This window comes from Vanacampus margaritifer, chromosome 9 (assembly GCF_051991255.1).
Source record: "Vanacampus margaritifer isolate UIUO_Vmar chromosome 9, RoL_Vmar_1.0, whole genome shotgun sequence".
NCBI lineage: Eukaryota > Metazoa > Chordata > Actinopteri > Syngnathiformes > Syngnathidae > Vanacampus > Vanacampus margaritifer.
In genome coordinates this window covers 7,102,710-7,229,731 of record NC_135440.1, presented here as the reverse complement: position 1 = coordinate 7,229,731, position 127,022 = coordinate 7,102,710, and the positions used below count along the sequence as shown (strand labels likewise).

The window sequence follows — 127,022 nt, the reverse complement described above, 5'->3', positions numbered from 1 at the left end:
AAATACGACAATAAAACCAATGTACTAAAAAACAGAAGACAATAAAACCAATTTAAAAAAAACACTATAAATAAGATAAAACAATCATAAAAATCACAGTTGATATGTCTTTCTAAAAAGGAAGGTTTTAAGTCCTTTCTTAATAAAATCCACCGTCTGAGGAGCCCTAAGGTGGTTCGGGAGGGCGTTCCACAGACAAGGAGCTGCTACATTCTCTACTTGTCCAATGCTCTATAAAGAGAGAGCGGTGGAGATGTTTTTACAGGTAGGCATTACTGACCATGTAATATATCTAAGCACCTACAATTACAGTACAATAATGGTCAACTGCTAGTGCAAAAGAGTAGGCTAAATATCATCTCCTTGAGCACAGTTTTAATTCCACATAGGCTACTGTAGTTTTGGCAAGTTGTAATTTTCATATAATTTTTGGGGTGGAACACCAAATACCAAAGTATGAACAGACTCATACTCATACTCACCCAAGCTGAAAGCTGCCAAGCAGCATTTGAAGGTCAAGGCCCCGTTAAATAATAATCTGTAATAAACACTTCACAGTAGAACTCACGTTCTGGGTTTGAAGATGATGTTAAAGTGCACTGGGAACAAGTTGTCTATCACTTTAAGATCTAGCCATGTGTGAAAGCAGAATAACAGGTTCATGTGTCTGTATGGATTGGAGCTACAGAAGTGTCTCAAAATGGAAGATTGGAGTGCCAGGAAAAACAATATGTCCTCTTCTTACAGAGGTTTTTTTTTTTTTTTTTTGCAGTTTCCTCACTTTAAAAAGATACCCCCCCAACAAAAAAAAATCTATCTTGGCCCTTGTGGCACCATAGTTTCGTGTAATATGTTGCATTACTTAGTTGCCTGAGAAACTTAATATTTTTGTAGATCGCTAGTCTGTAATGTGTTATTCCCAACACTGCCAACAAAGCACAAATAGCCTGAAAAAAAAGTGTTGTTTTGGCATCAGACGAGTGATCTGAAGGCACTCAGCAAATCAATCGCCAATTTGACATGCCACAATAATATTTAATGCCAACACAATGCGAAAGCGTTTCTGCATTTAAAAAGTGACAGCGACTACAAAACAATTTCTGTCGGGCTGGTCCCAAGTTCTGTCTCTCCATTAGTTTCGCTGCATGTTCGCTAGCTACCATGCTTAGCCTCCCGTCTGTTCCCCCGGTTTCAAGATATTGACAAAATACAATTGTTAAAGAAATGTACCATTTTAGCATCCTTTACATCCGTCAAGTGCTTTTTTTTTCGTTGGGAAATTGTGACGAATGAATGGAGGTTTACAAGCGCACTCTTTCTGTCTTTGGGTGAACTAGTTGGAGCTTTGCAATGGTGTTTTTTGCAACTCCATTAGGGTAGTTAAACATGGCACATAGTGCATCTGTGATTTTGTCACTTAAGGCTTGAAGCCTTAAACAATGCTTGCAAGCTTTAAGGTGCACATTAGGCATACACTTTCAGCACTCTAATATCTAGCATTCAAAATTGCAATGACAGCTCCTTTGGTTTGGTAGCCTGTTTTTTGTTGTTGTTTTTCTACTTGATTTTCACGCATGTGCAATCGCAATGCGCACTTCGCTTATTTGAGAAGAGGGCAAACACTTTTTCAGGCAGTGTGTCATCGTGGCTGCTGTAGCTCAGGAGGTCGACCGGTCTACCAGTAACCGGCACGTCCGCTATTCGAATCATGCTCTCTCCCAAGTGTTGTAGTGTCTTTGAGCAAGTCACTTCACACAATTTACCACCAGTGCCACCCACGCTGGTGTATGGATGGTGTGAATGTTTGGTGGTAGTAACTTGGAGGGGCCGTAGGTGCACAGTGGCAGCCAGCTGTGGGTGCATATCTAGTTTAATGCCACCTACACAGCAAATTATGTAGTGTTAAATTGAGTTAAAAATCTAGTGTTGATTATTTTGAGTTACTGGGTGTTGATTTGGGTGTTATTTGAACACTCACAGTGAGGAAAAAGCTTTATGGGTGGTGTTAATTCAGCGAGTCAAACTAATTGACTCCAGGCTGAGTTACTTTATGCATCCGGGCTCTTAGCTACGTTTTTTCCCTCGATTTTAAGGACAACTCTTGGTCTGGATTATTCAGTTTTATAAATTAATGATGAAATTATACAGTTCTTGAATTATTTTGTTCATGAATTAACGTGGAAAAAAGCATGTGAGACGTAAAACAAAAAGGTTTCTGAATTTCCTGATGGCGTACTTGTTAGTGTTGTTGCCCCCGGAGTGCTAGGTACTAGGTTTGAGTCCCGCTTTCGTTTCATTTGAGTTGGAAAAAAAACACTTGTCACTAAAAGTGTGAGAAATTAAAGGAATGAATATAACTCTTCGTGGTTAAAAGTAACAACAAAACTGTGAGAAATTAACAGCAAAAAATGAAAGGAAATACAGTGGTACCTCAGAGTTTGAACATAATTCGTTCCTGCAAAGTGTTTAAAGTCCGAATTGTTCAACCTCCGAAACATTTTTCCCCATAGGAAATAATGTAAATGCAATTAATCTGTTCCCAAGCTCCAAAAACAAAAAAAAATCCTATTTTAATTTCTATTTATGTTTTTTAACATTTACAGTACAGTATGGTATTCAAACAAACAAAAAATACCTTACCTTTTTTGTTGTGGTGTGATGGCATCAGTGGATGATAAATACTATGTTAAAGCTAGCTTTAGTTCAGTGCTGAGTTTGTGTATTTTACATTGGGCATATTGTTAGACTACTAAGCGGTCCTTACGTGCATTGTTTAACGTCGGGCACATTGTTGAACAGCTAAGGGGGTCCTTGTGCCAATATTTACAGAAGTAGTCACAGGTAATTACGACGGCGTGATAATCTCCTTCCTAATTCCACTGTGATTTGTAGCTCTGTATGTTTTGCTTTGCTGCCACTGGCACTGTTGAGTTTCTTTGGGCCCATGGCGAAGAAAATTGTCGTGGGAAAATCAAAATGCACTCGCGAGTATGGAGCACCTCCGGGAGTATTCACGATCTGACTGGAAATGAGCAGTGCATCGTCTCAACTACCGCAACGTGAGCATTCGGCATTGCTCGGCTTCGCTTGGCTTCACTCGGTTACCTGTTTTCAAGGTACGTTCGGCTTAGCTTGCTTTGCTTGAGTGTTCAAACTCCGAAAATGAGTTCAAACTCCGAGGCATTTTTTTACTCAGATTTTTTGGTTGAAGTCCGATTTGTACGAGTTCCGAGACGTTCAAACTCCGAGGTTCCACTGTAACACTTTTAAGTGTGAAGAAATAGCACTGATAATGTGAAAAAAATAACACTGATAGGTGAAAGTAGATAACACTTTAAAGTGTAAAAAATTCACTTTTATGTGTCAAAAAATAACACTATGGCTGTTGTAATTTCACTCTATCAATGAGTTACATTTTTACACTTTTGGAAGTGTAAATTTACCTCGGAACTGGTGAGAACTATATAAACTCAGGGAAAGTTTTAAATTTAACACTATGGGAATTAAATTTACTCTTCTGATTTGACTTTGTATGTGAGTGCATGAATAATAGATCCATTGTGAAGTGTCTTCCATTGTCCTGAAAAGCACTATATAAATCTGATGGATTATTATTATTCACTGCAGTTGCAGTCCTCTGAAAAACAAAATTGTCCTCCTTGAATAGTACTTTCACACCTATCACACACAGGGAAAAACACAGGGTACGTACACATCTAGTATATTTTGCTTTGCAGTCTGAGTGTATGAAAAAAATGTTCCAGTCAAATCACTTCGCAGGCATTATATTTTGATTTCTGACAGAAGCAATCAGAGTTGGCAATCTCTAAAATGAACAGTTATAGACTAAAAATTGAGGTAAGACTGAGGTGCTCTATGTGGTTTTGAAATAATTCCTGTTCCATCTAGATTTCATTTTCATCGATGTTATACAGTGAGCTGCGGAAAATGAAGACGAATGCAATTAGCAACCATGTTTGGACTAAGCTCTCTGGAGCCAGCGCCGTGATGTTTACGTTGGAATCGGATTGGTCCCCTGTCTGACCAAGTTGCTTTCACCTCACCGCGAATAACTCTGTACAGATGACTTCAGCACGCTTACAGACTCCTTCTAGTGCACCTTTGACCTCTCCCATATCCCAAGTGAGAGGCCCTGAGCAAGAATTGATGGAACATCACTGTTGGTCCACTGTCTTGCTCTCTTCGCAGCTACTTTTGTGCCAAGAACAATAATCATATCCATGTCATGGTAGCACCACATCGGTCATTAGTAGTCAATTGCTTTGGTGGAGTACTACCACATGATTTGATTAGATTTTTTGCTGTATTGGCTTCAATTATCTCTTTGATGATCATAAAAAAACCCCATTATTTTGAATAACAAAACATTTGTTCTTAAAAGTTTTGACACAACCATGGATTGATTTTCATCTGCTATTATCGAGCAGTGGTTTGACTACATTTTCTTAAACATGACAAAGGCAAAAGGTAAGCGGAGCTGAATTAAGTGCTGTTCGACGTTTGCTTGTTTTTTTACACACTCAACATACAGCTCCATAATTAAATTCCTTTGCAATTGTTGATTTTCGGGATATTTTGATGGACGTGTGTCACAAATTTTAAAACATGTTTTAATTTGTGTGACATTTTAATAAAGTGAAATGAATAACATGTTTCTTAATGTAAAGGATCTGAATTTGATAATTTTGAACCAAACACTGGCAATAATAAATCATATCCAAGACTTGCATTTTCTTCAATCTCACTCATGGCAGCTGGTTTAATAGTTGTTTTTTTGTTGTTGTACTGTATTCAAGCTTGAACACTTAACCATTTTTTAAGGGGTCAACTTTAAAACTGCTACGTTTGTCAGTCTAATTCTATTGTCTGTTTGGAGAGGCCCAAGCTGGAACTCAACTTTAGTACCCTCTTTTGTTGTGAGTCAGCAGTGCTAACCTTCCGTAATCATATCCATGTAGACGGGAAACCTGTATCCAGAGCTGGGTTGGCCATCTGGCATTCAGAGCACATGCCTGGTGGGCTGGTGTCTTTTTAGGCCGATGTGCTATTTTATCATTATTGTCCTAAATTTTACCCCAATTGGGCCCAGAATTTAGAGGGAGCAGCCCATTAATTCATTTACAATATAGACAGCAAACTTAACCAATCAACATCAGTGGCAGAGTGACAGGGGTAGCCAGGGGTAGCCAGGAGTCATGTATGAATACAAATTTTAGAAGAATGTGTCTTTAGGATATCAAATTCATTCTGGACAAAATATAATAATAATAATAATAATAATAATAAAAAATTCTATTTAAAATGCACTTTCCATCAACATGATTTCAAAGTGCTACACAGAAAATAAAATAAAAAATAACATCATGTTCATAATTAAATGTCATAGGCCTGTCTAAATAAAAAGGTTTTCAGGTCAGATTTAAAAGAGTCCAGGCTCTGGTGGCCCTCAACTGGGTTGGGAGCCTGTTCTAGAGTCGCAGTGCTGCTGCGCAAAAAGCTCGGTCTCCCATGGTAGAGAGCCTGGTACTGCATGGAGACTTGGAGGAGCAGCATGTTTGAAGATCTGGGGGTGCGGGTGGAGGATTGTAGCATGATGAGATCTTTAAGGTAAGTCGGTGCAAATCCATGGATGCATTTAGAGTAAGTAGCAGAATTTTGTAATTGATCCGGGATGAAACAGCGAGCCTGTGCAGTGATTCGAGAATGTGTTGGTATTTATTGGCTCTCATCAGCATGCGTGGCCGACTGGGGAACTTGCAGTTTGACTGTATAAATGCACTATATACGCATGCCAATCGCATCTCTGGGAGTCCAGTTAGTCAATTTGCTTCCGTCAAGCACGCGCGCGCTCCAGACCGCCTTGATTTCAATGCAAATGAGTCAGGCCATTATGATTGGCCGGGTCTTGACTATATTCCATCCCATAACGGCGCACAATGGTGAAAACACCCCTTTCTATCTGCGTCTGTCTATGAAAATACCAAAGGAAAGAAAACTCCGCCCATTCGTACAGTTACACTGTACTTTGCGTGAGACTTGTGCCAGGAACGAAAATAGGGTCCAACGTCTGATAAAGACACCGACTCAAGTCCAACATAATGTTCATGTATTGTAGAAGAAAATGTTGGGGAGAACCTAACACGGATAGAATATGCAAACTCCACAGAAAGGCCAGATCTGGCATAGTCTCAAACCTAGAACTTACTTGCTGTGAGACAATAGTGTGAACCACCATGCTCATGCTGCTAACACATCAATCCACATTATGATGATTAGATTCCTCAATAACATAGTTGAGGCAAAGACAGTAAGTTATCACATCGCATTACCCACAGTCTGTGAAGAAAAATGTGAAGAATTCAACAACATTGTAAAGACAGGACAATAGGAACAAATAAGTGGTCGAAATCCATCATTTTGTTAGGGAAACCCACTAAGTGATTGTTAAAACACACCACATGGTGATTCATGTGAGAATGCTCAAGATCCATTCTTGAGTAAACTTTATTGATTAAATCGTATACTGTACATACTACTAATGCTGCTATCATAACATATTTTTCAAATATCAAATAACTTCAGGCATTTATTAAGCAACCCTGACTGAGCAGCATGTCTGGTGTACTCGAGTTGACAAACACATCACCCCACACGCAAATGCTGGTATAAACTCTGTGGTGTCAGGAAGGGGAAGCTTGGTGACCCAAACGCGGGAAGACAAGGCGAGGAGGCAGAGGCCCAATCAAAAAAAAGGAATTTAACCTGGCACATCCATCAGGATCAGTCCGGGGGGCGTCCCGGAAGCCAGACGAGGGGAGCCCGGCGGCGCCGGTCCGGAGGGCACCCCGACGTACACCTCCTGTCCACCCTCATGGGCTTGACGCCGCCATGGAAGAGGCGAAGAGACTTTGCACGAGAGCGGCCGAGGCCAGACTTGAGGCTGCCGTGGAGGCGGCAGCCCTGGCCCGGGGACCTGGGGCTGCCGTGGAGGCGGCAGCCCTGGCCCGGGGACCTGGGGCTGCCGTGGAGGCGGCAGACGTGGCCCGGGGACCTGGGGCTGCCGTGGAGGCGGCAGACGTGGCTCGGGGACCTGGGGCTGCGGCGGCAGACGTGGCTCGGGGACCTGAGGCTGCGGCGGCAGACGTGGCTCGGGGACCTGAGGCTGCGGCGGCAGACGTGGCTCGGGGACCGGGGACGGCGGCAGACGTGGTTCGGGGACGGCGGCAGACGTGGTTCGGGGAGCTGAAGGTGCGGCAGACGTGGTTCAGGGAGCTGAAGGTGCGGCAGACGTGGTTCGGGGAGCTAAAGGTGCGGCAGACGTGGTTCGGGGAGTTGAAGGTGCGGCAGGGGAGTTGAAGGTGCGGCAGACGTGGTTCGGGGAGTTGAAGGTGCGGCAGACGTGGTTCGGGGAGTTGAAGGTGCGGCAGACGTGGTTCGGGGAGTTGAAGGTGCGACAGACGTGGTTCGGGGAGTTGGGGCTGGTGACTCCGAGCGCCACCAGCTGAAGCCCAACGACGCCCGACTCCCTCAACCAAGGACGACAGTAGGTCCATTTGGGCGGCCATGGCGTGTTGGAGCTTCTCGTGGCGTGACAGTCGTGCCTCCTGATTCCACAACTCGGCCTTCAGCGCTCCCGCTGGGTCCTTCTCTGGTGGGTTCATTCTGTCAGGAAATGGGAAGCTTGGGGACCCAAACGCGGGAAGACAAGCCGAGGAGGCAGAGGCCCAATCAAAAAAAAGGAATTTAATTTCTATGAAAAAAAAGCGATCTTCCAAATTACAAGATAAAACAAATCATAAAACAAAACATGAACCAAAACATGGGAGGGAACAACAAGGAAAAAGCGAGCAGCATGACATGGGAAAATGCCAAGGAAAAAACAAGCAGCATAACATGGGGAAAAACAATGAACCCACACAGACAGAGGGGAGACAGCAGACTAAATACACAAACACTAACGACACAAGACACACCTGGGCAAGACACACCTGGGCAAGACACACGTGGCTGAGGGCACTGATTGGATAACACGAGGAAGGGCAGGATCACACTTAACAAGACAAGGAAGACACACAAGGAAAACAGAATCTAAACATGACATCTGGTAGTCAGTCAAAAACTGAACCGAAGTTTGAATAAGATCTTCTCTCACCTCCGGGACTCCTGTATTTCCTTCTCCATCACAAAAGCCAAAACCTCAGCTCTGCAGACCCAAATAGATGGGAAATAATTGAAGAGGTGTCATAGAAGAAAAATCTAGGGATTATTTTAGATTCACAACTAAATTTTGAAAGCCATGTCACTAAAATGTGTACAACTGTCAGAGCAAACATCAACTGTCTCAAGCTTATAAGGAAATGCTTGACACTTGAATGTGCACAAATGTCCCTTTCACTGATTCTCTCACACCTGTCCTACTGAGCCACAATTCTGTCACAGACTAGTGAGTCCACCCCCGGGATTACACTGGCTGCGTGTGCGTCGCGTCTCCGCTCCGACGGCGCAGCCACTTCGCTTCCATTCTATTAGCTTGTTTATTACACCGGCTGCGTTTGCGCTGCGGATCGACTGCGGAGTAGCTGCGTCATCGCGGAGGCCGGCGCACGGTTAGACCCATTTTCTATTTTTGCCGGACAACGCATCGTCGGCATCCGTCAAATGGCAAACTAGCACAGAACACTTTGAGCGGGACAGGAAGACCGACTCAGTTTCAAAATAAAGTTTCTGGTTAATTTCAGAATAAAACACTTGCCAGATCCTATTTCGCAATCATGTCAGTAAACTTCATAATGGGCGTAGCCAGGCCTGGAGTCAACGGGTCAGGTGTTTATTCACGGTTCAAACACCTGCGAACATGGACGAAGAGAGGTTTATATTGGAGGTGGAAAGCCACAAAATAATATATGACACGGCACATCCTTTTTATAAGGACAACCAAAAAAAGGCAGGAAAAAAAGGTTAAATCAAATGAGGTTAAATCAAAGGTTCCAGTCCACCTCTATTTCTGCTTCTCTGTTGAGCACAGACAAAAGTGTGTTCATTGTTGCTTTTAATGCCACGTTATCGCGATCGGACCACAGCTATGCGCAGCCGGTGAGTTTTGTACGCAGCGGAGCGGAAACGGAAAGCAGACGTATGCGGTGTAATCTCGGGGTTAGGCTACGTTCACACTGCAGGACGTGATGCCCAATTCGGATTTTTTGTTAAATCCGAACTTTTTATGTAACGTTGACATTACAAAAGCAAATGCAACATCTAATGTGAACGCAACGCGCCAGTTATGCGACTCGCATGCGCAAAGAGCGCACATCAAGTTATGTACACCCAAAACACCGTCACGTTGCAGTGTTCACGGAAGCAACCCGACTCGCAACGTTTCACCGACAGCCAAGCCGCTGAGGCAAGTAACTTTTATCAGTGTCATGCAAATCTAACTGTGCCAACGCACGCTTCAGATTGGTGGACTTGTTTCGCGGACGTGTTAGTAGTTTGATTCATGTGTCTTGTCTGCATACATTATGCAAATTCAGCTGTGCGAACGCCCACGATCCTGGTTGGTGGACTGTTTTCACGCTCGCTCCTGGTTGGCTGCTATCGTGCTAGTTTCCTCGTGCGTCAGTTTTGAATGTGCTGTTTACAAACACAAACAGAAATCCGTCTGACTTTTTTTTTTATCTCATGTCGCCAGAGTAGCAAGGTTGGAAGAGGTAATAGAAATATTTGGGGGAAATAAGAGGACGCTCCTCGACCTCCTCATTTCATTGAGAAGTCCACCAAAGATGACGTCGCGTCATCGCTGTTCGTGATGAACTGTCTGCAGGGCTGAATTTCTGCTATCACCCACACATGTAAACTTAATGGTTCATGTTTCAAGTGTGATAAAAAATAAAGACAAATAAAAATTTAACACTGTTACTCAAAACAGCTTTGTATATATTCACAGACGTGTCAGTAGTCTCTCTACTAAGCACTCTCTCCCGCCCGCGCAGAGCGCATATCAGGCTTTTGATGACATATAAATCGGATGCGTGCGGATCAGCGTTCGCGCACAGTATCGCATACATATCCGATTGATATCCACATACGAAAGAGGCCCAGTTCGGATGTGAAAAAATCTGAATTGTACCGTTCACACTGCATCAAAAAAACAGGTACTTGTGAAAAAAATTGGAATTGAGCTGCAGTGTGAACGCAGCCTAACACTCAAATCAGTTGAAAATTCTTTAAATCTGAACCCTGAAGGTTCTAGATCAAAAGCCGATCAGAATTCATCAATGTAACTTTTTATCTAAATACAATGTTTTACCATTCACAATTACTATTATTAATTTTTTTAACATAGTAAAACTGTTTTTATATGCCTTCATGGACAAGCTCCAGTGCCTCTGAACTCGTATGTTAGCCAGCTGCAGAGCTGTAGAAGAATCACTCGAACGGCCACAAATGGAGACTTTAAGGTGGCTTTAAGACTGGATTTGCCAAGTCTGCGTTTTCTGTGTAAGAGGAGCCAATCAGTGGAACATGTTCCCTGTCGAACTAAAGTCTAAAGACAAAATAAGGCCTGTTTAAAAAGCGCAAAAAAAAAGAGTGGTTGCAAATAAATCGGAGCAAAGGGTGGTTAATTTGAAGAAACAAAAATATGAAACATGTTTTTCACTTATTTCCATTTTTTTTGTCAAGTACATAACTTCACACGTTCATTCATAATGTTGGTGCCGTCAGTGAGAATCTACAATGTAAATAGAAGTGTTGTTGCGATAACGTTTTTTGGCTCCAAATACCGATTCAGATACCCAGTTTTGCAGCATCGGCCGATACCGTACCAATGCCTAATTGTTCTTTTTTTCCAACATGAAAAAGCTGCCCTGCCATTGGTTCAGAGCATTCAAGGGCCAATAGGATATCTTGGCTAGGCATGCAATGAACACGTCACTCATGCTGCATCCAAAGTCCTATATTAGCGTCAGAAATAATGGTATCGGCATGTTACTTCTTAGTACTTGTCGATACCAATACCACTGTTTTAATACAGAATCGGGGCCTCTCTCGATACTGGTATCGGTATCGGAACAACACTAGTAAATAGTCATGAAAATAAAGCAAATGCATTGAGTGAGAAGGTGTGTCCAAACTTGGGTGGGGTTGGTGGGGTCTTCTCTGACAGGTGGGCTGGTCTTGGTGAGCACTCAGAGGTATGGGATCCTTGAGTATGACCTCTCTGGATGTTGAAGATGTGTACCTATTTACTGGCACGACAGTTGGGACTCTTGAGCCGGGGTTGTGGAGCATTTAAGCATCATCAGATGCTGAAAAAAGTGGTGACTGAGCAGACCAGAGAGGTGTCACATTTGTTGGACGCAGTGGTCAGAATGTGGATGCAGTAGTCAGAATGCAATCCAACTTATCCATGACCTATAGGCCACGTCATGGGTGACAGCTGATCTAGAGCCAGCCAAAGACGCCATGCCTCGAATGAGAGAGGACGCCGCTCGCCTGGTGAGGTGGGTCCTGGTGGTAGCACCTACGGACTGATTTACCAATTCCAAACGAATGGAACTGGTCACAAACAACAAACGTGGCATTCACTCAAGACGATCTGATGGAAACCTGAGCACGTTTTGGGATTGATTGATAACAAAGTGCCTTAACGACAGTCAAAATTAATGTACAAATTATGCTCGATGATTGATGGCAGGTTCAATAAGCTGACATTCATAAAAAACACAATACAATAAAGGAGAGAAGACACCTTGTACCTTTTCACAAGCTAGTGTGGAGAACGGACAGAGGATGTGCCTCAGTTACAATTTCCTACCGCTCTCAAGCACACTCTGGCAAGTCTTTAGAGCGGTCCCTGGTTACATGGGTGTTCCAACTCTACAGGGGGGTGGGTGTAAGTGCTGAGTGCATGTGTGGTCAAGTTTGCAATCATTTCTTAACAGACAACAGGTGCGTCTTTAGCGGACTTGCTCAATTCATTTCGCTGGGTTGGATGTCCTTCTTGTAGTCATGATGAGTTATCTCCTGTGAATCAGCTGTTAGATACGACTACCTTAATATGCTATGTAGGAGCAGAGCAAAGCATTCTTTATTGCAAGCAGAAGCAATTTCTTCATTGCATGAGTCATTTTAGATAGGCTGTCCTAATCTGACTGTGTGTGGATGCAAGCATTCTTCATTGCAAGCAGAAGCAATTCTTCATTGCAGCAAATAGTAAAGTGCTTATTCATGTGATAACTAATTGCATAATTTTCCTAACATTTGATGTGTCTGAAATAATTCTGGGCACGGGGATCAATAAGCCATGGCTTCAACCCATCATGTTGCAAATGATGTAATCGGTGAAATATGTTGTAATAATATGTCCGAAAGGGGAAAAAAAGAAAAAAAGAACAATATATATTTTTAAAAATTTTAAAGTTAAAAAAAACAACAACAACGTTTGTCTTGTACTGTTTATGCATCCTCCTGCATGACACCAACTGTTAAATTATGTTGCATTTACAATTGAAACTGTCTTACTTTTTTTTTCTCCCAGAATTGGACAGATGGTGTTTGAGTATTGGCCAGAAGAATACAATGTAAGTTGGCCTGGGTTGCTGACTTCTCACTTATTTACTGCATTTCCCATGGCTCTTGTTTGACCCCGCGGTTGTTTTATGACCACACACAGAAATGTCGGAATTACTTCCCAAAACCCTCAACTCATTTTCAGGATTTGTGTGTCTTGCGCAAATTCTGTGGACATTTATATTCTGTGGTGAATTGTTAAGAATAAACACGCATTTGGGGGCTCGTAGACAGAGCCGCAAGAATGCTCAATTTTCTATATTTATCTTGATGTTTGACTTCTTACCTTCCCTCCGATGGTCTGCTCTCTCTCCGATTTTCATGTAGATATTCTCAATCTACCTAAAAATTATGAGAAAAAAGATCAACATTGTGTCACTCTGTGCGAATGGCAACGCATATTCATCCATCAACAGTACACACCTTTCGAAGTTATGGCCAATAAGATTTGGTTTCATAGGACACTTTCACATTTTACAAGTGTGTTTTTGCAAAAAAATTCAACTAAGGTTAATTCTAAAAGGTACATTGGCGCAAACACAACTCTGCTCGTCACCAAAAGAACACCTTACCTGACCGTTTTGAGGTTGTTGTTTTTCGAATTGGTGTCCCAGCCAAAATGGAGCAAATTATGAACAGCTCCACATGTCAGTGGCAAGTGCGTGTCGGCTCCATTTAACATGAGTTTGCATCTGATTATTTAGTTCGGAACTCAGCCCCATTCCTAAGAGGGTGTACATACATGTGCAATCACATTATCTCAGTTGTTTATTTTTATTTCTCCTCTCAAAATAAAAAATGATTTTTTTTTTTTAATTGAATGATAGCCAATATTTTTATATGCCAAATTAATCCTGGAAAAAGTTTTGAATTTGAGTTTATCTTGTAAATTTTTAATATAACACCAAACCACAATTTGAGCAGCTGTGTAGACTTTGTATATCCACTTTTGGTAAATGTAAAGGAAGTGGCTGGAAATAATATTCTCATGCATGCCTAAGTCTCAGCATAAGATCACATGACCACCTATTGGCAACTTCATTTCAAACACCCAGAAAAAGACAAACAAGCAAAAAGTAAATAAAAAAAAACCTCCACCAAAGTACCACCAAGCGTAGTGGTGTACCACACAGATTGCAGCATTTCTGCATTGCTCTATTTGGTGTGCAATTTATTTTCCAGAAATACTTGGACTCCTCCGTGAGCCGGCACCTTACCTTACCGTGGTGGAGGAGTTTGTGTGTCCCAATAATCTTATGAGCTATGTTGTCTTGGGCTTTAAGCCCCTGTCAGGGTCACCGATGGCAAACAGGTCCTAGGTGAGGGGCCAGACAAAGCACGGCTCATCGATCCCTTATGATGAGTGCAAAAATGGACAGACGTTTCCCTAGCCTGGACGCAGGTCACCAGGGCCCCCCTCTGGAGCCAGGCTGGGGCTCATTGGCGGGCGCCCAGTGGCCTGCAGAGTACCCTTTTTGGAGACCTTGGAGGGTATGCTGGAGAGTGCTCTCCCTGGGGACTCCCTCGTTCTGTTGGGGGACTTCAACGCTCAAGTGGGCAATGACAGTAAGACCTGGAGGGGCGTGATTGGGAGGCCTGTGGGACTCCGGAGGCAGTTGACAGGTACCGGTTGGCTAAGCAGACTGCAGCTTCGGCGGTTGCTGAGGCAAAAACTCGGACATGGGAGGAGTTTGGTGAGGCCATGGAAAACGACTTCCGGACGGCTTTGAGAAAATTCTAGTCCACCATCCGCCGTCTCAGGAAAGGAAAGCAGTGCACCATTAACACTGTGTATAGTAGAGATGGGGTGCTGCTGACCTCGACTCGAGACTTTGTGAATCGGTGGGCAGAATACTTTAAAGACCTCCTCAACTCCACCGACACGGCTTCCTTTCAGGAAACAGAGTCTAAGGACTCTGATGTGGGCTCTCCTATCTCTGGGGTCGAGGTCACTGAGGTAGTTGGAAAGCTCCTGGTGGCAAGGCCCCGGGGGTGGATGAGATCCGCCCCGGAGTTCCTAAAGGCTCTGGATGTCGTGGGTTGTGGAGTTGTCGTGGCTGACACGCCTCTACATTGCGTGGACATCGGTGACAGTGCCCCTTGGATTGGCAGACCAAGGTGGTGGTCCCCCTTCTTAAAAGTGCTCCAACTGTAGAGGGATCACACTCCTCAGCCTCTCTGGTAAGGTCTATTCAGGGGTGCTGGAGAGGAGGGTCCATCCGGAAGTCGAATCTCGGATTCAGGAGGAGCAATGTGGTTTTCGTCTCGGCCGTGGAATTGGACCAGTTCTACATCCTCGGCAGAATCCTCGAGGGTGCATGAGAGTTTGTCCAATGAGTCTACATGTGTTTTGTGGATTTGGAGAAGGCGTTCGACCGTGTCCCCTGATACGAGCTGTTCGGTCCCTGTACGACTGGTGTCAGAGTTTGGTCCGCATTGCCGGCAGTCGGACTCATTCCCAGTGAGGGTTGGACTCCGCCAATGCTGCCCTTTGTCACCGATTCTGTTCATAACTTTTATGGACAGAATTTCTAAGGCGCAGCCGAAGCATTGAGGGGGTCTGGTTTGGTGGTCTCAGTATTGCATCTCTGCTTTTTGCAGATGATGTGATGCTGTTGGCTTCATCAAGCATTGATCTCCAACCCTCACTGGAGCGGTTCACAGCCGAGTGTGAAGCGGTTGGGATGAGGATCAGCACTTCCAAATCTGAGACCATGGTCCTCAGTCAGAAAAGGGTGGCGTTCTCTTTCCGGGTCGGGGATAAGATCCTGCCCCAATTTGAGGAGTTCAAGTATCTTGGGTTCTTGTTCACGAGTGAGGACAGGAGGGAGCGGGAGATTGACAGACAGATCGGTGCAGCGTCTGCAGTGATGCGGGCTATGTATCGGTCTGTTGTGGTGAAGAAGGAGCTAAGCCAAAAGGCGAAGCTCTCGATTTACCGGTGGATCTACGTTCCTACCCTCACCTATATTCACGAGCTGTGGGTCGTGACCGAAAGAACAAGATCCCAGATACAAGCGGCCAAAATGAGTTTCCTCTGCAGGGTGTCGGCAGGAGGCCCCGGGGACGACCCAGGACACGCTGGAGAGACTATGTCTCCCAGCTGGCCTAGAAACGCCTTGGGATCTGGTCGAAGTGGCTGGGGAGAGGGAAGTCTGGGCTTCCCTCCTAAAGCTGCTGCCCTGGCAACCCGACTCCGGAAGAGCGGTAGTTAATGGATGGATGGATGGAAATACTTGGACATGTACAAATATGTCAAGTCTTAGTATGAATGTTGAAAATACTCTGGTGCAGTCAAATACAGAACCTCTACTTAAAAGTATTCTATGGAGTCAGAAATTGGCAGGAAACATCTTTAACTGACTGTTAACCAAAACTCAGGATTATTTTCCCATTTTTATTGAGGCATTGCAGGCATTTTTGTGTTTGTCAGATTGTTTGAATTCTTCAAAATGTCAGTGCTTGCATAGAAAGGGAAAATAACACTTTAACATGATTTAATGTTAAAAGCAAACGGCTTGTTCAATTTCCTGCACATCTGTTGCATTATCAAGAGACTGCTATTCTTGGTCGAGATGACTGTTTGCTAGGTTAACTCTTTGACTGCCAGACGTTTTCAGAAAAGGGATGCCGTGGGTGCCAGCCGATTTAAGCATTTTGACTGATCTTTCAAGGTCTGCAGAAAATGTTGTGTTTGGACTATGGAAACACACATACTACCAAATGAAAGATTGGACTTTTGAAAGTTTGTTTCTACCTTAATCCGTTTTTTAGTAATCAACAATAGAAAATGGTTAGTTTCACCCAAATGCTCTGTTTTGAAACAAAATACGGAGAAATCAAGCTTTTTGTGAAACAGTATTATTTCATGCACTCTAGTGAATTTGACACCTTTTTTTTTCCATGAATGATGCCACAAACACCTAAACAGTGCTTTACTTCTGCAAAACACTACCACCAACAATGAAAAAGTGTCTTTTGATAGCAAAATACATTTATTTACATTCAACAGTGTAACAATTTGACAAAACAATTTGGCAAACTATTTACAAATGTGTGCAACCGTGGTACTATTTACAATTGTGTGGATGTTTCAAATACAGTTTTTCTTTTTGTAACACTCCCCTGCGTGCAAGGAGACGCAGCAGGATTTGCACAACAGATTAGTTTCACTGCGATTGCAGACGCTACACTTTGTTGCTGGCTTTTTTTTCTGGGGAATAGCAAGTATATACTGCAGTGTGTGTTTGGCCATGTTGCCATCAAGTCTACTCTCAGGATCATGATATGGTGACGTTACGGTGGTGTTACGTCTGGCTTCCTCATGTCCTTCAGTTCCTATACCGGGTGGTAAGAGATGTTCTGATCCATCTTATCCGCTCCATTCATGGTGGCATCGTAGTCCATAACCAGTGTCTTCTCCGTGATCAGACTGTACCCACTCCTCCGATGAATATGCATTGGACTCGGGGCACTCTTCGTCGTCGATTGTACGTCCGCCTGTGCAGAAGTGCTCGTTGTGCTCCGCGTTTTCCGGCGCTAGCATCGCTAGCCGGTGAGGCTTTATAACGTGATCATAGCTGCCGCGTCAACGCTTGCAACTCCGGCGTCAACCTCGGAGTCACCATCATCATCATCATCGTCATCAATGTGCTCTTTAGCATTGGTCGATGCTTTTCGTCTTTGAAAAAAATGCTCAAGCGTGAGGTGCTTGCAACCGGTCGCCATTATGGCTTCCTCAGCCATTGTCCCCTCAACACTCTAGCTCCGCCTCACGTCTTCTACTGACGCCTACCCAATCTTGTCCAAAGAGAGTCATCGCTGCCATCTAGGGGCCAAAAATAGGCATTATACTAACTAGATCTGCTTGGTACTTTCAGCACAGCTGGCCAAGGCTTTCCTCCACCCCCCCCCCCCAAAAAAAAACTTGGTTAACGTCTTTTAACGTCTTTGGCGCTCCTCCGTAGGATTTTACTAAACGTTATTTAACGTTTTTGGCAGCCAAAGAGTTAAGTGACTTTTGTCTTTCAGTAGGCGTTTCGCTCAGTGGTGAAAATGAAGGATTTAGGGGTTTTGGGTTTTGAGTTTTAACTTTTTGTTGTTGTAACGACGAACATTGTTAACTGACGGAGGTTTTCTGTGGCCTTGGGGGGTAATGGAATAAATATATGTACTGGCCTTACATATTTAGAATACAAAAAAGTGTAACTGTATTCCGTTAAAACAATAATAAAAAAAAAAACAACAGATTACAGGTACATTTATTAAAAATGGGAATTACTTTGAGGGATTACAATTTCCACACTGAGAGAGAGAGAGAGAGAGAGAGAGAGAGAGAGAGAGAGAGAGAGAGAGAGAGAGAGAGAGAGAGAGACGGCATTGTTTTCCTGAGCCCTCGATTATTACGACTGTCATGTTTGTAGCTCAATAGGCCACCGTGACTCCATTCTCGCGGGGGGGGGGGGGGGGGGGGGGGATGGGGGGAACTGGCGATGTCGTGTCCTCCACACTCGGCCACTTTAAAAAGCTTCACGGAAAGGAAGTGGTGACTGGTATTCACTGTTTGGATCATAGGCTACTTGCTAAAGGACTGGTTTATCTTAAATAACATTTACAAAGAGAAAGTTTGAGCTGAGAGTCCTGCAGCAAGCTACGCTGGAGCTTCTTGCTATCTCACTACACTGCTAATGTGAGTTCCATAAGGTGACTATATGTCTCACGTTATCCAGGACAGTCACATTTTGAGCCTTGTGTCCCAAGTCTCAGCGGATTTCGCCAGCCCCGTTGTTTTGTCCCACTTTTATGCAAGTCCCATCCCGGCGTCTTTGTTTTCAAGCCACTTGTTTGGGCCATCCAGCTGTGATAGGCTCCAGTGCCCCCATGACCCGTGTGTGGAATAAGCAGTTAAGAAAATAAATGGATGGTTGCTTGCCCTGTGTATGTCAGTCACACAGTTGTCATAGCAATTCATACAATAAACCAATTAAAAAGAAATGTCACCGTTACAGTTCTCCCTATTTTTTCACATTCATGTTTGTGTTCTTATTCTCATCCGCTAGCCGGTGTATTTTCAACATATCGGAACTAGAACTACTTCCTGCTTCTGTATCTAAGAATCATGGGAAATATAGTCCTACGACCTTAATACTACAGTCAGACCCATTGCAAGCTGACCCGTTCTGGAGGCTTATTTCCAATGTTACAATGCCGGATCGACGTAAGGGAAACAGCACAGCCAGCTTCCAATAGCTGCCATGCCTGAGCAAAAAAAAGGTTGGATTATGGTAAGTGCATTGATTGTTTAGTGCTGTTGAACTGTCAACCAAGAGCGCATTTAGCATTAGCTAAAGTAATAACTAGAGCTGTCAAAATGAAAGCGTTAACTCTGAAGATTACTTTAAATTAATTAAAGCGTTTAAAAAACAACAACAACTGTTTACTCAGCGTGCAGCCAAACTCGTCACTAGTGGCAAGATAAATAAACATGGACTATAGGTAGTTCTACTTTCTGATTTTTTTGCTTGATGCTTGTTGGAGAATTCTAATTAGCAATTTGCACACTTTGCAGCGCCAAATTCAAATAACCTAACAGTTGTACGCCTTTAAGTTGGAGCCAGATCAACTTCTGTAACGAGATATTTGTTGCTTGCTCTTGACAATGCACGAGGCTTATAACAGGAGGAGTGGAAATGGTGGAAAAGGATTTCATTAGTGAGAGTCTGAACACTTTACTTTGGTGGTCCCATCCTCACAGGCCCCTTGCCTGTGTCACCCTCCTTCATGGGAGAGGTGAGGCTCCATGAAGTCATTTAACGTGGGAAACCCAGTCAATTAAACGAAGGAATGAAAATCCATGCCACAGGTCTTGTTACAGTGTGGCCAAGGACGAAAAGAGCTACTTATTTATATCGTCACCTAATGCAGGGATTGGATGTTAGAATAAAGATTGAGTATCCCAACGGATCCTGAGCACAGTATATTTATTGTTGCTGGTCAGTCAGCGAAAATGTGCCCATTTCACAAACCAATGGAAACTTAAGGTAAGGGCTGAAAAAGCCAAGGTATTGAAACTTTTCTAGCGTGGCCACCAGTGAAAGCCACACTGTGTACGTGTAGAAAGCTGTTGTAAGGACCTGGGGGTCACCCCAGTGCAGCACGCAAAAACTTGAAATGAGGATAAAATAAGACAATTGCATGGATTTGAAATACTGTAGTTGCTGGTAGTGAGACTGTTACATATATGTCTGACTGAGTCTTTTTTATTTTATTACATTTTTATTTCAATAATTTTGGCAATTTGTGTGATTACAATGGAAAGCTGTTTTTTTTTGTGCGTTTCCTTGCACATATGCCATGTCTCAAAGTCAACTTTAGTGGCTGTCTCCTGGTCTATGGGGTGTGTGGTTAACATCTATGGATCTTCGGCTGCTCAGCAGACACCCACTCTTACTTCCTGCTTGACTCATGTCACTGCGCCTGGAATTTGGTGTTATCATGGTAGGATTCCCATGAGATCTGTGAGTGTAGTCCAATGTTCTCTAGAGTGATTGCCCTGTTGAACTTCAGAGGCTTTCTCAGCCTGTGTTTCATTACCTGAGTCTTTTTCTGTTTGTTTTGTCTGTGGTAGCAATAAGAAACAGTAGCCATCTACAATGATTATCCTCAATAGCTTGCAACTTGTTAGCAGTGGATCACATTTCAGGCTAATTACACTTGAATTACAACAGAATTGTGCAGTTGTTTAAAGTAATGGGTAGAAATGAAGGCAATTATCACTCCAATGATAACTTTGGACAAACTGTCATCTTTCAAAAAAATATTTAAACTTAACTTTTTGTTTATTTTTTAATTTTCCTCCGTTTCATCAGATCAGAGGGCAACATTCTTAGTAACCCAGGCTTCCCTGTCCCCAGTCACCTCCTCTAGCTACATCTGGGACCCCAATCTGTTTCCAGACCAGATGACAAAGTTTCTCCATCCTGTTCAAGGTGAGCCATTAGGTTTCCTTCTGTTTGTTAATGCCGTCACCAAACTTCCTGTTTGGTAATGCCGTCACATGTTTGGTGGGAGGGAGAGAGAGAGACAGACAGACAGAGATAGAGACAGAGAGTACAGATCAAACCTAATCAACACAAATCCAAACAAAAGAGAGCATAAATGATCTGTTCTCAAACTGAAGAGAACAAAAAATGCAGATCACGACAACTTATTTTCATACTTGCTGAAATTGTTTTATTGGTAAAGTTATCTATATATATATAACTTTTGCTTTATTTTTAGACAAAACATTTTCTTATCCTATGTTGCATAATTAGGTGGTGAGATTATGAAAGTTCCTGGTATTTGTGGCTTCAGAAGTGTGTTTTGTGTTGTCTGTTTTGTGTTGCCAAGTTCAGGACAAGGCTGTGTAGCTGACATGAGAAACTTTATTTACACCGTGTTGAAATTTGCACACCACTGTTGATGTTTTAATCTTTCCTGTCTCTGAATGTAGGTTTGTGTGACAGGTGACCACAATACAAAACACGGATACATTTCGTATTCTGAATTGTACGTATTTTTTTATTTAATTGTGAATGATTAAGGATGTGTGCCCAGTAATTACTCACTCAACTGTGAATAAACTGAGGTACGCTTGTATGCTTTGCAGTTTTACAATTGAGCAACCTCATGTTTTCCTTACTGAGGCTTGGCTTTGCTTTTGCTTCCCATCACTTGACCGATACTTCCTTTGGCTGCAGTCACTGACCAGTGTCAGACCCTCAGCTCCAACTTTTAACCTCCCTTACCAAGCCTCTCAGCAAATGTATTTTTTTTATTTACGTACATACTGCAATTGCTGTTCCCCCCCCCCCCCCATTCGTGACCTCAAGTTTGATGGTAGTGAAGATTAAATCTTTTTTTTTTTTTTTGCCCTGTGATATTTGTAATATATTTTCCCATAAGTTTGTATCACACTTTCTCTTTTGTGTTACCCCAGAGGTGATTTTAGCTTAATCGTGATTTCTTAGCTGCTCTGAATAAAGGTGTCTCCATGAAGGTAAGCTCTTCGTGAATCATTGTAACTGTAGATGCCACGCGCATATTGTACTGTGACTCACACAGGATTACTGGCTATTGGAGGTGTAAGCACAGAGATTTGTGGTCTTACAGAGAAGTGAGGCCACTACAAAGAGAGGGGAGAAGAGTAAGCATCTAAAACCAGGCAGATTTTTGTTTGGTAACCCACTGCCATTTTAGTTGAAACATCCCAAATAACTCATATTGTCAGTGCTATTTTTCTGAACACGTGTTCTGCAATGCTGAATACTTAGTAGCTGCAAGTTGGCAAATTATAAAGTTGTAATGATTTGTTTTTCTGATTATGTAAATGTTCATTGAACGGCCGAGTAAATCAACGAAAATGTTTTAGTTTATTTTTATTTTTTTTTGTGGGATGGTGTCTCCAGAGTAGGTGTTGATTTTGAGTCAGTGTACGTATGTCTTGTCTCTTGTGTTCTGCTCTTAGCAGTTGACCTGTGATTGAAAATCAGTCCCCGAAAGATTAGGTTTCAGCTACTGGGCAGGTCCCTGCCTACTGATCTATATCTTGCCAGGTTTCCTTTTCCTCCTCGTGACTTATAAGTATGTAAACGGTTATGTTTGGAAAAAAATACACCTTTTTCTTATCTGTTTTCACTACTTTATCAAACAAATTAAGGCACCTGGTAAACTATATCAAATGTTTATTGTTTTGATCAATTACAGTAAAAGTGCTTTGATGATTCACTTGGTAGATAATTATTCTCAAGAAGTATTTAAGGACTTTAGGAAACATGGACATTTCTTTAAGTCATACGTTTTAGTTGATGAGAAATATAATTTAAAAAAAAAAGTGGTGGTAAATATTAGTAGGCTAACGTCAGCTATCAGATACATGGTTTCAACTGGCTTCAAAAGCAGGCCTGAGTGGCTTAAATTGCATAACTCACCCATTTCTAACAATGGAACTAAAGTATGGGGGGTTTATTGCATTATTTTGCAGTAAAAATAATGATGTATTACAAAATAACGCAATGTTATTTTTGGAGTGGAATGATAGAGTTCTACTTCCGGGTCATTGATTGAAGTGTACTGAAGCGCTGGTAAGAGAATGGATGATGGTTTGGAGAGATTTTTACGCTCTAGAGATGTCCGAGGCAAGGACAGACATTGCATGCAAAGAGATAAGCAAAGTATGTACTAAATGTTAACAGTTAATTAACAAGTCAAAATTGTGGTGTTGATCATAGCCATGGCTTTGCTCAGGAAGTGAAACCTCTTGTTCTTTCGCAAATAATTTGCGTTGTTTTGCAATAGTTTTTGCAAAGCTCATTGCGTTATAATGCAATAGTTATTTCAATATAACGCCATAGTATTACAATATAATGCAATAATATTGCGTTACATTGCAATCTTAAATATTGTCATCATGTCCCCTGGCGGGCTCCATACAATAGAGAGTAGTCAGGTTTCCATCCAAATGTATCGAAATTTTTATTCGAATTTTGTGAAAATGCGCAAAACGGACATGCGACTTATGCCCGTTTTTATCCGCTTTTCTTTTGCGAATATGCGCCACGAGATGACGTAGTGACGGAACTTTGGGACAATGGGGAGTTCCAGGTGGGAATGTTGGTTTTGACGGACTGAACGGAAGTAGTTTGTCTTGTTGGCTTCCCTCCTGCATGTAAGTGAAGTGTGTCGTTACATTGAGAGCTGATGTTAGTAAAGCCATTTTTTTCCTTTAATTAATTATAAAAAGAATCATGTTTCTTCGTCTCTTATTTTATCATCCGCCATTTATCGTGACTACAAATGTGCGTGTGACGTAGTATCAGTCAAAACGTGCGACGTATATCCGGTTTTGTAGTCGCTTATTTGCAAAACCTGTTTCCATCGTCAAAATGCGCGTTTTCCTTTTTCCGATATGCTTCAAAAACCACCCACTCCAAGCGTAAAAACTTTTTTTGCAAATTTTGGGCCTTTTTTGAATTTCTGGTGTTTCCATTCAGTTTCTTTTTCGCAATTCTTGAAAATTAAAATAAAAATAGGTGGATGGAAACCCACCTAATGATGGTAAGTGAAAAATCTAATATTAAGTCCAAGAATAAATCACTCACCATTACGCTAAAACAAGAGCCGTTATTGCTGCATATTGCGCAAAACGGGACTCATGTGCGAGAATCACCTGTCCTAGTAAGTCCCTGCATCTTTCTTTTTCTTCTTGGCCATAGGCTCTTGTGTTCTCTCATCACTGGGCCTTTTTCGCTGTTGCAAAGAAACTTTCCAAATACGTCTGTTTTTTAATCATTTTGCTAACTTGTCGATTTGGCGTCAGCGCTATACGTGACCGAGATGATTAGCATCTTTTTTGTCGTAACAGAGAAAATCCAGTCACTTTTCAAAATAAAAAGTTTTTTATTTTTCCAACTGTGCGGCCCGGTCCAAAGTGGCCCATGGCCCCGTACTCGCCCGGTTGTTGACCACTGATATATACTATTATGTTTATTCGTTTTGAATTAAAGAACAAAAGTGATAACAGTGACATTTTTTCGTTAAAGAAGAAGAGACTCTCATGGAGAATAGTAGATGGGTGAATGGGCAGTTCAAAGATTGAGCGCTTCGCCTTTTGGCTCAGCTCCTTCTTCACTACAACACACCGATACAGAATACGCATCACAGTAGATGCTGCACCGATCCTCCTGTTGATCTCGACCTCCATCTATGAGCTATAGTTTAGCTAAGACTCTAGTTGTCAAACTGGTTTACTAATGTATTTATTTATTTATTTTCACCGGTAAATGTCCAGTTGTAGTACAACAAATGCCCTTTTATTGACCTTGTTCAAATGACAAGAAAGCCTAGCAAGGTGGGTGGTTCAAAAAATATTTAACAGCACCTTTAATACATTACCTGTAATGGTCTGCAAACATTCTCCACAAATTGTTCCGTTTCAAGCTGGGATGTTTAGTTTCTTTTTAAGGTTCTCACAAAGGCTTGTAAAAACCTTGTGGTAACAGAGGTAAAGGGAAGTTTCACAGACCATAGGGGGATTGATGTAAAATGATACTCCACTGGGATGCTCTTGTCTTGATGAACCCTTGAGAAGACTGGCACCCATCTATTTACTGATTACTGTAATAGCAAGATATGGATATTGTTTTCAAACCTGCTTTCTTCAGTTCACTGGACCCTTCAAAAATGTTGGAACAAGGTTTGCTATAGATAAATTTTCTTTCCCACCAAATCTAGAATTATTGTCAGATGTTAGAAAGCTGCATTTATTTTAAAGTATAGGTCATCTATACCTTATAGTAGAAACATTTGATTCTGCATGAAAGGGGTTTTCAAGCTAGTCACAATACAGTATGTATCTGGTGGTCCGAGACAGATGACAGTAATTATAGTCAACTGTTTATCAGTTTCAGTCCGATAAGCATTGTCATTGCTAAGATGTGCTGTGCCTGATAGTATCATACAGATGGGATTTGTTCAGCCAGAAAGAACTAGGGGCAATTTGCAAACTTAAGCAAACACAGAAGTGGTTATCTTCAAACTGTTGAAGGTGAACGTCTCTGATGTGAGAGGGTGTTTACTGGTGAATAGGAATGGCACAAGCACTGAGAATCGTAAGCTTCTTACACCCTAATATCTCTGGGGATGCAGCGGGTACATGACCCAGTAAAATTTTCACTTTTTGGTATAGCCTATAGAAATATAAGTATGCGAAAAATTATTATTTATTTACCTGCTAAGTCCTCCCAAACGCGTCATGCTAGCACCACACTTCATGCATGTTGTGAAACTGTGAAACAGTAAAACTGCCCAGTTTGGTTGAATAGCGAGCTGCAGAAATGTGAATTTACCACAGGAGGACTCTAATTAAGTTACAGAAACATCTAGAAAAAATAAATAAAATTAAAATAACTTGGACGACAACAACAGAGAATTTGACAGCATTTTTATGTGCAATTATCTCTTTCTAGAGCAAATACATTAGTAAATAAATTTTACTTTTAGTGTACCATTTACAACAGACACAAGAACAATTTATCCCAAGAATCTATGCTGATGTACAGTACGTAAGCTGTGGGTTACTTTTTTAGCTTGACTTCTCTCTTCCCTGCCACTACCAAACCACCTGGGAGAAATGTCCTGGGTCATCCCCAGTAGTGATAGACCCATTTTAGGCTAGACCGATTATCGGGACCAAAATTTGGCATTTTCACAATTAACGGCATCTGCCTTTTATTTGTCTATTTATTTGATGGTAAATAAATTAAAAACTGAGTTATTCTGTCTTATCATTGCTATTATTATTTGTTCCACAGATAACCGTTTATTTCCTGTACCCAGACACAGCCTGACCCTATACATCTCAAGGATTAGTTATTAGTAGGTTTAACTGCTTTTAGGTCTCCACAAGTTGTGCTCCTCACTAACCTTTAAAGACCATTTGTTTGATGTCAATTAGCAGACAGTTTTCTTTCTGGAAAAGGTTGAGTTTTAAATGCCTTGTTATGTGTTACTGTGTGCTCTGACAGGTACTGACATTGTGCCTCTTATTCTTAGAGCGGATTCCAGCATTTTCCCCCCACAGTTTTACTGTATGGAATGTCTGAACCTTGGATGAAGCCAGTCAGTGGCGGCTGGGGGAATACTGTGAGTGTGTGTATGTGCGGATGTGTTTGTGTGTGAGTGCATGTGTGCAAGTACATACAGTGCCATGAAAAATATGTTTTCCCTTCTGAAATAAATATTTTTTGCATCATTTCCCTCCTCCGAATATTTTTTTTTAAGTAAATCTTAAAAGTCGTTTCTTTCAGTGTAACCAAACCCGGCACTGAACCTCCATTCCCCTTTTCGCTGAGAGGACGATAAAGGCGCATCCTCCAAAAGTGTCAACACGATCATAAGCCTCTAGCATAAACAGCCCGCTTTAGGTCCCGCCACAGTATTTTGAAATAATTTAAGTCAGGATTTTGACTGGGCACATCCAGAACATGAATCTTGTTGTTCTTCAGACATTCCTTGGTCTTATTGCTTTTGAATGCTTTGGATTATTGTCATGTTGCATGATCCATCTTCTACCAGGCTGTATCTTCACAAAGAACGGCTTCAGGTTATGATCCAGGATTTCACAATATTCCTCTGAATTCATGATGGATTATGTGGAGTTGTCCAGGTCTTGAGGATGAAAAGCCAGCTCAGAATTTAACATTCTCACCCCCATGCTTCACTCTAGGGTGAAGGTTCTTTTGCTGGTATGCAGTGTTGACTTTTCACCAACCATGACTGTTTTAGTTGTGACCAAACAGTTCAATTTTGGACTCATCTGTCTACAGAAGGGACTTCCAAAAAGCTTGTTAAAATATGACTGACTTTGTCATTAAAGGAGTATTTTAAGAATAAGCATTCTAAAATATTAACATTGCAGTTATTTTAATTTTACACTGGTGGCTAATATAAATGTTAAAATGTACAGGTAATGCATGCTTTATAGGCATAAGATTGGCTTTTTAATGGATTAATTTCATAAGTAAAATTTGCTTCAGAAACAAATTGAAGGTTGTTTGTGTTTAATGCTTTAATCTTTTGCTAAAGCACTGTAACAACAAACAGTATTGCAGCTGACACTCAATATTGCTCGCAATTTCGCAAACAAGTAAGAATTACTTGTCTTGACTTGAACATGATTCATGCATTCACTGTTTGTCAAGGTTGAACTATGGAACATGATCAGGGACATTCAAAATCTTTAGCTGCAGATTGTATGGAATTGATTAGGAGTCCTAGTTCTTTCTGGCACACTTATTGCAATTTGATACTATGCTTGTTGAGGCCCTCAAATGTGAGGAAGTGAATCTACCCTTTATTTTATTTACACGTCTTTGAATGTACTTCCAACATAGTTTTTATAAGGTTTGCAAAACAAAAGTAGATCAGAAGTCATTTTAGGGGCTAACCGTATTTTGTTTTGTAAAGTGTGACACAGCTACGGTAGCTAGCGATAGATAGATGGATAGATGGATGGATGGATGGATGGATGGATGGATGGATGGATGGATGGATGGATAGATAGATAGATAGATAGATAGATAGATAGATAGATAGATAGATAGACAGACAGATAGATAGATAGATAGATAGATAGATAGATAGATAGATAGATAGATAGATACATGCAGTTGTTCATTGAAAGTAATAATTTCCATTCAAAACAGGGTAAAGTTATTGATTTGATTGTGAAAACCATTTATTTTGCATTGACAGACATCAAGTTAGATTTTTACGGAACTAAATATACATCCAAAGGACCCAAAATAAAGTTTTTGATTTCCTTCCAATTAATTTTTTTATCTTCATGCCCTCCAGGTAATATTTAGTTTGAGTCAAATGGACTTGCGCTTTAAAAACAACAGCACATCAGTACCACTGATCAGTACTGTAGCCATAGCCATTTAAGGCTATGCTATTGTTGGGCTTTGAGTGAGTGTTTTGAATTTGGTAGTTTGAGGGTCAACACTGCTTTCAGAAAGCAGTCTTTCATTTGATATTGTTTAATTACAGCTCAGATTGTCTAGGCCTGTTACCACGTGTGTTTGTCCAAGCTCATTTCCCAGATAGCAAAATGTGGTTGAATCAAAGTTGAATCACAGTTTAACTTAAGTATTGAATCTCTGTCGAGATCTTATGTTTAAATTATACAGAAAGCGCAAGGTTGATAAAATAATGAGACGTTTGCTTTTCAACCATAAATCACACAATATCAATGTTGATTCAACCATCATCTAAATAAGAATCAACATGCATATTGTGGTTGATTTTATATTGAAGTAATGTAAAGAATCATTTAAATTGGAATCTACTTTTAAATGTACATTATTATTATGTACACTAATATAAAACTATTTTTTTTAACTCACAAAAATTTTGGGGTTAGTCCACTAGAAAAAGTTATGTTCTTAATCTAGTGTTTCTGCAGATTTCTTACAACTTACATGATTGATTGATTGAAATGATTTCCATGGCCATACTTTCCCATATTGTATGAAAACCTTAGGACCGAAAACATTTTTAATATTCAATTTTTTTAGGAGAAATCAAAACACACTACTTTGTAGCTGAATACTGGGGAGAAATGGAGCAGAGAGAATAACACTTATTTTCTTTTTGCCTCTAAGAATGTTAGGTTTTTATTGTATTGTTTTTTTTTCCTTGACAAAGGAATTAAAAAAACTAATGAAATGAAATGAACCATAGGAACATTAGTCTATACAAGGACACACTTGGGGGAACACTAAGTTTGACTTGCGTTTGTAGTTCAAGGCACTTGCATTTTTTCGGATGATGCCATTACGCTCACGGGCAAAACATAGCCAATGCTTGACAGTAGCACCAAAGTCTTGCTGACTCAGTGTATGGTCAAACTGTCGAGCATCAACTGAAAGACAAGATTACAAAAGAGAAAAGAAAAAAAAAACAATGAGGGAGAGAAGTTAGAAACCGATACAATGTATTGTTTTAGAAAAAAAGTTGCTCTGTTGTTACAGTATCTATCAGTAAGTATTAAGTCACACTTTTTGGGGGGTAAGATTTGACAATGTTGAAGAGCCTACAAGATTTAAAAGACGCACTTCAACTCATCCCCCTCTAAGCTCCTCCTACTCCAGTCAGGGCTTTGCCCAGTGCCACACCCCCACAAACATGAACACACAGGCCTGTCGCACGCCACAGCACAGCTGGCCAGAGTGGCTCATCAGCTTCTGAAGAGTATTTGCACATTGAGGAAATAAAAGTTTTGGTGAATGTGATCACTTTATTTTAATATAAATTCCACCAACACTGGCTTCCTCCTCATGATTTTGCATCGGTGGCTAATGGAGGAGGGATATTGTAGCAGAATTATTTACAAATGCTTTCTTTGACCCACAACTGCATATTTTGCTCCACAAATATGCGCAAAAAAATGTGTGACATGCTTGTTAGACAATCTTTTTTTGTTTTGTTTTGTTGGGTGACATTTTTCGAAAGACTGCCCATGGTATATTGTAAATAGGATATTCTGTCTTCTGCGTCATCTTCTTTCTCCTCTTTTCTTCCTCACCTTATCTTTAGTTCATATGGCTCATAAGATTTTTTTTAAGATTAATATATATATTTTGAGTATACTCTGTTGGCCAAGTGTCTTTTTGCATCAAGTTTAATACAAATGTTTGTGTTTTTTTTTTTAGTCAAATACACTAAACCAGCTCAGAGGCCTCGTGGTAGAGTGTCCGCCCTGAGACTGGGGGGTCGTGGGGTTCAATCCCCGGCCGTGTCATAGCAAAAGACTATAGAAATGGGACCCATTTGCCGCCCTGCTTGACACTCAGCATTATGGGTTGGAATTGGGGGGGCTAGATGACCAAATGATCCCTGAGCGCAAGCCCCTGCTGCTGCTCACCGCTCCATCATTGGATGGGTCAAATAACTTTCACCCCACTTAGATTAGCATGAAAATCAGTTGTACTTCAACCTTTAACTTTATAAAATGTGAGAAATATTATTTGGTTATACATATAATAATTAACCGACGTCATTGTGAATATGTTAATTCAGTTTGAATTAAATTAATTGGGTTGGCTCAATAACTAAAATGTTAAGAAAATAATTTGGATCAATTTTTTTTAGTTTAAGCGGGGTTATAATTTTTACAGTGAGATAGATAGATCCCATGAGGGTAATTAAATTGAAATAATATTACAATAGAAAGCGCATACTGTTTTCAAAAGCCCCTTGCACCCATACAACAAATAATTAGTTTGATGTCAGTTTTAATGTTTTTTTGTTTTTCAGCTATTGAATGTGATGGTTTCAATTATGTTTAGCAAGCCTTTGTATGTTGCTTGAAATATTGCAGACCAGAAGTTCATGTGAAGTTTTTTTTTGTCTAGTAGTACTACATCCACAAATATCAAGAGTTTTCAGTTCCCATCATGTTTCAAATCGGCCTTTGCATCCATATTTGAATTCTAGCATTAGTTTACAGTAAGCTGATTATATAATCGATAAGATCCTTCTGTGACCTCAAAGCGCACTTGCTACCCTTTTTAATATTTTAGTCTTAAAAAAAAAACGCTTCAGACCTATTTGTCTATAAAAGACCACCACAAGCAGTTTGAGAGGTTGTCTTATGTATTTGGAAGTAACGGCGAAGATCTTTCCATCTCACATCTGAGTCATAAAAAAAAAAGACCGCATGATCATTTCAGTTTCCCTGAAAAATCAATTGTAACCCAAGCTAAAAGTGGGGTTGCTCCAAATGGCTTAAAGTACTCGAACAATATCATGTGTTAGTGTTTATCAATGCATTAATTTCAGGCCAGGCGTGCTGAAGGGGGGATTATTTTCAGATATGGATGCTCCAAGTACTTCTCTCTTAACAGAATTACATCCCAATGCCTGACCCTTTTTTTCTGTGTGAGGTTGGCACTGAGACTCACTGGAGTCCCCTTGCCTAAAGTCAAAAGCTCGGGAGTGTTTAAGGGGTCGAAATGAACATTATCTCCTCTCCCCTAAGGAAGAGGATCGTGGTTTTGTAAAATAAAACCAGTAATGGAGGCTCTCTGTTTGGCTTAAGGGCACGTAGATGTCAATAGTGTAGTTTCTTAACCATTCCCTGCTCCCTCTAACACATTTCTCTTTTTCAGTCAGGCTTTCCTCCCCTTGCTTTTGTTTTTATCCTGTGAGGTCTACATCTAGCTGGGGTCCTTGCTACAGCTTTCTCTGAAACAATGATAAAGCAACCCAGCACTAATACACAAAGTTCTTTCTTGGAGTAAAACATTGTCAGACTTCTTATAAATTAGATTACAGGAATATGTTTTTGAACAGGCCGAGGCCTGGGGCACTTTTGGGCATTCTGTGTTCAAGTCTGATGCTTTAGAGTTCACATTTAGTGGGGTTAGGGGTGAGCTTGGACTCCCCAGTGAGGAAACTAGATCATGTTTGTTTTGATCATCGTATTTGACCTAGACTTGACTGACATGTGCCCCCACTTTACTAAATTGCCAAACAAAACACCCAGTACCACTGCTCAGCAATCATTTAATCATGTGTCTTCAATCGGACTCAGTAACAAATATTCAAGGAAATTATTTGAAAAATTAGATCAGAGTGTGGTGCCTAAATACTTAGTGAGGATCCTGGCCTAACTACTTTGCAGAAAATTAAGATATTTTATAATGATGTACGGAGATTATTAATAGACCCTGATAGACCTGTGCAAGTGAAATTCTTCTAAGTGAAAGAGTCAATACCTTTTCGGCTATACTGAGAAATTTTATTCAAATTTGTTCAAATTTATCTGCCAGCAAAATGACTCAATAAAATCTTTGCACACTTATTAAACACCAGTTTAAGTGCTACACAATGCCAGTCAGAGCTCTGGAAACATTGGTACTTCAGCCATTTATATGTTGCTTCTTAGTGTATATTTATATTACCTGGGTGTATAGGTATTTTTGAATACTTTTGTTTTTAGTTTGTGTATCTTGCTTATTTTTTCTGGGACCTTGGGTCTGTAGTAAAGCAATTCATTCATTCATTCAAATGCAATAATTTAAATTAATTGATAGTTAAATAATAAATTTTAAAAAATTGGGGAAAACTTTCAACCATAATATAACCCAGTAAATAACTACATAAATCTCAAATACATTAATTTTTAATAAATACTTAAACATGAAAATTTAAAATTGTGTTGTGTGTGCTGTCTGTGCTTGTTATGCTATGTTGTGAGTGACAGGTACATCTCTGCAGGTAGCAGAGGTGAAAGCACATAGCATTCAGCCCTCAGGGCAGCTAATATACAATAGATGAGAACAAGTTACAATAGAAAGTTGGTTGCTAACATTTAAAATGATGTTAAAATGTGGCATCCATTTGTTGTGCATACACCATGTGTGATGAGCATCAAACAAGTTACGTTTACAATGGCAGCTGCATCTGAGAATGGAAAGAGTGACCTTGGCATGTAACAAAACATCTCCAGTATCCTTGGTGTTGTATCATTTTGTAATAGTCAAACATGTGTTACCCATCACAACCTAAATCTGAGTCATTTGACAGCTGGCACGTTTTCCGTTCTTGTTAAGTCCCCAATAATGATCCATTGTAGCTATTTTGTTGTCATACATCACTTTCCACATGTTTTGATGCCCTGACTTAACCAGCTGTGGGGCAGCTAATGTTCGTCATATTGATCAACCTCGCTGTAACCTCTTTCTGTATTTGACCTTTGGGCTACTAATGCTACAATTACACTATATTCCCAGCAGCTACAGCAATCAGGATTTAGGCCAGTGGTTCTTAACCTTGTTGAGGGTAATCAACCCTACCAGTTTCCTGTACGCATTTGCCGAACCTTCTTTATTGGAAAATAAAATATGATTGTTTTCAAATTTAAGACATTGATATAGGTTTACTGGCGAACAAAATTAACAAGTAGATTTGCTTAGATTCACTGAATCTGGTTCTCTTCACCTTGAACTCAGAAAGCGTTGTGTTCTTGTGTTCCCCATCTCCATGCAGCTTAGAAGGTGCATTGTGGAGTTTAAAATGTCATTGTTACAGAATTTTCTACATCATGCATGCTCCACCAATGCCCAGATGAGTACAAAGAGTTCTGACTTTTTAACTGTCACTGCGCCTATCAGCTTGTATCTTTTCCTTCAGTGTGGAGTGTTCGCCCGGACAGTCCACACTGGAAACAAAAAACCTTTAGTGTTCATTCACTCGCACGCACACCATGCACGAGCTTGACCCAGAGGCTGTAGTTATGCTTTAGGACAGAGGTGGCAGTCGCGAGTAAAACAGTGACCAATTCCACAATGCAAGGAAGTGTTCCTTTAATTTTGCTAGATGGCTAGTTGTGCTGGAATAGAATTGTTCAACTTGGCATTGCAAATCATGCAGTTAGCACACTGACTCCCATCAACTCAGCTAATTTCTATATTTATAGAACAAAAAAAATGTTGTTTTCTTAAGATAGAACCTCGGGGCAGCAGATACAATGAAAACAGCAGAAGCCCCAGAATTGAACCCTGTGGAACACCACACATTTTGTGATACATGTGAATTCATATTGCGCTGACCACTTTCTTTCTTTTTTCTTTGTTTTGCTCGACAGAAAAGGATTACACTAATAAAGAAATCACACGACGTGCCATCACAACAGCCACAAGTCAACTACTGAGCGCACCAAATTCCCTGCAGCACAGGTAGGCCAAGCAATGCGTGATCGCAGTGCTGCCCACTGTTACAGATTGTCCCAATTTATTTTGTTTTAAACTACATTTATTAATTTAAGGAAATCACTGAACGCTGCCGCGTTCCAGCCGTAACATGACTACTACGGATATTTTAAAAAGCTGGTAGCTCCAGTGATGCACCACTTCTCATTTATGAGTAGTAGAATTTTGCGGAAGTGCCAAACGTTAGCTGAATACTAACGTCTTGAGGCTAACCATGATCTCTGATATTCATATCAGCGGCAAGGAATAATGACTGTTACCGGAATATTGGGTCGTAGTATTATGTGTCATCGACGATTGGTATTTTGTGTGCACAAGCGGGAGAGAACGTGGAAGAGAAGGCGGAAGAAGTGTGGAGTTATGGAGAGTGTGTATGTGTAAGCACGCTAGCAGTGGTCGAACATATTCCGCTATCAAAGTGCCAGAGCAAATTGTTTGCTGCTGAAGTGGGATGTCAAAGTCTGGCGAAGTCACATGACCAATACGAGAGGGGGGTTACCAGCGCAACAGCCCAAATCAACTCAAATTGACAATGCTCAAAACTCAATAAAAATGAAGCTTCATCTCCAGATTATTATGTCCAATAATGTGAAGATTAAAGCATTGTGCGCCAAAGACAACATTATTAATCATAGAATAACAAACGCAATGACACTGCACTGTGTGCGGTTACTGTATTCTCATGGTTATTCTCATTCATACAGGTCATTTATAATTTGGAGTGTAACTGAGTGATTTAATCAGTTTTAATCATTGTTTTTTGTTTTGATACTTGAAAAAAAGGTTAGGTACACTGTAGTCTATGTTTGTGCAATGTTGTGCATTGTTTAAATGCCACTGCTAAGTAGATTTTTTTGGGATAGATTTATTCTTTGAAGCATTGCTCTTAATTTGCACAATTACAATGCCTTGTGAAGTTAGTACATACAGAGTAATTTTAATTAATGCAATTCTGTTTATAATTACAAATCTTGTGTTGTTTTCTATTGGTAAATGGTACTTCATTTATATAGCGCTTTTTCACCTTACAAGGCCCTCAAAGAACTTTACATTCGACTACTCATTCACCTACTGATGACGCAGCATCAGGAGCAACCCTCTTGCTCAGGGATACTTCAACGTGGTCACAATGGCATGGGATCGAACCCACAATCTCTGGGTTGGGAGATGACCACTCTACCACTGAGCCACACCGCCACCAATTCTACTAATTCTACTAATAATGCGATAGATATACTTAAAATATGTATACCTCAAGACCACTGTTGTTAGAAGTGTGGGGGTGGATCCCAGAAACGCAGACACCAGATAAGGTACTGATAAAAAATTATTTACAACAAACTGCATACAATTAAGAAAGTCAAAAATAAAAAGCTTGCAAAAGGCAAAAGCGCAGGTACCACCATTACTAAACCAAAAAAGCTTGCACACAAAAAAAGGCTGCAAGAAAAAGAAAAAAAAGAACTAATTTACAGGAAAATCTTGGCAGGCATAACAAGACTAGACGAGGCGCGAGGAAGGCGAGTATTGAGGAACAGGAGCTTGGAGTCGATACTACCATTAGGCTACGGAAGTGAGCAAGTGAATAGTCCAACAACTGAACATTGCTTCAGCTGCCCTACAACAGGGGTGCCCAAGTTTGGTTCTCGAGCACAAGCACCTATCCAGCCTGTTTTCCATGTTTCTCTCCACTAACACACTTGATTCATGAATAGGATCATTATCAGACTTGCTGATTAGCTGATCATTAGAATCAGCTGCACTGCAGGAGGGAAACATGGAAAACAGACTGGATAGGGGCTCTCAAGGACCGGACTCAGGCACCACTGCTCTAAAGTATATTGACCTTTTGCACGTGACGTCACAGCCCTCATGGGAACGCCCTCTCCGGGACGCTGGACGGCAAAAGAGCCACTTGCCTGTATTGTAACCATTGAATCTCGTACAGCGTAAAGTCCTTTATCTAATCGATTATATTATAAAATTGCTGTGTAAACCAAATGTTGCTTTTTATCGCATTCCTACTAATGAAGACAAAATACGTTGATTGATAGCAGCAATCAACAGAAAGGACTGGCAACCCACAAAGAATTCACAGATTTGCAGCGATCATTTTTTGCAAGGTTAGTAGATAAATGTTCATGCATTTTACTAGTAAACGTACACTCTAACAAAGATTGTAACAGAGGTGTCGAATTGCGTGGTTCAAATCACATTAACGAGCCAGATAGTTAGCGTCCATTCCAACTGCACGAACACACAGTTATGTTCTAAAATGTACCTTCTTCAAAACTATTTAGTGCATCTGACTGTTTAATAGTGGGGGATTTCGTCATTGTGCTTGGAGTTTTTCACTCTTGATATTCATGAAATTACTGCATAGCTTGCCACTACATGCTAGTAAACATAGTACCATAACATCATCACAGCGTTTCAATATAGAACGGACTATGTAAAAATTTGTCAGTTAGCATGATCAACAAGTTTTACCTATAAATTACGAGGTATATTGTTTCCCGGTGTGAGCGTAGCATCTCGTCCCAGAGACTCAGCCAGCGAAGATAAAGATAAATAGAAAAGATTTCCAACCGACAAAGTCTACCAAAGTGTGTTGTGCACTTCTGACCATTTTGATTTGTAAGATGTTAAAAATGCTTTTACCATAATTCGATCTTGATATATATGAGCCGCTAGGGTAGCTCTGGCTAAAAATAGATCTGGTGGTCAAGATGTGCGATTTTGAGATCTCTCCAAATACCCTCCTTAAGGTCTCTTATTTTCCTTACCCAGCATCCCAAAAGTTGAGATTTTTTTTTAAAGTGTACGAAAATAAGTGATGAATGAACAATGTTGTTGTTGTTGTTGTTGTATCATGCTAGCGCTAATAGCTGGCGTGGTCGGGGAACTAGCTAACTTGGTTTAAAAATAACCTGAGATTCTTCACCTCTAATTCACAAATGATAAATGCACATAGCAACCAATAAAAGCCGGAAGTACAGAAGACACAAGAATGTCCGTGTTTTGGGAGCCATCTTACAAGATCTCAGAGCATATATTGCCATGTAGTCCGGTCCGGGCATTAACATCGGCAAATGTCTGTAATCTAAGCGATTCCACTAATCAAACGTTTCAACGTGTACCGTTGCGAGGAGTGTTTGAGCTAAATCTTTTGCATACGTCTTGCTTACACAAGTAACGTTAGAGGAAGCTAGGGGTGACATTCATCAATAACAAAAGAATATTCAGTGTAAACACAATAGAAACACAGCTGAGTCCGCTGGAAAGTTGACCCACCATGAGGGGTAGACCCGTGATGTCAGTGTATACTATCCATAGGCAGCTTATTACTGATCAGCAGCAGGTGTGTGTCGCCAAGGCGCCGCCCACAAATCAAGCTGCCAACACAGCACAACACAACACAGCCTGAGAGCACAGAACATGACAACTGTGATAATAGGGTCCCGCGATAATGTTCTTGACAAAAGGTTAGAAATATGGAAATGCAAACAAATTGCTTTGAAGTGAATTTCAATGGGTTTGAGAGAATTGGCGCATACGTCATCAAACTGCGACAATACGTCATCATCAAGCTACCATTACGTCATCACTGAAGGAGTTTCCTCCATATGGTGTCCCGACGGAAGCGTTTTGAAATCTTTCCACTCTGGAACCCAGTTTCAAAAGTGATCGGTTTCAAGCTACGAAACCGCGCCATCGTGTGGACGAATGTTCTAAACGGTAAGAACTTGTGAGGATACATTGAAACTGGCTTTCGTGTGAACGGGGCCTGAGTCACTGAACCTAGGTTAACAACCACTCATTTAGGCCATCGTTGACAAAATAGTATGGATGTGAGGGAATGTGGGGGAACGACAGAAGGCAGACAACAAACAACAAAATGTGACAGTACATAATAGGGCGTAACAACACTTGTTTCTACCATGGTCCGGATGCAGGGGGTATAAAGTCGGAACCGGCAGAGGAACTTAATCTGAGTATCTGAGGCCACAAACATGCCCCGAAGCTCCCCGGCGTCAACTTTTTCTCCATAGAAAGCCTTGACAGTATGTGAAAAACATGTCAGACCTTGATCAAAATTAAAGAAATGTGAGGGACCCTATCAGAACGTGATGCGCCGGGAGGGAATGTGCTGGCATATCTGGTTGACCAGGGGCCACCAGGAACATGGTGCTGTCTATATTAGTCACCATTTTGCTGAGAGGTACAATGTACTGCCATAAAAATAGTTAAAATACAAGTACAACTAAAGAGAGTGATCATGGAAATCATTTGGATTTTGGGATTTAATTATTGGAGAGCCACTGCATGAGAGCTGGTACACTTTTCTGGTCTACTCCAATTTACTGGTGTGACTCATTAGAAAGTACTTTTACCAGATGGGTTTAATGAACCAGTACAGGATCAGTAGTAGGGTGAATTGTTTCATTATAGGATATGTAACCCCTATTATACTGGGCAAACACATAGATACAGTAATACACTGTATAAAGGTTTGTTTGTATATATAATATTTGTCAGTCTTCTTTTCCAGTAGGTGTAAAGTTACGGACTTGGTTGATATAAGCACTATGACTGCAGTAATCGTGGGCAGCGTGCAGTTTGATTTAGAATATTTATTGGGGCCTTTATAGGAAATGTGGTAGGTGTGTTGGGGCGTTGGGGGTCAGTGAGAAGGAAAGGGGCCAGGAAATGTGTGTGCGTATGTGTGGGTGGGGGTCTTGATGTGGTTATTGAAGGAGTCTAGCTGTTTTGAAAGCCACAAGGGAAACCAGCTGCAGTATGCCAGTCACCATTGTGTCTTATTCCTCCCGATATGACACATCTACAGTATATTTAGCTGTTTCAAAGTGCTTTCGGGTGTATTGACACCAGAAAAGTTCTTTGGTCCGCTTTTTTGGTCTGGACCAAGAGCGGATAATTTTTCTCGTGCGGTTCGCATTCACACATCCACGACGATCGGTATTCCCATTGGACAAAAATGACTAGTGCGGCATACAGAGCACAGACCCGGAAATGGAGTTAAACATGGAAGTCCTACGAACCAGGGACGGACCACGGTTTGTTTCCCACGCTGATTTTATGCAAGTGTGAATACACACAAACAAATCCAGAATGCAGTTTGCTTCAGGTGTACTACAAACCTGTGTCGATCTGAAACAACTCCAGGATATATGCACCATTTTGCCACACTAGGCAGGCATCGTGGTGGTATTCTCTGTGTAATGTTGTGATTCAGGGCATGCAGAGCACATCACTATATTTCCTTCATTTTTGGGTTTGTGCTCTGTATGTCACCCTAGTAAATTCTGTGCAATGGGAGCAACAAATGTCACGCGCGTGGATGTGTTTACAGAATGTAGTCCACTTGCAAAGTACAGTGTGAATGCGAACTTCACCAAACGAAAATAATTAAATTGGCTTTTGTTTTTTTTTGTATTCTGAATACGTAATCCTGGTATGTGTATTCTGTATTGTTCTACTCCACAAGACTGCACATATACATTAACCTCAATGTGCGTAAACAACCTTCCAATTACACTTAATATTGAGGTCATTACTGGCTAATGCACCCATACATTGTGAATCGAGTCAATTTGTGAAGGAACTCAAACATGTTAAATTCCCCTTCACCTGGCAATTAGCATAGGTGTTAAACATAGGTGGCCAAAAACATGCCTGATTAAAATTAAACTGCACTAATTAACTACCTTTTCTTTGCCTTTTTAACAGATGTGCTGCTTTTAATATCGTGACATGACGATGACAATTTAATGGCAATTTTTAATATCACAATAACACGATATTGTCATAATCGTGACATCCCAACAAGCGGACCAAAGGACTTTTTTGGTGTGAATACAACCTGAAGCCTTTTTCACACTGCACTCGCTCAGCGTAAAAGATCATCCAAAAGCTTCTTAGTTGCAATGAGAGGACTTGCAGTGCCAGCATGAAGTGTCCCAGTTGGTCAGGTCTTCAACCGTGATAAAATCAGGCGTCATCGAGCCTGGCTCACAATATACTATATTTCGGATGCATCTGGGTCCAGGCACGGTTTGGTTAGAGTAATGTGAGTTTGGGCCGGAGGGAGACAAGGGTGAGGGGTGATGGGGGTTAATCAGGCTTCAGTACGGTAAGGAAGAAATGGCCCTAGTGTGAGTGCACCCTAAATTGCCATGTTTGGTCCCTTGGTCTCAATGCTGTTGTTGTTCCACATTATCTGTAATCAGTAAATCATAGCTCAGACCTCAGAATAATGTAGAATTATCTAGATATGCTTGCAGTTGATGTGAATTGAACTTGTAAAGTCACTGTGTTACTTTTACAAAATAACAGTATTTGTGATCAAGGTGATGTAGAACCTAACCTCACAAGCCAGATTGACAAATGTGATTCACTCGAGGGAGTTTTTCACATTATCAATCTGGGACTTCACTTGGCAGATCTGTTCAGGAAAGGAGGCACTTGCTGTGCAATACTTCAATCTGGTTGGACGACATCTTGCACGTTTGTTTTAACCAATCAACGCAATGGATGAAAATGTCATCTTCCATCTCGTCTTAGGGAGGACGGGAGGGAAAGCATGAACATCTTTACCAGCTAAAAATGCACGAAACGCCTCTCGCTATTCAAATTCAATAAGGAAACGGTGAGTAATTCTGCGAGAACAGAAATTATTCCCGCGTCCATTTGTCTGTTAGGTTTGTTTGTTTGCCACCAATTGACTCTTTCACGCTTTCATCATGCCTGTCTTGTATATAAGCAATGCATCAGATTTTGGACCTCGGTCCACACATAAGGCGCACCTCACTATTAGGCGCACCGTCGATTTTTGAGAAAATTTAAGACTTTAAAGTGCGCCTTATAGTCGTGAAAATACGGTACTTATTTAATAGCTAAATATTGGCTATCAAGAACAAGTGAATTGAGAAAGTGAATCATTGCAACACCAATGAGGTAAACTGCGACATACAGTACACGTTTTACGAAACACACTAGATTATTTTCTCTTAGTCCATTGCTAATGGCTACTATCCATACCCTAACCAATTAGATGGATATGCTAACATGAACTCAGTTCTGACTCTTAAATGATCAACTCACAAGAACAAGGCTGAAGAATGCTGATGAACCATCAACAAAAGCTCTCTTTATGCGAAATAAGCTACTAAGAGCAAGTTTAAGAGTGCTAACGCTTTCATCCCTCTGTTGCTCTTAAAAGGCCTAATGACAAGGTAGAACCCAAGCAACCATAAAACGAGACCGGAGCACAGTGACTCAGCTCAGAAACGTAAATAAGATAGACCCTCACATTGTTTTTTGGTGAACATTACTCAATGGCCATGGTCCCCTGCACTTAGGACGTGTTGCAAATATGTGGCTCAGGATCCAGTCATCCCATTGAAGTGTGTTTTTGAAGTTGACCTTGTGATTTGTAGACTGCTCGAAGTACTACAACTATCCTGAATATCATAATCATGCAGACTCTGAACTTGAGATGTGACTTGTTACTTCACACATCTCTGACACTGCAAACAGGCATGGCTGTCAACGTAGATTGATAGGTTGTTGATTTAGCAGACAGCATCGAGGCCATGTTCTCGACAGGCATCCTAAGTGTTCAACTTTTAACTCTTCAGATTTTCAGTGTTGGACTTTTGATGTGCTCAATTACCCTCCTCCCTATTGTTTGAGTCACAATCACATCACCCATCACGCTGTCCTGTAGAGCTAAAAAACGAGTAAATAAGTGTACCCTCATTACAGAGATTTTGTAATGAGATAATAGAGGTTACAGATAACACACAGCACACCATGATATCCCAATGTCCTTAAGGCAACAAATCACTTACACTCTGTATAGAAAACATTTACGGCCTGCCATCTGGGCCAGCTGCTTAAGGTCCCTGTCAGCCCACAACCACCCAGAGCTTACCAACAGAACACACACTTTACACACACACAAGGAAAATGTCAGCGCTTAACTGCCTGCACATTTGTTACTTATTCACATTTCCCACGATCAACAACAAAAACATGGGTTTGATCTCCAAATGGTCTAATGTGATCATTTGTTTTCTTCCAGACACAAAGTTGGACAGGTCAGGAAACCTTTAGTTGTTCAAAGATAAATGTGTCCTAATCATTGTGCTGCATTTTTTCCCTCTGCGTTGTGCTTCTGCACTTGTTTCAAATCACTGATTCGATTAAATCAACAAAGCCAGTTCACTAATGATTGTCATGTTTCTGGTCAGTTCATTCTGCAGTTGAGGTTTGAGCGGTCAGACTGTCTTGCAACGGTAATACCTGATGAGGTTTAAATGTGCATATTGAGTCATTGAGTGGGCCAGTTAAAAATGCTATGTCTGATACACTTTGTGTGTGTGTGTGAGCTGCAATGATGAATGGCTGTTTAGTCTATTGGTTTTATGGTGTTTAAGTGGTACACTTACCGTCGGTGGCAGTCCCCTTGAGTTGGACGTCAGCTAAAGGGGCACACAGAAGTGATGTACAGTTACCAGCGGTCACAATCTCTGCCAGTCATTCTGCCCATCTGAGGACATGAGGGAGCCATAAAGAACCATTAGCCAGACGGTCACAATCTTTTTAATGTCGCCCCCACCACCCCCGCTTTTCCCTACATCTGACCTTCGCATAACTCAATCGTCTGCTACACACTCCCTCTATCTTTCTTGTAATTTCCCTAAAAAAGGCAATTCTTTCACATTCCTGCCTTTTTATGTGCACATACAGTATAGTTCAATAACTAAATGAGTATCATATGTAAATTACACCCGCTGTAAAACTTGACAGGTTTTTGCTTTTCATTGAGAAGATGGAATAGGCTAGATGGTGTTCCCATTGTTGAAAAGCAACACCAGTTGGGGGGTGAAAGAGTGTACAGTATTTCATAAAAGTGTGTATTGTACACCCCTCATATTTCTGCAGATATTGAATGATATCTTTTCATGAGGCAAGATGGAATAAATGACACTTTGACACAATGAAGAGTAATCATTGTACAGCTTATATATTAGTGTAAATATAGACATTAATAGCAAAACCCCTGCCAACAAAAGTGAGTACACCCCTAAGTGAAAATGCCCAAAGTCATTTTGGCACGGAGTTCACCAGAGCTTCACGTTGGTACTGAAATCCTTTTCCACTCCAATTCACGGAGGTGGCGGATATTCAAGACCTTAAGGTGCTCCACCTTCAGCTTGAGAAGATGTTCAATAGGGTTTAGGTCTAGAGACATGCTTGGCCAGTCCACCTTTACCCTTAGCCTTTTTAGCAAGGCAATGATCCTCTTGGAGGTGTGTTTAGGGTCGTTATCATGTTGGAATACTTCCCTGTGATCCAGTTTCCAGAGGGAGGGGATCATGCTCTGCTGAAGTATGTCACAGTCCATGTTGGCATTCATGGGCCCCTAAATAAACTGTAGCTCCCAATGCCACCGACACTCCCTCCCACCACCATGCTTGACTGTAGGCAAAGACACACTTTTTAAAAAAAACAGTGTTTTGTACTTCCTGGTTGTCCCAATAAATGCGTCTGAAACATAAATTAATCTTTGTCTCATCAGACCACAGGATGTTTCCAGTAATCCATGTCATTAGTCTGCTTGGCTTCAGAAAACTCTTTGTGGGCTTCCCTGTGCATCATCTTTAAAAGAGGCATCCCTCTGGAATGACAGCCATGCAGAGCAGTTTGATGCAGTGTGCAGTATGGAGGCCTGTTCTGAGTGGAACCTGCCCTGTTAAACTGCTGGATGGTGTTGGCCACTGTGCTGAAGCTGCCAAGTGACCAATACACAGTCAATTCTAAAGACTAAATTTGACTCTATTTAGAGTGGGAACAAATAGACTTAGTTTTAGAGTAATATTTACACTTAGAAGAAAGTAAAATAAAGAATTGAAAAAAAAATACAAGCGACTCAAGGGTGGAGGAACAAACTCACAACCTTCAGGTTGGGAGACAGCCGATCTAATCCCTGAGCCACGTAACAACAAGCAAACGAGTGGCATACGGCACACGTCGTCCTTGAAATCTAGCCGTCCACACCATAACACGAGTTATAAGTGCGCGCACACACACAACACCAAATGCCCGAACCTCCCCAATGAGGGGAGGGAGATGTTTTTAAAGTAATTTTAAGAACTGTGGCCGTCTGTCTTCCGTAAACATCATAAACACCTCCTGCAAGATCCCATGAGACGGGACATTACGAGAATTGCGCCTCAGAAGCGAAACACTCTTCAATGGAAACACCGGTAGGCTAAGTCGAAATTTTTGTTTACCGAAAAAATACAATATCGCTTTTATTTTTGCGAAAAACTGCAATAGAAACTCACCATATGAGAGAATGTGAGAGCTGCAATACCAAATTTAACATACCTGCTCCCTATTCACACCTGTGACTATGTAACACTAACAAGTAGCATAGCATTGGGGAGGGAAAATGACGAGCTGTGCTCAATTTGGACATTTTCACTTAGGGGTGTATTCACTTTTGTTGCCAATTGCTGTTAATGGCTGTATTTTCGGTTATTTTGAGGGAACAATACATTTATAATTATATAAGATGTACACTGACTTTGTTTTTGTCAAATTGTTTTGTGTCAAATTGTTATTTATTTGGTGTTGTCCCATGAAAAGACACAATTAAATATCTGCAGAAATGTGAGGGGTGGACTTACTTTTGTGAGATACTGTAGCCCAGGTGAATTCCCAGCAACAGTGTTATTCTCAATTTATTTTCTCTCATGACTTCTGCAATAAACTGTGCTTGGCAGTTGGTCACCGATAATTTCTTTCTTGCTGACTTTTGTTTTTTATTGTCACGAAAGAAATGTATCTGAATAGTTGGTTTGACTGTGATTGGTTAACTCTGAACACAATCACATCCCCAATTATAAGATGGTGTGCACCCTAGTGCAATCACTTTTTTTTTAGTCTTTTCTTACCCTCTGTATAAAGATTTAATTTCTTCCTGCAGGTCACAGCTTTTTTTTTTTTTAAATATATATCAATGGTTGCTTAAGACAAAACGTCTTTTTGAAAAACATGTTTAAACTGAGTTTTCAATACAGTATCAGACAATACTTTTCAGATGCATCAATTGACACGACATATAGATTTAACGTCAACCCATTCAGTCTGGGTTTTTTTTTCTGATGAAAGTATACAGCAGCTTACCTCATTGCTGTTATGGCACTGAGGGCTTGGAGCCAGATATTCCAAATAATGAAGTCATCTCCATTTATCTGTGCACTGCAACGAGAGGGAGGGAGGGAGGTTGCCGAGCAAAAAAGGGAAGAGGCAAATAAAGTGATTGCTTTGCCCGTCCCCATTCCGAGTGACACATCATGAAAATAAAAAGTGCCTAAGGCATAAATTATCACATTCACCTTAACAAAGCACTCTCAGATGTTATTATAGTGGGGAACCCAAACTAATAGCACTGCTTGCAGCTAACAGTCCTCCTGACCACAATCTCCTTCAGTGCGCACTGAATAAATAAATAAAGTTAGGACAAAGGTCACTATAGGATTTGGCAAGGAAAAATCTATGGGTCTTACTTTTAATATACTCTGAGAGGGAAGTTATTTTCATTAGTCCCAGTGATGGAATATAAACTAACTCATGTTTTATTGCCTTAGGCGAGAAATCCCAACTCGCTGCTTTTGTTGTTTTAATTGCAAATGTAATCAAATTTAATTTATTTTCAATTCACTTGTCAATATGTCGTTTCATACAACATTCCCTGACAAATTTCGTTAATTCGTCATGAAAGTCCATGTAACAGGTCGAGTGATGACAAGAGGGCAGTGGAAACGCTTTTCATGCCTTGAAATACATGAAAGATTAAGTGCCACACCTAGTGGCTGAATTGGGTAAAGCATCCTTTACCTGCGTCCACATCAGCTTTTCAGGCTGCTGTAATTGCTGGGTTTGCTCAAACAAAATGGCCTAATGGTTTACCCTCATACGCATAATCACGTGAGGTTTTTTTTAAGCCATGTAAACGGAAAGCTTCTGTTATTACCTTTTATATTACACAAGTGAAACACACTACCCGTGAGTCATATTTTTTCCTTGAAAGAGCTTCAAAGTTGACAAGCTGCCAGAGTTTGAATGTCACTGGGAAGCGGATGAGTGCCAGCCAGCATAGTGTCTTTCCCTCATCAAGGTAGGAGAAGCTGCCCGGCGCGAGATTGTATCCATTTATGAGGTCACACGGGTCAGCCTTAAATGCTTGAACTCAAGAAAACCCTTAAATTACTGAATGATTTATGCACGCGCCACAACTATACTTGAGCCTCTCTAACGATTTACATTAATTTCGGGGACGGGTGGTGGATTTAGTCCTTGGCGAGCAATAAAACGACGTGGCGAGACTGGCAGACTCATCTTATTACGCACATTAGGCACATCCTTCGTTTTTTTTTTCCTTCCTCCAACTTCTAATTATTCAACTGGACTACCGTCAGTTGACCAAACTGTAGTCTGAAACGTATGTCATCATTTCATTTTTGATCCGGCTAAACTTGTGAGTTCAGTGGAAAGCATTGGCTGGAAGTGCATTGAGGAAGTGGGATCCTCTTTGGGATATGGGTGATTGTACAGGAAAAATGTAAATTACTCCCGCAGTCACTACGCCAAATCTAGACAGCCCCCAAAACGTCTTTTTTCGGGGCCCTCAAGCTGTTTTACATCAACAGGCTCAAAAAGCTCGTTTACGCCCACTAGCACCCAGAAGCAACGTCGCACCATAGTGAGTGTGCAAGACAAGGAGGGTGGGGGTGGCTGGAGGGGAGCGAATACACGACATGTCATCTCCAGCATCATAAATAAGAAGAAACACAAAAAGTAGAAGTCTCCACGCGTGACATCAGCACGGCTGTATATGAGGAAGGAGGCACAAAGCATCAGGACCAATCTGGAGTCAGTCCCCGCTCAACCTCAGCAGCGCGCGCGGAAACGCACACTTCACGCATCATTTGTGGCTCGCTCTCCGTCCAAATACAACCACGCGTGGTTTTGTGTCCACTGTTCAACGGGACAAACTTGAGCGGAATCTAAGAATTTTACAGAAAGGGGGGAAATTCTGCCTCTCATTCACTTCATGCACGCCGCAACGCGTCCCTGTCGGAGCTCTGCTTTCTTTTTGAAAACCCAAGTTTTGTCACACAAGAAGTGATGCTGTGTGTTCCCACGCTGCACTTGCACCCAAGGGGAACCTAAAATAAAAGCGGAACCGGAGTGGAGGAACAGTTCGTCCAATGCAAGGTAGTTTAACTGCACGTTTATCTCGTCGTTTTGTTCACTTTTACGCACGATTGCGCCAACGTCCTGGAAGGGGCGGTTTTTTTCTGTTGGTCTACTTGTGTTAACAAATTACCACACAAACGACTGATTCTTTTGCTGACTTTAATCCACATTCTATCACCTCACGCGTATGTATTGATTTCGTTACACCATCACACTAATCTCTTTTGTAATTATCTCCACAGCGCACCGACGAGGACACTCATACTCAGCGGAGGATCATCTCGCTCCATAAAATGATCCCAATTGGCGACCTAATACTAAGTCGCATCTCGTCTGATGTTTGACAAATTTGCAGTTCGGCTCAAAGGAACTCCGAGAACATTTACGAAGTCCGCTTGGCACCCCGCTTTTTTTTCTTTTTTTTTTTAATCGGGGTCCGGACAACTTCATCGCCGTCCAGATGCAGTTTCGACTCTTCTCATTTGCGCTGATAGTATTGAACTGTATGGAGTACAGCAACTGTCAAGCGCCGTCACAACGTTGGAGGAGAACCAAAAGAGGTACAATTTACAGCTTCATATACCGCAACATCCACATGGTGACGATGTTCAACGCAAACGCTGTTCATTCTTCATTTTCACAGTGCAGTAGGCTACTGTATTTTACATGCGCTTTTAAAATAATGACGTCACAAAAAGTTAGCCCGAAACTGACTGTTTCTGGTTCTAACAACGCTCAGGTGTGTTTTGGCATAGACGATAAGCAAAGAACATTCCAGAATCTTATACCAAACGGCAAGTAAGAAAGTCTTTCAACATCAAGATATAAGCTTGTGTATGCTGCTGTGCAGTTTTTCCACTGCCGGCATGTGTAAATGTGCGCAAATACGCCGGACACGTGTTGTTGCAAAATAGAGTGATACAATTCAAATTGTGTTTTAAAGTATATAACACCAATAAAAGGCTTTAGGCTGCCTTTTTTTTTGGCGCATGCCCTTTGAGGACTAAAAGTGAATCTGTCCAAAAATATGCTGATGCGCATCGCTCCATAACGTTACATCTCGTTGGACGGGTTGGGGCTATTATCTTGAGACACATTTAATGAATGGATAAGGAATCCCTTTACCCCGACATATGAATTGCACATCTCCACTCAAGCCCCCTAAGCTGGTTTTAATTGATCTCATAACCACTTTGAACAGTTGGTAGGAAACCCGCATAACAATTGCTCAGCGGAGGCGCAGTTGAGGAGGGGATCAGCCTCTTTGTAAACACTGCACTATACTCCTCAATGAATGAGGAGACAGTGGGATTAGGAGGGTTAGCCCCAGCCAAGTCCTCTAAAGACTTGTGACATAACTCATCGGATCCTTTGGATGCCCTACAAGGGTGTTGGCAGGTTTTTATTTAAATTTTTCATTTTTTTTATTTATTTTATTTTATTTATTTATTTTTACACCAACTTTTGGACAGCCGCTCCCCACTGTGTGTTAATGTTCTAGAGAACTCATTCAAAGTCAGGGGAGGGGGTTGCTTCTTGTAAATTGTATGGCAATCACAGATTTAATCATATGCACTGCGTGCCAGGGGGAACCTCCACACTCTGAAAGCCCTCCACTGTCCATCTGCAAATAATCAGTGAAGCACTGCGGGGTACTGGCACACACACACGTTTTTTCACCCTTCTGTTTGTGTTCCTCTGTTCTTCTGTCTTGAATGACTCTGTTAGATAGCGTCTCAGAGTTGTGTTTGTATTTTTGTCCTGTTCAAACATCCTAAATATGTTGGATAACAACACAGCATTGCTTCACTTGCTACTTGTGTGTGTGTGTGATTTGGGGCCCTGTGAAAAAAACTTTGGGACCCTCTCTTCCTGAAAATACTATACTGTATTCTCGGGACCATGTCAGTCATCACTTTTCCCCCGCTTACGAAGCCAGTCAAGACAGTTTATCTTTATAAAGGCTTTAAAATGTAAGAGATATGTCAAAAATTCCCCCTAAAGGCATTTTGAAGAGAGAGTACAAGTACAAGTTCAAATAATATGATTCCAATGATTACTTTGGTAAAAACGCAATGGAACGGCCTCGTAAAAATTTGATATTTCCGTGAATTTCGCAAGCCATGACAGCTTATTCCCACGCCTCCTGTTGTTGCACTGGGCGTGCGTGACGTCAGACGCCCAAGTGGTCGTCCTCACTGTTCACACTGTCAGTAAGTTGCTCGCTGTTTTTATTGTTTGAATCAGTCTCACAGTATTTAATGCAGAAAAGTCACGCAAAACATGCTTTGTAATTTGATCGATCTTGTTGACTTATTACAGAGTCTGATTGTGTTATGCTGACAGCAAATCAACATGTAGTGACACAAGTGAGGAGTGAGCTTTACCATCTTCTGAGCTTCCCGTATTTTGTTATTAAATTCACCGAACACTGCCAGGTTACACCCAGTGCTGCTTGTTCCTTAGCAGCGAAGCAATTGGGTAGTAAAAAGACGAGTCCTTTCGCTAACGTCTTGATGCTAACCCTAATTGCTGTTATTCATATCAGGCAGGGTTAGAGGTATCTGGTGAAATAATGCATCACAGTTGTCACTGGTCAGAGTCGCGTTGTTTGCCGAAAGCTAAGGCTTAATACTAACCTAACCCCAATCGTTGTTATCTGTCATCAGAACGTGGAAAAGAAGGAATCGAGTGTGACCTAAAGCGACCAAATATTTTATTCCGCCGCCAACAGAAGGTGTGTTTCCATTACCCCCAGTTTTGCGCAAAAGACAAGTCACGCAAAAGCAAGCTGGTAATGGAAACACTGGATTTGCGAAAAAACTCTCAAATATCGCCAAAAAAGTTTTTCTGCTCTCATTAGGTTGTTTTTGAAACATATCGAAATAGAAGTATTTCGCAAAAGTGTAATGGAAACACTTTTTGCGCATTCCCTGTAGTAATGGACCCCTGCCCGGTCACGGAGGAAAGGACATAGGAAGTATGGGGACGCGCTTTCATGTCGGAGCTGCATCCTGAGGGGATAACAAATATTTTTAAGGACAAAGTGATTTAGCTTCAGAGCCAATATGCCGCCGTTCAATGCACGTTCCATATCGTTGCATGAAAAATGGCCGTTACCCCGGGCAACGAGCAATCGAGCCACATACGGCGCACGTCCTCGTTGAAATCCATCCGTCCGCACCATAACACAAGTTATAAGCGCGCGCACACGCACACACAACACCAACACCAAATGCCCGAACCTGCCCGATGAGGGGAGAGAGATGTTTTTAAAGTAATCTTAACAACTCCGGGCGTCCGTCTTCTGTAAACAGCATGAGCACCTCCTACATCTCGCGAGATAGGACATTATGAAAATTGCGCTTCAGAAGCGAAACGCTCCTCAATGGAAACACCGACAAGTTGAAATTGTACTTTATCGAAATAGTACAATATCACTTTTGCGGAAAACTGTAATGGAAACGCAGCTCGAGTGACAGAAAATTGATTGCTGCTTAAATGCGATGGGATAAAGCCAGAATAAGAAGAATGTCCTGTTCATTTGTCTTTCTGTCATTGGCACTGTTTAAGTCTCAGGACCGAAAAGTTTCTTTCTTTTTTCTGAATGGCTTTAAACCGGTAGCAGGTGCTGTTCCAGGTCTCTGTCTTTTTCCCGTAAATCAGGCTCATGCCATCCTCCCATCGCTTCAAACAAAAGCCAGCAATGCAAGGTGACGGCATAATCCAGATGAATCAAGAAAACTGAAATGAATCAGAAGGGGAAAACATGCATACAGAGCCAGCAGGTAAAACATGGCTGTAGTACGTCATAGCAGTTTCGGCGCTGAGCTAAAAGATTCTCAGTGCGTAATTAAAAAAAATCATGAAATACTTTCTCTTAATATGCATTGATACGAGGAACCATTCATATGGTGTGTATATTATATTATTTAATACAACATATAATTTTTTCCCCAGAGCTTCTGAGACACTTTAAAGTACACAAACTGACTCCAGTTTTCAAAACTATTGTGACTTATCAATGTAATCCCATGGGGCAAAAGCGCTATTTGAGGAAGTCAACCCAAACATTTGGTATTTGTTTCCAGGATTTTTTTAAATTTATTACAGCAACACAGAAAAGTGTGTAAGAGATCATTGTCCAGTCTTTTTTTTAATTCTTCAGTATTTTTGTAGTTCTCCACGTTGTTCTGACAGGTTTATACACAGTCTGTCTGGCATGTACCAGGAGCTATCCAAATCGTTCAGCAGTGTTGAGTCCCAGACACGCTTGAAACTCAATTTGGCCACAGTGTTCTTGCCGAGCACAACTGTTTTATGTGGAACAATAACAACACTCATGCCTTTTGGAACACGCACAAAAATGTTTTGCCACTGATGCGATGCATGCATGTATAACTGAGTGAGGTGTAAGGGGTGAAATGTAGTGAACAATTTTGTCAGGATTTCAAGGAGACCAGGTGAATGTTTTAGATCAATTTGTCAAGACTGTGATTTTGATATTTTATTTTTAATTAAAATTGTTTTGGAACACACATCCTGCATGACACAACCTAATGTATGGTAATCACTAAACATCTTTTAAGGTAGACCAGAAAAATCTGTTAAGACAATTCAAGTATACAATTGTTTTACTTTTACAAGATAATATGTTATGGATGATGGATTTAGAACTTCGATTCAATGCATTCTCATCTTTTAAAAATGATTTTCTGATTCAACCTTGATAGTTTCACTTCCTAGTGGAGGAGTTGGTTTAATATAGATTATTCAACACTTTGAGCAAAAGTTTAAAACTAATGAAAGGGGGACTGTTTTTCGACGCGTCTACATCTTAAGAGTAGTTATTAAAACAAAACTACGTGGTGGGAGACTAGTTGTCACATCTGCCTCACAGTTCAGAGGTTGTGGGTTCAAATTAGGGCCTTCCTGTGTGGAGTTGGCATGTTCTCCCGGTTTTCACATTCCAACAATATGCGTGGTAGATTAACTGAAGACGCTAAATCGTTGTTCGTTGTGAAGTGTAAACGGTTGTTTGTTTATGTGTGCTCTGTGATTGGTTGGCGACTTGTTCAGGGTGCACCCTACCTCTTGCCCAAAGTCAGCTGGGTTTGGCTCCAGCACGCATGTGACCCTAGTGAGGATAAGCGCTACAGAGACTGAGGGATGTTGCAAATGTAATACTTTGCAGTTTTCTTATTGCGGATCGCAGATTTTTATTTGGGTCCATTTATGCTGCTATTTTTGTCCTTTTTTTGTAATATTTGAGTAAATAAAAACAGCTCTTTCTTTCATTCAACACAATCTATTACTTTTTAAACAAAATATTGACTATTTGGTAACTCCAGAAAGTGTGTCATGACAGGTAAAAAAAAAAAAAGGTTGACATTTTTCTTCTTTTAATTCTTCTTAGCAAGGCCTGTCCCATCACTGGTGAGCTATTTTTAGAACAGACCACAGTTAATAAGGCCAATGTGGTCTCATCCCCCCTTCTTCCCTCCTCAGTGCACTGCAGGAGAAATAGACAAACAATTTAATTGAAGGCAATTAACTTCAACAAGGCAAGGTTTAGGCAACTCTGCAAGAGGAGCTCATTAAGGTCACCGGCACTATTAGCGGTTTTTGAAGGGGAAAAACAAAAACTTTTTTTTAAGTGAGGGAACACAATCTGAGATTTACATAAAATCAGTAGTTTTTTTTTTTGGCGTTACATTCATATAATGGTGCGCATAAGGTAACAAGACAATTGCCTCTCTGCATGATTCAGTGCAGTTCTATCCAAGCTGTGAACATATGAATACGTTTAAACTTTTCCGACAGTGTCGGTCAATATTGAGCATGATGAGATTTTCATACAGACAGAATGTTTGATATATTACATCTTGATTTTTATTTTTATTTATTTTTTTTATTTATTTATTTATTTTTTCTAGTGACTGTTTTGTCATGTAGGTGATACAGAAAAGGGCTCATTGACAACGGTTGTACTTGTTATTTCTGTTCTTTGGCTAATGATGCCACCTGCTGACTGCATAAAATCACACTTGAGTAGCACTGCCAGGAGCAACATGATGTTTAAACGAGTAATGAATTGGCCTATGTACTACTAGCAGCCAGAGTGGTGAAAAGTTGCCTAGTGATACTGTTAATCCCTTTAAATCTGCAGCCCAGAATTTGAATACCCATATGTCTGCAGCTAATTTGCGATCATTTTATGCTCAATTCACAGTGATGTGTTACTGAACTTCACATCTCCAGATGGTTTAAAGGATAAAAGTGTTTCAATGAAACAACCATGGCCTAGCAGGGTGTAGGGGGCAAAGTCAGAAATGCATGACATATTGTAGCGCTGATGAAAGTCGGTACAAGGATTGCGGGATATGTTTTGATGCCAAAATCCACAGAAAATAGTGATGACATGATGCTGATCATGCCCTTATTTCAACAAAGAATAATAAGGGCAGACATTAGACAAGCATTAGAGTTGGAAACTGTTTCAACTACAAATACTTGAGCCTTTTACCCCATTTTGAGGTTAGCACTGATAAGAAGAGGTTGTAGATGTACTGTACATGAAGTCAAATGTAAAATCTCAGACGGTTCCTCACTGAAAACCAGGCTTAGTGTGCTGAAAGCTTACGCAAAATCCCCAGTTTGTGGTTGGCAGTGTTAATGTTGGAACCCGGCACTTCTTTGCAATATAATATGTTGATGAGAGAGGGAACGCTCCAAGTGTCTGCTTCATAACCCGCATTGCCACTGTAGCCTTTGGAAAAAGGGAAGGCAGCCCTTCAGATGGCATGTCTGTTGACACTGCTCTCTCACTTCATGCTCGTCTAATCCAGGTGATGTGAGCCTCGCATCCTGACTTTCTTCTTTCCATAAAACTGTCAAGGTTTGTTGACTTTATTCTTGTGCGGCACCAGCTAACTGACACATTGATGGCTTTGCAGAAAGGCTGAAAAATGAGCTGAGGTTTTGATGGGTGAGGAAAAGCAGCAGCTCTCCCTCACTCTCATCATCCTTGCTGGTGAGAAAAGGGTGGGGGGTTGGGGGGTTAGGGGATGAGGAAGGCATATTTAAGCAGATCAGCTGGAACGAGCTGAATGTGAACAGCATCACCTGAGAGGGATTATGGTGAGCCAAGTCTTGACCTGAGCCCGAGCTCTGGCAACGCAACTCTTGTCTTTTTGTTCTTTCTCAGGCTCCTCCATTAACTCTTTGACTGCCAAAAACGTTAAATAACGTTTAGTAAAATCCTATGGAGGAGTGCCAAAGACGTTAAAAGACGTTTGTTTCAAAACAGAGGTGAAACTAACCATTTTCTATTGTTGATTACTCAAAAACGGAATAAGGTAGAAACAAACTTTTTTTTCTGATGAAAGATGAGAGTCCAATCTTTCATTTGGTAGTATGTGTGTTTCCATAGTCAAAACACAACATTTTCTGTGGACTTTGAAAGATCAGTCAAAAGATCAGTCAAAATGCTTAAATCGGCTGGCACCCACGGCATCCTTTTTCTGAAAACGTCTGGCAGTCAAAGAGTTAATCCAAATGTGTATGCGTGTGTAAGTGAGTGAAGGAAGCAGTTGTGGAAAAACTGACAAATATAAGGACATCTTGCAGGTGCATGTTCTTGGTGCTCGAATCAGCGTATCAAGGCCAGAACAATGCTACACACTCTTCCTAACAAGCAGCCTATTTACCTTCCCTCGACGCCTCCTCACTCATTAGGCAACGATGACCACGGCCTATCTTGTGGATTATCTCAGTCGATATGACGGACAATGAATCACTTTTGCGTCATATTGATAAATCACATTAGTCTGACCCTGCCTCCGAACTCTGTCAAAAGACTAGCTCCTTGTTTGACCTACTAACCCGCACATGTCGACCTTGTCTGTAGCGTCAGCTCCTGCTTGGAGTCGCAGCGTATCAGATGAAACTGGTGAAAGGCTCCTCAGTGAGTGAATGCCATACTACACTGCTGAAAGTCCCGGCAGAGGCCAAAGTATGCCGTAGCGTGATCTATCCATGACACAGATTCTTTAAGGCCAGTTAAATTGCTAGTTGTAGTTATCCATTGTGCCAGTCTTCTCATGGATATAGTTATGTCTAATCGAATTAAATGGACAATGTACATATTCATATTGACCTTTCGCACGTGACGTCACAGTCCTCATGGGAACGCCTCCTCCAGGACGCTGGACCGCAAAAGGGCCACTTGCCTGTATTGTAACCATAGAATCTCATACAGCGTAAAGTCCTTTATCTAATGGATTATTTTATAAAATGGTCATATCTTGCTGTGCCGTCGGTTGTACAGACAGACAAAGGAGTAAACCAAATGTTGCTTTTTATCGCATACCTACTAATGAAGACAAAAGACGTTGATTGATAGCAGCAATCAAAAGAAAGGACTGGCAGCCCACAAAGTATTCACGCATTTGCAGCGATCATTTTTTGCGAGGTTAGTAGATAAATGTTGTAATTAGTAGATAAATGTTCATACATTTTACTAGTAAACGTACACTCTAACAAAGATTTTACCAGAGGTGTCGAATTGCGTGTTTCAAATCACATTAACGAGCCAGACAGTTAGCGTCCACTCCATTTACTTTACAAGAGCATCTCACAGGCCGGATTAAACCCCTTTGCAGGCCCGATCCAGCCCGCGGGCCGTATGCTTGATAGCTCTTTTATCCTATGGAAGGCTTTGCCTCTCTTACGTAGCTAAAAAAAATAACCACAATATTAGAAAGACCTTTACTTATGATGCAGTGCAGTTCGACACCACTGTGAAGTGCAACCACCATCATAAACAATTGTTTAATTATTATTATTTTTTCTTCCGACGTCAATCGAAATGGGCCGACAACATTAGTATTTTGGTATTATTTTTCCATTTTAAGGGATACCACTTTTTCAGCGCAAAACCAGTACAAGTATTCACTCTTTGAGTAGTCACCGATACCGATTTCCAATACCTCTAGTACTTTTGATATACAATTTCATTTACCACAATGACATAAATTGTGAACAAAGATCTGTCTTTCTGACGCAGATAATAATTCAGCGATTTGTCTAACTGCCATAGTTTAGTGGCAACTACTGCTCATCAGGACTAACTTGATGCTAGATATTCTTTTCTTGAAGTATCTGTGGCTGGTATCGGCAGCCTCCTTGAGTACCGATACCATAATATAAGACAGATATTGACACTGATAGCGATACCTGGTGTGGATTTCATTGGATTGTTCAGATATACTTATTGTGATGTCCCACGAGTGTATATGAAAAACAGTTCATGGTAGTTGTCTTTATTTCCTTTTTGGGGAGGGCGGAGGAGGTACACAACAGGATCTTCTCTTCCACTCTCAATCATTATCATGACAGGATCTCATATGCTGGCTAAGCTGAATGCCAAACAGATGTTTGTGTTTTAAATGACATTTTACCACAGTGTAGAACCAGATTTTTCGGAAATCTGAAATGAAATGAACGTATTATGCAAAAGTTTATGTGGCCCACATATCAATGTGGCTAGTGGAAAATCTGTAACTGCAGAAAAGAAGTTCAATGTCCCTGTTGAATGCAAGGAAGATTTGCTTTCTTACCTACTGTGTACTTGTTCCCTCAAGTGCTCTCTTGAGGCAATTACACCTCAATATGTTTCCTCATAAAGCTACTAAGTATGACCAGCCAATTTGGTCCCAATGTCTCAAGTTTATTGGGCTGTAAAATTTCTAATGCGTGGATCATTACTAACACATAAAATAACAACACAAAAGATGTATTTTTGAAAAAAATGACTCATACAAGGGTTTCACAGGTAGGAGAGCTGCCCAAAGCCCTCAGGCTTGGAGTAAAAGCCACTTCCAGACTACTTTCCTCTCACATGACTAATACACAACTCGAAAAGAATTCAGGGACGAGCTGTGTAAAGGTAATGACGCGGATACAATAGGTTGCCATTGTGTTTCCCCACTATTAATTTGATCATGGGAAATGTTTAAATCGTCTTATTTCCACCATGTTGCTGTTTTCTAAATACACACCTGGACCTAACTAAGAACATAAATACATTTGTTTTCTAGCCAAGACAACTGTGTGTTAAGATAACAACTTTGTTTTACAGGAAACAATGAGATGCAGCTGTAGCCTGGCTCGTATGCGCAGCAGAAAAATTATTGCCAATTAGGAGTTTATTAATAGTTGCCTGACAAGCCTAGGAAGGAACAACCATATATGGGCAAGGTTTCAGTTACATGTACTTATTTATACTCAACAAAGAATTAATGCCGCCGTTTTGTTTTTTCTCCCATTTTTTTTATGAGATGAACCCAAAGTTAGGCATACAAAGTAGTTTGTTGAGTATACAAAATGAGAACTATTCAATAATTTTCAGCAAAAACTGGCTGAGCTGAAATACTTCCTGTTTTCGTTGGAACTTGATAGTGTGCTGGCATCTAGTGGTCGACAATGGAATTACATCCCAAATAAATGAATGGCACAACAAAATAGTGTTAAACTGTACAAAAAAAAATCCGCAAAAATAACGGGACTGTGATATGGCGTTCGGAGTAACTGTGTATATTAGTCTAGATAGTTGCCTATACAGTATGTGCTCTGTGATTGACTGATGGCCAGTGCAGAATTTACCCAGCAGGGATAGACTCCAGTTATCTGTGACACTAGGGCAAGCAATATAGAAATTGATTGATGTAAGGTATTATTGTGGGGACTGTGAAGATGCTCTTCTGTAACGTTTTGTGTCTTTTTGGCTACTTGTAAAGTTGGAGATGTCATCATTTCCTGCCAATTGGATATGATTGCTCTTGAAGAGGGAATCTACTGAATTTTCCGTATTTCCCTTCCATTAGTTGATTTCAAATCACTGCCATGCTAGTCAATCGATGATCACTTTGACTGACTGAAATTACAGAGAAATTGTATAAAATGAATACTAAATGTATTAACAGTAAACACCAATTCCTGTCATGACTACCCCAAAAAACTAAATGTTTGTATTTGCATATATTAATAAACCATAAATATACCACAGACTATGATCCCCAAATTAACCTCATACCGTATCCCAACATAAAAAATAAATGGGTTTACAATTGATTTGATTTTGAGAATAAAACTTTACCAGAAGTATGCATGTACATCAGTGCAATTATTTTTTGTTACACACCCCAGGAAGAAGGGGAAAAAATAAAAAATAACAAAAATAAATTGTTCTCCAGTGTTATTGAAAGCATGTAGAAAATGTAATCAAATAGAAGCGAATCGCTGCGTATGTTCCACAGAAACAAAACCCCATCAATCCTGTAGGTGAATTTGTGAGTAACGATTTTGAATCGTGAAAAGCCAGTGGTTCACTGTATCTAATGACCATGTCACCTTGATCCACTCTCCAAATGCGGTGCATGAAATCTACTGTTGTTTGCCATATCATTATATTGTGTTCTTCCGTGTGCATGCAGATATAACTACCCATTTCTCATCGATCTGCAAGACACAGTAATTCTAAACGTCATGCGGCCACTTGAGACAGTGTGCGGAAACACACTTTGGCACTATGTGCAAGAATAATATCAGTTGTGTGGCTTCTGCCCTAAAAACAGTGAGCAATGGGATCATGTTTGCTAAGCCCTGTGCCCACCTCCCTAACACTTGACAGATGGACATGACTCCCTTTTGCCTCCATCTCCCTGCCTTTATGGAATCTCTAATTATGCAGACACACCACATCAAAATACAGCTCAGCATGCAATGCTTTTGTTATTGAGAGGAAATAAGTCAGATGCATTAAAGCTTTTCTCTGCAGAGCTTGCCTGTAATTTTGTGAACCAAATATTGCTATTAAGAAAAGATAAGGGTGGTTTCAGTAAGCCCGACTCCTGCCCACTCACTGTCTGATGTTGTAGGTCCGCATGTGGAGCTGTGACAAATCTGTATAATTAAGTGACGCAATAAACAGTTTCTATCTGTGTGGCTTACTAGTGGTGTGAGTTTTAATTAATCTATCTGCTGGAAGGGATAAATGAAAAAAAATTGCGGTGTCAGACAATAATTTTTTAAAATTGTGATTAATGGTTTGTCTTCAATAGCTCGCAGATTTTATATCTGTTCTAAATGAGCAATAAAATGTACAATAATCCCCCACCCCCTCCATAAATTTTCATACTCTTGTTAACATAAAAGTGTGTGTGTGTGTGTGTGTGTGGGGGGGGGGGGGGGGGTTAAACTAATAGAAATATGGCTGCATCTTTTAGTCATTGACACAGTAATTTCATAATAATTCATAAAATTGAGTTAAAATTAAAAAGATGCACTGTACTGTAATAAACGAGTGTGATATTGATTTGTGTTGAGGTCGTTTTTCTACCACTAGATGGTATAATTGCATTTGTAAGACATTGGTGACATTTTTGTTGCATCTAATCTTTAACATGAAGTAACTAGAGACATTCTGCCCTTTTTTTAAAAAATATTAAAATACAACTTGACCCCAGTCTCCACAAATATTCGCATTATTATTACATTTATTACTGTAAATTTTGACGTAGATGTGTCTGCTGCTTTGCGACTGGAATTCCCCCAATGCAGGCTTTCCAAGTAAGGGGTGGTAATTATTTGCGTGTTTAAAAAAAAATAGTGGTGTTAAAGGAATTTTAAATTAACTCAAAATGACCGCACTAAATTTGACACTCCTATTATTAATAATAATAATAATAATAAGATATTAATAATATTAATAATAATAATAATGATAATAATAATGATATTAATAATGATAATGATGATAATAATAATAATAATAATAATAATAATACAGACTCACCAGGATGCTCCAGTTAGGGACTGGATGCAGCCTCTATTGAGTCTACGTTATGATTATGACTGAGTTTGAGGTTATTGTTGTAATGGCACCTTCGGACTATATGAATGACTCGTTGGTACAGGAGCAATGAATGAAATAGTGGGAGAGGTTTCAACGTCTATTCCAGCTCTGTTCTTAAAGCTCTTGTGCCTTGTGTTGTGAAGAGGCTGTCTGCGGAGCGCAGAAGCACCCGGCATGTTTCTAATCAGGATTCAGGCTGGGAGTCATTACTGGGCCTTGATGCTGAGCTCATTGTCTCTCAGAGAGTAAGTGGGGGTAGGCGAGTAACAGAAAGGGGAAACGTAGCGTGCTTGTCAGATGTAAAGAGGTCTTGGAGGGTCATTTGCTTTAAGTGGTCGGAATAAAAGGCGCGTTGGGAACGCAGAATATTATGCAAAGGCTGTAGCACAGTGGGAGAGTCAATATATGAGACATGCATCATTCTGTTGAATGCACAGACCAGCATCAAACTCAAGGCCTATAGACCAGATCTTTACCACCACAGCATTTTATGTGGCATGCTAATCATGTGCGTCTATTTCATATCTCTTGCTAAAAATGGAGACCAAAATTCCAAATTGTCTTCACTTTTAATTACGATTAGATATCATAAGCATTCTGTTTGTGGTTGAACACGCAGTTTTCCTTGACTTCTGATTCCAAAAATAGTCACCAATCAATTTGATGTGTACATGTAATATTATGAGTTGATAGTATATTTATATGCTTTCTCAGTCATAACAGACCAATTACAATGTCCTGGTTTTAGAATGTCATCCACCAAGGTTGTTGGATCAATAATGTAATGAAAGTGAACAAAGTGAGTCTGCTAAAGCAACTTGCCTGTAAATGCTTGGTTTCTACGGCCCCTACTTAGAAAATGTCTTTCAGTGTAGTGAATATATTACATGGTGCATATTGTCCTTTTTCTACCTGACCAGATTTCCTCATAATCACAGCTATGAGTTCAGCTATAAGCCAAAAGCAGTCGACTGCTTGAAGAAAAAAAAAAAAAGTACTTTATATTAGCAGGAGATCAGGTGACTGACAACTTGTCACGAGAGTTGTCCCTCGAACTGGCAGGATTGTCATTTAACTTGCGTCTATTATTTTGGACGTCTGTTATTAGCACACACAAAAAGTGCCAATGAACTCACTGTCAGCTGGAAACCAAACAGATCACAACCATCTGGTAAACATAAAATGGGTGAGTGGAGTTGGGTGAAAAGATTTTTTAGGTAGCCAGAAACTCGAATCAAACCAAAGTTATTTTAAGGTATAATATATTAGATACATCTGTATGTCAAGGACTGTTTATATAATCCTGAATAATGGCCACAAAAAAACAAAACAAAAATGACTGTGAAGTGCACAATTGAAATAAGCAATAACCTCATGGCAAACTAAAGGAAACAACTGAGGAGATCGGATGACTTAATTGATACATCATGTCCACGTGTCCGCTCATGTTTTGCTCACCTCACCTTTGTTTTCCATTAAAAGAGCCTCAGTATCTGTCACTAGCTAATCCCTCAAGATGAGATTCACACATGGGTGGGAGGGGGGCTGATCTTTGAAGTAGTTCTGCAGCACAGCCTTAACACCAATTTATGACGCTAAATATTTACTTCTTAAATTTCAATGATATCATCTCACTGCATAGTTGTTACTGGCCAGCATGTGTTCATTGTTGTTGTCCTTGTGAATGTAACCATCAGCTATGGATAAAAGTGTGTTTAAAACGGTGACAAAAGCTTTCTTACATTTGATGAACTGAAAATAACTGAAAATGACGTATTAAGTAACTGTCTTATTATTTTATTTGGATTGGGGCCAGCTTGCACAAGCAGCAATCCTGGTTAAGTAAACAGCTGTTAGCAGCAAGAGTTACATGGCTTGGTTATCTTCAGAGAGCAGTCACATAGTTTACATGTTTACTGGCTAATTACTTTCTAACTGGGTACTACTTTGTTGTGGTAATAGACAGGAGTGAAGTGCAGCTGACAATATGGGGCTGGTTAGCTAGTGCGTGCGTGGATCCATATGCATGAGTAGCGGAGACTGTCTACTCTTATGTTTGATGATGTGAGAATAATCTGCTGTGGTCTGAAGGCACAAGAGGGGCACAATTTGTATCCGATTCTGTTAGAGCTTTGTAAAAAAAAAATAAAAATGCACTGAGTCACCTCATGCAAGACAGACATAAAGGGCTCTATTTTCATAGATGGTGCAGCTGCACTTGAATGTAAAAACTAGCGCATCTTCATCATCTCTCTGCACCATGCTGGGTGTGTTCGCATCTAGAGGACTTTTTCTTTGACATGAGCCCGGCACATGTGACATTTTGGTGGCAGAAGTTCCTGGAACCATGTCTAAATTTTGGGGCATGTAAATCAAAGGTGATTATGGTGAATTTTATCGGCGGCAAACAGGTTCTCAATGTTTAACCCGCCGCCATGTAAATTTTGTCAGCGCTTCACACTAGTCTTGTACTGAGTATGACGATATAGCTCAAAACTCTTCCAATTCTTTTTTATCGTTCCGGCCACTTTAATCCACATTTAACTCATTTGCTCCCAAAAGCGTATACATACGGTCCATTTGAAATGTTTTAAGTGTCCCAAGGACGTATTTATACGTTTTTATGTTTTTATTTATTTATTTATGCTAGAGCATACAGAAGGCTTTGATGCAGCCTCTGAATTGCAGAAATGGAGAATAAATGGTAGTTATTACAAATACGGCCAGCACGTGGTATTAGAGCAAAATAGATCAACCAGGGCCATGTTGAAATAAGCTCATTTACCCACAGTTCTAAACAGATTTGTGAATAATGATGAAATTGAGCTACATTCTAATGCTAATTACTGCAAAACGAAAACAGAAAGAAATATAGTTTTTTTTTCCTGATGAAAGAAGAAAATCTAATTTTATTTTGGTAGGTTCCATGTTTTTATAGCAATAGAACACAATATTCTGTGGGCCATGCAAAATCAGTCAAATTCCTGTAAAATTGAAATTAAAATGAACTGAAATTAAAATTAATAGCTCAACAGCTTTTTTTCTTGCTTTTTTGTGTGTGTTTCAAACATCTGTCCCACCCAAAACATTCTAAACTGATTTTTAATGCTAAAATGTTTTAATTAGGGGTGTCAAAATCAGTGCATTAATTTTGAGTTAATTTAAAGTTCCTTTAACGCCACACATTTTTTAAACGCGCGAATAATGACCGCCTTTTACTTGGAAAGCCTATACTGGAGGAATTCCAGTCGCAACACAACAGACACGTCAAAATTTGACAGTAATAAATTTGATAATAATGCATATATTTGTCGAGACTGGGGTCAAGTTGCATTTAACAATTTTAAAAATATACAGAATTTTACAAGTTACTTCATGTTAAAGAGTATCAGTGGTGGGCAAACCTGGTCCTCGAGGGCCGGAGTCCTGCAAGTTTTGGATGTTTCCCTGCTCCGCAGCTGATTTCAATCAACAGGATCATTATCAGGCCTATGCAGAGCTTGCTAATGATCTGATCATATAGCAGCTGGTTGGGAACATCCAAAACCTGCAGGACACCAGCCATCCAGTTTACTCACCCTTGGATTAGATAGCTTTTAATATGAAAAGAAAAATGCACTGAGCTGTCACCAATGTCTTACAAATGCAATTATGCCATCTAGTGGCAGAAAAATGACCTCACAAATCAATATCACACTTGTTTTTACAGTACAGTACATCTTTTTAATTTTAACTTAATTTTAAGAGTATGAAAACTTAAAAAAAATATTTTATTGTACATTTATAACAGATATAAAATTTGCGATTAATCACGAGTTAACTATTGAAGTCCTGCGACTAATTACGCTTACAAATTTTGATCACCACTAGTTTGAATGTTTTCAGTTTAGTACGTTTTTGTTATACAATATTGTGCATTGTGTTGCAACATCTTGCTTCCCAGAAAATACTGTATATATTGCTTAAATGTCACATTATTGGACATTCTTACAAGAACATAGTGTGCCTGCACACACCTTATGACACTTAAACTGAAATATTTACTGTGGCAGCGCTTTACATTTATACACCCAGAATCACAGTACAGTACTTTTTCTGAAATAAAATTAACTTTGCATGCCATTGTTTTCATTTTGCTTGAGGTGATACATTTGAATTTTTTTGGACATTTCAGCCTCATGGCATTCATCCTAAGAGTCTATTCCCACATGGCACAGATGAAAACACACACACACACACACTGTGCTTAAAGTGCCAACACAATTCATTTGCTGGTACAATGCCCGGGGAGGGTAGTGCCAGCCATTAAGGAGCAGTTTTGTGGTGATGAAATAACAGTGAAGCCAGATGACAGAGCACCAGGCACCTGCTTGATGTCTGGATACAATTTATCTGTTTATCACAAGTGTTAAAGGAGATGTTCATGAGTGGTTTAAGTCATAAGTTTGCATTACTACTTAATATGACCAGTCATGAATTAAGTAACCAGAAGTGATAATTAAGTAAAAGTACACATACTTTAATATGAAATAACATGTTTATGCTATATACTGTTGTGATTGAAAGTTTGCATATCTTTGAGGTATATACATTTATGAGCTCAACTGTAAATGTACAAAAGCTAAACGTCACTGGATCACACAAAAATGCCATGAATCATCACCAAAATTCACATGCACATCTCTACTCACGTCAACACCAACCTCCAAAAATATCAAAGCAATTGCCATACTATTTTGGATTTTATTAGCATTTAGCCTTTTTCTCACCATGCAGTGCTCTCATAAGTAAGTATCCCCCCAGGGACAACCTGCTTAGTGAATGTCTCTGGCAACAGAAGCCCAGTAAAGAGAAGGAGCCAGATGGGCTGCCATGGAATGACAAGTTCCCTGCATGGCAGGTACCACAAGCAAATTGAAGAAGTTGCTGACATTGAAAAAACATAAAAGGTTGGACTGAATAACAGCACGGTGGCACTAATCATGTCAATAGGACAGGCCTTAAAAATAAGGTCAACAGAGACAAGGGTCTATCAAACAACACTAGACCCCAGGTACAGGCTGTGCAAATAAGCTCCATAGACAATGCAGGACATCACAACAGGGTGTAAGATGTTGGCAGGCATGGCATATATGGAGTACCACGACCAGGTAACAGGAATAGTGTACCAGAACATCTGTAACAATTATGGACTGGAGGTCCAAGAACTACAGCATTCATGGCAGCCTACACAACGAGGCCGGAATCCCGTAAGACTTCAACATTCAGACTGACAAACTAGTGATGCCTAACCAGACCTGCATGGTGGTGATGGAAAAAGCTCAGGCTCCGCCCCTGATCTTAAGGGAAAAAAAAACCACTTTGTTATGAATGATCTTGTATAGATGTTAGAGTCATCTCTGCTTTTGGGTGCGATAACTAAGACTTTGATGTAAAGTTTTTTTTTAGCAGGCACCATGTGTGAAAATGAGACTGAGACATTGCCATTGGTCCCCTGTGGTGTGCTCCGCTTTTGACCCTTGCTGATCACCTCAGATTTCCCTCCTGGCCTTGGTGGGAGAGGCGGGGTGTTAGGTTGTATCTTGTTAAAAGGTTAATGAGGTAAAAGTTTGCAGAGGCCATCATGTTGAGCCTTGTTGCCATCTGTGTTACAGAAGAAGGTTGTTGACAAAAAGAATATGTTGTGGTGATTGTGTTTAGGTTGTTGTTTTGGTTTTGCCTTCATTTGCATTTATTTTCATGATTTCTGCATAAAATAAATTTCACTGAAGTCAACATATCTTTACTTATAAAGCACTTAAAAGCAATACAATTTGAGATCAAGCAAATAACAACAACAAAGCCAAAGAATAAAAAATGGGTTTTAAGAGGCGTTTTGAATGTAAGCATATAGTATGGAATTGAAACAAAACACATCAGAACACAAGTACAGTATTTAACTTTATAATGAAATAATGATGGAAACATCTTGAAATCAGCAACATAAGATGTTTAGATTATGTCATTAAAAAAACTTTACTATATTAACTCATTTGCTCCCCAAAACGTATGAAATGTTGTATTTCAAATGTTGCAGAGGTCCCAAAAACATATATATGTATATATATAATGCTAGAGCATACAGAAGGCTTTGATGCAACCTTTGACTTGAAGAGGTCGCTTAAAGCAATGGTAGTTATCACAAAAAATGGCCAGCAGTTGGCAGCAGAGTCTAAGAAATCAACCAGGGCCATGCTGTTTTCAACAATTTTGTGAATAATGATTAAATTTAGCTATATTCTAATGCTAATTGCTGCAAAATAGAAACCGATAAAAACATACTTTTTTTTCCTGATGAAAGAAGATACTCTAATCTTCCTTTTGGGAGGTTCCATGTTTTTATAGCAATAGAACACAACATTCTGTGGGTCTTGCAAAATCAGTCAAAATCCAGTAAAACAGCCGGGAGCGAATAGGGTTATTTCATTAAAAATGGCTAAGAACGAATTAGTTAAATAATGTTTTGGTGTTCTTTTTGCTTCTTCATTACTCAGTTACTTTTGTACAGAAATATTTCAGACATTTTTCTTCCCGTCCGGTGATATGATTGATGGTCCATGAAACGATTTGTTATTCAATGGATTTGGCTTCTTCTACTGGCACAGACAATCAGTAAGAAACCATAAAACACTTTTAAGATACTTTTTTGTTTTTTTGTTTTATGATTCACAATCTGATTTTGTGAGTCACCTGGTCAAAAGACATATATCTCCCATCTGGAGCTTTGCCTTTTTGGCATGTAGGAAAGATCCACATCCAACACCTTTTAGTTGTCAGATGGGAGGGTGGGGGTGCGTTTTGTCAACATGATGACAAATGGTACAGAGAGTGTGATCAGCACTTTGGGTGAGAAAGACATCAAGGCTACATGGAGTGCAAATATTCCCAGCATGCCCATCAATTTACTGATCCTCTCCTGTGATGTACTCATTGTTGTCCAACGTTGAAGCAAATCCACAGAAAAGACACATTCAACTGTGTGAATGAGTGAGTTACTAGATATAGAGCATGTTGAGCTACAGGTGTGAAAATTAGGTGTGAGTTTTATGTGTTGTGAATTACCAACATGTGGCCTAATCAGAGCCACTCCACCCACCTATTTCTTTTCTCTCCTGTGAAGGGAAACACATTTCTCTCACAGCTTGAGCAGATTTCGGAGAGCATGCTGGATGTAATGAAATATTTAAAACTCCAAACTCCTCCTACTTCTTTTGGATCCATTTATTTACCAGAGCCATTCATTTGTTACTGATACGAGAGTTTTGTTTGTGGAAGCAAAGCCAGATCACTCACCTGTGTTTACTTTGCTGTCTTCTCCAAAGGAATTCAGATTTATCCACGGTTTTCAGGGATTACATGCTTGTAAAAAATTAAAATGTTCAAAAATGTTTGTAGATTTGTGATAATACGTCGAGACTGTACATAATCTCTTATTTTTTTATGGTAATTTAGAACCTTTCAGAAGCCTGGCCAGTACAAAGTAAATACAATGTGCCAGGAAACAATTTCTGATTTTTCTAAAAGTATAAAAACAAGCGTATCCTTAAATCTCAAAAGCTATTCTTGCAAATTTATGCTATACTGTATTCAATAGACTAGAGAAAGCCTTTATTAGTCATACAATGGGGAAATTCTGGATTTTTGTTAATAATTTTGTTTTCTGGCATGTTCTAACCCCATTGATTCTTAATTCATTCAGGACGTTTTAGGTTTCCAACTTTGTGGAACACTTTTGGGGAAGAACATTTTTTGTTGCAGCATCAGAATGAGGTTAAGATAAGAGTGGAAGAATTTGCAAGCCCTGACCTCAATCTCATGAAACATCAATCGGACAGATTGAAAGATATTTTATATCATTAATATTAGATTGGTGTGACTGGGATAAAAGTCTTCAGGTCCAAAGTTCTTTAGTCCATTTAGGTTTCTGATTTTTTTTGTTCATGGATATCATAAAGCAACATCATCTACTTGTACTATAAAACAAGCCCCCCCCGCCCCCCCCCAAAAAAAATAATAAAAATAAATAAATAAATAATAATAATAAAAATACATAAATACTCAAACATGATTTATGATGAAAACTCAAGTTTAAGTTTTGCATGTTCTGGGAAGAGTATATGCAAATCTATTAATTTGGCACACACAATGTGCAAATAATAATCAAACATAAGAAAATTGAAATAGTGAATTTAGCATCTTTCTAATACCGCGTCTGAAAGGCATGTGCCAATGGCAACGCTGTGCGTAAACATGACGTTGAGGCACGGGCAAAATGAGAGGCGACGGAGAGAACAATTTTTTTTTATTACTTGTGTAAACATTCATGAAATGCCAGAAACAAAAAATAATACGAGATATCTATTCATCAATGGAATTTTGGAGCTTCTGAATAATTTCCACCATTCATTCATTCATTTATTCAAGAGCTGGTTGTATTTGGGCCATTGTGGCAATTGATGTTGTCCTCTGCCAGAGCAGGTTTTTTTGTTGCGCTATCCTCAAATTTAAATGCACTGTTACACAAAATGGGCAGATACTGCACAACTGATTGCCCCGCACTTAGTGTGAGTTAAATCAAACAAAGCATCTGTTTTGTGGTTGCTGGCATCACCAAAATTCTCGGAGTGATAGATTTGTGTAACTCAGAAATATGCTTGCTTGCCCTTCCTACTAACACATCCAATCACATTGCTTCTAAACTTAATTTTACACTTAGTGACAACCATCAGAGCTACTGTTACCTAAAGCGCAAAACCCTGCTTTCAAAACGGCAGTCGACACCACTTTTACACCTGCTGCCGACAGTGTGAGCAATCTGTTTGAGTGAGTGAACATGCAATTTAACACCCCCTATTTGGGATACGTGTACATGAGGCCTTAATCTTTGCTGTGCTAGATAAATGAAGTTGCACATCAAATTTAATTTCCTGACAAATTTTGCAAACACCTACTGCACACAGCTGAACTAATCATTTCCAAATGTAGCTTTCATGAGCTCTGGACTCGCCTAAAGGTGTTTTGGACACATTTCCACATTGAGTCATAATAAAAAATTTCATACAGCAATAACTTAGGTTTGAAATGTATCATCTTTATTGACGAAAATGTGTTTTTTGTATTGACTCAATAGCTGATTTATAGGTCCAGTGGGGTTTCAACTGGGGCAAATCACTGTAACATCTGTTTTATTTTCTATACAAAAGATTGAATAAAGATGTATGGGCAAGAGAAGGGAAGAGTTGGCAAGAGGCAAACCACATGTTTGCTTCTACCCAGAGAGAGACAGTCTGCCATCATAAGTCATCAGATAACTCCTACTGTGCTTCACTTCTTCTGTGTCAGTGTCATAAAGTGCTCCTACACCTGCTCTGTCCAAACACAATATATGTAGTGCATATCACTATTGCATGGATGAAAAGCACTTGCCGACTGATGGCATGTGCCTCTTGACAGGAAGCTGTCGTAAAACAAAAGATGAATGAAAAAGAAGACAATCTGGGCTAATGGCATTTACAGGTAGTTTGGCTTTAAAACCTTATGTCACAAATTGCAAAATTCAACCATACTTTTGTTAGTAGTTTTAAAGATTGAAATTTTCTTTTCGCATGCTTGGATGGTTTTGGTCAAGAATAGCAATACAATAATCTTATGTTTAGGTCAGCAAGGTCACCTTTTGTGGGGGTAATTTTCCTCTAACATCAGCAGCCCCAGATGTGGTTTGACCTCGGATATAGGATTATAAATTATATTCCATCATTACACTAAAACGACGCCAATGAACTAACCTCAGGTCTTCACTTTGAACTGGACCGAGTACATGGTGGAGCCACATGAGTGGAGATAGACAAATGTCTAAGTGCAAAATATGTTTTCAGATTGATGACGATTTAGAAATGCAGTCCGACAGCTGTAATCTGAAGGAAAATGTACAGGTGACAAGTCCTAAAACTTAAACAATTTTTGATGGAATTTACATTTTAACATAGGGAATTGCTCAAAGTCAGTTGAGTAAACCACTACACTCCCAGCAGGTCTTTTACATCTATCCAAATTGTAACATCTGTGTGATTGGTAACAACCTGAAGAATAAAAGCAACCAACTTCCCGTGAGCTTCTGTTATAACACGCTCTATAAATTGTAATTTAGCCCACATTTTGCAGTTGTGTGCCTGTTTTAGCACTGACTGACTGCTTTTTCTCAAGCCTCACCCACTGGAGAATAGGACTCTGTTGGCCTGGCTAATATTTCTGACACCAAACGTGTTTTCTCAGTTTAATCCTGCTAAATTACTATGCGCAGCAGAGCAGACCGAAATTATAAACATGTGCTTACAATATGATCAGTTAAAAAGTAAACAAGGGGAAAAGCCTTAGACCAAAGAACCAGACTATTTCCAGCTGGAAAATGGTCCGACATTTTTTTTGCTATGTTGGAAAATACATTTGCCTTCATCACACTTTCTCAATCCTATACCTGCTTTTTTTTCCACCATTTTTTTTTTAAACTTTGTGTAATTTTTAGTGGCTGCTGCCAGTTTATTGACTTTTTCTGCATGATAAGTTTGTATGTTGTTAATGTTTGCTTTGGTTTCATGGAAACAATGTTATTTTCGTTAATGAAAACTAATGAAAAAACGGAAAAAAATAATAATAAATTGTCGCTTTTTGAAATCAAAAACTAACTGAAACTACATTTTATGTTTACAAAACTAATGTAAAACTAAAGATAATTATAGCGAAAATGTCCTTCGTTTTTGTCTTTGGTAATTAATTTAATACATGAGACTTTGTGGATGATTTTAAATGTGATCTTAAGTATTTTTTATTTCGATATGAACCGGAATAAAGACGTTTGAAAGTGTGTCACACAGAAGTGATGTCATCTAGCAGCAGCCAATAGAAAAGCACCTTCAGATGACGTCGCTCCTTGGCGACAAATTTGCCTGCTTGACTTTTGGCTCTAATGGCTCGGCTCGCCTGCTTTTTCATGTAACTCAACCGAAATGCAACGCTAAGTAAGAAATCATTCCTTTTACCATCGTTTTTATTAAATATTGCGTACAAATAATAGACATAAAAAAAAGAAAACAAATACTGAAATTGACTAAAACTAAACTAAAACTAAGCTTAAAAAAAAACAACCTAATAAAAACTACCACAAATTTAATAAAAAATAACTAAAATAAAAATTCCAAAACTATAATAACCCTGGATGGGAGGAGCGCTCTCATTTTCTTCTAAAGTTGAGCACCCGTGAACTTCGTTTATGCAAGGTGGCCATATTTTGATTTCCAAAAAATGACACTGCCAAGCCTCAAGATACTTCAATGATACTCAGTTTACTCAAAGATACCAAACATTATAAATATTTTAATGTATGCCTTCTCTGTATGTGTAGAAAATAAAATACAATAATATAACTCTCTTTTGAAGTCTTACTTGACAAATGAAGTAATAATGACATAATGCTGTACAATTTAGGGATCGAACTGCGACAGGGTATCGCAGAGCACTACCATTGAGCTAAAATTCTGGGCTACGGGCATAGCTCAGCACCTTATTTGAACGCTCAGGAAGTGAAGTTTTACTAACAGTTGACCTACTTTTTTCTTTGAAGAAAAAAACCTTAAAAACGTTCAACTTTTGATATATAACAATAAACATGCACACAAAACTCACCTTTTATCCCCTCTAAAACTCTTGTGATGGATTTGGGAACAGTTGGGCACTCCTGATCTAACTATGTCTTCAAAAAATACAGCTTTAACAAAATATTTCTTCCTATCTTTTCACTGCAATAATACACACAATAATAATCTCTGATATTTTCATGAGTTTATAACCCCCAGCCTCCATGCAAAAATTAGCAATTTCCGAGCTTTTTTCATTGGTCAAAAAAAACTGTGATTTTGAACGATTCATTTTCTCATTAAAGCAACACTAAGGAACTTTCAGTTCATGTTGATTACGGCGCTGCCATATGGACAAAAGCGGTAATGTTATGCCTGAAAGAAGACCTAATTTCACATGAGAACAAGTGCATTGCGTCGTTTTTTGAGCTCATGACATCGAGCGTCGACATTCAAATTGACTTCTATCTTTGTAACAAATGGGAAAAGGGATGTATGCCATAAAGCAGTCAGCACATTTGTAGTTTTTTCTTTAGTAATACCATCCTCCTCAAAGTTGTTTAGTGCCAATAAAAATGATACCGACCCCTCAGGCCAAGGCAAAGCTACCATTCAACTAGTTTTAAGTCGATGTTTCATCAGAAGAGTTATGAAAATAATTTATTAAGGTCGAAAAGTTCCTAAGTGCTACTTTAATATGAAAAGTATTCAATATGTAAATACATTTTGCTCGATTGGGTCCGTGTTCTCCTTTTGCGATATAGGAAACAGTTTTCTTCTGATTGTTTAGTTCCCGTAATGATTAGTTAATTAGTTCAATGTAAAATTTTAGGCCCCGTCCAGACGGAAGCAAAACCGTTCCTCTAACAAATCTCGTACACACAGAAGCATTTCAAGACTTGCGTGTGTCCAAAAGAAGACACTGAAGACGTTTAACGGCTGTAATGTAAATGCCAAGTCTGGAGTAGCGCTGTAGTGCAGCCACAGGGAGTTAACGGAAAGCGTAGAAGAAGAATCAGCGAAGAAAACGAACCCCCCCCCCCCCCCTATCTTTATTGCAATCTACAGAACAAACATGGCTTTGCATGTATCGAAACAACATGAAAAAGACGAACACAGAAGAAGTGACAAAGGCGGGTGATTCAAGTACAACACCGCTTGTTGAACGTGGGAATAAAGAAGCAAAATATTTTGCTGCAAAAGAATAAGTAAGTGAAGGAGGCTGCGCAAAACGACTACGACACGGCTATCCGTCATTGTTGTTGACAGACTGACAACGCATACGTCATCAATCTGCGACAATGCGTCGTCATCGAGCTGCGACAATTACGTCATCACTGGAGGAGTATCCTGCATATGGTGTCCAGACGGACATGTACGGGACGCGTTTTGAAATCTTTCCACTCTGGAGCCCGGTTTTAAAAGTGATCGGTTTCTCCGAAACAGCGCCATCGTGTGGACAAACGGCCTAAACGGTAAGAAACTTGTGAGGATACATTGAAACTGGCTTTTGTGTGGACGGGGCCTGACACACGCTCCAAATACATTTCCAGGTTTTAAGCAACACAGCCACACAGCCGTCACCATGCAGTTGAATTTAACATGGAAATCAGTACAACTGAGAACCAGCCAGTCAGTCTGCCTCAAGATGCACAAATTGCACACTGAGGGCCAAATCCACAAAGAATGCACTACGTCCGCTGATAGCTCTTAACAACCTTTTCACAAAGGATATTGCTCTAATTATATACCAGCGCAAACACGACCACAAAGTTTGGCAGCTGAGTTCAGTTTGCACCTGATTTACTTAACATGGCCATGCTGGATTTGCGCAAAGAATGCCATGGCAGAATAATAGCAGTTGAGAGAAAGATGAAATTATCAGAACGTGAGCTTGGACCGAGGAGGTGCGAACAGGACTATCAGAAAACAGTTTATGGACATAAGTGTTTTCTCACTAAGCGTAAAAAAAGGGTGTGATCATTTTGATATTTTCCAAGATTGATGTGGGCATACGTAGACATATGTGCATGTCGATTTTCATTTCAGCATAATGGAATGTTAATGCATCACGCGCAAATGATGATGCCTATGCTGATTGGCAATCGCGGCGGGGCTTGAAGGTATGTCCTGTCTTGTACATCGCAAAATGCACCCTGCACAAAGTACGTAATCTACGTGTAGTGGGGTTTCCATCCACCCATTTTATTTGAATTTTCAAGAAATGTGAAAATAAAACTGAACGGAAATGCTAGAAATTTGAAAAAGTGCCCAAAATTTGCAAAAATGTTTTTACGCTTAGAGCAGGTGGATTTTGAAGCGCATCGAAAAAATGAAAATGCGAATTTTGGCTATGGAATCAGGTTTTGCGAATAACCGCTGGCAAGACTGGATACACGTCACACGTCTTGACCGGATATTACGTCACACGTATGTTTGTAGTCACAAAGAAATGACGGACAATAAAGTAAGGTATATTTGGGGCGACAACGAAACAAATCTTTTTGGAATTAATTAACGTAATTTTAGATGGAAAACAGCAAAGAAACGCTACGGTTTATCAAAAAAGCAAACTTATACGACATCATCGCACGGCGCAGTCACCTGGTCTTCTTCTTCTAAAAATTACTGGTGGATCAGATCTCTATTATGTATACCGCCACCTACAGTGGTGGAGACCCCTCTCAATATTCGCAAAAGAAGAACAAATGGAAACAGGCATAAGTTGCATGTCCGTTTTGCGCATTTTCAGTGAATTCTCTTAGAAAAATCGAAATAATTGGATGGAAACCTGACTACTGTTTTAACGAACAGGCTTCCACAGAGGCGCGCCAACTTTCAAAAGACGTACTGTCACTCAAGCTGCATGTGGCTATTACCGCTGGTGTTTGTGAATTGACGCTGTTGATCAATGAGGATCATTTGCATAGAAGTAGGGAATTTCTCAACAAATTATATCCATATCACCTCATTTAAATATGCACAATTACCACCAGCGACTTCATTTGGCAACGTCACAGCGCCATATTCAAATCCGCTCGTTTCTGCACAATTTTTTGCCTTTCAATGCCTATTGCATGCAAACGACAAACCACACAGATGTCAACCTTAAATCATGTCACATACTCATTTTGACATGTGTTATGAAGCAAACAGTGGAAAAAGATTCAAATCTGGGTTTTGCCTGTTTATTGTAGTGGTGTAACCAGGTGTAACTGACATAGAGTTGTCTTTGTGTGAAAAACAAGCCTTTGTGAAACTGAGAGGTGGAAAATGTCTCAGGCCATTGCACAAAAATTGGCCAAATTCAGTAAGATTTTTTTTGTATCTTACTGTTTTCTTGAAATTTACTGTTCACATGAATTTAAAAGTGTTTTCTTACATTTATGAAAGACCTGACTTATTGCACTTTAAGACAATTCAGAATCTTTATCATTTATATTTACAATTATTGAATTAGAATTATGAAAATATTTTCATCTCAACCCTGCTGATGTCAATGTTTGTGTAACATTTAAATGATTGTAATATGTGCTACTTCATTTATAAACAAAATCATTTAAGCAGTTACTGCCACCGCAAATTTATTTTTAAATTTGTGGAGTTTTTTCTACTTGCATGTTCATCTTTTGGTGTCAAACTCAAATGTTGTCAGTCTAGTCTTTTGGATGGGACTTTATATCATTGAAGACAGCTGTGTTGACAGCTAGTTTACCTACTGGCTTGCAGTTGTTGTTGTTTTAATTTTAATTTATGACTATCAAAGAAGGCAAATAAGACTAAAAATGCTGAACTGTTCTTTCAAAACATATTGTGCACATTGAATACATTTTCCTTTGTAAATCAAAATGCAAACATAATCTCTGTGTAGCACACCACATTAATTCATAATCTAGCTGTCACAATAGATTGTGTACGAGTGAGGCAGAGGATATTTAAAAAGGTTTTAATGTGGTTTCTGAAGACCAGTGGCCTTAGACAAGTTATTTGCCTTGCAGGCCTGTCACACTGAGTAAGAAATCCTCAATAGGGGTTCTTTACTGATGTCTGCCGTGATGTTTGCATGGACCCTGTATTTCATAAAAACAACGCTTTAGGCACACTGGAATGTTCAATTAGAATGTTAGAAGTGGGAATTGTGGACTTGTTTTGCTTCCCATTATATGTATTCTGCGGCTGAAACCAAAAACGATCCACTTTATCGAATGCATGCAGTGGCTCTTCGAATGGCGTGTGTGCCTCTATCCACTTTTGAACATATTCAACATGGTAAACCTCAAATACATCATTTCATAATAACCACTTCTTTTTTTTACACATTCTATAGATCTAAGCCACTTATAATTTTAACATGACTGACAGACGAAAACAAATAAAATAAGCCAAAAAAGATCTATGACACTACATGATGAAGACAAAACACAAAGATGCTCGTGTAAAAATGCAAAAGACATTTGAAAAGATGCACTTCAATGTGTGTGTGTGTGTTTGTGTGTGTGCGTGTGTGTGTATACCTTACCAAAAGAAACAATAAAAGACCCCAACGCTCTACACATTTAAAAATATATTCCTGTCATTTTAGGTCAATCTTGCTTGTGTTTCTCATCTCTCTCTCATTTTTTTTACCGCTCAAATGTTTGGGGGAATGTTTTCTAAAAATGTATTTTTTAAACATTTTTAGATTACTATTTAATTTAAGTTTCGGTTTGGTATTTTCATGTCAAACAACAGATTAAAAAGTGTTTTTTATTTTACAATTGCTGAAACCTGCTGTTGGATTTGTGTGCACTAACTGGTATGGGACAGTTCAGCTCCAGACACTGTGAAATATGGCCTGCTTTCTGACATACCTGTGGCCTGAACCTCAAAACCTTTCCACAGAAAAATACAAGCTAATCTCCCAAGATCAGCATTAGAGGTTGTCTCCACACTATCCAGCCATTCCTTTTATTTCTTGCAACCGTGGACGTGGGATCTGCTGAAAGGTGTTAAACATATTATACAATTCAAATTCTCAGCAAAGCGAAAAGATTTGTCACCCACTAATTCTTTGTCTGACCAGCCAGATCTAAAATAACTGCGGCCTTAGATTTTATTTTTCTATTATTTTATTTTATTATTTTTCACACAGGCAATACTTATAGGGTTGAGCAAGTTTAAAAGAAGCCAGAGAATTAGCTTTCCAGCCACACAGTTTATTACTTTTGTCAAGTATTTCCTTTTCTGTCAGTAGAGGATTTTTTTTTAGCATTCAGTCATGTAAATTCAATGTTATTCATGCAGATTGAGAATATAAGACACAGAAATGGATCAAGGAGTAAGATTGCAGGGGAAAATGCGAAAAGAAAAAAAACAGCTGAAAAGACTCACTGGCAACTTTACAATACACCAGCACGATATGATGAAATCCAATAACTGAGACATAAAATAAATGAGTTCTCTGTCTTGACATTTTTAGAGGGGTTTGATGTAAAAATTACTCAAGGTTGACATTAATAAAAAAATTACACATCATGACTTTGACATAATGATTAAAGGGGAAGTCAACCTTCAAAATTTCTTAACAATAATATGTTATATGTGACCTTCACTAGTCTAAACATGACATTCTAATTACGGGTAATATCACATTTGTGGAATATGAGTTATGAAGCAAAATCCAGACATTTTTTATCCATCTCTGGCCATTTTTCCCCTTGCTTTTGACTGAAGATGAGATGACATCAATGTTGCTGAGGGCAACTATCAATCACAGCTCACCTGTTTTCTGAAGCTGAGCTGTGATTGGTTGTTACCTGAGAGCTGAGCAACATTGATGTCATCTTCAGCAAGTGGCAAAATGGATAAAATGAGATAGATAAAAACGGCTGGATTTTGCTGCTTAAGTCATACTCCACAAATGTAATATCAACCAGAATACCATATTTAGACCAGTGGAGCTGTATAGGACATATTATTGTCAAAAAAATTGGGTGGTTGACTTCCCTTTTAAATTACATATGTTTAAAGTGTTAAATGAACATCAACATATTTTACAACACAGTGTACTGTAACAGTTATCTCCATTTCCTACCTGAACTCTTTTGGGGCATATTAGTCGGTGGCTGGAGGGCGGGCATTTTGTGTTTTAGGCCTACAACACTCCATTCCACTTCCACTGCCATTGACTTTCACTGAAGGAAAATGTGTGTATATTAGTAATAAAAAATAACCCCAAAAGACTCCCCGAGCAGGCGGCACGGTGGCTGGCTGGTTAGCACGTCAGCCTCCCAGTGCAGAGGACGTGAGATCGAGTCCGGGCTTCGGCCTTCCTGGGTTTGCATTTTCTCCCCGTGCTTGCGTGGGTTTTCTCCAGGTTATCCAGTTTCCTCCCACATTCCAAAGAGATGCGTGGCAGGTTAATTGAACACTCAAAATTGTCAATAGGCGTGATTGTGAGTGTGGGTGGTTGTTCGTCTCTGTGTGCCCTGCGATTGGCTGGCAACCAATTCAGGGTGTAGCCCGCCTACTGCCTGAATCTAGCTGGGATAGGCTCCAGCGCTCCCCCGCGACCCTTGTGAGGACAAGCGGTTAAGAAAATTGATGGCTGGATGGCTGGGCTCTCCGAGCACACGCAAAATGTTTTTAAAAAAATATTGAGACCATAGTAGCATCTATTGACTGCCGTTCACATAATTATAAACCAATGCTTGTGCTGGGCCATCATAGCTCTCACTTTCATCTGGTTGAATCTATCCAGCGAAATCTAATATGATGATCCATGGCCACTAAAGCAGGCAAAGACTGCTCTGTCTTTTAAGGTTTGTCCAGTCTTTTTTGTGTACTGTTTTATTAAGCATTGTGGTTGGGCGCTGAGTTGGATCAGCACTGATGCGTGGTCACTGCTTGGGATATTTAAGACTTGGCGAGGATTAACTGACATTTCCCATATTTGAAGAGACTGGATTTGCCCAAGGACTTTTTCCGGCGAATGCAATGCTAAGGACATTACACAGAAAGTCGCAACTCGTGGAAAACGGCTGTCTTTATATTGGACTCTTTGTCTTCCACAAGCAACTTGAGCCGAGACAAGTCACTGCGGCTTTTTGGTCTTTCGACAAGTTTCTTAACTGAATCGTCGTGGATGCCAGCTCTGTCCACAATTATCACATTCACATCACATTCATAACTAATCAGGATTTAGAAGGGCAGTTTTTAAATGCTTTATGCTTTTTTTGTTCCTGTACTCTAGACTTTCACATTTGAAAATACAAGCTTTCCTGGAAAAAAAAAATTAAAAAAAATGAGAATACAAGCTAATATTATTGTATTAAACCAGGCTTCCACAATCCTGGAGGGCTGGAGTCCTGCAGGTTTAAAAATTTTCCCGTCCTACAACATAACTGATTCTAAAGATCAGGATTGTCATCAGTCTTATGCGGAGATTGCTGATGAGCTGATTATATGAAACAGGTGCGTCGTAGGGCGGAAACATCTAAAACTTGCAGGACTCCGGCCCTTGAGGACCTGGATTGAGGAAGCCATTAAACATTTCCCATTCTTTTCATCACCCATTGGTTTATGTCACCAATGTTCTGAAATATATGCAAGCAAATTAAAATATATATTCAATCTTTGAAAAAGCAATGGCTTGGGTGTGACAAAGACTTGTCTGTGACGAAGACGACTTGTCTGTGACGAAGACGACTTGGCTGTGATGATGACGACTTGGCTGTGACGATGACGACTTGGCTGTGATGATGACGACTTGGCTGTGACGATGACGACTTGGCTGTAATGAAGACGACTTGGCTGTGAGGAAGACAACTTGCCTGTGACGAAGATTTGACACACATAACGTAGACAATGCTCCCACACTGACTGGACAGACATAACAGACTAAATACACTAACACTAATGAGACACACCTTGGGAGACACAAGTGGCTGAGGAAACTCAGATTAGTCACACAAACTGGGAAGGGAAGACACACAGGTGGACGTGGTTAGACATAACAAGACAAGGGAAAAAAACAGGAACACATAACAAAAACACCAACCACAGACAAAAACAACAAGAACACCCATAACAAACAAAAGCCCAACCCCCACAGAACCGAAACATGACAAGACCATTATTTTATTAAATTAGCTGTGGAAGAGCTGAACACAAGGTGATGGTCAGAGTTTGTGGGATTTAACGTTTTAAAGTCTTTTTCCCCTCTTTTGATGATTGCCTCTCCTTTACGTCCTGCAGCTACCTATGGAGCGTACCCCATCTGTAAAGGCTGCTCAGTGTGCTCCAGAGACAACGGCTGTGTAAACTGCCAGCCCAAACTTTTCCTGTTTCTGCGGAGAGAAAGGATGAGACAATATGGCGAATGTCTTCATGACTGTCCAGCTGGTTACTACGGCATGCGCAGCCCCGAACTCAACATGTGTTCCCGTAAGTGACACGGACTACATTCTTTTTTGTCCTGCATACCTACTGTACAATTTACCACTATGTCCTTTTCCCACACAACTTCAGTTTCATCATAAACTCCCAGGAAAACAGTATCTGTGATCAACATTTGTCTGAAGCAGCGCAAAACATTTCCTTTGCATAAAAATTATCAGGTTGTTGATTATGGTCTCTGAAATGTTGGTTTCAATGGCTTTACAAAGTTGGTGGGTATTAGTAAGAACTGGAGCACAGAGACTCATATGCAAATCAAGAGCACACCAAACATGAACAAAGTATGCTGGCCTTGCAAAAACTGGGATGTTTTCAGTATTCAGGAATTGTGTACAGATCTTTGAAATATGAGGCTGTACGTCCCCAGCCTGAGCTTTCACCTTATCGTTTTGGAGGAGTCCAGTGATACTAGGATCTAAATTGTCTGTGGCTTTATGCCTCTGGCAGGTTCACCCATGGTATGAATGTCCAAGGTGACCAGACAAAGCATGGCTCAAAGACCCTTATGATGATAATTTGCATTTCTATTTTCTCATATTGATCTATAAAGAGTGAGAAGGGCAAAAAGTTAGCTATGTTATTGAATACTGTTTGAGCAACAAAGACGATGGCATATTAGCATTAAAGTTTCTATAGTATGAAAATGCCCTTCAGTGGGGTTGTCTATCAATAATATGCATCCCCGGCCTGTCTACAATCCAATCAGGTATGAAAAAAGTCAGTCTGCAACTTATTTAGCTTTCTCCTCCTTTCTAAAATGTGTGCTTCAAATGGGCAGATTAAACTTCCGTGACTTAGTGACGTCAAAAAGAGACGGAAGTGCACTCGACCCAGCCCGCTCGGGTTGTGGAACCACCTCTGGTAAAAATTTGTTACGCCCACTGAAATTTGAGAGGCTGGCTGCTCCTTTCTTTTTCTCCCCTGCTTGATAATGCTCCATGGAGAGCAATGGAGAAACAACTACCAGGAACAAGTGGTTGCTTCCTTCATCCGAGTCTTTGAGAAAAAAGTGGATTCATTTTATTTTTTGAAGGACGTGTACCGACATCATTTCTCAAAGGACTGTTTTGTTTAGTGAAAGCCTGTTCAGAGCTGGATTTGCAACACGTTTCAACATAATGGATCGATCCCAACAGTGTTCGTATCCTTTCTAATAAGAGCTGTGCACCTTCTACCATATTACTGGTGTATTTTTAGTGCCTAAAGTGGGAGTTCCATTTGTCGTGTTGAGGTTGTTTGGTTACAAGAGGTCAGATATGATAAAGCAGACGGTGGTTGGATAATATGAAGCGGTTCGTGTATTGTTTTGTCAAGATACAATCCGCGGTGGTTAATTTGCCGTGTCTGGCAACTCGCCACCTAGTTGACATGACTTTGTGATGCTAACCGGCCGCTAAGTGGTCTCGACGAGACGGCTTGCACGTTGCGACCGCGCAGTTGCCTAAATGTGCACATTTATGTTATTCATAACCACTTGTAAATGTCTACAAGCATTCACGGCAAAATAACGTTTGTGGGAGATTTGCCGGTTACGGCAAAATAACCATTGATTAAACCATAGGTGTCAAACTCCGGTCCTGGAGGGCCGCAGTCCTGCAGATTTTGGATGCTCCCATTTTCCAACACAGTTGATATATGATCAGCTCATCAGCAAACTCTGCATAAGCCTGATAACGATCCTGCTGATTGGAATCAGCTTGTGTTGGAAGAGGGAAACCTCCAAAAGCTGCAGGACTGCGGCCCTCGAGGACACCACCTAAACAGTCACAAACTAACGCTACAACATAGTCTCTGTAGTAACATGCAACTTTTTCTGATAGTAAAACGTTATGCCACTTTTCCACATATTAAAATAGTTCTCAAATGTGTAAAAGACATGTCTGTATTTTTCTTTTCTTCTGCTCCCATGGCCAGTCGTTTCCATTCACAACATTAGCACATGGCTACAGTGACCGAAATCACTGCCCCTTCGAGAGAGAAGGGTGTGGCCTAGGCGTGGGCCTGGTGCAGCTATTTACATAAAAGTGACACACCCCTAAAATAGGCCGTTTTGAACAGAGCGGTTTTTTTTTGTGGCTGATTTACAGACAGCAAAAATATTAGATCCAAAGCCAATTTTGACGAATGCATGTCACAAACATGTCTTTTACACATTTGAGAATTATCTTAGTATGTTGAAAAGTTCAATAATATGAGACCCTTAAGGCATCAAGCTAATGTCTCTTGGCAATTTTTTTTTTGCAAGCTTGCGGATTCTTTCACCAGACTGTGTTATTTATTGGCAGTCATAGTCATTTTTGACTTTGAACATCTAGCCAGTTACAGCTGAATTTTCCAGATTCCACACCATCAAGTGTATTTTGACTACAGAGTGATAAAGCATTAACTTTCAACAGCAATATGGTTCAATATGAGAAATTCCTACAACTCTATTAATTCAACAAAATTGAACTCCTTTTGATTTGTTCTCATGTTACCAAGGAACATATGATACGTGTACTGTATAAGCACGTTGTCTTACCTGAGCATGAGTAAACTGTTAATATGATAAATGTAATCATTGCTCTTTTTTTCTTGAAAACTAATTTATTATGCAATGTTTGTCATTCTTGTTAAACTTTAACTCTTAAGTGCATCCAACCATCTGCCCATCTTCTGAACCGCGTATCCTTGCTTTGGTTGCAAGTGTGCTCGGGCTTATCCCAATGGATTTTGGGTGAGAGTCTGGCTACACACTGAACTGCTTGAAATTGCCAACAAATCACAAACTCGAAAGCCCAATTAATGTGATGTCTCCCTCACCTTCTCATATAGCGCTCAGTTCTAATAACAATTTTAACTTGAGAAAGGGGGAGAGAGAGAGAGAGAAGATTGAGCAAGAGTGTGAGAGAGATCTTTTACGGGTTTACATGGGGCAGGAGGTGTTGGCTGAATGCTTCTTATGAAAGCAGAGGAACTTGAACCCATGGTTCTCTGAGCCAAACTCCTGGCAGACAAACTAAAATGAAGCCCAAATGGAAGGTGCCAAAACCTTTAGGCACAATAATATGAAGTAGGAACCATTGGAAGATTGTTCAATGTTTTCACGCAATCATATTGACTTTAAGACTTAAAGCCACTTTCATAACATAAAAACTTAACAGCCCAGAAAAGAAGGTAGAGAGAGAAAAATACTTCATGAACAAAAGTAAAATGATTGCAATTTGCATTTTTCTGGTAGCATAGAGTAAATTGCAGTGAGTAAACTACAAAATTGTACTTATATGTCACGTCTTTGTTCGTCCCCAGTTGTTAAAAATAATTCTAATATCATGCATGTTACATTAGGACTTGCCTATACGTGCTGTACTACTCATGTTGGACAAACAAAACATATTATAGTACTAGAGGTCGGCGCGTCGGAAAATGTTGCCGGTCCATCATTCGTCATTCGCCAGCATCCAGGGCACCTGTCTATCATCGTCAGTCCATTGTTATTTCAAACCGACCAAATCTGTAATCGTCAGTCCTTCACTCCGTCATTGTTACGGTACCTTAACCGCTTTTTTGTCATCGTTAAATTACAGTTGGTTGTCGCTATTTTAGGACTGTCAGCCAGTCCGGTCCTCTGTCATGCGCATTATGAGACAAATTAAAAAAACGAGTATATGAGTACCGGTAGATCTTTATTACATTGTGTATTATTTTCACATGCCCCCAAATTGTATTACACATAATGAAATGTTTTTAACTTGAATATTTTTTCACATTGCCTAGCAAATTCAAGTTAAACCCCTGGTTGTTTTAAACTGTAATTTATTCATTCATTCATTTGAGTATGCTGGCATATTGTTCTGGTCCTAAAATTATTGTTTGTCTGAATCTGGTCATGTCTGCTACTGTGTCCTCTTGAATTATATGGACTCCCAATCACAAACGCAGTACATGGTAGGTTAAATTTTTGTGAACTGTTTACTGCCCTGGTTACAATGGCCACATTCTACCAGCTGCTTAAATTTCATTTAGCGGTTGTGTTTGAATTGAGCTTTCCAAGTTTTGTAGGATATTAGATGATAAGCACATGGCTATTTGTAAAACACTTTTTTGAAAAAGCTGAACCCAAACCAGTTTGGTTTGCATTCCAAGTAGCCCAATACATGCTTCTACCTAATTAGTTGTGAAACCTCATACAGTATATAGCCACGTGTCTATTTATTATAGGTGTTGTCTTTGCAAAAGTGTCTTTTAACAGCTTAGGGATGGCTTTATATATAACACTTGTACAGAATTAACCCCAGGGGTGCTTATCATCCACACAGGCCCACATCAGTGTTTGTGGGTGTCAATTCACAGCTCCACAGGAAATGTGTAGCATATTTGTAGCTATAGTCACATGGTGGGTTGCTTAATGTACATCCAAATTTGTGTCACATTTCATAATACATAAATTCCCATCGCAAACAAGCTTTCTGGCTCATAGAAAGTCTTTTTCTTTTTTTTTCTTTTTTTAGAATTGACAATGTGTTCAGAGGGTTAGCATGAGCGCAATTTCCAGTAAGCCCCCCACACCCCTGCTGCTTTTCACATATAGGCTGACCACGAACATAGCTGCTCTTGCCCCTTTGCAGTGATCAGTAACCACACAAAAACCTCAGATATGTTTGCTGCCAACCAGCATCCAGTCTGATCAGGGCACAGGATTGCCAACAGTTTGGAAACAGCTTAAATAAAATAGTGAAATAAAGTATGCGTGCCACTCAGTAAATTTTGTAGAGTAAATAAAAAAAAAATCAGAGTAAAATTTATTCAAAGTATTTGAAAAAACCTAGTTAATATTTTTCACAAAATTTTGATAAAATTTACTCAGAATATTTTACTCTCTTCCAAGTGTAAATTTGTACTCTCTTTAGAGTGGGGCCAAATACACTCTTTTTAGAGTAAAATGTACTCTACACAATTTACTATGTCTGATTTCTCTTTTACTGCCTTTGTTATAGCACAGAAATAGGTGTTTCCTTTTGGGTATTTATCACTGCCTTTGATGTTTTTTTTTTATTTATAGTTTGAGGTCACTGTCCATCACAGGACTTAGCTGTGTTTGTGGTGAATATCAGTCTTACAACATCGGACATCTGTGAAATGAGTTTCAAAGGTGTAAAGACTGGTTTGTTGGCTTTGGTGGCAATGGCATTTTCTCTGTTTTTCTCAATCATCCTCATTCAAGTCCTATCTTTCTCAGTCAAATTCAGAAGTTTGCGGGTATTTCCACTGCATTGCCTGACCAACAAAGCAACCAGTTGCTTTTGGCCTCTTTTCTATACCAAGGGACGTTTTAATAATCACAGCTTTACAGACCACACTTTCAGATTTGGCAGATAAATACAATGATCCACGAACAAACCAAGCCCTGCTCTCAGGACATAACAGCCAGACGGCAAGTTGCATGTTTTTTGAAGCACTGCAATGTCGACGATTGTGTGACTATAAAAATGCTGTGTGCTTGACCACTGTCTGAACCTAAGACATGTTTGTGTGTCCGCTGCAGCTGGCTGTGAAGATAATGAAGCAGATCTTAGTGAACTACTGTCTATTTCTTTGCAGGAGGAAACCAGGATAGCCACTAAAATGTCTGCTATTGTCATTCCCTCTGTAGGACATTGTGATTGACAAGAACACCACCTTTGCTTCACCTAGTTTGACATTGGCATGTGGAGGTGCACCCATGTGGAAAAAAACAGCATGGAAAGAGTTGGGAGGAACATGGCAGCTCTGGCCTTTGCCGTGAACTCTTGCCATCCATAGCTCCGCATGTCATGGCTGAGTGGCAGTGAGCAAGCCAAAGCTTCCATGTCAGCCAAACCCCAGGCCTAGAGAGTAGGTCAGAGCTGTTCTCCTCAGCTTGGATGCAAAGAATGGAAAAAAATAGGGCTTGTTTTCCTTTTCACATTGCCAGGTCTTTTAGGAAATGGACACTCCTGCTATGCAACATCAAGTCTGGCTGGCTTTCACGAGGAGTCTGAGATGAGTGGTGTGACAAACCATATCCTGCTCAGATATGTAAAAGACCCAGTTTGGAACTCAAGAGATTAATCGATTTTTGCCAGGATATTTTAGCACCCTTTCTCTAAGCAGTGCATGTTCTTATAAATAAACTGCATGATTACACTTGACACTGTAGAGGAATTTAATTTGACTGAAGCTGACATGAGGTTTTGCGTGTCCTTGATACAATTGGTACACATCCTCCTCAGACCCAGGCTTCTGCCAAGCATGTACCACTGTGTGACAACTGACTCTTGATGACTCATGTCTCAAGTTAAAATGCATCTGAATCCGAAAGTCGTGCAGCACCAATGACAATGCAATAATCACACTGCCCTGGCAGCTTTTGAATTTCCTCTCGCAGTGCCAACATCTTCCTTCATGCTGTAACTCCCAGGCAGAATTCAGCTGGAAGATAATGACGATAATATGTTTAAGTCCTAGGAACACCGGATCATCAGTGAGATCTGATGACCTCATTATTTCTCATAAATTTCCCACAGGCACCTAGATGAAGCCTTTAAAGGTGGTCCAGAGGTTAATCCCACTGGGCGAATGAACCCGCTCCCCTGTATCTGTTTGTGGAGCTGCTGAAAAATCCACTGACTCCACCAGCAGACTTGCTGGTGGTCAATGTGGGAGATTTTCCAGTGTCATAGATAGCCTCCACTGTCCTTGATAGCCTTTTGACTGATAACTGGACACAGGGGTAGTTCTCTGTCATAACGATCTCGTCCCTACTCATTCCTTTCTCTGATATGATGACCTCTGACCCTCAAGCTGAGTCTCATCGATGTGCCATCCACCTCATCCATCTGGCGGGGGGACATATTTAGTTATCTTTTATTTAGAAAGCAAATTGTCCAAACACTTTTGGGTAAATATCGCTCAGAATTGGTCCCTCTGGCTTGTATTGACTATTGATACCTGAGGATTGCAGAACAGGCTGTGAGTGCTACAGAGTACTGCCAGATGTTCTCGCCCTTATTATTATTCCTTCTTTTTTAGTTTTAGGGAGCTGAAAGTCTCTCTAGTGATGACAGGCCTGGGAGGTGCGAAGGGTAAAAGACAGTGTTGTGCTTTCTAATTTGCGTTGTGATTTATTAGCTTCCCAAATGGTCCTTGAATTGTGCTCTCGTTGTATCACACCTGCCTGACGTAGTTTCATTCAGGCAAAGCTGGCTCTGTATCACTATGTGGTTACACATAGCATTGGATAAAATAAAATAAAGTCAATGTATTTTCAAATTGTAATTTTAAGAACAACAATTTATCATTTTACAATCATGAAATAACCAAAGATGTTTTCGATTTGTTTAGTGTTGCAACATTTTTCAGTATGTTATGAACTTTTATCACGCAGTTGGTGTATCTCAAACCATATCTGATTACTTTGTGTTTGCACATGTGTGTGAGTCCATAGTTTGTTTAGACTGCTCTGGTAAGCGTGGGACCAGAGTGAGTGGGCTGAGGCCATACTTTAGGGTTCAAAGTAATGTGGGGAGGGACCCCCTTGATTTGGAGGAATGTCGAGAAGGAGGCCTGATGGTTAGCTGGAGATGGTGTAATTAAGGGGTGTGATTGTGAGAGCCTTCCCTTTCCTGAGCCCTGTAAGGGTCATAGATAAAAGCGCAACCTTCTGTGTCTGTTACTTTGACATATGGAAAATCACAATAACAATGTTTATGTCGTGATCTGTGTTTTGTTTTGGTTCGATTTTAGTTGTTATGTGTCCCTGTTGTCATTGTCTCATCAAGTTTTACCATGTCCACCTGTGCTTGTTCTCCCAGTCCCTTGTGTCTTCCAATCAGCTCCCTCAGCCACTTGTGTCTTGTCCAGGTGATTCTCGTCTCATTAGTTTGTTTGTATTTTGTTCATGGTTTTCGTTCAGTCCTTGTCAGATAATTGTCGCGTCATCTACCATTGTCTAGTCCCTTTTTCTTGTTTGCTGTAAGTCTTGTGTTTCTTGGCTCCTTTGAGTTTAGACCTTATATCAGGACTTTGTTACATTTTTAGTTTGGCAGTTTTCCCCATAGCCTAGTTATTCTTTTGTTTATAAACTTTCAGTTTGCGCTGCATTGAGCCTGGCACCAGTTGTTTTCCCTGCATTTGGGTCCTCAATAAGATGCCATACATGACAGTTTAAGCTCCAAGAAACTCAAACGTCAATACCAAGTTCCACTAACTTACAAGTTACAAGGACCGGATGACACTGCACCTTGTAAGTCTCTAGCCCAGGGGTGCCCAAATCCGGTCCTTGAGAGCCACTGTCCAGCCTGTTTTCCATGTTTCTCTCCACCAACACACATGATTCACGATCAGGATCGTTATCAGATTTCTGCAAAGCTGGCTGATGAGTTGATCATTGGATTCATCTGCATTGGAGGAGGGAGACATGGAAAACAGGCTGGATAGGGGCTTTTGAAGACCGGACTTGGGCACCTCTTTCTCTAGCCAAAATGGAAGTCAAATGACAAATTATTATTATTATTAGCTGTTTCTACCAAGCATTACAGGTTATTGTTGTAGTTTGAGATCAGTCTTGAAACCGGTCTTGAGTCCAATTCTTAAGGGTCTTCGTTCTTGTCTTGGAATTGAAGGCATTTTTTACTCCATCTTGTCTTGGACAGGGCAGACTCGGTATATTTGATCAAGGTCGGTCGAGACCAGGCCAGTTCTACTGTGTTCAGTGAGAAACACAAAATGCCGGTGCTTGTGTGCTGCTTTACCAGTGTTGCCAGGAGTGCCACACCTCCTGCACACATAGTGGATGAAGATGACTCGAGATGCAGCTCTCTCAAAATATTAGAAGAAAACTCGTCGGTAATTAAGTTTGGTTCCCAAAGCCATAAGGAGTTCATTTGCCAAGCGACATCTTAAGCAGAAACACTCATATAAATTTGTGCAACATCCAACTTTTATAGGCACACTGAGAGGAAGCATAAAGATGGGTAAAGTAACCGTTAAATTAACCACACAGCGAAAGACAATAAGTGAAAATAAGCTCTTTTCTTCCCTTGATTGGGTGTTACTAACGTAACAAATTATTGGTAGGAAACTTGGTCCACGAGGACCACTGTCATGCCTGTTTTCAATGTCTCCCTCCACCAATACACCTGATTCAATGAACAGGATCATTATCAGGCTTCTAGAGACCTTGCTAATGAGCTGATCAATTGAGTCAGCTGTGTTGGAGGGGGGGACAGACATAACAGGCCGGACAGTGGCTCACCAGGGTTCTCTAATAATCCTGTTTTAAATGGTGGCGTTAACACATTGCAGTTCACTGACTGGTCAACATAATTTCTGCATGACATGAATAAAAAAAGAATGGTACACACCATTAAAGGCAAATTATGAATTATGACAGTATGGCAGCTTAAACTTGGTTGTGTTTTTGTTTACAGATAATGAAAGCACCAAGCACTGTCTTGCAATCATCTTCTTTGCAACATGACCTGCACACCGCACGGACAAAAAAAACACACAAGCTTATTGCAAGTCATGTTTTATGACTAAATACATCACGGTGTCTTTAGCGAGAGTGTGCACATTATTTTTCCCACCCCCTATCATAACCCATCCTTTTCTTTTTGTATCTGTAAATCCTAAAAGATCCACTCAGCGAGCCAACTTAGTTGAAAATTGGACATCAGTTATCGAAACTGACATGGTTGGCAGCAGTGGCACATCATTCATAGCCCTAAGGCATGTGTTTATCCTACTGCAGCAAAAGTGCAAAACGTGAACTTCCTGTGAAGCTTTCCTTCAAAGACATGTTTCTATTCATTTCACTAAAGGTACACCATTTCTTACATTACTATTTTCAAAAGTTGGGTATCAAAACAACTGATAGTTGTTGTACCATTTAGGCATGCTCCCATAAACTGTAAACCACAGTGCTACACACTGCCAAAGACGTGGAGAGAAACATTGCAACTTATTGGTTGACTGATAGTGGACAGGGAATAATCAATTACATGCGATGTCACGAATTGAATGAGAAGAACTCAAGTGTGTTTACCCAGACAAAGCTGACTGTTAAGCAATGTTATGTACCTCTGTTGAATTCTTTAGTAGCTTACACAATTTTGTTGGTTTGGTGTTGCACTATTTACTGTAGTCTATCACAATCTGGCTCACATTTCCCATGGAGGAAATGCAAGCTAGATCAATGTTTACAGTTCCAAATTAGACTGCCGTGTTCTGAACGGTCCAGTTCTATACTAGGCTGCTTAATGGATACTTGACTTTTATGGCCAGACAGTTACATGCTCGTGCAATTTGCTGATGTACTGTAGGTCAGTCGGACACACAGGACATCATCAGGATTTCTGCTTATCGCTTAACCATTTGTTTGCTCTCTGTGAAGAAGAAAAATAGCTCAACATTTACCGTGCATTGGTGGGAAATGATTCATAGGGCATGGGCATTTTTCTCAGAGGCAGAGACTGTGTAATCCTTTCACGAACCCCCCTCCCCAAACCCCAGAGCTCTCGATCAACTCCAGATGAGATCAGATGGACCCTGATGTCTCTCCTTCTCTCTCCAGGGTGCAGGATAGAGAACTGTGAGTCTTGCTTCAGTAAAGACTTCTGCACCAAATGCAAGTCAGGTTTTTACCTACACAAAGGGCGATGCTTTGACAAGTGCCCCGAGGGCTTTGCCCCACTGGAGGACACCATGGAGTGTGGAGGTAACAACACAAACATGAAAGACATGCACATATTCACATACTGTAGATATTTTAAATATAGTGCATATCATTCAGAGATGGGCATGTCAGTAAATGTTGCTGTTATTTCAGCGGCCGGACCTTCGTCAGTCTGTCATTATTCCAAGCCAAACAAAACTGGAATCGTCAGTCCGTCATTGTTATTTTAACCGCGCTTCCATTGTCGCTAAATAAGAGTTTGTTACTGCTAAAATTATAGTTTGTCACCGCTATTTTAGGAACTACAGATCTTCCTCTCATTCTCCTACTATGACTTACTACCTCACACACATTCACAGCAAACAGTGTATCTACTCCGGTAAAGAACCACAACACGTACTGTGAAAACTAAAACAAAGATATTCTATAGTATTTACAATGAATATTTACAGTAATATTTTTGAGTCAAACAAACAAACAAACAAAATATAGCATAAGTGCACCTTGTAACCCCAGTAGTAGATAATCCAAGATAATAAAAATCCATCTCACAACATAATGTGTCTGTCTTTCTCTTTGAGTCTCTCGTGCTATGCAGCATAGTGTCCAAACAGGAAGTAATTGCGTGCACCAAACGGAAAGTCATTGTATAGATAATATTCTTGGCAAAAATAATCTCACCAAAATTTAACGGAAAACCACAACTATATATAACCAACCAAAAGATAAATACACATGAATAAAAATTTTAGACACACACTAAGACTAGATTTGTGTTGTCATGGCTAAGTAGAGTGACATCATCGTTACTACATTTGGTTTCTTTCGCCTCCTTAGCCAATCATAGCTGGCTACCACCCGCCACGGAGATCTTATTAAAAACAGGAGAACTCACTCTGACACATATATAATCCTCTCTAAGAAACTCCTGCTAACAAACACACGAGACAAATGCGTGCTCCCATCAGTCGTCAGCAAAAAAGGGGTCCGACAGTGCCAGACTGACTGACCTTCTGTCAGTAGCCTACTGATGGAATGCCTACCTCTGACATTATTTGTCTTCCCTAGATACCAAAAACAAGCACACCACAAAAAAGCTTATGGCATCCTAAGTAAAGCTCCTTCACCCAGTACTAAAGCTTTGACGTGGGGTCTGTGGATTGCTTCTTAGTGACTTAGTTTCTGCTGTGGTTTCACTGCATACCACCGTGTGTGTCTATAGATGGCTGCGAGGTCGGGCAGTGGAGCGAATGGGGAGCTTGCACCAGAAGAAACAAAACCTGTGGCTATAGGTGGGGTCTGGAGACCCGGACGCGGCACATTGTAAAGAAACCACCCAAGGACACAATACCATGTCCCACCATTGCTGAGTCGCGCAGGTGCAAAATGGCCATGAGACACTGCAGAAAAGGTAGGGAGGTCACACAGCAATACTTTGTACAGCTTCCACATTCATCTAAAAGTTTACGCTGCAAATATAAAGAAAATAGTTGACTTCCAATCCCAGACACAGACCTTGCCCACACTCTGAGTTCCACCTGTCTCATGTAACCCCAACACACCACATTGTTTTTACTTTGTCTGTGCGAGTGAGGCTTTCTGTGACGTTTCCGTGCATGAAATATCAGTAATTTTCCATTGTGGGCTGCAAGGCAGTTTTCTCTCTGAGGTATATTTCCCCCCCCACTTTCCCACCTCCCTTCTTAAGGACGATCTGCAGGTTACCTCAATGGTCGCCTCTGTTTCCTCCCGTCAGTATGAGAGATATTTGTGGTGCACACAGTAAGCGTGGCAGGTCATTGAATGAGAAAAGTCAAATCTGTAGTAGTCATTTTTAATGGCTCAACGCACTATTTGGTGCGATGGCTTCAGTTTACAGTGCTTTAAAAAATAAATGTACTAAACCTTAATGTACTTTCTTGTAAACTTTGCATTAGGATAAGCCGAGTATAAATGTTTAATTCACCAAATAAGGAGGCAATTACAGTGGCAGATATAATTTTGGCTGTCGGGTAAAGAAAACAAACTGCTTAACAGATAGAGGAAATTACTACTGTGCATTGAAAGCAAGCATGATTAAGTGAAGTGTTGAAAGAGTTAATAAACCTCAATAAACTCTGTTGGGATCTCATATTTCAATGATACAGAAACTGCTGCTACTGTTGCTGCTGGAAACTGTGATTCCACCGCACATTTATTTCTTAAAGGCTGTTCTGTTTGTCAGGGAAATTCTCCCCCAACCCCCACATACCTTCCAATGCCTTTGCCTTGCCTGCTTGACCTTTTCAAGAGACTTTACGGTGATCATTGATTAAAATTTTGTTTTGTATGCATGGTTACGGCAGTAAATTACACCTGACATAAAGGTGCTGGTGAAACATTGTAAAGTCTGAATTGCAGAACTATTTCCATTAAATTCTTAGAAAAGAGCTGCAGGCTCCCTGTGTTCATCCGTCACATAGCTACTGTTCCACTAACGTGGTCACTGTAAATCTCTCGGCACGATTCCCTACTGAGTAACATTTCTGCTGTACTGTTTAAAGCTATTTGTAAAAGTGTCACTGTATGGACATCCCAGCCATTCCTAACCTTGTGACATAGGTACGTTTCAGACTCTGGCATGTGTTATTAATTCCCCACTGCTTAACTGCCTGAAAAAATCCCCACTTGACAAAAGCCAATGAAACTTAACACTATTTCCTTTAAATAAATACAATGTAGAATATGTAGGCTGCTGAAGCTGAATGGCATGAATAAGAAAAAAAAAGACTAAAAGACATTGACTTGAAATTGGCAAATAATCACTTGCCACAAGAAATACTGTTTTTGTCATATGGCACGAGAGGTCTGAAATGCAGGTGACGGGTGACATGCTGCAGACAGTTTGACCAGATTTAAAAAAAAATTAAAAATAAAAAAAATAAAAAAGCTTTGAAATCTATAAGAGGGATTTATAGTGGTCAAATGTGGAAAATAGTCTAAAAATGAACATTTTTACCTGCATAATTCTCTAGACGCTATACACAAATGTTTGTTAAGCACAGGATTAGATAACCCCATATGGATTCTGTGGATTAAACAGAAGTACCGTAAGTATATATCACTTATGGAAATGCTTATCTGTTCACCCTAACTTGCATTTTTAAGCAGCTGAACTACACTGGAAATTATTGATGGATCATTGTTTTCAAGCTTTGTTGAGACGTACGAGAATGATGTGGCCAATCATACTCTTTTCCTTATGTCTGGAATGATCTAAACCCTCTGAGAAATCAGACACAAGCATGGAAACTAAAGTGCAGATAATTTCATAAGGCAACTTGTTTGTACAGCAAATGTTAAGAGTGGTGTAAACCGTGTCTGATGCGTTCAATATAAGTTGCAGGTCAGTGTAAACAGCATACATCGCTCACACTGCTGGGATTCATTAGCTGTTCTTAGCTGGTGTTGCCACAATAACAGTGTCTTGATTCGTCACTTGGCCCTAAAAAAAAAGGGGGGTTCATCCTTTATGTGGAGGATGTATAAAATATGTGGTGGTATTAACCATTTGTTGTTTTCATCCATCTGTAAATCTGCATTTAAGTAATGTTTTACAATTTACTGTTCACACTGGCTGCTTTATACTTATTTAAGAATTAAGATTGTAACTTTCCAATTTGACAATACAAACCAGCTTTTGAGGCTTTAGTAGGAAAAAGCACCCGAAATAAGTGATGTGCAAGTTTGATCTGCTTGCCAGAACTTTTGAGTCATGTCAAAATTGAGAGGATATTGTTTATGGGGCGATTGTGACTCAGCTGATAGAGCGAGTCGCTCAGTGACTAAAGGGTCACCGGTTCTAATCATGGCTCTGACTGTCTGCTGTTGAATTCTTCTTGGGCAAGTAAGAACAGTTTCTTAATTGCCTTACCTGGTTAAACAAAGAATAAATAAAAACATACATAACTTGCAATAGGGAAGTAAGCAAATGTAAGTTTTGATTAATTTACATATACAAAATAGAATAGCATGGCTGTGTGCAAATTGTGGAACAGAAAACTTTGCTTTTCAGCATTTTTTAAAGGATAAGTGCTTGACTTTACAATAATCATTTAAATGCTTGAATACTGCCAATTTAAATTAGGAATTTAATATTTTTGAACATTGCCAGCTCAAAATAATTCATATAATTGCATATGGTTTGAAAACAATTTTTTTAATCCCTTTGTGTACATTGCCTGATGGAAAATTAAATATTTTGAGCCCTATTTTTATGCCCAGTGCTAGTTTTGTGCACATGGGTGTAGGTTTCTTTCTTTTTGATACTGTATTTTGATTGACTAGCGCAGATAGAATAGGGCGTATTAAATACTGGCACACCTCAGCACATGACCTTGCTGCCAAAAGGGATTGTGCAATGTGTGTCAATGTGTATGCAAGTGTGCCGCTTAAAAAAATAAAATTGAAATGTATGTGCAGTGCGTGAAAGCTTTCTTCAGGAAATGTGTCCAACACACACGTCCGGTTCCAAAATGCTTCCCAAAATAAATTGAGGCAGTATATTTCTCAATTCATCTGAGATTGGAAGTTGATCCTAAGTTTGAGACGCCGTCAGTCATTTTTCCTGAGTTGAGTGGGCATGTAGCAACCACACATTGGGCACATACGATCGTACGTCACAACAGCGCCAAATTCAAATCCGCTTCTTTCTACACGCTTTTGCCTTTCAATGGCTATTGCATGCAAATGACAAACAGCATTATGTCAAACTTAAGCCGTGTCACAGGCTCTTTTTGACATATGTTATGCATAAAAGAGTGGGACAAAAAATGGATTATGATGGAAAAGGAATTTAAGCAAGCTGGTGGAAACAATCTCTGAAGTTCCGAGTTTTTTTGTGTGTCTCTTATGCGATCAATATAGTCATTAAAATACGTGTCTTTCAACAGTTTGGAAACTCAGAAAAAGTCTCAAAATTTTATCACAGGGCGCTTAGCAGTAATTGTAATTTACAGGCTGTAGTATTTATTTGTGCTAACAAAATGCTCTCTGGTTGCTTGTCAGTAGTTGCTAAAATGCTTCTGTAGGATTCCTTTTAGTATTGCATTTTTGCATCATGTAAATAATTGTACAGGTATTATGGGTGGTGTGATATGGCACAGCCCCTTTTTAAAAAAACAAAACATGTATTAAGTGTTTATTTTTAAGAACATAAACACCCTGAAGCCTATTCCAATTGAGGCAGGGCGCACCTCAAGAGTCATACAAGGAGTGTGCTCTAAAAGATGAAAGATATGATTGAATCTAGCCAATAGAATACCTGAGCATCAGGCTTATTGAGAGGGATTTGATTTCTCATATGTGTAACCAGAGACAATCTTCTGGCTGTGGGCCTCGTATAGCCAATCGTCTGTTATTTCAGTTACAAGATGCTGTCACGACAAATGCTCTGTCATTCCATGCATATGCGTGATAATAAGCATGGTGATTAACTACCTTTGCTGTCTTCAAGATAATCTCATTCCCTCTGCCACACTTTTCCCATGCTGTACTTTAGAAGACAGTATTACCTCATCATTCCCCCAGAAGGCAACGTAGAAAAAACTATTGTTGAAGCCCATTTGGGCATGTCAGAGAAGGGGCAGTTGTTTATTTACTTAAGTCTTTGTACTAGTCTGGCACAATGGCTAATGTATATCCAGATCCCAGTGAGGAATTGTTTGACTTGTGGGATCCATGCCCGGGTTTGTCTGAAGCCAGTCTGGGTCTGGGGTAAATCTTCAGTGCTCCGAACCCCCCTGGTCATTACTGTCTGTGAAACATCTGCTTCAAAATATCTGCCCCTGAAAAACAATGTACAGAGATCAGCCCAAATCCACTGCTGAAAACACAAAACCATTTTAGTATCTTGCAGGCTAGGGCAGGGGTGTCCAAACTTTTTCATCAGAGGGCCACATGCAGAATAATCGAAGGATGGAAGGCTCACTTTGCTTAAAAAAAAAAAAAAAACGGCAAGCAATTATGTGTTTTGTTTTGGCGTTTTTGTTGTAGTTGTTTATTCTTAATTTTCTGTTAAAGTTAATAATGCAAATAATTTGGGATATTTTCATGGTTTTTGTGGTGGTCCTCAGCCCTGTAATCCGGTACAACAGATCTGCCCCTCTTTTAATTTGTAATAAGATGACGCTCTTCAACTAAAACATGTTTATTCATGAAACATTATAAAGAGAAATGTTGTTACTACCTTAGCTTCTTTGCATATCTGGTAAATCTCCATAAGTTTTCAGGTTCGTTGTACTGTTCTCACGAAGGATTTGGGTGTCGCACCACCCACCTTTTCAACACACACACCCAATAGGGTTGCAGACCGAGTCAAATTTTTTTATTTTTTATTTATGCTGCGGGCCACTAAAAAATGGACGGTGGGCTGCAAATGGCCACGAGCCATAGTTTGGATACCACTAACCCAGTGGGTTGCACAAGTTCAGATTTTTTTTAGGATCAACACTGTGATGAAAGTCAAGTGGACCTCAACTAATGACATCATTTGTCATTTTCAAAGGAGTAGCAAAGACTTTGCAATAATCCATATCAGCAAACAATGGACAGCTCTTACACCAAATTCACTCAGAACATACACATTAGAACACAAGATGACAGGTGATGGTATTTCCAGCCAGTATACTTGCCTCTGCAATAGACAGAGTTGCACAGCTTGATCCAACAGGGGAAACCCGCCCTCATTCTGGGTCCACCATCGCGCAGGTTCCCGGTAATTTATGGTGTTTGCAAATAATCACGGACCCCTTCGTGTGTGGTGGAATAATTCCCTGCTCTCCTATCAAGAGGTTCAAACAGATGACGAGGCGTAAACCACATTGTAAGCTTTTTTTCTTTTTCTTTTTTTTACAAATGCAAGAAACAGCATGCAGGCATTATCTGCGTCAACAATATTTTGCCGGTCACACACGCAAAATGTAACCTCTGCATTTGACCCATCACAATACTGGACACAGCAAATACACTGTTCGTGGCACACACTGCAGCATGAGGCTATTTAATCGCCCAGGGAGCAGTTCAGGGTATCGGTGTCTTGTTCAAGGACACCACAGCCATGTATCCAGGAGATGTTGGAGGTGGATGTTGTTGAACTGGAGTTCCCACAGTGGCAGACGAGGATCTTAGACACGTGGCCACGGCTGTACATACAGGCCTTCAAAATAAAAGCACATCCGTATATAAACGGATATAGACATGATTAGCAATGTCAATGTCATGCTTTAATTGTAATTTTGGAGTTGTAAAGTCAACTAGTCAGCTAGTCTGTAAAACCCAAAGTATGCACAAGCGCACCCTAGTCTACATTAGTCTTGAGTCAAAGATTAACGCTATTGTTTGTACGTACCTTATTCAAATTGATGTTACTTTCTACTATACAGAATATTTAGAGGACGTCCTGCTCTGATTTCTGCCACAATGGAATGATGGGTGGTGATTAAGGGTTATCTCTGGCCAGGCAAATATCACAGACAATTTAAATCTGTTCTTCTTGCCTGCGGGAGCTACAATAAGTGAGAAGTTCTTTCCCAGGACAGCAAGGGAGTTGTAATTGGCAGTTACCCTGTCACAGTGATTTCAACAGTGTGGCTCACATTGTGGCCTGTTGTGACTGACGGAGCCATGGCTTAATCTTCATTTAATAACACTGCTCTATATGGTTAAACAGGAACTAGTTAGGCCTCAAAAGTATCCTGTCTTGTTAGGTCAGTTTGGATCTAGATACAGGCCATTCCAGTGTGACTTCTTACTCTTTTTATCACCACCAGCGTGGGTCAGTTAGATTTCATCACTATTAAAACTGGTTGTATAACTAAAAAGGTGAGCTGAAAAGAGAACAAGGAATATGTCCTCATACTGTTCACCAGTAATGTAGTTCTTATTGCCTTGCTCTAGGGCACCTCGACAGTAGTCAGGATATGGACTATCGGTAGTTACTGTGACCCCCTCTGTTATCTTGTAGAACTTCTGATCAACATTCTACTAAGTGCCCCTGCTCCCATATCCAAATCCAACTGTCTTCAGAAATGCAATATATGAAACACCCCATGATCCTAGTGGCTTTATATGGAGCGCCCATCTTCATACCACAGGCATGAGCCATAAAAGTGTAGGTTCTTCAAAGATTTGCGGGAGGAAGAATGGAAGGTGAGAGGTGAAAGGGTTAGCAATGCTCTTGGCAACTTCCCCTACATTATTGTCATCTGGTCGTTTCAAGGCAGGAGGACTGAGGGGGGTTGCCAATTGTGTGTTATTTCACACTTTTTCACAGTTGAGTTATGGTTCTGCTAAACTAACTTTTGCAGACTCATGTACGGCAACACATAAAATAAGATTATTTTATGTTATAAATCCAATGGTGGTGGTAGTAACAATGCTGTGGACAGACACTTTCTGATAAATATATATGTCCCGATTAAATTGTGCAAGTCATCTATGGTCGATGTTTACATATTGTAGTGTATATGGCTTGATTGTGTCCCTTGTGAATCTGAGAAACATATTCACAGAATTAACAAATGTCGTCATATTATTGATGCATATGAATCACTCACTCACTCAAAAATGAGGAAATGAGAGGTTGCCAATATGCAAACAAAGTGCCAACAAACCCGAGCAGAGGAGAAGACCCCAAGAAATTCACAGAACAAGTTTCCCATGCTCCGTGAATGGGAGCTATTTCCCCCTGCTGAGCAGTATATGAGCTGATATTACCCATGACATGTTTAAGGCTGTGACCTTGGAGAGTATTCCACTTGATTGGCAGTTTAGGCTGTTTTTTCTTCTTCTTTTCGGACCCTGTGACACATACTATACCAAACTCCAGCCTGTTGGACAAATCCTGCCCTCCACATCATATGTTCTAAGAGACCTGGAAGATTATTATCGTTTTGAAATACAGTTGCCTGCCACTTTTTACAGTGTTGTACTACCCAGTTTAAATGCATCTTAAATTCCGTTGTACTCTGTGCAATAACAACGACAATTCTAGTTCTAATTCAATGTTGTGATGTTACCAGACTTGAAGTTCAGCAATCGTTTATTATTTAGGGTAGCTTTGGTGAGGGAGATAGTTTTTTTGACATCCACCAAAAAAGTTGATGGAATTTAATGACAGAATATGTTAAATCATAAATAAATGATGTTTTTTTTTTTACAATAGTCCTGCCTGCTTGAATGATGATGATTAAAAAGGGGAAGTGTTATGTTTTTTGGTTATTAAATCAGAAAGCTGAAAATGTGGAAGTTTTTCCTAATCTATAAATTAAAGATGATAATGATTCACAAATAAATGATTTTATTATGAAACTCTGCTTATTTACGAAACTACTGCCCAATCAACATAACATTATATAAATAGGAAGAGGTGGACATTCCGTATTGATGGAAAGTCCATCAATCCATCAATTAGAGACTCCCGTTTTGTTAATAATTAAAAGATTGATGAGAAACTTGGCGGACTAAGTATTGCCGGAAGTGGGTTTGTTTGTCAATGTAATCATCAATATCCAGGTCAGTACTAAAGGATCATTTATGCTGTTGTCCAATGACAGAAACATTGACGGACGCCCAATTCACTGATGCACCGCAGAGTACTGTAATGTCTCCCAAGTACATTGACGGTAGACGTTGGTTGGTTGTGCCATCTTCTTTATTGTAAGCACACCAACATCTGCTGTTGGCCGGTCGTAGCTGGCGCCAAAAAAAGAACTAGCGTTTGACCCGCCCGTCCCATGACTCACGTGATGCATTCACAAAATAGTACTTCCACTTCTTTTCTGGGACTGGGCCAAGACACTATTTTTCTCCTTCAGTAAACTAAATATACAATTACCAGGTATCCTACCTTCCTTGCACACCATTCTCCAAGCCTTCACTCTACTGGCTCTGTCCCAATACTGATAGCCGGCCATGTTGTGAGGTGACTACAGACAGCGATAATGTTTTCCTTCTGTTGTAAATTTCTCATTACTGCTATGTTTATGCAAGCATTAGTTCAGTACTCAGTTTATTTATTTGAGATCATGCGCATTGTTAGACAGCTAGCATTGCGTCATTTTAAGTTTTTGAACAGCTAAGAGTCCTAAGTATTAGTATTTGTGTCAGTTAGGACTGTGTACACACTAAATGTCAGCAAAATAACCAATGATGGGATACATTGACGGACGCCCATTCGCTGAGGAATGACGAATAATGGCTTTACGATTACAAATTGGTCCGGCTCGCAATATTGACGGGTTGACGGTGACAGAAGGGCAACCCGACTGTTGACGATTGACGGACGCTCAAATTTCATTGAATTTGATTAAATAGGACTGCATTGTTATTTTATATCATAATTTATAGCAAAACATTACAGTTACAAGTGACTTCAAAGGTTTTATGAAAGTTGCTCATCCTACTTAAAAAAAAAAAGAAGTCACATCCAAAAACCACAAGTGTCCACCGATCGGTGACGAGGGTCAAAATATGAATAAACGAGTGCATAAACAAATGCAGATGGTTTGAAATAGAACATGGCTCATTTAACGATTTAATGCTCAAATGAAACCATTTGAACTTAATTTAATTGGGACATTTTGGATCAGCTTTGGAGACAGTGCAGTCCGCCACCAAATAAGGAAATATCTTCGGAACAATGGTTTTGTATTTCTCCCATGGAGTTCCAGAAACTTGTAGAATCAGTGCCAAAGCACATTGAAGCTGTTCTGGCTGCTTGCTCTAATTTGTCACCCGATTGTATATCGATCTAACCCTTGTTTTAAGTAGGCCCAGTGTCAGGGTTTTTCACCTCATATTTAGATAACCCAAGCTGGTCACAGTCTGCCAGACCTCCACTACAGCGCAGCTGACAATTCTCCTGTTGGCCACAAAACTTTCATCATATCCCACACCATGCAGATGAGGAATCATATGCATACGTTCTCAAACAGACTGTGAGAAACAAGTAAAAGTCGCATAGAAACAATAAAATCGACCTCACAGGCAGATTAAGTCACCGCATTAGCAGCACTTTTTCTTGGTCTTGTTTCCACTCCTTTCCTGTCTGAGATAGGGATGACATTGGCTTGCTTGTTGCATTTTACTCAACGAGGCTGCCTGAGGAACAAACACGCAGGACATAGAAGAGGATGTGGCGCACATAGTTGAGAGCAGCCCCGCATGTTGTCTTCTTCCAGCAATTTGACTTGAGGAGAAAGAAGGAAATCTGAACAAGGGTGCCCGAAAACATCTGGTGCACAGTTGCAGCAACTCGGTCTCAGCCACCAGAAGCTCATTCGCAACTCTCCTCCTGTTTCCACCCTCCTTGCCTGTCTATCTCTATATCTGGCCGTCAGTTTTATAGAGACATTACAGCTTTTAATTAAATGTAGTGATTCAAAGCGAGTCTTTGGCTTCTGACCCAATCTTGCCCATGAGCAATGGGCTAGGATGGAGACTTTGAGACACAACAAAGTGACAAGTATAAACCTGCTCTCTTTGGTTGTGTGCACATCTTTGTGATTTTCTATCTATGTGAGTATGTGTGTGTGAGGGGGAGGTCAACTACACAGTAACAAATACAAGGGGCAACTACAAGTAGAACCTTTGTGATTGTAAGTAGAGAGCATGCAGTAGAGTCCTGCACTCCCACCATCACACTAAAGCTGAACACTGAGGTGATGTCACACATTAGCAATTTAAGCTTAAAAGAGTGACTTTTACGGGTTTTCTGATGACATAAAACATAAGGGCCGACCTGCATTCATGGGGTTGTTGGAGTTGATGAACTTCTTCTGTTTGAGTTGAAGAAAGAAAGTAACTTTTTTTTTTTTGTCTGGGACATGCTGTCCGTGTGGGCAGGAGAGGCAGAGCTGTACATTGCTGCTGCCACTCGGTGGCAGTGTTGAGTTAAGCGCCATTGGCGCAATGCGTAGAAGAAGTTGAGCTCTTCCGTAGATATTAAATATATTAAATAATATACTTGACCTCAAGTGCCTCATCCTGGCTAACGTAACTGATTCGTTTTGGGTTATTGGTTGTGTGTGCTTACTGTGTCATTGTACTATTACAGTATTTTATCTCTAAGGGATTCGTTTTGTCACTCCACTAAAAGGGCTGACAAATTAAAACTTGAGATAGTTGCTCTATGTACTAATCAGCCAGTACTTGCTAGAAATTTCTGCAGCTCCGCTTGCCTGTCTCCATGACCAGTTTTCCTCTCATATTTTCCTCAATTTTAGAGGGATCTCCAGTTCTTGGTAGCGTCACTGTTGTGGCCATATTTTCTTAAATTCTTCTCCTGGCCGATAGCTTTGAACAATACAATCCCTCTGACTCTGTGGGAGGTCTCTGGACCATGGGCTGTAAGATGTGACTACAAAATATGTGAGGAAGCCTACTAGAACAGTTGGATGTTATTTGGGGTTAATCTGAGCAACTTCAAATGGTGGCATGTGTGTGCTGACTCCCATTTAACGTTTTAGATTGTGATTTTAATAATAAGATATTAAAGTTTTAAAATAATGTTTGTTGCTCTCATTTTCATATAATAAAAACCTGGCAGTTTATCGTTGTGTAGGACTTACATCCACTATATATCAAAATCTTATATATCATTGGCCCTTGCATCCTGTCCTTTTTGTGTATGGACACCACTGCCATAGACACTGGTGGTCCATAGAGGTGTGAGGACTGTATAACTGAATAATTAACCAAATCCAAGGCACAATTGGGTGGTTACTGTCAAGAAACTGCACTTTGCCAGGGTGCCATATCAAACCTCTTTCAAACATACATTTCTTTCTTGTTGGGTGGCAAGGTTCAGGTCACTGATCCCAATAGACCTTGGACATCTCTCTTGGATTAGTGGGAGCTTAAGGTCTCTCTTTGATTTGATTCCTTTCGCCTTCCTGTGCTGTAACTCTGACAGATGCCGCTGCCTTTTGGGGTACACAAACCTTAGTGAGGTGAGACCTTGAAATGACTGTTGAAATTGCACTGTAATCATACACATCTAAAACCAACAAGAAAATGTCTGCCATATGGCCCAAAGCCCTGTGTTTGTGTTTGAGTGAGACACAAGGGGGATTATTGACAAGAGTTTTGAGAGCCATGTCTGGATAGATGAGCTGAGCAGCAGTGATTCTTGTTGGCCCGTTTCTGTGATCCGATCTGCCGAAGCCACTCAGCTGTCCATCTGCCTGGTGTTTGACAAGTGTTTGATGCAGTGCAGGCCTTAAAGAGGATCAGACCCTTCCTGGATGGGCTTTTCCTTTTACCCTGTGCAGCAGCAGCTCTGCTAATAGATCAAACACACGCTCCCCTTCCTTCCACAACTCTGTAAACCAACGAGCTATTTTTATCAAACAATATGTGTCGGATAACCAAAGGAGACTGAACAGCGCCTTCCAGAGTTAGTACAACAATCAGAGAAAACAAAAAGCATCAGCCTGCATGTACTCCCTCATCACCGGCTATTGCTGAGGGGTCTCTGCGTGATCCTGATAGCCCCTGTCTCTGTTTTAGTGCCTAAGCCTGCCTGACTTAGTTTGGCTCCCCTCTCGTTAGGGTCTGGTCCTGTTTTGGGACAGTTGCGCTCCATGTCCAAACATGTGAGGGATTTCCTCATGAAATTTCCCAGTAGAGAAAAGGAGGGATGAAAGGCCTTGTGCAGATATTAGAATGAATCCTGCTGGACAATTTCCTCCTATATTGTGCTCCGTTCTGTTACAAGGCCCACGGAAATCAAGGGGGAAGCAGTCCAGGTGTAATGATGGAACCAATGTGTGCACGCACATGAATGAGTAACACTTTGACGTGAAGGCAAATCCTATGTATGGTGGGAACATACATGGTCGCTGCTTTATATCTCTGTCACTATTGCTCTAAAGTAAGTTAATTTACTGTTACAATAGCTGTCATATTAACCAGCTGAAGGTGTTCATTTCAGTTGTGATTAGGATGGCATCATCATTTGGGACAAGTCAGTGGTGTTATGTATGTTGACATGCAAAACTGGCAAAATAAGTCAAAGTGCAAAATGGTAGGACCTAAGCAGAAAATCACAGTACTGTACAGTGGAAGAGTGCACACTAGATCCCGGGTGAATAACAATTAAATTGTGGTTTAAAACAGTTTAGATTAAGAAAAAAAATGTGACAATCAATGTAGTGACAACTTTTCCATGCTTTTTTGTTTGTTTGTTTTGTTACACTAACAAAATATGTTAGGTGCTGATAGGGGTTACCTTTTCACTTCAATAAATTATTTTTGCAAATAAGTGAATGTGTGGCCCTTAAGCAATTAGGGCACCCACCATATGATGTAGATACAGTACTATATGTGCACTTTATTTACCATTTTAATCCTTTTTTTTTCCATGTCTTAGGCTATGATGTGTTTTGTGTGTGTGTGTGTTTTTTGTTGTTGCTGAAAAAGTGCACGATGTCAATCAATTTAAAGCAAACGGCGAATGTAGATTTTGGGTGTGAGTCTGACCTAGTATATATGTACACACTTTAGGGCTGGTCGTGACTCGAAGTGAGATGCGAATTAGCAGTTAAAAACTAATCGAATATCATAATTTTGGGATTCCAGTGAGAATGAATCATACACTCAATGGATTGGTTAAAAAAAAATCAATCTAGCTCATATTGGCTTAATTAACCAATAAATTGGTCAGACATTGACCATTCCGGGTGGTTACGGGCATACCAATTTTATTGGTTAGCCAAACAACCAATGAAATTGGTTACAATAGAAAGTAAGTCTAGATAGATCACTTGGAAATATATTTATTGTATCAATTTATTGTATTATAAATGTATTTCTTAGTGTTATTATTTTAATTTTAAGTGAGTACAATATATTATTATAAATAGTGTTCAAAAATTAAAATGTGTGTCTCGATAGATCACTTGGCATGATCAGCTCACTGGCCTAGAGTGTCTGCACTAAGACTGGGAGGTTGTGGGTTCAATCCCTGGCTGGTTCATTCCAAAGACTATAAAAATTGGACCCTTTTGCCTCCCTGCTTGACACTCAGCATTATGAGTTGGAATTGCAGGGTTAGATCACCAAATGATTCCCAAGCGTGGCCCCACGGCTGCTCACTGCTCCCTCAGGGGATCCGTCAAATGCAGAGAATGAATTTCGCCCCATTTAGGTGGGTGTGACAATCAGTGATACTCTTTTTGTCGGCCTCTAACACAGATTAACCAATATCTTGGTCAGAATGACCAATTTGTATTGGTTGGCCCAATCACCAATAAATATTGGTTGAAAACACCTTGCATTTTAGAGTGGTTTTAACCAAATAATCTGTCAGACACATATGTACAGTAACTACATGGGCCAAAATTCAAAATTCGGTTATATCTTTAATCACTGGTTAAGTAGATTTAACTAATGGTTAACTTTAACGGCACTGTTATCTTGTTGTTCAAAACTCTGTTAACTTTAACCGGCTGTTAACTTGCTGTTTAACAGTGTGGTTAACTACGTTTGTGGCTTAATGCTGCCTTCATGATGCCCGTTGAGCGCAATAAAAAGAGAGTCTTTTTTTTTCTTTTTCTGAGAGCTCAGCATTGTTCATTCGGTAATTTTAATAATAAAAAGAGAGTCTATCAAGGTCTTGACTGGTGATTATTCTGATGAAGAGTTACGCACACGCTAATTTTGCAGTAATACAATCCCAAGTCTCATGCTGAGTCAAAAGAAAAAGAATAAAAATGTTGTTGTTTTTAAGACTAGTTCTAAAAATGTACAGGCTTGCCCAACATTTAGTGGGAGGTGATTCCAAAGAGAGGTTACCTGTGATGTTTCTAGTTTGCTTTCATGTCAATAATCAAACAGACAACAACACTGTGAATAGCGACTAATTATTTAATTTTAATTTCTAAGTTAAATTTTTAAAATTAATTTTAATTTAAAACAATTACAAATATTAGTAATAGTTACAAATAGTACCATAGTTATATTAGTTACATTAGCTGGAAAATACACACATATTAGATGTATGTAAATACAAAAAGACAAATAATTCAAAACTATTCTATCAAATATTACACAAAAATACAATTCAGTCAAAAATACAAATATGTTAGACAAAAAAAAAACTGACAAAAATATGAGAAAAATCTGACAAACATGCAATATTATATGCTACAAAAATATTGGCAAAAATACTAAATAAGAATTAATAAGCTTCGGCTTCATCTCGTCAGCCCTTTTTCTTTTCGGGTTGTCCGAAAGGAAAAATGAACAATAAAAACAAAAACAAAACAAAAATTATACACAAAATATTCACTGATAATACATACAGTAGAAAAAATTAATGATAATGAATAAAAAATAACAAAAATAAATTATTTCTCAAAAACTCTTAAATTGCTTCAACCATTGATTGAATAACGTTTTCTTCGTCAGCAGAGAAGTACCTGCTTATTTTTTTTGTGTCCAGTGCCAGGGGTCGTTTGGAGAATATCCATTTATTTTGCCGACCCGGAAGTAAATAAAAAGAGTAATTGTGGGAAATATCCGTGCTAACCAGTGACGTAAACGGCATGGTTTTGAACAACACATATTTAATGGCGGGTTAAGAATTTAACCGCCGGTTAGGGGTTAAACATTGGTTAAAATAACCGAGAATTGAAAAACTGGGCGCAGCTTGATTGGTCATATTCAACTTTTTTTGGGTGAATTTGACCAATGTTTCTGTTGTTTGACGCGTTGGCTACGTACAGTCATGGTACTCTCAGATATGTTTATGTTTATGTTTATAAGTGAGTGTAAGGCTTAGCACCTTGGACACCATATGGTGTAGATAAAGCGCTGTATTAGTGCACTCCATTTACCATTATGATCGAATTGGATTTTTAATTTCTTGGAATAAGACGTGTCTTTTGGAAAAAATTACCCAATCGAATGGATTTGGCATAAATCCAAATGGTAAACTAATTTACATATGTACAGTATGTAATGTTTGAGTATATACATATGTATATGTACTGTATATAATTATGGATGTATGTATGCATAAAGTATGCACAGTATATTTGTATATATTGTACAGTATGTACAGCAGGGACGTGCTGGGAACAAAACTTTTCCCTTGTTTGTGGACAAGGAGGGGAGTGTGCACGCACTGTAAAGTATAACATCTTAAGTAAATTTCTTAAATTTAACCTAAATTTGCTTATTTTGATTTGACAAGTTGTTTTTACTTAAAATGAAATTGTCAGGCAAGTTCATTGTGCTTATTTTAAGATACTTATTACTTAATTATCTTATTTGATCAAGCAGTCTTGGCATTGAGTGTTAAACAGCCATTTTTAAGTACTGTGAGGATTAAAACAAGCATTTCCCACATTTTAAGATGACAACTAACCAACATCATAGGCCCTGAACTTGGGTTTCATAAATTGTCTTATTTTAAGATTTTCCACAATCTACTAATAAATAAAAAAAAAAGGAAAAAAATACAAGTATGGAAACATGAGTGCAATATGGTTAATTTCGTCATATTTATACTAAGCTCATTTGTCCTTGTTTCAGTACCAGCTCAGTGGTCTAGTGGTAGAGTGCCTACCCTCAGACTTCAAGGTTGTGGGTTCACTTCCTGGCTGGCTAGGTCATGACAAAGAAAATGGGACCTGTTACCTCCCTGCTTGACACTCAGGCTAAGGTATCCAAGTGTAAAAAAATACTCATGTATTTAAAAAAAACAGTTCTATTTATTACAGCTTGAAAAAAATCGACATTCCTGGTTTTTAGTTTGGAAATACTATTTTCAAGACCGCAGTGGTTGATATGGGCCTAGTATTATTTTCTTATTTTTTATAAAATCTTACAAGTAAATTTATGTAAAATTTTCTTGTTCTGTTGGCTTCAATTTTCTACAGTCTTTTTTGCATTGCACCGGACGCCGACATGTGGCGATTACTATTCATCGACGGTGAAGGGGCCTTTTACTTTCTCCTTCTCCTTTTGAACTTATAAAGCGTGCTGGGCAATGTATTTTAGTTCATGTATTTTTATTTTTTTTATTCATAGGTTCAAACAAAGCAAGCAAGCAATTAATCGGCAAAGCATTGTGTGCATCAGATCATATAACACCTGCGTAATCACAATCATCTTTACAAAGAAATGTGTCTCTGCTAGTAGGAGCGGTAATAGTGCTGCAGCAAACAAGCCACTATAACAAAAACATACATTTGGACATAATGAAAATTGTAGTCATGAAACAATATCGAGTGTCCTGTTGTGACACAACAACAAATGTGAAGATGATGTAGTCATGAAGCATTATAAGGTGTTATATATTATAAGATGATCAAAGTCTCTTTCCTCATATTTATCAAATGTACAGTTACAGTATAAGAAATCCAGTGCTACGTCTGTCCTTGAGCAATGACGCCGTTCACATCTGTAATAACTTTCCAGATATAAAGATCAATTTGCTACCGTGTGTTCCCAATCTTTAAATTTGTGGTCACATTTTAACCACTCCCTCATGTGCTGCTGCTATCTTCAGCTCACTTTGCCTTGACCCCATCCGTACAACAATTACAAAACTTTCAGGCCGCAAGAGCAACACACCGCATCACAACGGCCCTGCCTTTGATAAGCCTTGCGCTTTCTATTTTTCTCATCTGAAATAAAACACAACATTAAGCCATTCATTAAAGCCAACTAAGCCTAATTATCCCTCATTTACCCAAGTGCTTGTGCAGCATGAGAGTCACATGTACTTAAGTCCAGATGTGTCGATGAGCCAGTCGGGAGATAGCAAACCACAGTGGGGGCTTCGCTCGTCTCGGGAGTGCTGTGGTTTCCAGATGCAGGCTGTCGTTAATGGTTGTTCACTGGCTGGCTGCTCTCAAGACAAAATTGACTGCTCTTTAGCTTAGCTGATTTCAAAGTGGAAATCAAGAAAGGAGTTTCATGCATTCACAGGCCCGTGTACACTCGCAAGACAGAAAAATAGCAAATATTGAAGGTATTAATTTCTGCCTTCAAAATAATTGACAACTTGTTGTCAAGGGATGGAGCTCTTCTATTGTTTCTTAGTTTTCTCCAGCTACTTTGGTTTCCTTCCACACAATCCTACTAGGTCAAGTGAAGACTCTAAATGGACAGTATGTGAGATAGTATGTGAGTGGTGAATAGTCCAGGCTGTACTCCACTTTTTGCCCATATTCGGATGGATGGGTACTGTGTAGACTCTTGTGTCTTGTGTCTTCTACACTGCTGTAGAGTTTGATTCTTTAGTTGTATTTATTAATGACCAAACAGGTGTATTCTTCCATATGTACAGTAAATCTTGCAGAGAGTAGCTTAAAACTAGTGTTATTCCGATGCCGATTTTGATACCCAGCTTTGCATCGGCCGATACCATACCGATACCTAAGTTGTTGTTTTTTTCTGAACATGAAAAAGCTGTCCTGCCATTGGTTCAGAGCATTCAAGGGCCAATAGAACATGTCACACATCAGTGAATGTCGGGCATGAGCAAGACACAAGATGCTGCATCTAAAGTCCTATATTAGTGTCAGAATTATTGGTATCGGCATGTTACTTGTTAGTACTCCCCGATACAGATACCGCTGTTTTAATGCAGGCCTCTGCCGATACCAGTATCGGTATTGGAACAACACTACTTAAAACTAACAAACCTTGCATGGTTTGGTAAGAAACCATCTGGTCCTGTGGGGGGCCCTTGTTAACTTCCTCCAACTCAGTAAGAATTACAATGGGTGACAGATCATGCAGCTGAAGTCAATATACTTTTCTTTTTCAACTTAACTTTCAACTGCTGCAATGAAAGACTTATAGACATTCATCATATTAATCAGCAAGCTCTGTCATTTGTTTGTTGTTATTAAGACAATGTGACGTCAAGAAAACAGACGTACTTGTGGATGCCGGATGTTGAAATGTCTCACACAAAAAGGGGCGCAGTAACGAATAAGTGGAATCATTCATGTACAACAATAACCTCTGTCAAGGCACGATCTGTGACGCGGGCAGGATCGGCCATCTTGGATGGCTAATAGTGTTGTTCCGATACCAATACTGGCATCGGCAGAGGCCCCGATACTGCATTAAAAAAGTGGTATCGGTATCGGGGAGTACTAACAAATGACATGCCGATACCATTAATTTTGACTCTAATATAGGACTTTGGATGCAGCATCTTGTGTCTTGTTCATGCAAGACATTCACTGATGTGTGATATGTTCACTGTATGCCGAGCTAAGGTATCCTATTGGCCCTTGAATGCTCTGAACCAATGGCAGGACAGCTTTTTCACGTTGAGAAAAAAATCCCCCGTAGGTATTGGTATGGTATCGGCATTGGCCGATACTGCAAAGCTGGGTATCGGTATTGGGGGCCAAAAAACATTATCGGAACAACACTAATCGCTAACTACAGCAACCACAAAACACGTTTACACACGCAAAATGAAACAGACATTGTGAAATGTACAGGACAGGTGCACGTTTTTTTTTTTTTGTTTGTTTTTTAAGCAAAGAAGTTCTGTACCCAAGCATATCTTGTACGAATAGAAAAGATTTTGACACATACTGCAATTATAGTTTTCTGTGAGAGTGGGTACGGTTTATTTTTAATGTCTTTAGAACAATGTGTGGCCATTATCATAGTGTAACACATGTTTGCAAATGTGTATTTTTTATTTACTTGCAATTGACTTATATTTGTTTTGTGAATTATTATTTTTGGTTTTGTATTTATTTTAGTTTTACATGCTGACATGTTTTGTGTACTGCACATGTCATGAGCGCAGAGAGAGGAGAGATAGGTGTAACCGAGCGAGCCTCGTTCGAGAAGAGAGTTTACTAAGAGAGACATGCTTGAATCCTTTCCTGCCGTGTCTGGTTAATTTAGCAGCAGGATTCAACTCGAAACTGTTTGTTGCCTGCCTTTTACCCAGCCTCCGGAAACAACAACAACATCTTAGGGTTACAATAGCATAAGGGGTGACTGGGTGAGGGGTGGGGGTCATTTAAAACACACACACCGCAGACCTACTGTAAAGTATAACAATGCAGACTCACTGGAAATATAATGGGGTAAAAAGTCAAATGTTCATCTTTAAAACGTATAGGAACAAAAGTTACTTAGTTAGTTACTTTAGAATTCATCAAGAATCAAAGTTTTTTTGCCAGATTCACCACACCAGCATCTATCGAAATTCAAACACAATCTGCTTCTTGCTCTGGTCGTTGAATCGGTGGAAGCTGAGGTCTGTGGATCTCACTCTGCTTCATCTGTCCTTCCTTCCTTTCCTCAGTCTCTCCTTTGGTTTCTTGAGGTCTCCCTAATTTGTTGGAATTTAGATATTTCTGGGGTTGGTGAAAGACTCTGGTTGGTAACCCGGTGGGTTGTAGGTCATGTCTGGTCGGTGCTGGATTTCACTTTCCTTTCTTTTCTTTGATCCTTCCTCGGGTCTCCTGACAACCTCACGACTCTAGCTGGATTCTAAAGTATTCGGTTTAGGTGAACGGTATGGGATTTTTTATAGGTTTTAGGTGAACTAATGAGTACACACTCACACGCACGTATACATGCACACAAACATACACACGCACATACAAAATAAAAATATAAAAATAAATAAAAAGAGAGAGCAATGATGATTAAAAAAAGTTTTTTTTCATGTATCATTTTATTTTATTGCACAGGCATATGAAATTTTGTTCTAGTATTGTTGCCGTAGTTCGCGATCCAAGATGGCCGATCTTCCGCGCATGCGCGTCACAGATCGTGCAGGGGTCACAGATAGCGCCTTGACAACCCCATTGCACAGTGGCAGTAATCATTTTTATTAAAGCAACCATATTATTAAATTTTCACATCAATATATGATTTGAATATTTATAGTCCTGGGTTTTCTAACTGATATATAGATAAAAGGAAGAAAAAAACAAACTTCAGAATATGGTTTTGACACCCATGCGGACAGCAGTCCATCAGATGATGTTGACATGATCTTGTCTGCAATAGTGCGATTCATGAACCTCTATAGTGTAATCCTCCTGATGTCTTGATATGACAATATGACACTAAAAGTCCCACAACACTTCAGTATTAACCATCAAACTGAAATTATGATGTAACAGAAGTTGCATAAAGAGGACATTCAAAGCAGTAAAGCTTTGTTTTCCATTGTGGGTGACATGAAGTGAAGTGTGGGGCTAGCCATTGATTGTCAGTAATGTGAGCTGATTGTACTGGCGTCACTGGTTCGACTTTCGGCTCCTCAGACTTAAATTTCCTTCATGATGATACTGAATCCCTTGTTACTCAACGAGTGTGCTGTAATGTATCATTGCCACCTGCACCACCAAAACGTGATACCGAAAATTGGGACCTTGCAGGATAGTTATTTTGAGACCCTTTGCAATGTAAACACAAGAAATGTCTTTCTTTACCAAACCAAACCAAACTGTATCACTTGGAAATGAAAAGGAAAGATAATCAAAATACTTAAAACAACACTAAGGAACTTTCAGTTTACGTTGATTATGGCGGCACCATATGGACAAAAGTGGTAATGTTATGTCTGAAAGAAGACCACAATTCCCATGAGGACAAGCGCGTTGTGTCGTTTTTTTAGCTCACGCCAGCGAGTGAAAGCCGGGCCAATGTTGATCCTTGACTGTCCTTTTATCCGGGTAGCTTTCCTTTTTTCTTTTTTTCTTTTCTATATCCTCAGACAAAACGTATTCAATTGTTTTGCAGCTTCTGACAGGAAAGCAGTAATTGAGCGTCGACATACAAGGACATATGGCATAAAGCAGTCAGCACATTTGTAGTTTTTTAGCATGGCAGTGTTCCTACATCCTCCTCAAAGTTGCTTAGTGCCAGTAAAAATGATACAGACGCCCTCAGGCCATGGCAAAAGTGTACCATTCAACTAGTTTTAAGTCGATGTTTCATCAGAATAGTTATGAAAATATGTTATTAAAGTTGAAAGTTAGTGCTACTTTAATGCCATGAATAAGGTGTTATTACATTTATCTATTTTACTTGCAGACAGAAAATGTCCAGACTAGGGATACGCCAATTATCTGCGCCGATATTTGGCATTTTGAAGCATCGGCCTTCAAAATTTTGACGCCAGTATTATGCCTTTTACTGCAAATGAATATCAGCTCCAAATATTGGTTATGGGATCCGTTGGCTACTAATATCGGTAAACCATATCAGTCTATTTCTTGTCTAAAAAAGATCCTGTATACTTCTTTAGTTTAGAAATTACAAATACCGCGGTTATACTGTACCCTCCAAAGTGCTTCTTGGAAGGATGAAGAAGCAGGTCCCAGTGTTTCCAAGATTAATGATGCAATCAAAAAAAACACTGAATTGCAGGTTTCCCTGTACTGTTGGAAGCTGTTTCCAATGAGTCTGCTAATGTTAGCGACCGTAGAAGTACGTAAGGGAAGGCATGGGAGAGAACCTTAGAACATAATAATGCTTGTTAATCCACCTTTAGACACTGGAGCCAGGAGTTGTAACCCAAACAGCACAAGGGAACAGTTAACATATTGTGAAATGCAGTAAAGTGTCACGTTAAACTTTGAGCAGACTGATGGATACTTTAATGTGCAGGGTCATCCTCTGTTCTTTGGCCCTATTGGACCATTTGTGGCTATGATAGACCCTCTCAGAGGGGAAAAAACATGCTGTCCGTACTGACTATTGGCCATATTAATCACCTTGTCATTCATGCATGTTTAGCCGGGACTTTTCCGCTTAGAGATGTTAATCTCAAAGTCGGTTTTCACTTCAATTTATTGTCAGTAAGAAAGAGCATCAAAGAGCGAACGGGTGAGCTAACATGCATTAATCCCTCCGCATATCCTGCACAGGGTTTTAGATGAGAAAATAATGAGCAAACTAATCCCAACATTAGCTTTTTGAATTGGAATGTGTGTGTTTTAAATCATTTGAGCCCAGCAGCACAGTGATAGGAAGCAGATCATGGGAGGGGAAAGAGAAGCAGAAAGTGTAAGAGTGAATGAAAGAGTGCGACATACAGTAACCTTGTTAGAGCCCAGTGACACTGTGCAGAGAACCTCTTGTCAGTTGGTTGGCAAGGTGAGCGTCTTGTAAATGATTGTTCTCCCTGTTATGATCATTTCTTTTTCCCAGCATTTGTTTCCCTCAGCGTTTCTAAAATATTGTACTTTTCTGCATTTTTGGCATGTTTTTATCTGGAAATAGCATCCAACTCTGAAATGAAGCAAAACTCGAGTCTTTGGGCCAAGCTTTGGACTGCATCTTATTGAACTTTAGCTCACCTGATGTCATTGGGCCGAGTTCCACTTATAAATCAGATGAAACATTAGTAGCAGTTTGGAGATGCGTTGGTGTATACAGTATGTAACCTTTTTCCAGACGGCCGCCGGTGTGTAAGTAAAGAGAACGCTGCCTGGCTATGTCTCCTTTTCCCTTCACAACGTTACAAATGTATGTGTGAGGAGGCCCTTAATGGCTGATAATCCAATTCCTCCCCCTGAAATCAAATCTCACTGGCGCCAGTAGTTCTCTTTTTTCCCCTCACAAATGATGGCCTGCACTACGGCCTGCTTATGCAAGAGATGAGCTGCTGAATATGAATTTACCTTAAGTACACCACTTCAAATTTGTTGATTTACAACATGTCAACCCCTCCCTTTGTGCTGTGAAGGATATTAATTAGAAGCCTGCACCGAGAGATGCGCAAGGGTAACGGGATTTAAAAAAAAAATTAACAGCAGAATATGATCCCATTTACCGTATGTCTTAATGCCTTCTTGCGGTTGGTCATTGATTTCTCTCAAACCGCAAGCAACGGAGGTACGATTGGGCCTTCGATTTATGCAGCGCTGCCAGCGCTGTTAGTGGATGAACTCATTTGGCCTGCGCCTGTAGTCAATGCTTTTCTATTTGTTCACAAATCAGTTGCAAAGTAATATTTAACAAAAGCTTTGCATGAGAATTCGCAATGTACTGTAATATGTCACTGACTTTATTTATTTATTTATTGCTTCCTTTCCTCTAGTATAAAAAAAGAGAAGCAACCCAAGACTTCAAATTTTAGTAATTGTCACTCAAGCCATAATGCATTTAATTTCATTAAGCCTATCAGCTCTTCTAACATCATGCTTTATTATTTTTTTTGTATTTTAACACATTTTCTCCCGAAAACATATAAAAACGTTCTATTTTAAATAATCCCATGGTCCTAAAAACGTATGTATATGTTTTTTTATGCTAGAGCATACAGAATGCAGTCTCTGAACTGAAAAGAACCCTTAAAGAAATGGTTGTTATTACAAAAATGGCCAACAGGTGGCAGCAGAGTATAAGAGATCAACCTATGTTGCAAAAAAAACTCTTTCCAGTGTTTTAAACAGGTTTGTGAGTAGTGATGAAACTTAGCTATATTCTAATGCTAAGTGCTGCAAAACGGAAACAGATATAAATAAGACTTTTTTTCCCGATGAAAGAAGAGACTTTAATCTTTCTTTGGTAGGTTCCGTGATCTTATAGCAATAGGACTAAATATTGTGTTTGCGAACATGTTTGTAACCTTTTAAGAACCCTGACTGAACCCAAATCTGCTACGTTTGGAAGCACTCACCACTCAGTAAGATACAGGCTTTATATTCAATGTGGACTAGTGACATTCCCATACTAGTGCACCAGACGTACCGTAAATGACACATTTTACTTAGCAAACGGTGGTGCTCAGCCTCGTTTCACATTTGTAAGATAGTAAACCAAACATTTTTTATTTGATTTTTCTGTAGTAGAAAATAAAAATACAATCATGACAACTCTCAAAGAATCCATCTTTTTTTCGACACCGGCTGTCCAAGACAGAATAATAATGTTGCGGTATAGAAACAAGCAGCACGATGTAATATGGTAACTTGTTGTTTTTTTTTCTCCCCCTGCCATGAAATTATCCCAATTAGATTGGTTTTAATAAATAAATTGAAACACCCCATTTTGAGTTCTGCGATTTTATAATTTTAAGTGTATTTTAAATACATCATATTGATATTCTATTTTTATTTGATTTCTATTCAACCTTAGCATGTTTCAGCTGCTGGTTGTTGTTGTGTTCTTGGTTTTGTTACAATACAATGTACAATGTTTTGTTTTTTCTGCTTGAGCCATGCAACAACGTTTCAATATATTTGAATGACAATAAAGTAAGTCTAAAAATGATTGCTGAGAACCTCAAAAGGGGCAGAATAAAGGAATATTTCTCCAAAGTATTTCTCAAGATCATGTAGATGACATAGGAGCTTACACTCAGTGGGATACAAGGAATTACAGGCATGTGTTTGTTTCAAACACACACAGGCACATGAACATAAAAGAATTCCACGAAAGGTCGTTTGTGACAGCAATAAACAACCATCCCGCCGCAAGCTCTGCTTCTGATTTTGAATACAAAACATTTTGATTTGTACTTGAGATTTTTTTTGGTGTTTATTTGTTTGATTTACATTCATTTCCAGCTCAAATACAAATGTCAAGCTGGCAGAAAAAGATTCTATCTGTAAAGGAAAACTAAACATTAGTGAGTTATGCTTCTGCTGTGGGGTGTAAACACAGCCAGAACGGAAATAAATAGCATGTGAGGGATCATCATTTTCTGATAAAAGCCATTATCCTTTAATTCAATCCTTTATGTTCCACTGACAATGTAAAAACGGAGACGGCAAATGGTTTTAAACGTGCTGTGCCTCCAGAGATAAAATCACCTTTAGATTCCATGAGATTTTGGAAAATATTTTATATATAGTTTTGACAGGATTGATCAACTTGAGTTAATGATTTGTTTCCAGGTAAATGAAACAGTCTCTTCTATGAACCTTGGTAATCAGCTTAACTAAAATAAGATGATGGACGTGTACAGGATACTTGGTGCCTTGAGGAAAAACTAAATGAGGTTCTTGGAGACATGTGATAGATTATCTTTGATTGTATCAGAATCTGGAGGAAGAGGCTCATGTGGAGGTTGGTTGCCCTCTAGCTGCCAAAAATTAAAAGTTTGAGTTTAACAAGTGGCCTGAAGTGATAGTGGTGGTGTATTGCTTCAGTCACTTTGCAAAGTTTGGCCAAATACATGTAGTACAATAATAATAATAAAGGTGCTATAGTCAGACTGGGTGCACTGTATGAATCTACTACCAATGGTGGTAAGGTTAAACTTGATGACTGTAAAACATCGGAGATAAACTCATAGAGTGCATTCTGTAATCGCTTCTATAACTTCTTCTCATTCTAATCAGGATTTTTTTTTTGTCCCTGTAAAAATGTTGCTTGTCCATCACAATTTATATATATATACTTTTAGAAAACAACCTTTTTAAAGCTGGGAAATGTTGTCATTTCTCAATGTTTGTATAAAATGATTTGCACATGACACCTCCGGAAAGCAGAAGCTTGATGTGGATATTAAACACAAGTATAAACATTTAACGCTTCATTGTAGAAGTTCCCAGACCCGAACACGAGAGCTATTTTTTTTAAACTTTCATCTTTATTTACATTTCAAACAGTTGCTGTAAATGCTTAAATGTAACCTTGTGTCCAAGGAATCGAGCTTTCCGTGTTACAGGAGTTTAATGGCGCACCAGTTTCTTTATAGCTGTCAAATATAATTTACGTTGAGCTGATTCACTAAACGTGTTGTTTATCAGGCACCTAGCAACACTGTTTTGAATGAAAATTGCTTCTTTAAAAGGCTAGGAAAAATCTGCCATAAGCCAAATGTCTCTCTGCTCCAGGTTTGCTTTAACAAACATTCTCGTGCTGTAAGCCATGCTAAAAATCTAAAGTGGCATCAGTTAAGCAAGTGTACAAAGTTTTCCGCTCGCATTCTTCCATGTCAGGGCATACCATTTCGATGGAAGTGATGTGAAATTTGTTCTCACAGGCTAAGCTGTGTGTGAGAAGCTTTATGACCATGGCTTAAATTGGCAATGTGGCTCAAAATAACCAATTGAGATTAATTGCAGGAAATAGCTCTGAGATGGTTTGATGTTTGCATGCATCTGTATTATTCATCGACAGAGCCTATTAGCTGAGCAATATCTCGCCTTCTCATGCGTGGCAGCTTAAACAAGTGCAAATTTGACTCCAGGAATGGGCGCAGGGTGTGTTCTCGGGGTGCTTTAAAGGCCAAAAGTAAGCACATATGAGAAGGCAATTAGAGATAATGCCATTTTACACATGCTTACCTATTTTTTCGTGAGAAAGACTTGAACAAGTGCAATAATGAGAGCCAGAAGCTATTGAAAGTTTTCCAAAAACCTATTTATTTTGCACAAGCATCCTTCCCACACTTCACCCGACTCCCACATGAACCATGGCGTGGAGAGTGCGTGTTTTCTACATCAGGACCCAGATTTGGGCGCATCGTCCAAGTCCCCCACCCCAATTACATTTTCTTTTACTTTATATTCCCTCACACTCACTCTGTCTTACATAAATATTTCTCTCACACACACACACACACACACACCTCGTTATCTTATTTGTGGCCTTGGCAGCCAGATTGTTGCCTTGCGGTGAAGTAGCCAGCGTTTTCCCTGTCACAGAGAGTTGAGGGTGCAAAACCTTCACCACACATGCTTCCATGAGAGCATGTCAGTTTCCAGCATGTCTTGTCCCGGCAGGGAAACCTGGGATCGATTAACCTCGTGCTGAGGGACGAAGTTGTGAAGAGTTGAGTTTCACAAGTTCCATTGGCACTGGAAAGTGTTGGGGTGAACGTACAGTTCAAACCTCATGTTCAAACCTGAATATTGGAGCTTACAACATATACAGTACGATTGACTCGTTTAATGTTTCATGTCATAGTGAGGAAATAACTTGATAAGAGTTCATGGAAAGTCTTTGAAAGGACAGGGGCTGTGAGTCTTGGCACATGATTGGACAACGTCAGGTCCACAAATGGACTTTTCCTGCTTGATGTACTGCCTGCTTGATAACAAGTTACACAAGTGTCAGTTAGGAGAATAAATAAAATGTCTGGATTTTTTAAATGCAAAAAAGAAATACAAAGGCAGTGAAATGAACAAGGCTTTGCAGGTAATTGGTTTAAACTCGGATGGGCAACTGGCAGACACGCATGACGGGACCACACTGAGTGGACCCTTGATTCATTTCCCCCAAAAAATAAAAACAATAAAAAAAAAAATGTAAACCCCAAAACTGTTGATTAACATTCAATATACATTTTCGACAAAAGACAAGGGGAAATGGAGAAAAGAAATACCAGAAAAAATAGAACATAAATCTAGAATATGGTCAAATATTTAAAAAAAGAAAAAAATGAGCGAATATGCAAATCCGTGGGTGCTTTTAAATTGTAACATCACCAATCACCACTAGATGGCAGACATGTCTTAGTTGCACTTACATTGGGTCATATATAGGGTGACACAAAAAACAGGAACTTTTTAACAATCTAATAAAACCAAGAGTGATGCAAAAAAAATATTTCATTCATAGTAATTGAAACCTTAAAACATGCCATTTACAATCAAACAATGATCCCATCCCCATCCATCCCAGCTGAGATGTTGCGGCAGTCAATGAGGAATCTCAACAGCAGATTTCAATGGATTCGTACAGGAGGATGTCATCTACAGGACTTAATAAAAAAAGAAAAGAAAATTCCAATATTGTTTCTATACGCGCATTGAGATATACAGTATGTATGATTAAACATGAAATAAGAGCACATATTTTGCACATACTTAAAATGCAATTTTTGCCATACATCTGGTTAGGAAGTGTGTTTGGTCCTAAAGTATTTGGCCCCCGGGTAGCCTTGCTCAAAAATAAAAAAATAAAAATAAAAAATGGTCCCCTCCAGTATTTAAGATGCTGATTGTTAAGAATAAATGTACATAAGTTATCCCATATTTACTCTTATAGTATTGCAAAGCATGACTCATGCTCTTGCAGCTGCAAAACAGGAACTGTGTCCTTATCACAAGATAGCGGCTGAAACACTTTTCAGATGAACTCTTGAACTTTGACTGTTGAAACCTAAAACAACGAAGAAAGACTCGTTTGCATTGTTATCTGCACAATGACTCAAATATGTGATGGTTGCTGCTGTGTATTCCCCCAACCTTTAAAGTAGCAACAACTGTGTAACCAGCGACCGCCCTAAAATAAATAAAAAAGAGAGGGCTGGGTAGAATGTGCTTTAGAATGGTAGGAGATTGTAACTGTGCACATCTCTGTCTGTTCTCCTCGCCAGGAAAAAATAATCTAAGTCTCTTGTCTTCCTTCCTTGTCTGTTGTTTATTACATGTTCTGAGGTTGACTGAACCTGACATAAATTTATGGGATAACACTTTTTTTTCCCCCTCAGGAGGCTCAGGAAGCTTAGGAAAGCATCGATCCAAAGAATCAAAGAAGAAAGGCAAGCAGAAGCTGCGATTTTGGGCCCAGAACCAGCACAGCGACCACTTGGCCTCTGCACGCTCAAGCCAGTGAGGACTGAAAAGATGGACTCACCGTTGTCAAAGAACCTACGCAAAGCTGCTAGCTTCAACCATGCTCTGACTGACCAATATCACCAAACCTCGCCTGCCTCTCAGACCTCCAGCAACATCCCACCCCTCACCTACAGGAACACGGCCATGATTCGAAAATTCGTCAACGCAAAATGCGTGTCTACTATACAATATCAGTACCAAGACACTAAAAACACACTTCACACACCTGCCTCTTGCTACTTCCCCTTGGCTGCACTGTCCAGCTAGGTCGGTGACTCAATCCCCGCAGCCCCACCCCATGACTTGCCTTTTGGACTTTTACAGTTGACGTTACTGAACTAATTTCCCCTCATGTCATTAACTGTCTAGGGTGATTGAAAATGGTGGGGGCAACCGGAGACTGGAGAGGGGGGCAAGCCAAATAGAGGGAGGTGTAAGACAAAGGTAGTGAGAGAGTTGGCAAGCTGGATTGGTCAGGGGGACATAGGTAAGGGGGTTCAATAAACAGCCCTGAGAGAAGAGAGGAAACTAGGAAGCAGAGAACAAGATGGAGGAGGATAAAGAGGTACAAGACTAGGATGAGGTAAGTGAGGCTGACGGTCAAGAAGATGGCACCTTGAGATTAAAGAGACTTTTTTTCCCCCCCTCGATATTTATGTCAAAGCTATCCTCACCTTTCTGTCTGAATGGATATGGGCTGTTCCCATGTGTGGCCTTTATGTTCTGTACATTTTTGAGAGTAATTTAAATAAATTACCATGCATAGTTGCTACGTATTTTATTCTCAGCACAAACTGTTTACGTTCAGTCCGCTGTATGCTCTAACTGTATAGTGTGCATAAAAAGAAGAAGAATTTGAAGAACTTTAGTTGTTTGACTAGCATGGCAAGAGACACACATGTACATAGTTTATCTAATTATGAAAGCTTATTGCTGTATTTTCAGTATTGACTTGTTCACCATTCTAAATGTTGTAGAGATCAAATAAAAAGCTGTAATACGGAGCTGCATATTAAAATGATTAAAAACAATAACATAGCCATTACATAGCTATTTCATTTATATGGTATATATTTGATTTATTTATTGATTCTATTTTGTACTTGTTTAATGACAATTTCGTTTTGCCTCATACTGTTACACGTATATGCTTTAATATTCTTTGAGTTTGACAAAATGTGCATATTGGCAAGAATTTGTTTTGTAATGTCATGCTCAGTGTTGTATTCCATCCATTCAACTCCATCTACTGATTTCGCTGTTACAAAGAAGAAGCAAAAATGACGTATACAACTCTGCTTTGATATATTCTGAGTTTAACAATTAGACGCCAGCAAATGTATGGTCATAGGACTGCATATGTGTACATTGTGTTTTATTAAACATTTCATGTGACTGTATGACATTTTTTTGTTGCTGTCTACAGATCTAATATACAGTATGTGGCTACACTATGAAACCCTTTCACGATGATATGATTTCAAAAACATTTGTGGAATTCATCATGTTCTACCGTAAAACACCAGTACAGCAGCAAGCCAAAGAATTTGATATGGACAATTTGGTCTAAATAGTGTAACAGTATTGTGAACATTCAGTAATACACAATCATGTCTTTAATTTTCGAGCAGAACATTTGATTACATCTTCATGGGCTGCACTTAATAAATTATGTTTCTCAGAATATCAAGTCAATTAATAAATGTAAAAGTTAGATTATTATCGGGCAGCACGGTGGCTGACTGGTTAGCACGTCCGCCTCCCAGTGCAGAGGATGTGAGATCGAGTCCGGGCTTCGGCCTTCCTGGGTGGAGTTTGCATGTTCTCCCCGTGCTTGCGTGGGTTTTCACCGGGTACTCCGGTTTCCTCCCACATTCCAAAAACATGCATGGCAGGTTAATTGAACACTCCAAATTGTCCATAGGTGTGAATGTGAGTGTGGTTGTTCGTCTCTGTGTGCCCTGCGATTGGCTGGCAACCAGTTCAGGGTGTACCCCGCCTACTGCCCGAAGCCAGCTGGGATAGGCTCCAGCACCCCCGCGACCCTAGTGAGGAAAAGCGGCCAAGAAAATGGATGGATGGATAGATTATTATCATATGCTAATGCTAGTAACACAGCTCTTTAAGGCTAATCTTTCCACATTCTGCACAGCTCACTGGTTTTGCTTTGACATGATTGTACTATGGCTGCAGCTTCTGTTGATGTGAAACTCCAGCCAACCTACTAGCCATTGCTATGTTTAGCTGAAAATGAAATATAAAGTAAATATGACCTAATGTAATCGCTAATCAACAGCACTAAGCTAGTCAATATACTCGCCATTATCCAACATTTCTTGCCCTGTCCCGACAGCTATTGGAACCTGGCTGTGCTGTTTACCTTGTGCCGGTCACGCATTGTAAGTTTTTTTAAATATACCATTAGAAAGCTCAGCTTGCGTTGTCTGACCGTAGAATGGCAACCGCAGTGGATAGTAGGACTACATTTCCCATCATTCTTATGCTGCATTTGAGAAAAGTGGGAAGTCAGACTTTTCTGACTTGAACTTGGAAATCCCACTTGCAAAGTCGGGGGGAAAAAATACACTGACTTCACCGAAGTGACGTCACTCTACAATGGTAAAACACAATTTACTCAAGTATAAAACTAGATAGCTTTATTCATTCATAAATATTCAACACAACTTCAATGTACGTGACAGTATGCCACTGTCTCCCTGCATGAAATTATATGGTGAACTACTGAACTGTATGGAATGCTTATGAATTCAGATAAAAACAACAATTTAATCAAAATTGCAAGCAGGCAAGTTTTTTTTTTTGCACTCACACAAACGTGGTCTTCCAGGTGGGGAAGCGAACCCACACCAACCTGCATCATAGGAAAGTGACAGTTCCACTCCACCACCTGGAGCCCCAAGTAGGGAAGTTTGCTGGAGCTCAAAATGTGTTTTGAGGACCAAAATAAATAAATTATCACTATCCGCCATTTTGGTTGTTTACTTTCGCCACGAACGAATGAATCGTTAGGACAACTGTGTGATTGATATACGGCACACATGGCAAAAAAACGGGACGCCGGGACAGGACAGGCATAGCAGCGGGACAAATCAATGTGGGAAATGAGACATCTGGTCACCATACGTGAGGGTGTTTACCATGATAATTAGCAGTTTTTTAACAGAGAGGTGAAAGTGCAGAGGACGGACATTTTCATATATACACGTATAGCAAAGTATTTACTTATTTTTTATTTTGATGGCAAGACAACTATTTGTATACAACCAATAAAAAGTAAATATCTCACATTCCCCCCTTAAAGTTACAGTGTGTAGAATTTTTGCCACCTAGTGGTGAATTAATAGAATACTTCGACCTAAATTCAAAGCACGTGCATTTTGAAGCATGCGCACTACATTGCCTCACAGAGAACACACTTCGCAAGCCTACCACCAATTACTACGTTCACAATTTTCTTCTCCTTCGGATGTGCGTAGCAGAAAGATGGCACCGACACGTCAGCCTCCTCTAAGATGGCCCATGTAATACAATTAGCAATTACGAGACCTACAATTATAGATATTCTAAAAAATATATATGTTGATGTGTAAGAACATATTGTTTTGCATATTACAGAAATTAATAGTGGCTTTTTAAAATGGACAATGAAAAAAAATTACACACTTTTGAATTTATGAGGTTAAACGAACATAGTGTGTTATAGTCCCTTTAACTTTACCATTTAGACATTCACAAAATCCACAGTAGCCAAGAACACTCTAGAGAAGATAAGTATATCAATGTCAGAATGTATTACCAAAAAGAGGCTTCAAGCTGTTTATTGCCACTTCGAGTTTAAGTTTACTATCAGACTAAACATCAATTCAGAAGAATGACACGTGTCACTAAAACAACTATGTTGCTCATACTTGAATTCTGCTAGCTTAATACTAATGCTAACACATAATGAGAAACTCCATAGCCAGGCTAATGAATAGAATATAGCATCTATGTTATCTATATTAAACTGTAACCATGAGAGCCACTGCCTTAAGCAATTGATATTTGAATACAAATGGCGAAGCAACACATGTAGAAAGAAAATATAACAATGCTCACAGGGATTTAGTTATATAACTATAAATATTAATGCTAAATAATTGTGACATCTCATTTGTCTACTAGTAATACTAACAGTATAATGCTGTTGTACTAATTACAGTTCGGTTGAACCTGGTGGCTCGTTTGAAGTGTTAAGTCAGTGCATCCACCATATTGGATGTGGCAATTGCATTGTATAAAATCGGCAAATAATTTCGGAAGATTTGAGTTAGAATGACATAATACAATCAAAAGCAATGGTTCCTTATTAATGCATTGAGTTGTGGCTGAATGCGGCATCTTCATAATAGCTTCACTTTGCCACATCCAATACAGCTGCAGCGTTGACATATTCAAGATGACATCTATGTATATGTACTGAAAATACTGTCTATGATAAAACTTTCCAGCAGTTGTCACAAAGGGCGCCATTCAGACTATTGCCTGGGGGTGGCAGTGGTACGCGAAAATACCCAAATACATAGAGCAAAGTAAGTGCTGTTGTAAGCTATTACTAGTAATTGGGCTCTGGCGACAGCTCTGCACCACCCTTGGTGAAAATCTGCAACCTTCATGTTGACAGACAACAAACAACATTGGTCTCAAACAGTTCATTTGGTGGCTTTCATGGAAACTTAGTCTACCCAAATTTTTATTTAACTTTACTAACCCGGAATTTGACTACCATGACTATGGCACCACTATAAAGTCACATAAAAGTAAATATCTATCTATCTATCTATCTATCTATCTATCTATCTATCTAGCTATCTATCTATATATATATATATATATATACATTTCATGGCCTAGTTGGAAATGTTGCTTGTAGAAAATGTCAATTAGCTTTTTGTCAAGGCCAAAAAATGCAAAAGTGAGGGAACTGAAAATTTAAATGAGGCTGTAAAAATATACTCAGTTTAATTATTGGTAAAATAGGAAATTACTTGGATTGTACTCAACTGTTTTTTCCCCTCAGTTTTGTTCCTCAATACCCATCCATCCATTTCCTACTCTGCTTGTCCCCATTAAGGTCCCGGGTGACAGAACCTATCCCAGTGTATCCTGTGGCCAATGCGGCGGGGTACACCATGGACTGCTCGCCTGTCAATCGCAGGTCAAAGAGACAAACAATCATTCACATTCATACACATGGACAATTTAGAATCTTCAATGAATATGGATGTTTTTTGAATGTGGGACTAAGCTGGAGTACCTGAAACCCACACGAGCATGCAAACTGCATACCAAAAACCAAAGCCAAGATTCGAATCTCAAACCCCTGTACTGCGAGGCAGATTTGTTACCCACTAGTACACTGTGCTGCTCCAAGCCTCAACATTACACTACTTAATTTTTAGATTATTTTTTCTTTCAAGAACACAAGTAAACAACAAATATTTCTGGGAAAAAAAGATCAATCCGCATCTAATAGTAACTTTTGGAGAACTC

The 127,022-nt window shown here is 39.8% G+C and overlaps 2 protein-coding genes across 2 annotated transcripts; one reads left to right on the top strand and one right to left on the bottom strand.

The window, feature by feature from the left end:
* Nucleotides 1-5,394: 5,394 nt before the first annotated feature.
* LOC144057664 (uncharacterized) lies at nt 5,395-42,465 on the bottom strand. Its single transcript, XM_077575495.1, has 6 exons — nt 42,383-42,465; nt 12,878-12,933; nt 8,174-8,224; nt 6,956-7,701; nt 6,784-6,897; nt 5,395-5,621 (listed from the first exon to the last, which is right to left on the bottom strand). The coding sequence occupies exons 3-6, from the start codon at nt 8,200-8,202 to the stop codon at nt 5,395-5,397; spliced, it is 1,116 nt and encodes a 371-aa protein (XP_077431621.1). The 5' UTR covers nt 8,203-8,224; nt 12,878-12,933; nt 42,383-42,465.
* A 4,346-nt stretch (nt 42,466-46,811) lies between these two features.
* Nucleotides 46,812-122,869, top strand: rspo2 (R-spondin 2). The gene is made up of 6 exons (XM_077575738.1): nt 46,812-47,222; nt 47,447-47,764; nt 80,025-80,213; nt 90,799-90,942; nt 92,123-92,311; nt 121,343-122,869. The coding sequence occupies exons 2-6, from the start codon at nt 47,665-47,667 to the stop codon at nt 121,465-121,467; spliced, it is 747 nt and encodes a 248-aa protein (XP_077431864.1). The 5' UTR covers nt 46,812-47,222; nt 47,447-47,664; the 3' UTR covers nt 121,468-122,869.
* The last annotated feature ends 4,153 nt before the right edge of the window (nt 122,870-127,022 follow it).

What these genes read in the sequence shown, in the direction of transcription:
- rspo2 (XM_077575738.1), top strand. Translation starts at nt 47,665, where the DNA reads ATGCAGTTTCGACTCTTCTCATTTGCGCTGATAGTATTGAACTGTATG. An exon ending in TTGGAGGAGAACCAAAAGAG is followed by an intron (nt 47,765 to 80,024) that starts GTACAATTTACA and finishes TACGTCCTGCAG; the next exon opens with CTACCTATGGAGCGTACCCC. An exon ending in CGAACTCAACATGTGTTCCC is followed by an intron (nt 80,214 to 90,798) that starts GTAAGTGACACG and finishes TTCTCTCTCCAG; the next exon opens with GGTGCAGGATAGAGAACTGT.
- LOC144057664 (XM_077575495.1), bottom strand. Translation starts at nt 8,202, where the DNA reads ATGGAGAAGGAAATACAGGAGTCCCGGAG. An exon ending in GAAATACAGGAGTCCCGGAG is followed by an intron (nt 7,702 to 8,173) that starts GTGAGAGAAGAT and finishes TGGGTCCCCAAG; the next exon opens with CTTCCCATTTCCTGACAGAA. An exon ending in CGCCTCCACGGCAGCCTCAA is followed by an intron (nt 6,898 to 6,955) that starts GTCTGGCCTCGG and finishes GGCGGCGTCAAG; the next exon opens with CCCATGAGGGTGGACAGGAG.